Source organism: Epinephelus fuscoguttatus, linkage group LG9 (genome assembly GCF_011397635.1).
Source record: "Epinephelus fuscoguttatus linkage group LG9, E.fuscoguttatus.final_Chr_v1".
Classification (NCBI taxonomy): Eukaryota; Metazoa; Chordata; class Actinopteri; order Perciformes; family Serranidae; genus Epinephelus; species Epinephelus fuscoguttatus.
In genome coordinates this window covers 34,974,866-35,119,044 of record NC_064760.1, presented here as the reverse complement: position 1 = coordinate 35,119,044, position 144,179 = coordinate 34,974,866, and the positions used below count along the sequence as shown (strand labels likewise).

The window sequence follows — 144,179 nt, the reverse complement described above, 5'->3', positions numbered from 1 at the left end:
TAAGAGTATTTAACTTCATGAGTAACATTTTTGAGTTTTGTAAAACTTCCATTCAACACAAACACCCACAATTCGGACTTTCCTTGTGGACCTGAATGCATCATCAGAAGCATGCTTCGACACAGAAAGGCACGGAGGCTGCAGCGACTGAGGGAGCACCACAATGACTGCCAGGAGAGATATGACATGGAAATAACAGCCAACACCAAGCAGAACATGAGAAAAATCTACAATTAATTGAGGTAAGACATATTTCATGTTTCATCAAACTACATTAGGCCGAAAAATAGACGTCTTTGCTAGCCGTCCGATGTGCTTTCCAGCCTGAGTGAAACAGTTTAGCTAATGTTAGCTTGTACTTAATCAGACGGAGAGAAGGCTAATGTTAATTAGCAAGGGAGCAAACACAGTGTTTGTCAGTCTCTGTTTCATTACACTGCTAAAGTTATATGATTGGTGTCAAATGTTTAAACATCTGATTAAAGGTGTATCTTACAGTATGTATAATGGTGGATGAAACCTGTGCTCTTACAGCCGCTGGACTCGCTGTATGTCGGACACCAATATTATTTGAAAGCTAGACAGTGACTGATAGTGTTAAAACCAAAAGTCCCCAGATTGGGAGATTTTGGGAGTGACTTTGCAAACACAGTGAAACAATGCATTGATCACAAAGAATATAGTGATGCTGCACATCAAATTAAACAGCAGAACCTGGGGTACAAGGCTGTATAAACCCTTTTACATGCCCCAAACACAGCACAAACAACAACTAAATAAATAACAAAAAATCAAACTCCATGCCGACCAACTCTTCATATTTCGGGCTCTAACTTGATGCCACGTTACGCAAAACACAGACAAGCATCAGAGAGATAGGGGCCAAAAAACAACAACAACAGAAATAGGTGGAAAAACGAAACAGACAGTTATATGTGTAAACATCAGTAGTGATTTACAGAAAAAAATAAATTAAAGATATAGGATTGTACATGACAAAAATCACATGCAAACATGGTGCAATTTTGGAGAGGCTCGCCTGAATTATCTGTACTAAAACCTCTCTAGTATTGTTCTGCTTCACTTTATCAGGATCAGCCTTTGCAGAGTTAATGTTCACATATTGTACTATGATGTGATAGAGGTTTAGAGCTGCAGCTGCATCATTCCAAAGGGATACTCATCCTTTAAATGCTTTTCTTTTAGGCAGACCTCAAAATGTTTCATATGTGTGTGCTTCATTTACTCTTCACATATAACACATGTACTGATATTTACACACCTTAACAAATCTCACAAGTGTCCCAGTGTGGTCAGAGATATACTCATTTCATTATGGGTATGCAATTTTGAGCAGAGGTCTATAAAATAGGCTCAGGGTTATTTTCTGAAGCACTGAATATTCTGGAACAGTGAGAGCCCAGCTCTACACAACACAGCTAATTAGGTTTACACCAATTAAGTTACCAACTCCAAGTTCAAAGGCTATCGAATATATGATATTTATGAAAATTCATGTAACTACTAACTAACGTGTACAAAGTAGGTAACTCAAAGTGTGCATTTTCAAGAGAAACCATGCTGATGTCTGAATACAAATATTAGCGACCACCTGTTCTGTAAACCCTACCTTACCCATCTACTGTTTTTTTTTTTTTTTTTTTAACGTGACATCTACAATTAATCATGCCTGACCAAAATTTAAAAATGTTTTTTTACTTGATAGGTACATTTCTATTTAGGCAATATGTAATCACAACCACCTCAAACTAGATCACATCACATTATGTTTGTCTGTTATTGCAGCTTGAAATACAGTGCACCCTGTGAAATAAAAAACAAAAACAAAGTCCTCTTTAATTTGTTTTTTGCTAAAATGTCTCGACATTCTTCATAAATGAAGCAGCTAGCAGCATTACATAGGTCATAGTCAATTACATAGTTCATAGTCAATTCTAAGTTTTAATGTCCTTTCATCTGATGCAATGTTTATATAGAAATCATGAATACTGTTTAGAAACAAGGAGGAAAATAAATGATTAGGCTTTAATATTACTGAAAAGTACTTTTACCAGATTGTTTAGAGTGTCTCCAGATGGCTCCAGATATTTCCATCTAGACCACAAAGTCCACAAAGGCACAGGTACACCTGCACTCTGGTACAGTAATGCAATCTAGTACTGTTGTGCCTACAATGTTCAGTTTTGTTAACAGTGTCACTGAGGAACACCTGCTCCTAAAGGTTCAATTTATGGCAGAGCTGTTGTATTGAGTTGCAATAGACTGTACAGGTGTACCTGATAAAGTGGACATTGAGTGAATCTAATCTATAGTTGTTTGTGATTGTTTGTTGGTCTGTAACATTGCTTTTTGTTAATTTTATTTAATATTTTACTTTATAGATGATGAACAGAAAAAAGAAGGATCAAGAGGAACTGGTATGTATTCAATTTGGCTTGTTTACCATTAGACTTGCACCGATTTATTGGCAGTACTCGGAATCAGGCTGGTTTTCACGTGATCACCCATGACCTGCGATCGGCCGGTCAGTCTAAAGCATAAATCGGCCGGTCAGTCTAAAGCATGACTGACATTGCGTAATATCAGCAGCGCACACACACGCACAAGTGCAGCTCACGGCTTGAGCGATGTGAGGAAGGAGACCTCAGCGACACACTGATCTGGGTAGAACAACTATGGAGTAAATGATTATAGCCCAAGAATCAGGGTCGAGAGGACACTTTAATTTTCAGTGCAGGATGTTCACAAGTGTAGCGTGTGTGTGTGTTTCTGAAATTTACAAAAGGAAAAATAGCTTTACATCTTCTTAATTCTTACAAATCTGCATATACAATCTGTAAACATGGGTGGCTTCTCACCTTAATCATTCACGCACACACATCAAAGAGAGAAGGAGAAAGTTGTTAATTGTCTGTGTTAAACTTAATGGAGTGGAGCTCTTCCTGCTACACGGTGCCACTTGAAACTGACGAGGCGCATGTCCGCGTGCTGAAGATGCACTGCATCTGCGTCTGCGCTTACTGACGGAGGCGTTCTCACGGGAGCAGCAACCTGTTCAAATGTGCACCAAATATAAATGTTCCATGGCAGCCTGTTCAAATGTGCACCTTTTTTCTCATTGTTAAAATTAGAATGTCCATAACACTGCATTTTGTAGATGTAAAGCCCTGTGTGAATTTTATGGGGTTTTTTTCCTGTTAAAATGTTCTAATGAAGGAAAGACAGAAAACTGCAATATCTTGTGTGCTGTAAAGTGGCTTGAAAAAGAATGAAGTCGAATCAGCGGTCCAAACACTCTGCAAATCGAAATCGGTATCAGCCCAAAAAATTGTAATCGGTGCAAGTCTGTTTACCATTTTGATGTGGGATATAGCAGAATAGTGTACTTGCAAATTAGTATTGGATAACAGTATTCTCTATAGTTATTGCATACATCATATCTGTGTAGTATTTATTTGCTAAAGTCAGTTTGGCCAGGGCACAACATGAGCACTTGTCCTTTGCGTGAACTTGTCTCCTAACTTTCATATGCTCAGGTTATTTTCAGACTACATTTGAAAATGTATGTATCTTTTATGTTAGGTCACCCAGTAGCATATACAGGCCAGCAATGGCAGAGAGAGGCAGTGAAGAGCAACAGTGTGTAAATCCACTGAAATCCACTTTTTAATTCCAAAAGTTTAAAAAATAAATTCTGAGCCGAGTGTGATTCAGTGTTTATTCCTCCAGTGAAGCTCCAGCTCTGCCACCATCACTCCTCTAAAGCTCCCCAGCACACAGCAGCTATCTGTCTGCAAACAGCAGCTCTGTCCGCACTGCTCACACAGACACTCACATCTCCCATATATTTGAACATATCGCCCAACCCTAGTTGTAACCTCTTGTTGCATGTTGTTTAGTGAGCCATGCAACATGTAAGCATCAATTTTGGTTGTGTCCCATTCTCCCTAATAGGGAAATTAGTTATTGGTTATATTATGATGCTTCAGTAAACTATTCACATGATCTTTGATCTCTATGAAGTCAGAAAGATCAGTGACATGTTTGATTTGAGTAAAGTTACATTGAGGAAATCTTTGTTGTTTATCAATTTTCACCTCCTTCGTTAATTGGTTGTGAGGCTGTTGTGAGTACAATGTTTTTCACAGATGTCACTGACTAGTAGTGTTATAGTTCTATAATAACACATTTTTTCTTGGTTAACCTAAATTCTACATGTTTATATAATCCATCATAAATCTTTACTGCAACTATTGACATCAAATACTTTTTTTTTTTCACAGACCTGTTTATTCTGAAAAAAGATATATTTGAACTAATAGACTTTGAGCAAGTGCAGTATTTCTTAAATGGATAATAGATATTAAATGATGATTTGCTGTTTCTGCAGCTTCTTCCTTGAATTTCATCCAAATTTGGTCTACAAGCCAACTTGTGATTTTGAGTGATTAGTTCTAGGTTTAGTTCCATATTCAAGATTTGAAACATTTACATTTTTATCTGTTTATTTCTTTCAGTTGGACTGTGTCGAAGCTGATTCTCTGTCGGAATCCAGTTATGATCTGGAAAGTGATTATGCGCCATCATCTTCAGATTCCTCAGACAATGAAAATCATGACGGTAACACAAAACTAAAATTCAAGAAAAAATGTGATAAACTCAGAGAAGTTCACGCAACTTCACCTACCAAAACCTTAACTGACGCAAATGAAAAACTCAACAACACAGATGACATTGACAGAGACAGAGATGACCGTGGCACAGATTACAGCGCTGATGGTGAGAATGAGGAGAGGTCACAAATGTCAGTGAAATGCCGTATCAAGGGAGAAAAACGGAAGTGGGACAAAAGACATTACTGTGTCTACTGCAAAAAACCACAGAGTAAAATGGCACGGCATCTAACGCGGAAACACAGCGATGAAAAAGAAGTGGCCCTAGCAACAAACCTTCCACCATCCTCAAAGAAGCGTCGCCACATGTTAGAGGGACTTCGCAGGAAGGGCAATTACTATCATAACATTGGGGTGTTGCAGAAGGGACAAGGTGAGATAGTAACCTACAGACAGCCATCAGAACATGCAGATCCAGAAGATTATTTACCGTGCAACATTTGTTTTGGGTTCTTCTTAAAAGATAAACTATGGAAACATGAGAAACACTGTCGTAAAATGATGGGTGAGCCAGAAGTTCAGTCCAAGAAAAGGCGAAGAGTTCAAACTGCTGCTTCATCTCTTGTTCCACACAGAGGACAATCTACACAAAGGTGCTCAGACATTGTTAACAGAATGGTCATTGACAAGGTGTCTCTTGAAGTCAGAAATGACCCACTCATATGTGAATTTGGTGATAGACTGCTGGAGAAACACGGGAGTGATCAGTCAAAACATGGTCATTTCAGTCAAAAGATGAGGGAGTTGGGGAGATTTGTACTTGCTGCAAAGTCCATTGACCACAAAGTGAAGATGCTACAAGATGTCTTGGTGCCAACTAAGTTTGACTTAGCTGTAGAGGCAGCAAAAAAAGCATCTGGTTTCACCAAATCTAAGTATAGGTACGACACACCTTCTCTTGCTTAAAATTAGGGCACTCACTAAAGGCAACATGTGACATTGTGATTGGGCAACATACAGTATAAAGGCTGAAGATGAAGTGGCTGCAGCCAGAGTAAGGAGCTTCTTGGGCTTGATATCTGCGGAGTGGGATCTGTTTGTGTCACGCCGTGCACGAACAAACTTAGAGGAAGACAGGTGGAACAAAAAAGAAATGATCCCACTCACAGAAGATGTGATGAAGCTTAACAAGGTTTTGAAGACCACAGAGGAGGAGGCAAAAGAGATACTCTTGACAGGACCAAACCCAAAAGCATACAAGACTCTTAGTGAGTGTCTTCTTTCACAAATCATACTTTTTAACCGAAGACGGCAAGGTGAGGCAGCAAAAATGCCTCTGTTGACCTACAAGAACAGAGCCGCAGAGGAACCAAATGAGGATATCATGCAGGGCCTCTCAAAACTGGAGAAAGGTTTGAGTCATGAGTTCACCAGGTTGGTGATCAGAGGGAAGAGGGATCGCAAAGTGCCTGTGCTTTTAACCAGGGAGATGACCAAATCGCTTGATTTCCTCATTGAGCAAAGGAGTGAAGACAATGACATTTTGGACAGTAATGAGTATGTCTTTGCAAGACAGAATTCAGAATCCCATCTCCGAGGTTCAGACTGTTTGAGGAAGTATGCGGCTGCAAGTGGGGCAAGGAAGCCTGAAACACTCACATCAACCTACCTGAGGAAACATGTGGCTACAATGAGTCAGATCATGAACCTTAAAGAAAATGAGTTGGACCAACTCGCTAAATTCATGGGACATGATATTCGTGTTCATCGTGAATATTACCGGCTAACAGAGAACACACTTCAACTTGCAAAGATTAGCAAGCTGCTCATGGCAATAGAACTGAGGCCTACAAAGGCAAATCACTCGATGAGATTGATTTAGGCCTAGAAAGTGAGTATAAAAGTATGAGATTCCAATTATACCAAAATCACATTTGCAATTTGAGTATTAAAAATGATGTTTGTCTGTTAACCCTTTTTAACAGAATGTTGTTTGTGTTCTATCAAAACAGTTCCTCCATCTTCAGAAGTGGGAGCTGTACAGGAGTCACAAGTCAGTGGAAATGATCTGGAGATCTTCAATGAGAGGTCTTTCGAAGACTCAGATGGTATGAAGTTTGTTGGGCTGCAACTGACATTCTTTCATTATTGATTAATCTGTTGATTATTTTCTGGATTCATCAATTGCGTTCTCTAAATGTCACAAAATAATGAAATAACTACAGCATTTTCTTCATTTGGTATGAGCGTGTCTGTCAGTATGATGAACAGGAGTTAATGCTGAGGTGATAATCTTCTTTTCTTGCAGAAGAAGTTAACATTCTGACTCAAAAGTCTGTGACTCGAAGACCATTGGATGAGAAGAAAAGGACTGAGAAAACAGGTAAACTCTTCTCTTGTCAGCTTTGCTGTGCTGTAGTGTCCAATCATGTTAAACCAGTGGTTCTCAAACTTTTTCACTTCAAAGACCCCTAAAGTGACACAGATTAGTGGACCCCCAATGATCAAATGTTTGTTTTTAGATCTTTTTAGGGCCGCAGCTAATCATTATTTTCATTGTCAATTAATCTGTTGATTATTTTCTCAATTAACAGATTGTTTGGTCTACGAAATGGTAAAAAATGTCCATCAGTGTTTCTCAAAGCTCAAGATGACGTCCTCAAATGTCTTGTTTTGTCCACAACCCAAAGATATGCAGTTTCTGTCATAAAGGAACAAAGAAACCAGAAAATATTCACATTTAAGAAGCTGAAATCAGAGAATTTGTGTTATGGATGGTATTAAAAAATAAAAGATTCCCCTTTTTGCTGGGGACCCCATGGAACACCCTGAAGGACCACTGGGGGTCCCTGGACCCAGTTTGAGAACCACTGACTTAAACTATGTAGTTTCACGCTGTAATGATGTTCTCTTGCTGTTTTTGCTCTTGTTGGATCCTCCAAAGGAAAGAGACCAAAGAGGGTTTCTGAGCCTGCTGAAGATTCAGATGGTATGAACATACAGTAACATCAGATTCATTGCAGAAGCACTGTGATACGGTGTGTTAGTGTGTCTGTGAGTATGATGAACTGGAGTTAATGCTGAGGTGATAATCTTCTTTTCTTGCAGAGGAAATAGATGTTCTGACTCAAAACACTGTGACTGGAAGACCATCGGATGAGATGAAAAAGAGTGAGAAAAGAGGTAAACTCTTTTTCTGTCAGCTTATTTTGTTTCCTCCTGCTGCTGCACTGTAGTGTCCAATCATGTTCTATATCTTAATACACTATTAATTTAATTTGAATAACTTAAAATATGTAGTTTCACACTGCAATGATGTTCCTCTCTTGCTGTTTTTGCTCTTGGTGGATCCTCCAAAGGAAAGAGACGGAAGAGAGTTTCTGAGCCTGTTGAAGATTCGGATGGTATGAAAATACAGTAACCCAGTTCATTGCAGAAGCACTGTGATACGCGTGTTAGTGTGTCTGTGAGTATGATGAACTGGAGTTAATGCTGAGGTGGTAATCTTCTTTCCTTGCAGAAGAAATAGATGTTCTGACTCAAAACACTGTGACTGGAAGACCATCGGATAAGATGAAAAAGAGTGAGAAAAGAGGTAAACTCTTCTTCTGTCAGCTTATTTTGTTTCCTCCTGCTGCTGCACTGTAGTGTCCAATCATGTTCTATATCTTAATACACTATTAATTTAATTTGAATAACTTAAAATATGTAGTTTCACACTGCAATGATGTTCTTCTCTTGCTGTTTTTGCTCTTGGTGGATCCTCCAAAGGAAAGAGACGGAAGAGAGTTTCTGAGCCTGTTGAAGATTCGGATGGTATGAAAATACAGTAACTTCGGATTCATTGCAGAAGCACTGTGATACGGTGTGTTAGTGTGTCTGTGAGTATGATGAACTGTAGTTAATGCTGAGGTGGTAATCTTCTTTCCTTGCAGAAGAAATAGATGTTCTGACTCAAAACACTGTGACTGGAAGACCATCGGATGAGATGAAAAAGAGTGAGAAAACAGGTAAACTCCATGCACCAATGGATATTTTGCACCAAAACCGACCAAGTGCTTCACATAAAAACAAATGGAATTAATATAAAAACAGGCACATGAGACCATAATTAATGTAAAGTAAGATGGATAAAACACACAGAACAACAATAATTATAATAAAAGTAAAGATACAAATAGAGCACACAATGCATAAAATCAAGTAAAACAACATTTAAGAGAAATGCAGCGGTGTGAAAGTGCGAAGCAAAGCACAACAAAAGTTTCAGGCCTGTATAAGGTTATGAAACAGTCTCAGTTTAATACTGATACCTCTGTATTACCCACCTAAGCAAATGAGACCATTATTGTTATTATTATTATTTTTTAAGATGTTTCTTAGGGCATTTTTTGCCTTTAATTGATAGGATAGTGAAGTGTGAAAGGGGGAGAGAGGGGGGGGATGACATGCAGCAAAGGGCCACAGGCTGGAGTCAAACCCGGGCCGCTGCGGCAACAGCCTTGTATATGGGGCGCCTGCTCTACCACTAATCCACCGATGCCCTTATTATTATTATTATTATTATTATTATCATTATTATTATTATTAAGACTCGTTTAGCATTTTGCAACACAAGGTTGTATGAAATCAAATTGTAGTCCATGTATGCTACTCAAATTTTTTTTATATTGGAGTGCAGTGGATGAGTTCAGGAGTCTCAGTCTGAGGAAAGAAACTGCCCTGTAGTCTGTTGATACAGCAGCAGAAACTTCTGTATCTCTTGTCAGACGGCAGCAGATACTTGTGAATCTTTTGTCAGAGAGCAGAAGGGTGAACAGGGTATGGCTGGTGTATGTTATCTTTTAGGATCCTTTGGGCTTGTGCTGTCACCTCACTTCACTGACACTACTGATGCTCTGTAGATGGGTACCGATGATTGACATTTGATTTTGTTTCAGGTTTGCCATGATCATTAAACATTATATTCTCATTGTATCTCTATATATACATTGAATGATTTAATTCTACACAGTTTCCTTTCTCGGTTTGTGAACACTGTCCTCCATCATAGAAAATGCAGTATACATATTAGACAGTATAGTAACAGATAAAGTTGGGTGATACAACAATATAAACCATGAGAAAATAGCTATATCTTTATATGTCTGGTTGTATTAGTATACTGCGAACAATACTGCAAAAGATTTTTGGTGGATAATGATGAAATACAGTGAATATGAAAGGTCTTTTTCAGTTTTGTTATACAGTCTGTAAATGGTTAAATTAAATACACATGATTTTTTAATAGTGAGGATGTCAGTACCTGTCTACATTTGTAATTTCTATTTCAGGTCTGAATCCACACTCGCAAGAAAAAAAAATGCCATCGCAGGCCTTGGAGTTCTGAAGAAAAGGCAGCAGTGTGGCGACAGCTGGGACGGTACATCACTCTGCAGAGAGTTCCTGGTAAAGAACTGTGTGTCAAGGCTATTGAAGCAGAACAGATACTCTGTAGTCGCAACTGGAAAGATGTTAAGAACCAAGTCTACAATTCCATCACATCTCAAAAAAGGAAACAGTTGTAGTTCATTTTCATGTTATGCGGGTTTTCCCCTACTATCCTGTTCAAAATAAGATGGAACTGATGGAGTTAACAGCAGCTGGATCTGTATGAAGTTACTGTGTAAGACTTGAAGGAAGTCCTTGATCCAGCTCCAGTAGTTTTTCAGAATAAGTTGGAACTGATATGGTTAACAGCAGCTGGATCTGTTTTTAGTTACTGTTTAAAACTTGAAGGAAGTGTATGATCCAGCTCTCCAGTAGTTTTTCAGAATAAGTTAACAGCCAGATCTGTATTAAGCTACTGTTTAGGTCCTTGATGCCAGCTCTCCAGTAATGTGGTGATGTTGTTGTAATGTGGACAAAAGTCTTGGCTATTTGTTAAGCTATATGCCACTAAAATAAAGTAATTCTGGCATTACCTCATTTGTTAAGTCTTTCATTAAGTCTTATGGCATTAGTAAATATTTGCATGGGTTTGAAAATACAGGAAAATATTAACCTTATTAAAAATAAATGGGGTCAAGAGGGTGGACAAGTTGGGTTCTTAATAAAGCAAATATAACTATTAAGCTTTTTGATATACTGTATATCAAAAACACAATGCATGTAATGTTACTAGTATTAGTGACATGTGGAAGATTGATTTTTTTTTAAAATGCAGTCGAAACGAATATCTTCAAATGAAATCGCATAACTGAAAAAGTCCCAAAGCTGCACTTGAGTACAGTGAGTACAGTAACTTACTTTCCACTTTTAAACATGAATGTCAATTAGAGCTGCAACAGTTAATGAAATGATTCGTCAACTACTGTTTTAATAATTGAATTATCATTGTAGTCATTTTTATGCAAACAAAACTGGTTCCAGCTTCTTAATTATGCTAATTTGATGCTTTTCTTGTCATATGTGATAGTTAACTGAATATCTCTTGGTATTGGACTGCTGTCAAGACAAAACAAGACACTGAAGACGTCACCTTGAGCTGTGGGAAGGCATTTTCACCATTTTCTGACACTTAATAGACAAAACAATCGATTATTCAAGAAAATAATTGGCAGATTAAACAAAAGAAAATTGAAGATTGTTGGTAGCTGCATCCTTGATGTCACCCATATTCTAAACTGTGCCATATAAAAGTGGAATCATGTGGAACAGTAGTCAGTAGTAACACCAAAAGCTCAATTTAACAACACTGTTTGTTACTGAGTTGAGTCTGCAAAATGCTAGCAATATAATGTCTATTGATTGGCTACTGAGAGAGAAACTTAAAAAAAGAAAGTGTATGTCAAATCTGCCTAGCAACAGCGGTCAGTCCTCACAAGTATAGCAGTAAAATATTTTTTTTACTTGGAGTTTTCTGAAATCTGAAGTGACATTCTAACTCTCTAGTCCCACCTAGTGATAGTTTTGTTTTTTGCACCATTCTAGCTACAGTGGAAGTGGTGGTCCTCACAAAGACTTCTGAAAACGTGGTCCTCACAAAGACATAAAGACATGTATATGTGTGCGTGTGTGTGTGTGTATGGAGGTTTTTATCCCTTGGCTTATGTTCCACAGGCAGGCTTTTCCCAGAATTCCTGGTGAGAGGTGGGCAGCAGTGAGTAGACCCTCATCACTGAGAACTCCAGTTGCCTGAAATCTACATTGTGACTTCTTGTAGGAAATAAAAGGATGCCCTCCTGAACTGCATGACAACCATTTCTGAAAATACTGGTGCCATTGTTACTTTGGCCAATGAGTGGCCAGCCCTCCATGCAAGGATGTGTCAATCACAGTTACTTTCCCAGAGTTAGACTTGGCAATCACACTTTGAAATTGTGGAAATCAAAGACAGCTCCTCCTGGCTGTTTCTTCATCTCCTTCTCCACACCATCTGCACTCATGAATGTGTGTCCTGGTCCAGAATACTTAATAGGGGTGTCTTCAATAGCAGTGGGAGGGCTGTTCACTATGGTGGCAGGGTACTGCATTGTTCTGTGCAGTAGACCATGTGTTATGTCACGGCAATGTTAAATGCCCTGTGTCCACCAAAGGATTTTTCTTATGAGCTGAAAACACCAGGCACTCCTTAGGAAACACCCAGGTGGGAGTGTTTTAGAGCGCTCTGGAGGCGCAGCATTTTTTCAGTTCAGATAGTTTGGTTGCCTCTGGTTGCTATGATACAGAATATTTGTGGAAGTAAATATGATGGCACAACGTAGAACAAAGACCTTTGTACACTGACTTGTTTTATTTTCGTCCGAAATGTTCGCCTGTCATTAAAATTTTCAGTAATTTTCTGTGTTTTTTGCATCTGTCAGAATCCTTTAGAGACATCAGGGGAAAAAAACGGACTCGTGTGCAAAGGCCTAAAAGTCCCGATCACACAGAAAGGCAGGTTTGGCAGGTTGCTAAACCCAAGGCACACTTGCTGCAACTTTTTATTGTCACGTCCTCATGCTTACCTTCCTGTGTAATATATCTACTGTTTTGTTTTATTTTTCCCCTCACAGTAATTTGTATCTAGTTCCAAAATTGGACAGGCAAAGGGTACTTGCTCTGGCTCTAGTTGAGGGTGAGAGGTTGTCAACAAATAGTTTGGGGCACAGGGAATCGGAGATCTGTGTGGGTACATGAGACCCTAAAAAAAGAGGGTGGCTCATGGGGATTACCACCAGTTGGTCCAGGGGCTTCGCCTCGATAAAGAAGGAAAAAAGAAGCCGAAGAAAGAGATGACGTAGGTTGCTTTTCTGCTCTGAGTTGAAGGTTTTCCAACTCCATGAGTTCAGAGTGCTCTGCAAAAACGTGGAGTGTCTAGAGCGCAGAAACGCGAGGCACGTAGCAACGTAAAAACAGCGAGCAAAAAGCTTCACTCTCATTGAAAACAATAACAAAAAGGTACCTCCAGCTGCTAAAACGCTCACTGTGTTATTGGGGCCTGGCTGTTACTTGCTTTAGATGATGGGAAGGCTGAAGCATGCAGGGACACACAGATTTCTCCTCCATTATTGTTGGTGTTGTTGAGCACTTGTACATTTAAGATGTGATGGTTTGTCTTCATAGTATTTGTCCCTCCACCACTGTGACTGAACAGCCGAAATGACAGAGATGTCATGCTGCTTGCATTTGCAGCACAGTGAAAATACATGGCGCTCCCATTGCAAAGCATTACAAAAATACACTGGCCTCAAAAAAGAATATTTCGGACGGCACTAGCAGAGAGTGATGCTTCCTTTTCTGCCTACTTCCCACCTACACTACACACCAAACAACATAAATCCTCTCTCTTCGGTCGATGATGATGTATCCAGCATAGCAAAGGTTTCATGAAAAGTCAGATTTGTTCTTGTTGAGGCTGTGGTCCTCCCTCCAGGCACAAGAAGCAGCATGAAAACATTTTAAGAGTCATCACTACTGATGGAAAAATCAGATTGCTTCTTTTCAGCGTCCATCTTGTAGTGGTACTTCCACTTCCCTCTTGTGCTTTTCTCACTTTTCACAAGATGGACGGTTCATCTTGACTGGTCTCCCCTTGGTGCTCAGACTCCATGTGCAAACAAGCAGCAGCTTAGTGAAGCTTCTGTTTTTGTCTTTCACTTCCTTAATATCACTCATGTGAGCATGGTCTCTTGGACTTATGGTCCTCATGGTTATCTTTCAAATGTCAGATGGCAAATGTCTCTGATTTGGAACATTCAAACATTCTCTTTGATAATCAATGATTGTTGGATTAAAAGACTTGATGTGCTCAAAGAGTGGAGACATGCTCCATTTGTTGGCAGGTGTGTTTTCATCTGCCGTCTTGTGGAGAAGCAATGCAGTGACGTTGCCAGTGACTGAGCTGATTAACCTCTCATTTTTTTAGGGTGGTACAAAGTTCAAAGTTGTAAGGAAGACTTTTCTGCAGACCTTCTGTTTTTCTCCCTCACTGTCACAGGGAGAGGGAATTTGCACATCTGACGTGACCCTCAGCTATGAAATGTTTCAAAGGATGCTGTGTCGCCACATGGAATATGAAGTTCCTTTTCTCATAGTAGGGGATACCTCTGCGTCGCCATGGCCGTCTCGTGCCATCTTTGTAGTTAGCAGTCTCTCAATTACAGATCCAAGTCAGAGTGCAGTAATGTGGTGGTTCATGGTTGGCACCTGAGCTGTCGGGGCTAAAGGTCCAACTGACATTTAATTTGTCTGCAACAGCAAACGTGACATATCTGCTGCCCTGTGTACATATATGTACATATATATATACAGATTTACAGTAAAAGAGTAGGATCATATGTCACAAGCATGTCAGAGATATATCGCAATCAAATCTTTGCATAAAGCCGTAATGTGCGCTATAGGGTGACGCAGGTGTGCAGACGATCACAGTGCAGCCTGCTACACAACACAAGAGACTCTCTGAACAACAACCTACATTAAACCCAACCTTTCTCTGTATGCAGAATATATAGTATCAAAGTCTGCACTTTGTACACCCACCATCCACCCTGACCATCTCCTCACAGCTTGCATGCTGTACAAGCTGTACACTGGAACACAGCACTTCCTTTACTGCCACTGAACATAACTAAGCAGCAATTATGTTTCCCTTATAACAATTACTCCAAACAAATTAATAGTGGGCTATATACACATAATTTATAGTGAAATGTTTTTTATGCATCCATACACATGCTCTTGTCATCTTGTTTTTTTTCCTTATTTATAAACAATATTTCATTCATCTGCATCTTTTATATTTGGAATGATAAATAACCTTGACCTTGAAAGTTTAAAGGACTTCACTACCCACAAACCCCCGTGGGTTGGAGCGCTCAATCACTATAGGCTTTCTGTTTTATTGTGTATTTGCCTTTTCATTTATCACCCCCCATGCTAGCAGTGACTTCCCCAGAGTCTACATAAGACAGAAATATTTCAGTTCAGCATAGAGAACAAATTTATGGTACCGTGTTTAATGGAGTTAAAACACTCACTGTGATGCAGCCTTGAACCTTGATTTAGGCTGAGAAATGAATGTACTTTAAACACAATAACCTTGTCTCCTGCAGCTTCACTTCAGCTACATTTAAAGCAGATAAAGAATAAACTTTTTTTTTTATGGAAGCAAGCCACCTTGTGCCAGCTGTGTCACCCTCAGGGAGACAGTGTTCTCATCAAAATGTCAGTTTTAATGAAGCTGTTTTCTTTATCAGAGTCACAAGTATGCAACAAATCTTTTAAGTCTTAAATAGCTGTTGGAGCGCAGCAACCAAAATACTCCACCTTCCTCAAATCCCCTCCATCAATCCCTACATCCCAGCATCTCTGTTTACTTCAACCCTTGTGGAAAGAAAAAGTCACACAGCAAAAATAAAACGGCATCACTGAAATATAGTTCAAATGCAGCAACACACACTGCTACAGTACTTTATCCGTGGTGTCTAGAAGCCTCGTAGCATCAGTTTTTATTTCTTTTGGACAGAAAATGAAAGGTAGCTTCGCTCCTCACATGTATAGAAAATAATTCAAGCCAGCCCTGTGGTAATGATTTGTAAAATACCACCATTGCAGAGGTGTCAGTGGGGGAGAATGGTCGTTTTTCTCCATTTCTGAAAAGTTTCTGTAGATAGAAGAGGATTTTGCAGGGCAATGGCATTCTACACTGAGTCCTTTTTGCTTCCCTGTAGTCAGTTCCCGTGTTGCTGGCCGTCTGTCTCTATCTTCCCACCTAGTGGGGGCAGATAGGCAAACAAATTGTGCATTTTATGACTAAAGCATTGAAGTTTCAGCGCATAATCTACCCAAAGGTTTCATCTCAGACACGAAGGGAATTTGAATCTTACCTCTGGTGACCTTGAGAGGTCACTGATCTCAGCATTGCATTTTTTTTGTGCGTGTGTGTGTGTGTATGTGTATACTGTAACTATATATTTGCCAGATTTTTTCCTATTAAGGTACAATTTACTGCCAGCAGCCTCAGCCATGACACATGACAACATAATGCTTAGAACACCAGTTTGGCCTGGGGGACTCCTGACCTCACCAAATAAATGTGCTTTTCCCAGGTGTGAAGGTACAGTTTGTTCACATCAACCTCTGCTGTATATTATATGGAATAACATGACTGTCATTCATTGGACCTAATTTGAAAAATCAACTAAGTGCCCTGATTCTTACTGATAGCTACATTAGCAAAAATGAGAGAAATAGAGTAATTATGTGGCAAGCTAGCAGGTATGTGTACACGCTAATCGGAAGCTAGCATGCTAGTTTGTTTGCATTTTTCGCTTGAAAGCCTTACTTCCTCCAAAGAGGGTGTTTAAAGACATTTCACTTATTAAACATGTTTGCTTTTTCTGTTTCTGGATAAAACAATTATGAAAGAATATAAATATACTGTAAAACAGCCTGGCTATTATTTGCTTAAGTCACTGACCTCAACAGGCCTATATTTGGGCCAGGCATCTAAATGGAACAGGCTTTTAATTCCTTTTACACAAAACTGTTGTTCAGCAAAGATGGGAAATACAATCAAATTATGTGAATATTACTTGTATAAGGGCGGCACGGTGGTGTGGTGGTTAGCACTCTCGCCTCACAGCAAGAGGGTTGCCGGTTCAATCCCGGGCGTGGGAGCCCTTCTGTGCGGAGTTTGCATGTTCTCCCCGTGTCAGCGTGGGTTCTCTCCGGGCACTCCGGCTTCCTCCCACAGTCCAAAGACATGCAGACTGGGGACTAGGTTAATTGCTAACTCTAAATTGTCCATAGGTGTGAATGTGAGCGTGAATGGTTGTTTGTCTCTATGTGTCAGCCCTGTGATAGTCTGGCGACCTGTCCAGGGTGTACCCTGCCTCTCGCCCGATGTCAGCTGGGATAGGCTCCAGCCCCCCCATGACCCTCAAGAGGATGAAGCGGTTAGACGATGAATGAATGAATTACTTGTATAAAAAATTAGGCTTTAAATAACAAATCAATGAAATTAATCATTCGTTTAATCTAGCTCTGACAGACAGCGCATCAGACAGAGAGAGAGTTTCGACACTCGTTTTACACACCCAGCAAACCAACACGACGCCACTTTATTCTGTTAAAACAATACTCACAACTTGGATTCATTTTTATGAAAAAAAACATTTTCTATGGAATATGAAGGAATATGAACAACCTACTGTGTAGTCAAGGAATGGACGCACATTCTTCTTTGGTCTCCTTTGGTGCTCATACTGTAGTTTCAGTAAAATGAACTGAATGATTGAATTGTGGAGAATCCAACTGAGCTAACAATGTGTAGCATCTCCATATTGACAAAAGTTTAGTTGTAAAAAAAAAAAAAAAAAAAAAGTTGTTTGTGCCATCAAAGCAGCTATCTGATGTTAACGGGTGGTACATCAACAACCTGTATTATACATACAAATAACTACTATAAAAATGAAGGCGTCTAGTTGACCTAAATTTGTCTTTATTTGTCAAAATGTGTAGCCACCCTATGCTATTAAAAGGGACTGGGCGTTTAATTGAAACTAGGGTTTTAATTAAAGTTTTATTGTATATCTACAATGTGGTATGGTTTTGTGCATTCAGGATAATCCATAGAAACCACAGACTTTGAAACTTTAAAGCCTCTGGAAACCCAAATCCACAATAGCCTTCTAACTATGTAATTTAGGGTCTTATGTACAGTACAGGCCAAAAGTTTGGACACACCTTCTCATTCAATGCGTTTTCTTTATTTTCATGACTATTTACATTGTAGATTCTCACTGAAGGCATCAAAACTATGAATGAACACATGTGGAGTTATGTACTTAACAAAAAAAAAGGTGAAATAACTGAAAACATGTTTTATATTCTAGTTTCTTCAAAATAGCCACCCTTTGCTCTGATTACTGCTTTGCACACTCTTGGCATTCTCTCCATGAGCTTCAAGAGGTAGTCACCTGAAATGGTTTTCCAACAGTCTTGAAGGAGTTCCCAGAGGTGTTTAGCACTTGTTGGCCCCTTTGCCTTCACTCTGCGGTCCAGCTCACCCCAAACCATCTCGAGGTTTGGTCAGGTCCGGTGACTGTGGAGGCCAGGTCATCTGCCGCAGCACTCCATCACTCCCCTTCTTGGTCAAATAGCCCTTACACAGCCTGGAGGTGTGTTTGGGGTCATTGTCCTGTTGAAAAATAAATGATCGTCCAACTAAACGCAAACCGGATGGGATGGCATGTTGCTGCAGGATGCTGTGGTAGCCATGCTGGTTCAGTGTGCCTTCAATTTTGAATAAATCCCCAACAGTGTCACCAGCAAAACACCCCCACACCATCACACCTCCTCCTCCATGCTTCACAGTGGGAACCAGGCATGTGGAATCCATCCGTTCACCTTTTCTGCCTCTCACAAAGACACGGCGGTTGGAACCAAAGATCTCAAATTTGGACTCATCAGACCAAAGCACAGATTTCCACTGGTCTAATGTCCATTCCTTGTGTTTCTTGGCCCAAACAAATCTCTTCTGCTTGTTGCCTCTCCTTAGCAGTGGTTTCCTAGCAGCTATTTGACCATGAAGGCCTGATTCGCGCAGTCTCCTCTTAACAGTTGTTCTAGAGATGGGTCTGCTGCTAGAACTCTGTGTGGCATTCATCTGGTCTCTGATCTGAGCTGCTGTTAACTTGTGATTTCTGAGGCTGGTGACTTGGATGAACTTATCCTCAGAAGCAGAGGTGATTCTTGGTCTTCCTTTCCTGGGTCGGTCCTCATGTGTGCCAGTTTCGTTGTAGTGCTTGATGGTTTTTGCGACTCCGCCTGGGGACACATTTAAAGTTTTTGCAATTTTCCGGACTGACTGACCTTCATTTCTTAAAGTAATGATGGCCACTCGTTTTTCTTTAGTTAGCTGATTGGTTCTTGCCATAATATGAATTTTAACAGTTGTCCAATAGGGCTGTCGGCTGTATATTAACCTGACTTCTGCACAACACAACTGATGGTCCCAACCCCATTGATAAAGCAAGAAATTCCACTAATTAACCCTGATAAGGCACACCTGTGAAGTGGAAACCATTTCAGGTGACTACCTCTTGAAGCTCATGGAGAGAATGCCAAGAGTGTGCAAAGCAGTAATCAGAGCAAAGGGTGGCTATTTTGAAGAAACTAGAATATAAAACATGTTTTCAGTTATTTCACCTTTTTTTGTTAAGTACATAACTCCACATGTGTTCATTCATAGTTTTGATGCCTTCAGTGAGAATCTACAATGTAAATAGTCATGAAAATAAAGAAAACGCATTGAATGAGAAGGTGTGTCCAAACTTTTGGCCTGTACTGTACATAATATTAAACATGTAAAACAATTAGAAATCAGTTTCCATCCAAATTCGAAATATCTGTCTTTTATACATTCTTTTGTACATTCTTGAAATTGGGTTTGATTTGGACATGGTTATCTCTGAGATTTATTACGCAATAAATTCCAAACCAATCATAAATCATCAGTCAGTTGTCTAATCCTGCCCCCCAGTGGCAGCACAACAAAACCTTTCTGCTCCAGCTAAATTGAGAGAGACGGCCGGCCGGCACCGGTTTCTCCCGCTTTGACGGTCGGTGTGTGTGTCAGAGTAAAGACATATTTAATCTATTAAGACTGGATGTGTTTGAATGAAAAAGGCTATTATCAGAAAAACGGAGCAGATTTATGTTTTCAATGAAAAAATATCTCACTGAAGAAAGGCAAAGCGCTAGCCTCCCGTTGTCATTCATCTCAGCTAACGGCCGGGCTCAACCGGGCACGTCTGCAGCGCGAGTCCCGTAGCAGCTCGCCCCCCTGTTAATCAATTACAGCGGCTCCACCAGCAACGGGAGCGGCGCGACAACTCTATTTTACGCGGCTCTTCTATTGTTTATCCGTGACACTGTGTCCATGGCGGACATTTGAAAGCGAGTAGATGACAAACAGTACAGTAAACTTGTAGATAACTCAAATATATGTAATAACTTAGGTGGAAAATGCTTTAACATTTCATGCAGCCTACATGCAGCCTCTCGGCTCAGCAAACAGTAAACAACCCCGCTGGCTTCTCTGCGTGTTGCTTCCGTACGCAGTCAGTGGAGCCCAAATGAATACGCCGCGACGCTACACTGTACGTTTGCAGCCGGTGGAGCCTGGCCGTAACATTGCATGTAAAAGTTATGCTAACTATTCTACGAAGTAACATTAATATGAATCACAAAACATTTTGAAACGTACCATTCAGTGACCACCTGAAAGGAATCATTTTCAGCTTCTGCTTCATCCTCTGAATCATCAGAGGGCTCAAACATGTACGGCTGGATTAAATTTGTGGCAGCCATTGCTGAGCCAGGGAGATGTCAAAACGAGGGAGCTGTCAATCAGAGCGTTATCTGCCACGTCCACTCTGTCCTGGCAAGTGGTCTAAACAGCAAAATGAGCTGTTTTAAAACCAGGTTTTCTAATAGTTATTAATGGTTATTTTCACTCAGACTTTTGTGGATGATTAATGAGACACTCGACTTTGATATAATATATGCATTTTTACTATTTCAAGCTGTGTTTCCAAAGGCTTTACCACCTCTTGTTCATGTTTTGTTAATGAACATTTGTTGTTCATTTGTTAATGTTTTAGTGTACTCAAGCAAAGTTTACTGTAGTTCTGTGCAATCTATGTGTAATAAGGGTGTAAAAAATAAACTATAACTGATATATACCGCCCTTATGTCTGCAAAAAAGTTAAAAAAAAATCAATATTTGAAAGACTAAAATTTGTCCTCCCTCTGCCTCGTCACAGAGGTCAATTCTGAAATGCCTCCATGTCTGAAAATAAACTTTAGGGTTTATCGAAATACCAGAGAAAGTTTCAAGCTTTAGTCATAAAATGCACAATGCTTTTCATATATGAGCATATCTGCTCTGCTATATCTATTTCCAACTGCATACCTCACAGTAGAAGTGCTTTGCTGAATGCTGCTGTGAATGCTTAGTCAAAGCACCTTTGGCAAACAAAACAGCAGACAATAATAAACTTCCGTTGAATCCCCTTTTCTCATCCCTCACCTCCCCAGAAAGTCAGAGCAGCTGTAAAGACACGTAAAGACATATAAGAATATGGAAACACTGTCCTGGACAGCAACCCATTGTTCCCAGTTCAACCCACAAAAACTGTACCTCCTCTATTTCTCATCTGATTATTGAAAGGAAAAAGTGTCTTCTATTCCTTCTCCACAGTGAGGTAAAAGGTCGTGGTCAGCTACAGAACTGCAGCTCTACAGCTGTGGGGGATTCAGTGTAATTCACGGACACTCCATTAGGATGGATACTTTTGTCATAGCTATGTTACAGTGCTGGTAGTCATGTACCCTGTTATGCTTTAATTATGTGCAAGGCATCAAAACCATTGTTATAATCAGAAATCAATCAGATAAAGCATGAATTAGATGTTTCCCATAACATTTACCACCCGCACTTGAGCCAACAGGGTGCTAACACTATAAAAGCTACATCACAGGGGTCTCAAGATTTAAACAGTCAATCTGCTTTCATTTAGATGGACATCCACAAAAGGAAGGCTGAAGGAACAAAAACTGCTTGATGCTAAACCAGTGCTTGGTACTCAATTTGGTGGTATGTTTTACACAAATAAAAATGGTGACTTAACTGTGTTAAATTTAATCATCAACCACCATTCATTTAACAAGTGTCTATAAGCCCGGCCCTGTTAAAGGGTCGACATGTCAAACTTGTCTTACATTTAAGTTCTGCAGGTGTTGCTGGATCAGAATTTGGTGACTGCTGTGGTTTTTGTGGTTTGCTTATCTTTCAAATCTGATTGAACTATGCCTACACAGTCCTCGTGAAGAGCACCTGAACTCTGGAAAAAAAATGCAGAAGGACTCTTTTTTTTTTTTTTCCACAAGTTCACTTTATTTTATTTTTCAGTCCATGCAATCCACAAGGCAATTGGCAGTTGACACAAGGTTTTCATGTGTGGCTTTTATAAAGCGGGATTTATACTTATGTGTCGAATTGACTTCGTACCTACGCCCTAGCCTGATGTGCACTTTTATTTTATAGATAAGAAACAATACATTGTAAAGACAATGAAGCCTCCACAGAATGGCATTTTATGTCTTGTGTGTGGTTTATCCCAGATTACAATGTAAATGCCATAAACTTATGCTAATAACGTTAGCATGTTATATGTGTTTGGTAAACGTGTTGAGTATAAGACAGTTATTTTTTTGGTGAACCTTGTGAGATGTAATGGAGCCAAATTTTGAAACATTACCTTTGTTAAATGTTGCCGTTGCCCTGGCTTCATATGAGTAGAGGAAAACTCTGCTAGCCAGACCTAATTTATACAATGTAAAATACCACAGGCTTATGCTAATAATGTTAGCATGTTGTATTTGTTTTTAAAACATGTTTAGTATAAGACAGTTGTTTTGTCAGTGAACCTTGTGAGTTGTAATGGAGTCAAATTTTGTCACATTACCTTTGTTAAATGTTACTGTTGACCCTGGCTTCATATGGGTAAAGGGAATCTCCACTAGCCGCCAAGCTAATTTATACAATGTAAAATGCCATAGGCTCATGCTCATAACATTAGCATGTTGTATTTATGGGGAAAAAGTGTCCAGATAAAGACAAGTGCTTTTGCTGTGAATGCTGTGACTTATAGTGAAGCCAATTTGTGTACTTGTAATTGAAATGGTTGCTATTAAACCATGTTTAATGTGTGTTTTTTGAATCAGCTAAACTTCACAGCACTTCACATAAACCCCACCGCTAACTAGTGTTTGAGAGGTGTAACTACAGAGTGACACAGACACACCACCATAAAAGTATAAATGCTCACAACGGCATAGGCCACGGCCTAGGCTATGGCGTAGGCTCTGCATAAAGCTGACACACGAGTATAAATCTTAAAACACATTCAGTTATGGCAGAGGTGTAGCGCAGGGTCAGCCATAACAGTGCTTCCGTGCAACAGAGCAGTTTGGGGGTTTAGTGTTGTGTCCAAGGGCACTTTGGCAGTGCCCAGAAGTCAAACTGGTGCCTTTCCAGCTGCCAGTCTGCACTCCAGACTTGGTTCGTTCAGGGTTCGCCTACTAGTTGTTGCTTATCATATATATTTATTGTAATTGAGGTCAACGTTGAAACCATATTTTCAGCTCTTTAAGGGATCCTTATGTTCAATTTACGGCAAAGTTCAACTGAAACCTTGAAAATACAGTGTTTCTCTGCCTTTAAAGCAGTTTGGTGGTTCAACAAAAAATAACTCCCTGAAAACGTATGTGTTCAAATCCACAGCAAGAATTACAAACGTTAAATGATGAAAACAGTCAGTTTGTTGTAGTTGAGGCTTTACCCCACTACTATCCAATCATTTATTCCCCAACCTCAAAGAAAAGGCAACTATAGTTCTTAATTCTTTTTCATGCAGGCATACTTTTATAATAGAAAGGGGGTAAAATCTAGGCTGAGTGGCCATTCAGAAAAAAAAGCAACATTTTGCTGTGAGGGCTTTCCAAAAATATATTCTTAACACTGGACATTCTTTTTCAGGGGCACCAGACCAGGCCCATTGGTCAGTTTAGTCATTTAACCTCTCAAACTTGTGGCTATTTCAGTTAGGATACACAGAAACGCCATTTGGCACATACTGTAAGTGCTGCAACATAAGTTGTAGTGTATATATATATATATATATATATATATATATATAATCACACATTGATGAATAGCTTTAGATGTTTCAATGAAACAAAAGAGCTATCAAGTTTAGGTATATAGAAATAAGTGGTTGTGATGTTACTGTAGTGTCCACAGAGAGACAGTCTACTTTAGACACTTTTGCTATATAAGTGCTTATTCATCCGCATGGAGGAGTTATTGACAGGATGGACTCTTGCTGGGTGGAGAAGTTTACACTTTTATAAACCTCTAGGTTATGGGTCAAGCACGCTTCCACCGCACTACTCTGCTCTGCTCTCCTTTTCTAGGACCCAAAATCCATTCTTTGACCTCTCTGGAAAAAAAACTATGGAAGGACATACTAACTGAAATGGTGCTGCACAAAAGAGGACCAGAGTGGTAGAAGAATGATAGGAAGAGGAAGTTCATATAAGCCTTGACTTGTCATAACAGCTCATGCTTTAATTCTGAAAATGTTGCAGTTGCACTGAGAATAAACACACTGAAATCAGGAACTCAACATCTTCCAGTTCACTGATTAGTAAATATGGTATTAACATCAAGTACCAGAGACCATTATTGGATGTGGATATACCAGGAAAGTGGAAACTTTCCACTTTCCTGGTATATCCTGTCAGTACTGTGATGGCCAAAAATCCAGCACAAGAATACCAGCCTTTGGATTTAAGTCCACACCTCCAGAGCCTAAACCTAACACCTTCATCCAGCAACAGTTCACAGTTCTTTGTTGACCACAAATGATGTATTTGCAAAACACTGTTTTCACTCCATGATTCGGCAAGTGAATGACCATTTGTTTGGTAATACAGTTTGTTGCTCATAAGACTTTTAAGTCTAATGAAATATCACATTGACATAAAGTGCTGAACAGTAAAGATATAATAGATTCTGGCAGTGGTGGGATTTGGACTCATGCCTCCTGAGAGACTGGAGCCTTGATCCAGCACCTTAGAAAACTTTACCACCTGTGTCATCAACTTCATTATTGATACAATAAGAGTTTTTTTTAAATCCTCTATGAGTGAATGATGTTGTATCACATGAATAGACCCAGAACATATTGAAGGTGAGAAAGTATAACAGGCAAAATAACTGCATGATTTTCACTGACTCTGAGTATGACAAAGTTGTGTAAAATACCTGAGACACAACTGTGGTGTCCACAGAGCTAAGGACAAAAGACACTGGGGACACCTCTAACAAAGTGTGGCTCAATGTTAAAACAACTGCATTGGTATGAATGGAGAAACTGTGAAAACGTGGTTTAACTTCTCCACCCCTCTTGGTGATATTACTGCATCATCTCATTGATATGCATCTGCATCAACATTGTTACGCAGATGATGCACAGTTTTATGTGGCTGTGAAACCTCTAAGGACCCTGCTGTTGCTGTCAAGCATTTGTCTTAGCTCAGAAAACTCAGCAAAACTCTCTGTAGTGACAGTGGCATCACGTACTGCAGATGTAAATTAGTAGCAACTGGTGTGTACGTTGACATTTAGTGTGTTTTATTTGCAGCCTAAATTCCCCCCCCCCTCTTTTTCTCTTTCCTTTTTTAAAAGATGAACGCGGTGTTTTTGTAGTACTTTTTACTTAAGTATAATAGTATTTCTCTCTATTTCAGACTCACTTAGAACATACATAATTTTTTCACAAACAATTTTTCCAAATCAGTAAAAATGGAGGACATAGTGGGAAATGTAGGCAAATAAAGAAAAAAGCATCAATTGCTGTGGAAAAAGGTACAAAGACAGTGGAAATATAACAGCTAACACAAACACAAAGTACAATGGGGAGATTATAACCCAACAAGAGATCTTACATTTACCAGCCACTTTATTAGGTACACCTTGCTAGTACTGGGTTGGACCTCCTTTTGCTTTCAGAACTGCCTTAATTCTTTGAGGAATGTTTCCAGCACCTTGTTGAATCTGTGCCACAGAGATTTTGGTCCATATTGACATGATAGCATCACACAGTTGCTGCAGATTTTTCAGCTGCACATCCATAATACGAATCCCATTCTACCACATCCCAAAAATGCTCTATTGGATTGAGATCTGGTGACTGTGGAGGCCATCAGAGTACAGCGACTTCAATGTCATGTTAAAGAAACCAGTTGGAGATGATTTGACCTTTGTCACATGGTGCGTTATCCTGCTGGAAGTAGCCATCAGAAGATGGGTACAGAAGATGGTTACACTGTGGTCATAAAAGGATGGACACACCATTACACCACCACCAGCCTGAACCGTTGATACAACGCAGGAGAGATCCATGCTTTCATGCTGTTTACTCCCTACCAGCTGAATGTTGCAGCAGACATCAAGACTCATCAGACCAGGCAACATTTTTCCAATCTTCTATTGTCTAGCTTTGATCACCCTATGTGAATTGTAGCCTCAGTTTGCTGTTGTTAGCTGACAGGAGTGGCACCCGGTGTGGTCTTCTGCTGCTGTAGCCTATCTGCTTCAAGGTTCAGCGTGTTGTCGGTTCAGAGATGGTCTTCTGCAGACCTTGGTTGTAATGAGTGGTTATTTGAGTTACTGTTGCCTTTCTATCATCTTACACCAGTCTGGCCATTCTCCTCTGACTTCTGGCATCAACAAGGTGTTTTGGACCAGAGAACTGCTGCTCACTGGATATCTTCTCTTTTTAGGACCATCCTCTGTAAACCCTAGAGATGGTTGTGCATGACAGTCCCAGTAGATCAGCAGGCAACCATGCCACAATTAAAGTCACTTAAATCGGCTTTCTTCCCTGTTCTGATGCTTGGTTTGAACTTCAGCAAGTCGTCTTGACCATGTCTACATGCCTAAATGCACTGATTTGCTGCCACATGATTGGCTGATTAGCTATTTGTGTTACTGAGCAGTTGAACAGGTGTACCTAATAAAGTGGCTGGTGAATGTATAATAAATACAGTACTAATAAAACAAATTAAAGGCATAGTGAGCTGTTCATTCAAATGCATGCAGTGAAATAAAATGATTATGGTCAAAATGGATAAAAATAAAAAAATAACCTTTTTATTTTTTTCTGTCACGACACAAACACAATCAAAGAATCAACCAATAAGAAAAGCCTTTCTTGCTCATCCCTCCCACAGACAGGCATCTAACAGTTAACAGTTTACCAAAACTCACACAGAGCAGTTGGGGGAATGTGAGGACATACTGTATTTTTCAAGTTACAGAACAAAGGCAAAGCACACATACTGTGAAAAACTAAAGGAAAAAATGACATGGAAGATGACAGGCTGGAGGGATTATTTCGCCTGACAGACCCGATTTTAGCATCCTCTGAAGAGTTTAAATCAAACTATGTGACGACAGACAAAATGCTTTCCACACACACAGCAAATAGACAAAAAAATGTGATAGGAATAAAATGGTATGAGACACCATGCCCGTGCCTCTTACAAATTTAATTTTATACTTCAAATATTTAAAATAAGCATGCTGCACGGCATTTGATAGAGGAACAAAAAGCATGTCAGGATATTAATGAAGTAAGCAAAGCCAAGGGAATGATACCAGCAGTGGAGTCAGAGCCTGATGCAATACTATATTTGCATGTGCTTGTGTGTGTTTCCAGGCCAACAAAGCAAACAGTCGAGGAAGTGTTTCATCCCAGTGAAACGCTCAGAAAGCGCCTTCTGATGAATGTATGATATGGACACAAAAACATTCCCATGGGGCCAAACATAATACAGAAACAGTTTCTGATGCAATCCAAAAATACTCTCAAATACACACACACACACGTACACACACAGTGGACAGTGGGTTTCTCTGAGATTTATTTAAATGCTCTGTAGAGCTGAGGGAAACCACAGCAAGATAATTTTCTATTGGTTTATTAGTTACCCCTTCACATTATAACCCTAACCCTGGGTGGTTGGTTAGATGGTTGCTAACAAGTGGCTAAATGAGACAACAGAGTGTCGTCATGGCAACAGCCTAAGGCCCTAATCACACAGAAAGTGTTTCAGCAGCTGGAAGCGTTTTTTTTTTTTTTTTCATTGTGACTTGCCTCTCATTTCTACGTTCTAGGCGGCTGGCATTTTTGCTGGAGCACGCTGAACTTCTTGAGTTAAAAAAAACTTCAACTCAAAGTGGCAAAATTCCCCGCGTCATTTTCCCATTGTCCAATTGGATGATTTGAGAGGCGGCGGGTCACGTGATGTGATGTCACAGCAACAAAAGTTTACAGTTGGTAAACAATGGAGGAGAAACTGGTGGTAGTGGTTGCTGGATACCCAGAGCTATACGAGCCGACAGTAGACAGCAGGTTGTCAAACTGCCCGGAAAATCACCTCCTACCTCTCATGATCAACCGGAGCTAGAGTAGAGTACCCTCTGCCTGTCCATTTTAGGAACTAGATTCTAATTACTGTCAAATAACTAAAATAAATAAATAAACGGTAGATTGATTACACATGGAGGTTAGAATAAGGAGGTGAGTTTGTGGTTCCCTTGCAACAATAAAAAGGTGCAGCAAGCGTTTTTGTTTTTTCACTAGTGGTATTCAATTAAAAAAAACGATTTCTGTGTGATCGGGGCTGAATGCGCTTTACTTAAGGTGACTGCATTTATGCTTCAAACATAAAAGTGCTGTTCATTTGTGAAATTTATTTTGCTTAACAAAATGTGTATCATTAACTTTTGTTTGCCAAAGAGCTTATTTTCTGAGATAACCCTAAATCTAGTAGAATCCCGTTTTGTTGAGGGAACCAAGGGAATGTTGAGACCATGAATGTTTGAACCAATTTTCACCATAAATAATTCAAAAGAGACATTTCACTCAAAACCACACAAGTAAAGGGGATCACCCAAGTCTGTCGGCCTTGCCTAAACTTAACCAGGCCTTCAGAAAACACTCATGATTTTCCTTCAGAACAGTCTCATGTGATGGTAACAACCTCCACACTGCAGCTTTGTTTTTTTTTTAAAAACACAAATTAGATAAAAACTACACGTCTAAGTGGAACCTCCTGTTAGGTCCTTAACAGAGCCTTCCTCTCAACACCATCTGAAAACACTTCCACATATAACCACTGCAGTGTACCTCAGTGGTGCCAGGAGATTTCTACTTCATAGTACGTACAAGAACTGCCCGCCTGCTTGCACCTTGCAACAGAGAGAGAGACAGATTCCTTTATTTATTTATCTATTTTTTGCACTAATGTTACTGATACAACGCCACCATAAAAATCTGCACGCCTTTTGAATACCAGCCAACATGCCGGCTTTACACAGTCATCATTGCTGCTCTCCTACAGCAGCTCATATTTGCAGAAGAGTCGTGCAGAAGGCCAGAAACACCACACAGTGCCAGTCACACACACACAAACACATCCACACATTCTTACACAATATTCATATTTTCACACATGGTCAAGATAAATAAGTCATATTTGTAGTGACTTTCTACAAAACAAATAAATTTAAGCTACTGAAGGACGAATGGGGAACTTGTTTCTGGTGCGTTTTCTGGGCTAAAAATAAATAAATGCTCAGTGCACTGTATAACTTTTGATTTGGCGTACTATTTATTCACAGCTCTGAATACACATGCTTACTTTAATGTCCCACTATGAAGTGGAGAAGAGCGTAGACTTCCTGCAATAACTGGCTTATTAAACCCCTCAAAACACTGCTGAGAAAATATACAGATGCGTTGCGATGTCTCACAGTGATGAAATCACTGTTAACCATGGCCTCTTGTGGCTTACTCCTTCGGTAGAGCGGTTACTACAAATGTGACAATATTTCATAAAATGAGCCCACATCAACAACGAATTCAATAATTTATGGACAACAAATACAAATCACCTTTCCACAAAGCTGTAGTTCATCAATGACATTTAGCAAGCAAGCAAGCAAGCACCACACGCACACACACACACACACACACACACACACACACACACACAGTGGAAAGTACTGGTACAGGGCTGCTTTACAAATTCTTGGAAGCATGCAGTTACATTATAATCACAATAATAATAGTAATAAACTATAATTGGTAACTATTAACGATTGAGAACATGGCTCGGGTAAAGTGTTTGTTGTTGTGTTTATATGTTGCCTATTATGCATAGCCAACGAATAAAAACAACAACAAACGTGTGGCATGGTGGTGCAGCAGTTAGCATTATCGCCTTACAACAAGAAGGTTCTTGGTTTGAAACCAGGGTGGGGGGGTTTGAACACAGGGTGGGGGAGCCCTTCTGTGCGAAGCGTGCATGTTCTCCCTGTGTCAGCGTGGGTTTTCTCCGAGTACTCCCTCCACAGTCCAAAGACATGCAGACCCCCCCAACAGTATAAGTGGTTACGAAAGGCTGATGGATTGGGCAGATGATAAACGATTCAGCTTCAGTTGGCAGTTGCCCTTTTTAGCTTTACGTCTCATGAAAATAGTTGACTAATTGGCCCAGTAATACTGAAATTATTATGTGGTTACAGCCATGAATTTATGAATGTGTATTTTACAACAGTTCCAAACACAGCTCAGCCAATCTTAATCAAGGACTGGAACTTTCTGTTTCATAAAATGTAATGTAATTTTCAGGTCATTGAAATCTCAGTGTAGAGGTAAAAAGACTCACACTGAGCTAGATTATTTTAATGTTACCTGAATAATGCTCTTTAATTTCTTGCACCTGGCTCAATAATGAATGGAGTTTTGACAAAAAACATTACCCAGCATCATTTAATCATGGGGCTACAACTAATGTGGGACACAACACATGCACACACATAAACACACACTAACATTGCTGTAGTTGGTGTGACATTGTATGAAATAACATTGTTTAGTACATGCTAACATTACCTTAAAGCCAAATTGCTCGGAATTTAACTTTGAACCTAAACTCAAGCCAAGAGATGAACCTAACTTCTAACTAATAACCCTAAAACCAGGGGTCCTCACTGTGATGACGGAACAGCTTAGCATAGATATCCAGGGTATAGGATATTAAATAAAACAACTTTCTCCTAAACAAATTTATTGTGTCATATCTTCCCCTGGCTGTCCAAGTTTTGTCTATTTTTGGTGAAAGTCTCTACAGATTCACCTGCTTGCTCTAACACCGTTCAAATTAACAGTTTCCACTGACGAAAAATAGCAGTGGTAATTTCATTCGTCCATCCGTCTTTAGCCCAGAGGTGCATACAGTATCATGCAATCCGTGGTCCCCAGATGATGAATCCTACTGTTCCTCTATGGACCTTTTGACCATAGTATTACCTTCTCTTAGTTCTGCCTTAGTTCTGTATCAACTTTGTACGTAAGAGAAATAATTATCACATTCCCACCAAGTTGGATCATTCAATCAATCAATCAATCAATTTGTCACACTTCATAAAGTATGATTTAATTGAAATACACTTGTCAATTCCATCAATTTGTATATTCAAAACAGGTTAATAATAATAAATATATGTCCATGGGGATTTGGTTTAGGATAAGGCAGTGTCTTCATTTAGGATCCTTGTGAAGCTCTTCCTGAGCTTCTCAGTGCTGGCCTGGTGTAATTCAGATCTTTAATGATTCTCCAGGCCTTATTTTTGCAGCCCCTGGTGTAAACATCCTTTAGGGAGGATAGAGAAGTACCTGCAGTGCGTTCAGCTGAACAAATCACTCTTTGCAGGGCCTTGCAGTCCTACAGTTCAATGCTGTTTCTTTACCAGGCAGTAATGTCCCTCGATAGGACTCTCTAGATGGTGCAGGAGTAGAAATTCCTCTTTAAGGAGACACCTGGAAATTCCTCAGGCCTCTGAGGTAAAACAGTCTATGACTTGCCTTTCTTGCCTCCGAGTCAGTCTGCAGAGCCCAGGTCAGGGATGTGGACATAAAGGTACTTGAGGCTGCCCACCCTCTCCACTGAGGATCCGTTGATATTAAGGAGGGCATAGATCCTTCCCTGCCTCCTCCCAAAGTCCACTATTATCTCTTTAGTTTTGCTGACATCCAGGAATAGGTTGTTGTCCTGACATCAAAGGTCAGGTCCTCTACTTCTTTCAGGTAGGCCTTTTCATTGTTATCTGTGATCTGGCCCACTACAACTGTTAGCAAACTTCTGAAGTCTGAAATGGTTACTCAGTCGTGTGTGTACAGGGAGTACAGCAGGGGACTCAAAACACAGTCCTGGGGTGCTCCTGTGTTAAGAATGAGGGTGGAAGAGCTGTGTCCACCTACTTTCACCACCTGGGGTCTGCCTGTCAGGAAGTCAAGGATCCACATGCACAGTGAGGTGTTTAATCCCAGCTCCTTGAGTTTTTTGATGAGTCAGGAGGGAATTATGCTGTTAAACACTGAATTGTAGTCAATGAACAGCAATCTCACATAGCTCCCTTTCTTTCCCAGGTGAGATAAGGTGGTGTAGAGAATGTGTGCTATGGCGTCTTCTGTAGATTGGTTGGGGCGGTAGGCTACTGTAGTGGGTCCAGTGTACTGGAGGAGCAGATGTAATCCTTAAAGGGCCAGTGTGTAAAATGGGTTGAAAACCGTTGAAAACAGTGACATCAGTGGTCAAATTCTAGATTGCAGGGCTCACCCACTCACCCCTCCCGTCGGGTAAATGACGGTGGCCTCGTAGGGACAAAAAGCCTTGCGCAGACATGAGTTTTTCAGGAGTAGGTCTATCTAGTGACGAGGTGAATGTTTATTTAGAAATCTAAGCCATGTTACGATGTTGTAATGAATCCCTCACGAGCAGGAGACCAGAGGAGCGTTTGGGAAAAAGGCCTGTTTATTTGAGCGCTCCAGAAACTCCGGTAACACTCCAGGGGGTAAAAGACCAAAACTCTGACTCTTCTAGCGTAACACACACACTCCATACACACATTCTCGTTTATGATACCTAGCGGGCACCCCCTCCCCTCTCTGCTCAATCTCCAGCCCGCACACTGACTGACAGCATAGCCGGTAAACAGAGCTCAGCTGTTTATTTAGTCTAGCGATATCTCCGGACTATAGTAGCTGCAATGGACGACTTTGAATGCGATTTTCTCGTAGCAGACACAGACCCAGAGCCATACCTGTTTGAGCCGGAACATACAGATGAGGAACTCCATGTGTTGGATGCTGAGCGGGCGAGAAGAGAGGCTGAATGCACAGAATGGGATTCAGTGCTACCATCGTTGGGGAGATATATCATCAGGAGGGAAGGCGCCGCAGAGAGTGCATCACAAAGAAAGTTCTTCTTTTCCTCGCAGATGACGGTTCGGGTTCATTCTCTCCTGTTACATGATAAGTGTGGTCCATTTGCAAACTTTATAAATAAAAAAACTTTTCACTACTCTCTATCGACGAACTACTAACACTCTCTGCTGTTTCCTCCTCCTTCTTCCTTCCTTCCGCTGTCTTCGTTGGTTCATTTATACACACGTTCTCTGGCTGGCTGGACTGTCCACTCGGTCTGCCATACATACATGGTGGCGCAAGATGGCGACCTCTCTAAAGCAAGGCCCTTGCTATATATTTATATATATATATATATATATATATATAAATATATATATAAAAGCATAATTATAAGGCTACGAAAACGAAACAAATTTTATTTTATAGCGATAATACACTTGTATAAACATATTAATGGGTAGAATATTCAGATTCAGATTCAGATTTGACAATAAACCATGCCAAATATTACATACTGGCCCTTTAACCAGCCATTCAAAGCACTTCATCAGTATGGCCTGAGCGGTAGACATTAGGGGAGATTGGTTTTGTTGTCTTGGGCCCAGGATGAAGATGGTGGACTTCTTAAAGCAGTTGGTTATGACAGACTGAGCCAGTGACAGGTTAAATATCATTGTCAGCACCAGTGCTCGTTGGCTAGAGCCTAGTTTGAGGACCCGCCTACTTATTACATCTGGTATATCATGGTCTACAGAGGGTGAAATCTATTATAATAAATTAGTTCTAGTGTTTCTACTCACACACAAGATATTGTATAATATAATAGGACAAAAATGCTACAACATAGCAGCACAGCTAAGAATAGAAAAAAAATTCAATATGTTATTTGTTTCATATGTGGTGAATTATAATAAACACAGCAGCCTCTAAGAGCAACTTTCACAGCTGTAGGACTTTTGGTTTTCTTTGCAACAGACAGAGAAACACATAAACAGAGCAAAAGTCTTTCACAGCAACTTTTGCTATTTGTAGGCCTTTAGGCAAGGTAGTCGTCAGGCACTGCAGGCACAACCAAACATGCTAACTGACTACCTACGGGTGGTCTGAGTACATTTGTGCGTGCATGTATTCTTGTGAATGTGTGCATTGCTTTGTTTGTGTGCATTGCTGTGTTTCTGTGTGTGTGCGTGCGTGTGTATTTGTGTCTCTGAGAGTGGGTGGTTGGATGGCTGGAGTTGACATAACATGACTCTGCAGCACAGATTTAATGAGGGAAAAGGCAAAAAGCTGCTGGCGTTTTGTGATGTGTCACCAATCAGAGTGTCTCCCCAATGGAGCTTCATAAATTGCAGTCGTTGTTTACCTTATAACCGCAGTGAATACATTGACATTATCTATTTTTATATAATCCTAAATATATACTCCCTTCTCTGTATTTTTGTGATGCCATGAAAGGCAGATTTACATATATTAATATTACATAATATTAATCCTATTTTCCCGAAATAAACACCACTGCATCCTACAGAAGAGCATCCCCTTTATGCTATATGTAGACTGTTTTCAATACAGCAACATTCTGTCTGAACCTTTCTGTTGTTGGATTTACCATATTTGGAGGGTTTTTTTAATGAACAAGCTCTATTTTAATACACTCTGACACCTTATGTACATTGAAAGTACAAAAGGATTACCAGTGTGAATCGATTTTTTTAAACTGTGAATTAGAGAATGGTTAGCGGGCAGTGTCATATTGTTGCGTGTTTCATATCCATTTTAAGTATCATTGATTCTTTTCAGGGCGTAAAGAATGTTCAAGTGTGAGGAGCAACAGTAATTTTTATACACACACTGAGTATAATGTCTTACTTCATATGTATATGTGTTAATACACGTTTCTGTTTTCAGTTTTTTTGTCATACATTGTTCCCTCACATGGCAGACTTTGTTTACAGAGACATGTCTAATTGTTATCCCTCGGGGTCCTCGGGAGTTAAAGATGTAAGAAAGAGGCATTGTCTTTTACTTAAAGTAAATATCATACTGTTGGTAATATAGCATGTGTTGTAGTGTCAATAGTTACAGTCTGTGTTTGTAATGCACACAAAACGTCACATTATTTTACGCTGGAGGCAAAACAAAGCACTCGTTGCACCATACTGAAGAGATGCTATGTAGTGCATGCACATAGAAATAAAGAAAAAATCTATTTTCCCATGTTTTATGTCTCAGTGACTAATAGTAACAACTTTGGTTCAGTACTGAATGAGAGTGCTGCAGCCAGCAAGGTCAGGCTGCAATGTTAACACACGGGACATGTTTGCTTCATCAATGGACGTCCACCAAAAGTGCTTGTTTTGCCATTAACAGGCTCAGACTTTTATTTTGAGTGTCTACAGAGATAGACCTTTTTGTTAAATCATAAAGTCCTATTTGTTTAACTAGAAACAGCCCCACATCCCTACTGTCAAACTCAACAGACTACATTTAAGGAAAGAGTGATTCTATCGTCATAAAAAATACTTAATTCAAAATAATCAGAAGCAAAATAAAACTCACACAAACCATCTTGTTTCCTCTTTCCCCTGTTTTAATAATCACCAACTTTGATTTGGTTAAAAACAAACCCTTAATTCACCCAGTTAGGTATGAACATATGCTGGCCCTATACACACCAAAATGACTGTTTATTAAATGAAATGTAATGGGATTGGTCATGGTGATTTCAAGGTTGTTTCTGGTTAAACAAAAAGGATCTAATGTTTTATCCAAACAGTGTTCTATCGTTTAGCCATTGGTAAAAAATAAAAAATATATGAGCCTCCAAGGACCTGTATATCTTGGGGCAAATCACTGCATGCTAACGTTATAGCAAAATGTCAAAACATCAGAAAATGGAATTAGCACCGCTGTACTGGAAACGTGCAATGAATCCACTAAAACATTCAAGTCTATTACATCATAATTTTAACGGCTGTGATTTATTGATATTATGGTATAGTAAATGCAATAGTGTCTCTTATATGAGCTTAGATATTACGATTTGGCAACAGTTACTGGCTGGGGGAAAGGACTGTTTTTCCCTTCACTGACTCTGGCCTTACCACACCCCCTAGCTATGACTAAACACCGACTGTATCTATGGGTTTTTAGAATGATTTAAAGAGAGGGTGCACTTATTGTCTAGCATCAAGACAGGCAGGATAGAAAGTCATTTGAAGAAGGAATAAAATGTTTTTAATATGAATCATCAGTCCTTTAACTCTGGAGGAACAGTATAGTTTATGATTTCTAGTCACTTTAGTTTCTCTGCAAAAAAGTTTGTGCCGTAAAGAATTTAGATATTATGCACTACAAACAATAGAACTCAGTATATGGACTGATTCAGCATGAGGCTGCCTGGATGATGTGTTGAGTTGTAGCTGTAAATAATAAAGTCCCTTTACTTCATCATAATTACAGGTAGGCAAAATATATTAATGTTTGTTTCCTCGATTAAATCAAGGCTGCTCCTCAGTCTATTTGAGCTAATGAACAGCCATGTCTGAAAAACAAAATTCAGAAGTGTTAAAACTTTGCATACAAGCCCTGACATTTCTATAAAAGCAAAACAATTCTGTTCATTTTCAGTGTTTTTTGTTACATTTACCTTAACTATACTTAACCATACAGTAGTTACCATGTTAGGATAGTGTAGGTATAAAGACTTTTGCCAAAAATTTGGCAAAGAACAATCACAAACATCGTCACTGAACGTAAAGCAATCTTGGGTTGAGCAGCATCATCCACTGTCAATGTTCTGTTTGGGAGCAGGGTTACTAATATTCAGTGTGTGGGTACTCACACACTGAATACACACCAGGTGCTGGAATTTACTTGGCCCTTTCAGCAGATCTCATATTGTTTTAACACACTAATCAATACTAATCAATGGCTTGGCTCATTTCGTAGTCTGCCTGTGTAAGATGAATACAAGCACATTTACCACTGTCCACAGGACACGGAAAAGTAATTGCATAATTGATTTACTGTATGTCTTACATGCCCACCTCTTCTCCACTAAAATGGTTATATGTTAGAAAAAATCAATGGTAACACATTCATCAAACATATCATTGAGACCCAAAACATGTTCACGATGACAATGATAACATGCTGATGTTCAGCTTTGTTTATTATTTCCACCATTTTTGTTCACCATGTTAGCATGCTAACATTTGTCGATGAGCACCAAACACAAAAAACAGCTGGGGCTGATGGGAATGTTGATATTTGGTCATATAGTACTGAGCAAAATGACATTTTGACCAGATGATGTCGCTGGAGGGAAAGTCAGGTTGTCAGTAAGATACATCCTCTGGGGACAATGAATGTCAGAACCAAATTTCATGGCCATCCATCCAGTAGTTTGAGATGTTAGAGTAGAGGGCCAATCATGTGACTGACATTGCTCTCCCTACAGCTAGCACAGCCAAATAATGCAAAACGGAAGAAAAAAAAAAGTAAAAAGACCTTCCACTGCAAAAAACACAACATTGAACCTCCTGAAACATCTACCATGACCGACAGCCCAACAACATGAAACTCTTGGAAACCATAGATTGTATACAAAGATGGACGATGGGCCTCCACTATACAAAAGTGAAGCTAAATATCCTGGATATGGTTGCTGCCAGAGTTTGGGCAGTAGCTAACTTCCCCAGTATAGAGTTCTTGCTCATACATCTGTCCCACCAATCGCAAGCAGTGCCACTGATAACTGTTGGCTCACATAGCTGTCAATCATGACCTCAACACCTATTTTGTGTTTGTAGTTTGGCCCATGTCCAATCCACTAACACTGAGGGGGCAGGATTTATGACCTGTATTGCAGCCAGCCACCAGGGGGCAGTGGAGATGTTTTGGCTTCAGTTTTGGGGCATCCATTGTTATTTTCAGTCTATGGTGGAAAGGTGAGCCCTCCTCAGCTGCGAAAGATGACTGTCGCCCTATACTGGCTACACAACCAAAACTGGATTTTAACTGAACCGTCAAGAAACAGTAAAGAACTAATGAAGCTTGTGGCTGGATGTGTGGTGGATGAGATGTTGCCCATCTCCATGACTGACTCTCCGTATTTCAGAGGGATCCTTGGGAAAATGTCGGTCACAAGCAACAGAAAACCTCCGGATAAAAATTCCAGTGCTTGCTATCTAGCCTTAAGGCGCTGTATGCAAGATTTGTTTGCCCACGGGCGGCTACCATGGCAGGGCCGCATCACCCCGTCCTTGATCTAAGTTTTTCCAGCAGACCGTTTGAGCAAGTCCGGCTTCTCTGCTGCTTACGCTGTTGCCGGGATACAACTGAGGAGGAGCCAGCTGCTAATGCTATGTACCGGGACACTGCTAATGCTGCTTGCCGTGCTGCTGTAGCTCAGTCCTAACTGTAACTGATGCTGAGACTCTGACTGTGTGACTGGTAGACGGCGGTGGGTGGCGTGCAACAGGCTAAAATACAAATTCAAAACAAACATGATTTGCGGACCGTAAAAATGTTTAAATGCGAATATTCTGGCTGAAACGGGTGTGGTAAGGACCCAAATGCAGTACACAGGCGCTCAGGAACAGTTGGTAATGACCTTTATTTTCACCACAGCAAACAAGGTACGGAGCAGATAGAATAAATACAGAATAACGTTCGTTCTTCGGGCTGAAAGCCCTCACACAGTCTCTGGGGCTCAGACGAGGGGAAGAGATGTAGCTTACTTCAGCCGATGACGGAGGAGGAAGCTCCGTGGCCCGAAGAGCCGGCTGCATGTGCGGAGGTGCCGACGGGGAGAGAGCAGAGGAGAGGTCGGAGGCAGGCGGGGGGGGTTGTTGTAGCCAGATTAGCAGTCCGAAGGCAGAAGCACTGATGGGGAGCAGGCAGGAGGATAGACGAGGCCAGGCGGAGGAGTCGTTACCAGCCGAGCAGTCAGATACCAGAAATGCTGAGGCAGAGCACGAGGTCAGGGACAGAAGGCAGGTGAGTTTACCAGGAGGCAGACGAGGAGAGCAGGTTGGGAACAGGAGATGAATGCTGGAAAGTCTCACATGACGCTGAAAAACAATCTGGCAACAAGTGAGAGTGCTGGAGAGGCTTATATGCAGGGCTGATTATGATGAGCTGCAGCTGTGTAGGCAGGTGAGCAGAGTTGGGCTGATAAGGTGGGCGTGGCTGGCAGGTAGAGTGAAGCAGAGGGAGGGAGAGTGGAAAATCACTGCAGCAGAGTGACAGGAGGGGGATGAGAGACAGGGACTGTGACACTGGCTGTGTTATTGTTGTCGGTGAGATCAGTATGTTATATGAACATTATTCCTTAGTCTCTGTGACATATTAGGATGATTTTATGACTATTTGCTTTATTTTTCTTACATATAGCTCCTTTAACTGCTCTTCCCTGAAATCACCCTGTCATCCACACAGAGGTATTAATGCAAAATCTGAATTTTGATGTACAAGGAAGCAATTACCAATTTTGAGGGGTATAACAGAAGAGTTATATAATGAGTAGTGTAAGGAATTACTGTCGGCATTGCTGTTGTTGCATTTAATTCAATGAGAGTAAGTGACATTTACTCTGGGAAATGTAGTTTTATATCAAGAAGGTTACCACCTCTGAAAAAATGCTGATGGGGGAATACTTTCCTTTTTACAGTAACAAATGTTTTTGTTTTTTCACAATTCTCTAAAATCATTCTCAATAAAATAATTTGTTACACCAGTTACTGTATTATAGGGAGAACAGACATAACACATTACCACCAACAGTGTTAGGAATATAGATTTGCAATCATAGAGGTGTGAATTATTATGTGCCGAAACAAATCCCAGCATAGAGGTGCTGTCGACTGAGTTCTACTAATACTTTGCAAATGAGCAAATGTACAGTGATACTGCCTGGGGACCTAACTAATGCTGGAGTAAATATACATGTGTGAATGACTCATAGCCAGGAACTCCTACTGTAGAGTGGATCCAACATGCTGTGTCCTCATTGTGAGAAAACATTGTCCTACCTATTCACATGGCTTTTGAAACCAGTCACATTACAATGCAATCTCTCCATTACACTGTCAGTGAAATGTGGTGTATTGAACACCTTGATAGCATGTTTTTTTTCCTACAAAAAAGGCAAAGTGTAACATTTCCTTGGGGTTTAGTGAATTCATTGAAGGGAGAACAGTTCATCTGTGTTTTGTACAGAAAAGATTTACCTCTGCCACTGTAAATGACAGCTGAGATTTGTAGCACATGTATAGAAAATTGTTCAGAAAGGTACAATGCTTTGGATTGTGATAACATCTTTTGAGAGATTGGAAGTTTATGAGTCACAGCATACTGCCATGTTCAGCTCATATGCACTCAATTACACCACCTTTCAATATGTTCAATGTTGTGGACCCTTGTGGCAACTGTTTTCAGAAAAAAGTTCTGGACACTTATGTATGGAGACAAATATCACATATTTTTCGTCATACACTTTAGGGGATATCAATCAAACTGGTGTCGGGTTATTTTGATTAAAGGAGCTGTATGTAAGAAATCTAAAGCAAATAGTCGTAAAATCCTCCTAATATGTCACAGAGACTAAGGAATAATGTTCATGTAACATACTGATCTCACGGACAACAATAGTACAGCCAAAATATTCACATTTAAAAAACATTTTTACAGTCCGCAAATCATGTTTATGTTTTGAATTTGTTTTTTGGCCTGTTGTGCCACCCACCGCCGTCTACCAGTCACACAGTCAGTAGAGTCTCAGCATCAGTTACAGTTACAACTGAGCTATAGTAGCACGGCAAGCAGCATTAGCAGTGTCCCGGTACATAGCATTAGCAGCTGGCTACTCCTCATGAGCTGTATCCCGGCAGCAGCGTTAGCAGTGTCCCAGTACATAGCATTAGCAGCTGCCTTCTCCTCAGCTGTATCCTGGCAGCAGCATTAGCAGTGTCCCAGTAAATAGCATTAGCAGCCGCCTTCTCCTCAGCTGTATCCTGGCAGCAACATTAGCAGTGTCCCGGTACATAGCATTAGCAGCTGGCTCCTCCTCAGTTGTATCCCGGCAGCAGCATTAGCAGTGTCCCAGTACATAGTATTAGCAGCCGGCTTCTCCTCAGCTGTATCCTGGCAGCAGCATTAGCAGTGTCCCAGTACATAGCATTAGCAGCCGCCTTCTCCTCAGCTGTATCCTGGCAGCAACATTAGCAGTGTCCCGGTACATAGCATTAGCAGCCAGCTTCTCCTCAGTTGTATCCCGGCAGCAGCATTAGCAGTGTCCCAGTACATAGTATTAGCAGCCGGCTTCTCCTCATGAGCTGTATCCCGGCAGCAGCATTAGCAGCAGAGAGGCCGGACTTGCTCGAACGGTCCGGAAAACCGAAGATCAAGGACACGGCGATGCAGCCCTGCCACGGCAGCCGCCCGTGGGCAAACAAATCAGTCTTCAGCGTGCCACTGTCCAGCAACCTCACATCTGTAGGGGAGGGGGGGCGGACACAACTCGCGGCAGTATTTTGAGTGCAGTAACCGTTTTGGCCACATTCTTACATACAGCGCCTTTAAGTATAAATTCAACATACAAAATTAAACTTTATTGATTTTTTTTCAAACCTAGAGTGTATTATTAGTAAAAGGAAAGACGTCATGTCTCAGAGGCAGACATTAACATATAATGGCTGTCAGTAGTAAACATCTTTCAGCATAAAATAAGTAGATACAATGCTGAAAATTGCACTGTAGAACAGTCTAATACTGAGACTAAGGCTTGACATTCGTTTTCTTCCACAGTCAACTTTGGGAAGTGCACTTAACTAGAAACACCTTATTATTTTGCAATTATTTCATTTAGGGCGGCTCGATAACAGTGATTAGCATTGTCACCTCACAACAAGAAGGTTAGGGGTTCGAATCTGCCAGCCAACAGGGGCCCCTTTCTTTCTATGCTCTCCCCATGTGAGCTTGGTTTTCTCTCAGCTCTCTGGCTTCCTCCCAAAGTCCAAACACATGCAGGTAAAGTTAATTGGTGACTCTAAATTGCCTGAAGCTGTGAATGTGAGTGCGAATGGTTGACCATCTTGTGACAGTCTGATCTAAATGCCTCTTGCCCAATGAAATAATCATAGCTGAAATAATCTCCAGACCCCCGCAACTCTGTACCAGGATAAGCTGTCACTGGTAATGAATGAATGTGTTACTCAGTGTGAGCCTAACTTCTGTATTTTCCCCAGTGTTTCATTATGTTAGCCCTTCCCTGTATTCTCTATGTTCCCATGTTTGACTCTCTCTTTCTCGTACCCCTTTCCCCGAAAAAAGTTGTTCTGGTTCTTGACGAGGTTTTGTTCAGAGTTCTTGAAACCTTGATACTATGAACCATTCTGTCTTTCCACCGTTTTTGAATAATCAAGAATCAACAGGTCATTGCACGATGCACAACTTTATTTCGGCATTTTAAGGCTTCTGTATCATGGAAGCAGCTTTATTGTGAGGACAGAACTGCTAAGCTAACTACTGCCGAGTAGTCAGTGCAGTCGGGCACATATTGGGTAAAAGCACAGGCATGTTGAGTCAGTTTCACACATATATTTGAATCCTATTATGCTAGAGCTGTGGAGCTGTTGAACAACCATTGCTTAAATAGGATTCAGAATATTTCTTCCAAAACTTTGGCTGGAGCAGCTCAACAATGACAGTGATGAAATTATTCTCCCTCACAAAGGCCTCCTGCTTCACCCCTAAAAGGAGATTTAGCAGCGTTTGAGAAATGTTTCTAGGATGACTACTATACATGTTTATATCTCAAATGACTGGGGAAGAAATTGGAGAGGAGAATGGGCACTGATGAATACTGTACCTTAGATTCCTTGAGGAGCTATAGTGCAGAAGAGATTTTGTGGCCTTTCATTCATCTAAGGTAAATTAGTTTGTCCGAAGTAATACTTGCATATGTTGTTATTGGCAGCAAAACTTAGCTTAGCTTGGTATATAGAGTAATGACTGACATTCAGATTTTTACCATATCCCACACGTGTGCCAAGAGAGATGATTTTAAGTGAGATTCTACACTGCTGAACACAGTCCCCATGGCTCACAAAGTAGCTAAGCAGAAAAGATTTTGCAGCCTTTCATTCAGGAAAGGTCAAGTAGTATCAGTCCTAATATCTGGTATCTTCCATCAAGCCAGCTTAGGCCGCCTTGAGCTATAATGACCTGAGAGGTGTTTCCACCCTTTTAAAGTGTAAAGTAATGGAATCATTTTGCTTTGACCAATACATCAAAAGAATTTGATGCATTGCAGTGAAATGAATTATCTGAGAGGCAACCGTGGCATTTTAGATCCAAATAATTCAGCTCACACTGAAGTACCCTAAAAGGATAATTCTTCATTTCATGTATGATACTCAGAAGGCTCTTTGGCCTGAGAGCTGGTTAAGTGCTCAGGGAAAGTTGGACTGTTTGCTGCTGCATTATCAACTTTCAAGAGGTACATACACCCTTGCAATACATAACTTTTTAATACTGCATGTTATACCGCTCACTTTAATGGCATGTTTGAAGAACATAATACACAGTGTTCCATTTTATATTCACCCCATACTAATTTTCCAAAATTATAGGAGTTTATTGGATCCAGCCTCTCCATACCAAGCATACCAAGGAAAAAGCTTGCCTGGGTCTGTCAGAAGGTAACCACCAACAACTTTAAACCTCATCAACATGTTACTCTTTGTTTAATTTGTACAAAAAACAAAGTGTTAAAATTCTAAATTGTGGTTTTGAGGAGGGTTTCACAGCTCCTTGCCATGGATTTCTTTGAAATTATCAAATTAAGTTCACTAGGAAGGACCACACCACAACAATACGTCGTTCAAATGTTTAATTGTGATTCAGGAGTTGTAAGTTGTTGAGGACAGGTGAATGGATGTAATCGGGGGTAAAGGTGGAAGAAGGAAGTCGTCTGTTAGGTTAATCTGGGAGGATGTACTAGAGATCAGGCAGAGGGAGACGAAGTGTGGGGGTTCCATCTCCACCTGAGCTCATTACAGGCCCCCCAGAATGGTACCTAGAATGAGACATGGGAAAGGTATGCACCAGATTGAATAAGAGATGAGGGGAGATGGAAAGAGAGGATGAAGGAATGTCGGAAGGGAGGATGATGGATAAAGGGAAGGGAAAGGAAGGGTAGGTCAAGATATCTGAGACAATTAGAGCAGGATGGGTTGAGCAGGTATAGGTAGGCTTGGCAGGTTATCAGAGGTGTGGCTGAGGTGTGGCCCTGCTCCCAAACCTAAATTAACAAATTAACTTCATAGAAATCTATGGAGTTTCCACTAGTTGCATGGGGACCTCATGGTGATGACAAGACTGCAGGAAGTCACTGATAAAATGTTAAAATGTGTCCTGTTGTGAAGAGTTTGATTTAGAAACTTTTATTGGTGAATTTTTCATGGTAGAGCACGCCACTTTTCTCCATTACAGTGATTCTCCTGGCTGCAATGATGGTGCAGAGACCCCAAGAAACACTGTCTAATCAGAGCAGAGTAGGCCGAGAAGGTAAACCACTGTCGGTCAGCAAAAACAAGATTTTCATGGGATATTGAATTCATCTTTAACATAAATTGTGTGTTAGGTGATTTACACTACTTAGAATCTTTTTCTTCCATTCATGTAACTGTTCTTTTTTTCCACATTGGATCAGGTGTTTCAGTATCTTAACCCCTGACATATAACCAGCACGGGGCAGTGTTTAAGCGCAGAGCACAAATTGATATGTTTAATAACCTGTTTCTTCACGGTGTGCTCTGTAAGAGAGGAGCTGGAGTGGTTTTGTTCTACAGTAGGTATCAGTCAAAGTTCAACTGGGACTGAAATGCAAATTATTGAAAAATCTCTGCCAGGTGCAACCTGGAAGTGATTATGTGTTTGTTTGTGTGTGTGTGCGTGCATGCGTGTGGAAGTGTGTGTGTGTATCTGTCTGTCTGCAGCTAATCTAGGATACTTGTGGAGTTGTGGAGATTTATGATTGTTGAAAAACCTGTTATATTGCCCCCTTGTGTAACCTGTGGATTCTAGTGATGCCTGCATTGTGTAGATATAAAGAGGCCCAGACCGTGGATATCTTCGGAGGCGATCTCCTTTATTCCTCTCCTGACAACAAGTGACAAAAACAAAAATCTCCATCATACACAACCATACAAAATCCAGGCCCTCTGCCACAGAGCACAACAGGCAAAATGACGCCATGTTACATTCAATTAAGCAAAATGAAACACAGAAAGAATATCTGACAGCAAGTGGGAAAGAAAATCCTCCGTCATACACAACCATACAAACTCCAGCCCATACACAAATTAAGCAACACAAGCTTATGTTAGCATAAACTTATAAACGGCTAACAGCACTAAAACATGGAAATTACTGTAAGAGCAATGTTGCTTACCTCTCCCACAGAGCACAACAGCAAAAGGGGAGAGGTAAGGAGGGAGACACCCCTTTATAGGTGGGTACCCCCAAAAGGTGAACATAGGGTTACAGAAACTGGATATCAGTTGTTCCATATATTGAGTACGATGGCCTAAGCATGTTGGGTAATAACAACTGGACCAAATTTTGTGGATATATAATACTCAAGATTACAAATGTACATTTGACTTATCACACATATTACTGCTGTATAAATGACTAAATGTGTAAATGAGTTACATATCATCAGTAACTGCTGACTCCCCACTTCTCTTTTGGGAGGGGTCTCAAGTCCTCAACAAAATCACATTGCAAAAGCATAGGGGAAAAGGCATTTCCCTCAATGAGGCAGAAAAAAAACGGGAAAAAACTGACATCCATTAAAAATATTGGTCTCATTTTGAAATGGAGCATCTTTAGATTGATTCCATACTTGATATGTGATGATCCACTGAAGTTAGGCATGGAATTGAAAAAAAAGGTTTTGTTATCCACCATCTTGATTGTAAGAATATAGGGAGGGACAACTGACCTATGGCCAAGTCCCGCCCTCAAACGCAATGAGCCAATCACAGTGCGTATAGCCATTCTCATATACTCGGACATTCTCTGCCTGGATGTTCATTGAAATGCATTACAGAAAGTCAGTTTTGTTTGGTTTTATGAGCTTTTTCTGAGATTTGAAGTTTAAAAATGGTCAAACTCCGACACAAGGTATCCTGAGAGGCTGGGCGACGAGGTGTATTTTTTACCCTTTAAACCACATCTCAACCGAGAAAAGTGTCTCCTTTGGATAAAGTTGTGTGGTAGACTAGCCTGGTTCCAGACCGTAGACCCCGCCCACTCAACTGAGTAGGCTTGCATCTCTGGTCTGGCATACTGCAATGAATTTGCGATTTATCTCATCCAAACGCTGGACGGACCAATGAACGCCGGGGGTGGGGGCGGGTCTAGCGATTAGCCAATCAGCGCCACGCTTATGTCAAGCTGTGTGCTGGTTGGTAACTGGTGAGGACAGCAACAATGGCGACCGCTACAGATCCTACAGACCACATTAACGATGCTATCGACTACTCGCGTTAATGGAGGACCAAATTAAGGAAGCTGCTAAACTGGATTTAATGGCGATGCAGCTGGGCGTGCACGACGACGGAGACATTTTAAACGGGCAATGCTCGCTTGTTTTCGGCACCCCCGAGGCATGGATACTAATGACTTCAGATTCTGGGTGAGTCGTTGATCTCTACTGATTGGTTAGGGAAAAATCAAATTCCCTCCCCCTTGTAAATCGCCTTCAATGGAAGCCATGTCAAACTGAAGGTTCTGAGAGCTTCAGTCTGACACTCAGGCTAGTGGTAGACCACGACATCAACTCAGTGTGAATAAGATTAACAGTGATGTCTACGTCTGTTTTAAGGTAAGTCAACATTGTGTTTGAGGCAACATATTGTCACTTTGCTGGAAAGAAATATAAAGTTATCTTTAACATCTCTAGCTAACATTAGCTAAAGTTAGCCTAACGTTAGCTCCTAGCTGCGCTGTTCATCATGACACCTTGTTTGCTGGGAGTTCATTAGCCTGTTTTGTTCTAGTTTTGTACTTTGGTGATCGTACATCATTGTTAGCTGTTGTCCAAAGGGCTCTAGTTAAGCTAACGTTAACTTCTGGAGCTTAGCTTCATTAATTTATGTGTAATCGCAGAGATAACAAAGGTTGGGAAACGTTATGCTGAATGATTCAATGTAAATACTGCAGCACCAAACTAACGGAGAGACACTCTTGGTAAAGATGGTAAAAAGGCTGTTATCCTTTTCTCATATTCTGAGCCAAAAACCTTAACTTAAGTGGCACTTTAACTTGTTGTCTTTGATGGCGACGGCAACGAGATGCGGTTCATAAGCATACATTGTTGCCTGTAAATTTTAAGCTTTTCATCGATCTTCTCAACAATAAAATGATGAATATATCCCTCCAATGCGTAGTTTAGGCCCTTTTGGTTACTTCTCAATGACATCTGATTGTTATGTCTCCAAAAACCATCAATTGCCTCCTGCGAAATGCTGTGTACTGTGACACCTGCCATAGCGCCGGTCACTGAATGTTGATAGTTTGTAGAGTGAGAGGAGGGGGGCGTGGCTTAGCCATAGGTCAATTCCAATGGGCGCAGCTGCACCACGTGTATCGTGTATTGAGTGGCCACAATCAGCTCGTTATGCTGCCTGGCCAGAACTTCCCCTTTGTTCTTGTCAAATCAAGAGATTTGACTCCACCAGTCACTCAGTCACTTCGCTTCATATTTTTTGAAAAGTATGAAACAAAAATTCACATCACACAAAGGAAATATCAGTACATTTAAGGCATGGAAAAGCAACATAACATTTTCTTCTCAACTTAACCTCTGGATGTATTTGACACCCATTTAAAAAAAAAATGTGCAATTTACTGCTTGGGTAAGAAACTATTGTTGATGCAGGACAATGCTTCATCCCAGCAGAATCCATCCACCTTCCCTGAAAATGGGCCTGTGCTGCTTTTAATTCACCTGTTTCTTTTCCATTGAACCTCAAACAACAAAATGTTAGTATTCTGGCACATATATATACACCTTCTCAGCCCAGGGGGAAATCAAAGAGGGGGAACTCCATTCCAACACTGCAATTATGTTTCTCTGCTTGCAACAGATAGAGGGAATAAAAAAGGATGAGGGGGTTAGATTAAAAAAAAACAACAGGAGGAATGGTGAGAAATGGAAGGAACGGCTCTGGGAATGGGAATGTGGAGGTACAGATGGGGTGAGGGCAGGGGAACATGTGATATGACCTATTAGGAAACAGAGAAAGTGGGAGGGCTGAGGATGGGAAGGGCATGGATGAAGGTAGGGATGATAGTGTGAGAAGGAAAACTGTGAAGGAATGAGAAAAGAGTAGAAGAGCTTAGTGAGACCCCTTGCAAGTCTGGATAACCTAGCAACTGCAATACGCTCAGGAGATGTGGGTTCATTTTCCATTATCTACTCCATTGCTGCATCAAAGGGAAGAGCTCCTATGGATTTTCAATCGGACATGTCAGCAATCCTCATATGAAGTATATATACAATTATATATAATAAATAAATATATATACTGTGCTTTTCTGTGGAGACTGCTGCAAAGCTACCCCATCTCAAAGAGACATTTAGAAACAGTGTTGGCAATTGAGTGTTTTTTGAAAGTGAAGACTCAAGATCTGTTCTCATAATGAAACAGCGAGATACAAGGTTCTTTATTTCAGCCCAGTAACCTCAGTATGGCTTTTTGTTATGTTTGTAAACTATAGCTTATCATCGTTAATGTCTTTCACCCCTTCTTGTGCAGTCAGGATAATATTTGACCTTATGAAAATAAAGTTCATGCAATGTCCTGTTTAGAGTGTCTGTCTTGGGCAACAGAGCGTGTCATCTTATTTTCATTTTTTTCTTTTACCTTATTGATTTTAGATGGAAACCGTTTTACTGTACAGCGATTCTCTCTCTCTCCCACTCTCTCTATCTCAGATCAATAACAATGCTCTGTTGAAATGTAACGGCATTCACCTTTGCACAATAGTGCAACAGAACACTTTTTTCACTGATGGTTTTAATGATAAGAAGAATAACAAACACACAAAGTTGAAACCTGTGAAGGAATTCAAGGCATAGCTGAGATCAGTTCCTATTAATTAATTGAGTCAGTGATTTACTGTGTAGACGTAGTCAACAAATAGCGTAGAGTAAAGATGCCTCATCTAATTAGAAGTTTTATCAAAGATATGAAAAAATGTTTTTCATTTAAACTGTCTATGGAGGTTTTTAAGGCACCCAGTGGAATGTTCAGTGTTCCTCACCAAAATGGGTGTAAAAAGACTATGCAAGATTTTTCTAACAAAAAAAAAAAAAGATAAACAATGTTAAGAATAATCCCTCTCAATCATGACCTATGACCCATTAGAGGTATGTGTCAGTGTATTGATCTGCAGAGGCTCTGCTTTCTGCCTAATTTGCTGTGTTTTGGACGTTCCCAGGCACAACACGCAGGTGAGGTCAGGACTTCACAGAGCAGGCAAAGCTCATCCCAAAACCAGAGTGAATCTGCAGTTGGCTTTAGGGACTATACACATGCTGCCTCTTTAACCACCTGAAACACGCAAGGTCAAGAGGCAGGTAGCATCTGAGGTTGCTAAGCAACCTTAACAAGCACCAGTATCATAGCCTTAACCTGAAATCTTGAGGTCAGAGCTGATCTTCTTCCATGTTTTGGGGCAGATGAAAAGCTCTGACTTTTCCATATTTACCACAGACTGATATTTATGGAAAGATATCTGTCGGCTGTGATTGGTTGGTCCTTGTCACATGACAAGGGGTGCATGCTGCTGCGTTAGTTTCTCTAATGCGCAGTCATCGCTCCCTGAAAAATAGGCGCTTGGTAACCGTGCATATACACTGAAAACAATGAACTTGAGTTGGTGAATTTGGTGCTAAAAACATAGCATGTGTACAGCCCCTTAACTTTTATTTTCTCTGATAATACTGTTCACTACGGAAGCCCTGAAAGGCAAGGTGAAAAAAAAAAAAAAACGGGGCAATGTCAAAGTTTATCTCGTACGTACGGGATATTAAGTCATACGTATGAGATATTAAGTCATACGTACGAGATATTAAGTCATACGTACGAGATAAGTCGCAATTATTTTTTTTTTTTCACTTTGCCTTTCAGGGGCACTGGCCCAGTTATTTTGGAGGGGAAAAAAAAAATGAAACGACAGGTTTTACCTTCTCAGTTACTTTGACTACAAATACCTGCTGTAAACCATAATGGGACAGAGAGATTTCTCCATAAAATATTTATATGACATAATTCTATATAGAATTATGTCATATAAATATGACATAATTCTATCATAAAATATTTATATGACATAATTCTATATAGAATTATGTCATATAAATATTTTATGGAGAAATCTCTCTGTCCCATTATGGTTTACAGCAGGTATTTGTAGTCAAAGTAACTGAGAAGGTAAAACCTGTCGTTTCATTTTTTTTTTCCCCTCCAAAATAACTGGGCCAGTGCCCCTGAAAGGCAAAGTGAAAAAAAAAAATAATTGCGACTTATCTCGTACGTATGACTTAATATCTCATACGTATGACTTAATATCCCGTACGTACGAGATAAACTTTGACATTGCCCCGTTTTTGTTTTTTTTTTCACCTTGCCTTTCAGGGCTTCCGTAGTTCACAAACATTAACCAACATTTTTTTGCTTAGTACACCTCAGAGGTGTGGACTTGAGTCACATGACTTTAACTTGAGTCACACTTGACTCATACATGTGATGGCTTTGGACTTGTGACTCAACTTTAACACCAGTGACTCATGACATCATGTGGACTTGAGCCTCTTGAATTAAAATTACTTGGTACTTTCCCCCAGTGCCTAAAGTTTAAAAAGTATGTTATTAAAAGGTGTGTCAGAACCCTGTGATTTACTTAACAAAAATCCACTTTGACTAATGTTTCAGCAAATCCATTCAAATTGCAGGAGAGAACCATGAAGAACCAAAGACAACGTGGGCAAGAAAATGTATCAAAGATGATTTAGTTTGCATACAAAAACTAAAATTGAATGGCAATATAAAAAAAAACATGCAGGTCAAAAATTTTGTTTGACCCTTGAAGTTGCACAGAGAATGGTAAGTTGAGACTAACATTGACATAGCTTGTTAATATGTGTGCTATGAGCTAATTTTAGCAAAGGTTAATAGTGCAATATGCTATGAAAGTGCAGTGTAGACAGTACTTTTGTAATTAAATTCAGTTGTGTTTGTTTTACCACTTGTTTTAACAAATAAATACAATACAATACAATATTTTAAGAAGCATTCATGATTTTGTAAATGTAACATATTCAAAACTAAACTCAAAGTTTAGGACTCAGGAATTGACTTCGGACTTGCCTGTCTTGATTTGTGACTTGACTTAAGACTCGAGTGCAAAGGCTGTTGAATGCGTTTCTTTTCACATAAAACCTGTGCAAATTGCACTGCTGTGTTTCACAGGAGCACATTGCTTAGCTCTTATTTCAGATCACCTACCGTTTTTCCAAACCAGAGGCGTACTGACAGATACATACTGTAGGTAATACACTGACTATGTATAAGTGCTTCATCCAACCCCACTTTAAAAATTCTGAAAATTCTGAACTTGGCCTGAACTAATGGAAGATTGGTTTCTCCTCGGATTCTCCTTAGTTTAAGCAAGACAAGTGAAAGAGGTACTCGAGCACAGGTTGATTTGGTTGACTGTCAACATGTAGGAAGTGGGAGCAGGCTGCCATACAGTGTTCCATTTAGATACTTTAAAGTATTTGTGTGTGCAGTTTGAAAATGACACTTATAATTACTGTCAAGACAACGATGCCATATACAAGAAAATTGGTACCCTGAATCCCATGCCCCTGTTACTGTTAGTGCTCATTAAGATTCAGAAAACATCTCTGTACACCTTGTTTCCTGTCTGCCAACCCTGTGCCAGGCATATCTTGCCTAAATTGGATACAAATTTTGGGAGTGGTGCTTGTACCAGCCTTTCACTCAAACCATTTGCAGGTGCCAGGATCTTTAAGAGGAAGCTTTATCTCCATTTTGAGCTGGATGAATTAAATTCTTTTTTTCTTTAGAAAACAATGAGATTTCTTGCCAAATCCATTTCATCGGCAAACTGTATGAAAACGTAAAATTCACTGAGACTGTAGAGACTGCCAGTGCCTTCAATGATAATCTTGCTTGTTACAGTAATTATGCTATTTATACCAGTCATAAAGTAAGGGTGGTATTGGATTATTGATGCTCAAATGCTACTCGTACCAGTTTTCATCTCAGCTCCTCGTTTCCGTAAGTGCTTCTCCTTTTTTAAAGGCACCTGTGGGTCAGCAGGCTGTGCTCGCTTTTTTTTCCCCTCCTCATATTGATTTGAGATTGAGTCCTCAGTGTTTGCAAGCTAATTAACCATAACTGCAACAATTACGGTAAGCCCCGAGCAGTGGGGCTATTGAGCTGCTGGTACAGTAACAGGCCTGTGTAAATGTAATCCAATATTTGTTGTATGAATATTAAACCATATGCAGGTCGCAATGGGCCTGGCTGCTGCTGCAAAGAAGCCTAATCCAGGTTTATGCATGTGTGTATTCAGCAGACTCTCACATATGCAGTGATATATTGACTAAAACACACATTAAGACACGCAGATAAGCACATAAATTGGGATCTGTAGCACACAAAAGCAATTCACGGCTTTCTCTGTTTTTGTGCTTGCGTCTAGCTCACACAGCAACACATCAACACACACACACACACACACAGCTTGGATATAAGGCAGCTTGTTGCTAAGGTAATAACATAACCAGGCCATGCGGCGCTGCTTTCTAGAGCAAGGAGAAATATTACTGACATATACAGTGTGTGTGTGTGTGTGTGTGTGTGTGTGTGTGTGCATGTGTGTGGTGAGCAGGAGCAGGCTCATCCTCATGAGTGACTGTTGACGTGTTGTGTTGTCGGCCTGACATTCGCCTCTGATGAAGTGTGTGTTTTCCTGTGTGTCTCTGTATGATATTCTACACTTTCCATGCAAATCCCAGAGAAAAGGCCGAGCGCTGCCTGAGTGGCTTGCTGGCAGTAAAATGCTGGATTTCATTTACCGAGCTGTCAACATGTCACTCATAGCAGCAGGATTTCTTGGACTTAACTCAGTGACAGGTCACTTAATCAGTCACTCACTCACTTATCCAGGCAGGAAGCATGCATTTTGTTTTCAATAATGCTGCTTTTCAGATGCCGCCATGGATTTTCCAAAATGTAAGCTTTTCAGCAGCTGGAAACTAAGCTCTTGTTTTGCCAATTGATTTTTTCCCCCTACCCTTCAAAATTTTAAGTGGGTTTGTAATGAGTCTGAGGATTACAGAACTTACTCAGCACATTGAAGGCTATGTAAACTTTCCATTCAAGTGAGAAAATGGGGGAAAAAACGAGTTACAAGCTTTCCATGCAGCATCATTAATATATTCATACACTGTGGCTCTGAGCCAACTGTTACTGCTACTCCATAGTCAACTGCAAAAAGCACCACAGCTTTGTTAATAATCTCACAGCACTTGGCAATGCAATTTGAAACAGCATGGCTTTGCAATAATCTTTAAGAGGCACTTGAGTCCAACTTGTCAACAGAACAAAACGGTGCAGTGCAGCATGGGACTTAACATTAGAATATGGTAAGATGTCATGCTGAAAGTTGTTGTCTCTTCTCCCACTAGTGAAGGGCAATGTTGATGTCTTTACTAGAACCCTGAAAGCAAGTCATGGGGAATATGGAGGACTAAAGCTGCCATTATAATAAAGAAGTGACTTTATAAATAAGTTTAAGAAAAGAAAAAATGTAGAAGTGAAAGCCTCAGTTATCAAATAAATGAGCAGGTTAATTTGAAAATGAGTAAATATGCACATAAACAAATAATAAATAAAATGTATTTATTATTTAACAAATTACTTATTCCTTTATTTTTTATATTTCATCATTTACCAATCCTGTTTCCATTTATTTCCATTTATTTTTTATTTTTTTTATTCATTTCCTTTTTTATTCATTTTCATATTTATTTATTTATTTCTGTCTTTATTTATTCCTGTATGGCTGAATCCAAATGTCCAGACTTCATCGCACTTGCAGACTCGTTGATTTTGCAGGCATATTCCAGGCAAGTCTGGGAGTGCTTAGGGCTGTCCAAATCCACAATTCAACCAGTCCACAAGAGGCCTGGAGTGGACTTCCTGCAGACCTCCAGAGAGTCCCCTCGGGGTGCAGACTTCACTGACTTAATAACCCACAATTCACTGCAATACGGATTTGACGTGGTTTTTTCAATTGCTGGAAAAAAAAGAAAAACATATGACTTTGTAAAACAGTTATTGATAGTTAGGTCTATTAAAATGCTACTTGAATTGTGAAGGCCAGAAATAATAAAAAATCGGGTATAAAACAACAAAAGGTCTTCTAACGTCAGTAATACCCAATTTATTGAGTTATAGTCCTTATTTACAAACACATCTGTTTTTAAACGTGTAGCCTATTTTATAGGCCTATTTTATAGGCTACGTTTTTGTTTAGTCACAAAAAAGGCTCATCAGCATATATGACCTATATATGAATATGACAGCAGTGATAGTTGAACGTTTCCATGGCAATGAGTCTTGAGGGCTGTCTATCAGTCTCTGCCCTCACAGACCTTGCGTGATGACAGTAAATACGTCACACTACGTACAACTGAAGTCCGCAAGGGCTCAGTCTGCAAGTCCAGAGGGTCCTGAGGGGGCATGTCTTGATTATTCACGCATTCACATCAAACCCAAACACCACAGTATTGTGCTGTGTGTGTGTGTGTGTGTGTGTGTGTGTGTGTGTGTGTGTGTGTGTGTGTGTATGTGTGTGCATGTGTGTGTGTTATACACTGTGGTCTGCCCTCATCCTTGGCAGTGGCAGCAGCATACCAGATGGTGATGGAGGAGGTGAGGATGGACAGTCATGGCAGTGTGGCAGTGCATGATCACAGCACTTGTCAAGTTGAACTCCTTCAGCTGCTGCAGGTAAGTACATCCTCTGCTGGTCCTTCTTAGTCATGGAGCTGCAGCACACTAATAAAGAAGTAAAGAAGCTTGCTTCACTGTCACCTTCGCATAGTAGATGACATCTCTTCCATCCCCTCCTGTGTGTCTACCGAAAGCTTCAAGTTTCCACATATGTGTTAATTGTATACCAAACCATGATTGGCTTCAGACTAGTTGTGATGTCACAAAAACACACTCACACACTTTGCCATACTGAAACATTTAAATGCAGTAATGAAAAGAACAAGAACAATACAAAAAACACAATTTACAGAAGGACACACTTTAATTTTCGCCTAATATAAAAGAGGAAATCAGGTAATCAGGTTAATCAGCTCAGCGACTCCCTTGATGCTATCCAATATCTGATTATGATGTGCAGAATGACACCCTGAATAGTTGCCAGCCAATCACAGACAGCCAGCCATTCACGCTCACATTTACACCTATGGGAAATGTAAACGTAGTCATGTAGATTGAAAAGAAATGAGATTCACAGCTGCAGGCCACCACACAGATGCAATCAGGGCCTGCTGTACCTCCAACAATAGGTCCTAAATTACCAAACAATATATCCACTAAGTAATGGGCAGGGTTAATGCCATATACAAAATGTGATCACACCAATAGTTGGTTTTCAGTGGTCTGAGATCTGAATATAAAAGCAGTTGTTCATGTGTCTATGGGGAGTTTCACATGTTTTAGTTTTATTTGTTGGATTTCTGGACGTGTGTTTAGTTCATGGCTTAGAAAACCTTGCCTGCATGGTGGGAAAGGGTCCGATAGCTGCTAAGGTGTTGAAGAGGGGCTCTGACCTGCAAAGGGCCAACAACCTCCTACAGGTCTGGGGGCAGCCTAAGGTAAGAGGACAAAAAGAAAGCAAGGATGAAAAAGACAAAGATGAAATGGATAAAAGAAAATAACAATAAAATAGTAGTGGATGAATAAATAAATCCCTGGTCTGACCTTCCTTGGACCTCTTTGACCCTGGAGTCTCACCACAGATACCCCCTTGGAGCCCGCTCTCTTCTCTCTTTTCACCCTAACACACACAGCTCCCAGAGACACATACATCTACTCACATGTGTTGAACAATAAAATATAAACCTAATTCTCAAATTGAATTACTTAATCTTAACTGTATTTCTATCATTTTTTGTTTTATGGTTGCTGTCTTGTCATGTCTCATAAAGGAAAATGTTGCCTGACGTGGCAGCCGTGCATCCACTTGGTATTTGGTACAACCTGTGGGCCCATTACTGCCTGCCAACACAACACATCTGTGGCAACTTATGAGTTTAGACAGCTAATCACGCAAGATAGGGCAGGCGTTAGTGGCCTATCACTTGGAGTGGGGACAACAGTCACTTTCTGCTCTCCTCTGTGCAGTGGTACGACTTGACTCGTGAGAGAAAAATATTTCCTCGAGCAGGTGACCTTCTGGTTGCTGCTTCTCACTACTGTCGCAGCTCCTTGTGCACACACAACTGCATCTTCACGTGACAAACTGACAGTCCTCTGTAAAAATTATGTTTATTTATGTGACATCTGTTTGATAATGGCTCACATATACGGAGATCTTTGCTTGCCAGAGCATGCAAAGCACTGTATGGTATTTTGGGGAGATGGACACATAATCAAGCTAGCTCTGTTTTTTTATGGCTCTCCGCTGAAGGCATTATGTTTTCAGGTTTGTCCCTTTCTTGTGAACACAATATTTTAGAAAGGCCTTGAGGAAATTGCTTCAAATTCGGCACAAACGTCCACTTGGACTCAAGAATGAATTGATTATAATTTAGTGGTCAAAGGTCACTGTGACCTCAGAAAATTCATACTTGGCCACAACCTTAAGAATTCATACGCTAATTATGCCTCAGTTGTTCTAGTGATGGTATGCAAATGATTTCAAAATAGATTTTAAATCTTATACCAATAAATCTTTGTGCTGAGGACATATGTACTAAACTTGGTGCAGAATATATATTCTCATTAATAGCATATCATGCTTCATGTCTTTTCAGTGAACTGTCTCAGCGAACTCCTACACACTTATGTGCACCCCCAAAAGCACGGTAAATTTCCAGATTTCTACACAAGTTGGCTGTTATTTGTTGGATAAAAATAAATCAAAATGATGATACAAATGAAAATGAAATTCTGTTCCCCATGTAATGAAGAAACTGTTCACCCTATGAAAGCACATTGTAGAGACCTCAACGTGGATTTTATTCAGCAGCTTCTCTTTATTTCTGTCCCTCTTAATCTCCATCCCGAGAGGCCTGTTCCAAAACCAGATAAGACAGGGAGGGAGGAAACAACCTCGGCTTACATTGTATCAGACAGTGGGGGGCAACTAATCGCTGTTTTCACACAAAAGCCACACATATACAAAAAATGTAGACGAAATCTACAGGGTATTTTTCACAACTGCCGCATATGTGTCAGCACTCATCTTTTAAGCCACACACAAAGTCTGTTGGCTTAATGATAACTGCAATCAATATGAAGAGCACTGCCACAAAGGCAGACACAGATTAATGGTATTGATTTTACTGCTTGATTAAGCCAGTCAGTACAGCTGTAGCCACGATACAATAAGTCACATGCATGCATCTTGAATAAGAAATAAATTACAATTTGAATTGTGAACAGAGCATTTAATATGTGGTGAAATACTCGTATATAAAAAACCCCCAGTAATGAGTAGCACATTTAAAGTAATGATGCTGTGGATAGCTACAGACAGTGCAACGTGATTCTGCCTTGGATCACGTGCTAACACATGTGCTAAAAACTTAGCCAAAAGTACATGGGCACATAAAGTATTTTGAGACCTGAACATTACAGAGAGCATTTAGGCCTGCTCACACCTGCATTTAAAACAGCAAAACCTCAAGGGGGAAATTAGTTCATTAAAATGAAATAGCCACCATCAGCATATCTGTCAACATCAGACCTCAAGTTCACCTGGGATGTCTGATGTACAGATTTGTGCTGCTGAACAACTGCAAACCGATTTGACAGTGCTGTCAGATACACTTATTTTCTGTTAGCAAAAGAGCTACCAAACTTTGTTCCAGACAGTAAGTGAGAAAGCTAGCTGGAAAAGCTATAGCTTGTTTGCAATCACCTGACTATTACACAAGAAATTCAGATATAGTGCAGGAAGTGATATATGTATATGCAGCTTGATCTGGAAATAGAGGAACGTGATGACATGGAAGTGATGAATCTGCAGGCAGCAGGTATCTTCAGAAAATTGAAACTCATTCTGGATGTGTTCCATACAAAACAAAACAACGAGATTTTTCACACAATTTGACCAGTTTGCCCAGCGTGGACACAATCGTGGTTAGTAATAATCTCGTCCTCTAGACCTTCTAAAGTTACTGACTTTACACAGTGAGCAGTAGCCTATAATAGTCTAGTGGACTACAACTTTTCTGTGTGCGGTTGATTCCCCGACTGAAACGACTACTGTCTTGTTTTTGGCTTGGTAAGTCAATGTGCTTGAGTATAACTGTTTTTCATACTTCAACTCTGTACATGGATGCACCACTATTGTAAGCAGCTAATTTTAGCTTACTTTAGCTTTGTTTTCTACTAGGTTAACCATTCCCAGAGGTTTAGTGAAATGCCATTCAAAATCTGTGTTGTGGCTAACCAAAAACAAATTTTCCACAGATATTAGCTAGCACTAGCTTACAAGTTCTGTTGCCTTGTTTTAGACGATGGAGGAAGATAATGCTAGTGGTGCATTCAGAAATACTCATTCCAAGTGCTGGAGCGCACTCTGACACAAACTGGACTGTTCATAACTTCAGAGCGCTATCGGAATGTACCTTACAGTTATCCAGAGTGGCAGAGCGCACTCTGTCTGTGGAGACTGAGCAGCAGAGCACAGAGCCGAGTGAATTTGTTTTTAACTCGACTGTTTGTTAATTCATATAGAAATATAACGATCCGTTTCTTCAAACAACAGGGCTCTCAGTTTTGTGTAGAGCTTCAGACTGAACTTCTGAACGCACCATGTCAGGTCACTCACTCTCTGGGACTGTGAGTGTTACTTGAATAAGTAAACACTGACCAACAGGACCAGACTGGCCGACGCGTGTGCCCTCACTCAGTGGATGGATGATTTGACAGGATTGCTGAGGGTGGGATGGCCAGCTTTGTGATTGATTACTATGCCAGTTTTACAAAGGAGGACGACACTCGAACAGTTTCCTCCAGTTTGTTTCGCTTTAGCTAACGTTAGCTAACGCACTAAAAAGTTAGCCTTAGGGAGAAATCCAATATTCCTCATAATACCTCACCAATTTCTGATTAGGTGGACATGATAACACTTAATACACATTATTCATCCTGACAACAGTACACTTTTTCCCTAACCTGATATGAAAAATATGATATAAAAAAATGCTCCCATGGGCAGCGCACATGGGAGCATTTTTGATGATCACCTCCATCCAGTCCTTATGTCTTATTCCATTCAACCATAGTTGTCTTTGTTGACGGGCAGTGGCGGCTGGTATGAGATAAAATTTAAGTTTTGGCCACGACTGCTTCTATTCTGGCTCCAAATAACACAACAAGACGACATTTTGAGACTCCTATGTTGCCTACAGCCCTGTGGTGGAAAGTCATGTTTTACCTCAGACAAACAATATTTGACGTCGCCCCTGAAATGGTCTACTGGATTCCGTTTAAGGCATGATTAACACAACGCTTTAACGTTAACATTTGACATTAGTTGACTATGCTATTATAGACTTAAGACAGAGGTTTTTGAACCGCATTTGCTGTGTTTTACATTGAGGTGTTTTATCAACTTCTCCCCTTTACATCCTGCTATATTTGGGTTTCTTCCCAATTTGATAGATTGGAACACCAGCATACAGCACAAATCATTTGTGTTGTCTTCTCCGCATCCAGTTGCCTGCCTTCCATTTGGAAAGCACACTGATGTAGCATGTTTTCAGCTGGTTAGCATGTTAGCAGTTAGCCTGCCAGGTATAGGGCTAGGAAATATAGGTTGTAATTTCTGGTGTGACCGAGCTTTTAGTCAGACTGGGCCCTCTGTGGGTCACTCAAGTTCTTCCACACCAAACACTTCCTGTGCACAGTGATACGGCCATGCTGAAAGTAGAAAAGGACTTCCTCAGTTTAAAGCATATTGTCCCGGCATGTAGCATTGAGACTCATGGACAACTGTTTCAATACATTGTGTACGAAAACAGGCTAACTGCTAGAGAGTAAGAAGGAGAAGAATTTATTGAAGCTAAAACTGCTGCATTAGTGATGAAATACAGCTCAACATCTTACAAATGCTCGAAGCAGCACAACAGAAGGGCACAGACTTTGGTTGGCTTGTTGTGTTCAAACAGAGAGACGTTTGGAATATTGCTGTAGAAAAACTATATCTCTGTTGATTCTATGTGATATGAGAGGAAGAGGTTGTCATATAGTCTGTCTAGGAATTAAGAGACAGAGAAAAAGAGGTGACATGAAGAGAAAGCAGGAGGAGGAGGAATGAGCTGCTCCAGTGAAGATGTTTAGACTACAATGATCTGTCAAAAGCACTTGCTTACTTACACTTCAAACTAATTTTCTCATTCTCTGCCTTCTACTCTCTTCCCCTCATCTGTCTCGTCTGTCGGTACATATCTCTTATTTATCGTTTTCTTCTCCCTGCACCTCTGGCACTTCATATTCCAGCTCTCAACATGAATTCAGAACACTGACAAGTTAAGCAGACAGTCACAGCGGAAGCAGCATTCATTTTAATCATGGCCCAAGAAAGGCTTTCAACAAGGATAACTTTGTTTCAGGCACTTTTGAAAACTTTGTCACACCATCAATCTTAGATGAATGGCTGTGCAAAGATTTAATCAAGACAATATGAAAACTCACAGCGAGACATAATATTTATCATACTGTCTCCGGTGAAAATCTGACTTTATAGTTTGGATCAGTCACAGGCTAACATGTTAGCAGTTAGCTCACCAGCTACAGTCATTTGTCGCATTTCCCTGTTCGTTACATACACCACTTTAGCACAACCTTTTTTGTTAATATAATAGTTTGACCTAACAGAGGTCTAAATTTGGCCTGCATGGCTCTCTGTTTATGCCAGACTAATAACAAAAGACATGCCAGAGTCAGGTGGATTTAGAAACGTTTACATGGAGAGGTCAGACTGGGGCACAGTTAAAACACAAGGGCACATTTTTAAAATGAGTTAAAGTGTTAAGACCCTGGGCAATAACTCTACATATTAATAGTGACATTATTTTTTTTAAGTGCAGCAGGACAGGTAAGCCTAGATATATGCTTTGCTTCTGCCTGAGCTTTTTCAGTCACTACCTAATACATAGACTATTGATTTGTTTATACTGTTTGTATTCTTTATACCTATTGTATTTTGTGTGAAGACTGAATAAAAAAAACTACTAATAATAGTATCAATGAAAGAAAAAAAGGAAACTAAATAATTGTAAATATTTTACTATGAAATAACTTAAAATAGCCCAGAGCCATTGCAAAATTGTCATCTCTTAGTATTTATTTGCGTCCGTTAATGGTCATTCTGTAGTCTGACTCAGTGGATGTAGACTGTGGCTGTAAGCCTGTCTTTGGCCGACTATTTTGGCTGGCATTCTTCCTCACTTTGACTTTCTGTGTATTATCATTTTCAAAATCCCCTTCGCTAGGGGAAACAATGACAACAACCTCTGTGCTTACGACTTAAATGCTAAAAATGGCAAGTTTTGACACAGATTTGGATCATGCAATAAGGCACGCCTGCTTTCTTCTCTCTGTAAATTGTTGTAAAGATCTACAGTGAATAAAACAACTTGTGAACACACCTCGGTAAAGCCCAGTCTCCATCTGGCAGAACTCTCATGCCCAGTGTTGGTCTGTTTTTTAACAGGCAGGGATGGGCAGTATTTCTATTAGTTGTATGTAAAATACGTATTTCAATTACATTTGAATATTTTGGAATTTTTATTTGATAAGTATGATAAAAAGCAAATGTAATTTGTAACAAAATACTTTTGAGTGGAGTAGTTTTGTATTTAAAATACTCAAAATACTTTCTCTGTGAATCAAAAACAAAAATAATAGGCTACACATTCTTATAATGGGGCATTCTGTCTGGTATAGCTACTCATGGTCTCTAGTTGCAGTATGCAAATTTTGAGCATTTTTGGTCAAGGACTTTTTGAGTTATTCACGAAAAGCTTTGTGGACCGACCGACCGACCAACCGACCAACAGAGTGACCTATAGAACTACGGGTCGATGCTAAAAAGAAAAAGAAAAAAAGTATTTTCTGTATTTGAAAATACAAAATACAAGTATTTTATTTTGATACATTTTCTGGCACCAGTATTTTGTATTTTATTTTGATACATTTATTTGAGTATTTTGTATTTTGTATCAAAATATATTTTGTATCAAAATATATTTTGATGTATTTTTGCCCATCTCTGTTGACAGGTCTATCTTTGCCATATCTTTTTAAACGTCTCCAGTCAAACTAAACCTCAATACAATCTTTTTTGTGTTGGGGGTCTGATCTTGAACCATCCAAACTCTCCCGGGATCAGCAAAGTTTTGCTTGATGCCTTTAACAGAGCCTTCTCCTGGAGAGTCTGTACAGTTAGCATGGTAACACAGCAACAGCACTAAAATCCAACACTCAGCTGTTTCACAGTTCGAACAAACTCACACTGATACCGAAATGGCTTGACTCTAGTTAAACCTGTTAATAACTATTGGGTAAAGTTAGCCGTGTGATGCTAACAGTTAGTCCTGTCACTGTGTGTGTGCCCCCTGACACTACTTTGCAAGGGCACTGTCACTGCATCCTGGGCTTATGGCCGCCCAGGACTACTGTGATTGGACTAGAGAAACAAAAACAAGCCAGAACATATTTTGCCCCATAGCAGATTTGTAAAATGATGACTGCAGACCTTCCAATGCTAAAGTCTCATTGTAGTCATTTTATGTCTCTATAGTTATTTTGTGTCTCTTTGTCGTCGTTTTACGTTTCTTTGTAGTTATTTTGCATCTTAGTGGGGTGGCATAGCTCAATATTTTCCTAGAATCGTTCAATTTTGTGATAAAAGCACCAAATTTGGCAGATGTGTTGACAAATATATTAAGAACATATCTGGATATTGGGGCATCAGAAACTCGCCCTCTGGTGGCCATTTATCAGTTTGTTAGCAGAATTATACAAAAACTGCCTCATTGATTTTCACAAAACTTGGTGGAGGCATGTAGCATGGTCCAACTTAGAAGCCATTACATTTTGGAGTGGATCCAATTAACGGGATGGGTCCATGGGCAGGTAGGATTCAATTGCCCACTCTGGCCACTAGGGGGCGAGTTTCTGATGCCCCAATATCCAGATTTGTTCTAAATATATTTGTCAACACATCTGCCAAATTTGGTGTTTTTATCACAAAAATGAACAGTTTTATAGCTATGCCGCCCCATTATCTCTATGTAATTGTAGGATCAACTTTCCAACGAAAAAAATGTAAACCATTCCATCATCTAGAGGCTCTAGTCTAAGACCCCTGGTCCTATGCCCAGTAGACCTGTCTAGTAATCAAACCATGATACTAACAAACCAGCCACCTTGTGAATGACAGGGGGGACCACTGGTTACCAGCTAGATTACATTAGATTCAAGGAGAAATTTTAATTACAGCGGACAAATTCTGGGTAGACACTGGCCCAAAGCAGCCGCGAGTTCTGGAACTGGATTTGACTCTCAGCCCAGTATTCTCCATTTACAATGCAATAAACCATGCAGAACTGGCAGCCATACACGGCCCAGAACTGGCTCAGTACAGCTTAGTATTGTCTCCTGGTGCCAAAATATAGGCCAACTGTAGCTGCATATGTTGACACTCAGCTCAACTCAGCTGCCTGCCATTGATACTTGTAGTGAACAGGAGGGGTGGAGGAGAGCAGTGTGGTGGCACACTTACACTGGAACAGCTTTTTCTATTAACGTTGTAGCAATTCTTACCATACCCCAATAGAGGTCAATAAATGTCAAAGATTAATTAATACTCCTTTAAGTCCTGCCTATCACTGCCGTGTCCTTGGTGCCACAGCCAATGTGCAGCAGCTCTAATCAGACAGACAGCGGCTCAGTGATGCTGTTGCTGGAGGTCAGAACACAGTTTATCTCTGTCTTACTCGGTTTCCTTTCCTCTCTTCCTTCCCCTCTCAGCTCTTCCTCCCGCTCATGTCTTTATATCCCTGCTGTCTTTCTAGTTGTGCTACACATCTTCCCTCTATCTTTCATTCCTTATCCCTTTTTTCTCTCTCCATATTTTCCCATTTTTTTTTACACCTCTGCTTAATCTGAATTCTTTACAACCAAATCCCCTCTCTCTTTCAGCTATACCTTTGAGACTGCCCTTACCATCCATAATGGTTTATGCTGACATTTGCTTGACAAGTGACCTCTTGTGCTAATGTGATTTTTGTTGTAATGCCGCAGAACATTACACAAAGTGTCTGGCTTTGACATCTGAAACTGCTGTTTGCGTTCTTACCAACAGTTTAGGCTGGTTTATTCTAACCACGGCCACCATCTTTTCCTAACCTTAACCAAGTAGTTGCCACATCTTAGGTTGGCATGCCAAAATGCTCGAAATGCTGTAGCCCCATTAGTCTGAAAAATGTCCTACTTGACCAAAAGCCCATTTTCAGACCGACCGTTATCCCATCAAAAAACACTTATTACTTCAAAGTTCTGTTTCTCTGACAAACCCCTCCTTTCAGTTAGTTTTTGTTTCCCACCAGTATTGAAGCCACCAAATGTGGATGTTTTAAGCCAAAACAAGGACTTTTCCGAACCATAATTGTGTGGTTTTTGGTGCCTAAACCGAATCACGCCTTCACCACAGCGTTGTTGAGAAATGAAGCGTTAATTAATTGAACGACTGAATTGTGGAGAATCTAATCGAGGTAACAATATGTAGCATCTCCATAAGTTTCAACATTTGTATGTGCAATCGAAGCTCCTAACTAACGTTCGCTCAAGTGGGTAGCCAACAACCTGTTTTATACATGCAAAGATTTTCCATAAAAATGAACTGCTTGGCAACCAAATCAGGCGTCTATTTGAGACAGCTGTTTATTTGTCAAAATGTGTAGCTAGTAAAAGGGACTGGGTGTTTGATTTGGACCAGGCTTTTAATTTAACTTTTACAATATCTGCTACAAAATAATGTACAAATGTAATGTATCTGTGGTTTAACAAAATGTACAATGCAAACATTTTCTCTGGCATGGGGTTGTCAAACTGTGTATTTTTGGAGCAACAGGACTTTAGAGTAGTGGGAGTTTGTTTTTGGGTAATGTGGTGTTGGAGAAATGGACTTTTGGTCCAATGGGAAATTTTGGGACTAACTGAGCTTGGGAATTTTGGGCTGTCAGAACTATAGGCGGTCTCTAATCTCAAAGGAGTAGTTCAACCTGTTGTGAAATAAGTAAAAAACGTTTTACCAAAGATAAATAAGAAGATGGATACCAATTGTGTGCATTGCTCTAATTATGAAGTTAGCTGAGCTTTGCATAAAGCCTGAGGCAAGGGGATCCATCTCTTTCAAGATGGATCACCACAGTCAGAGAAAGAGACTAACATTTAAAGCTTTAGCCTGTCTTCTGTCTTTGAAATGGTAAATGTCTGGAATTGTCTTCGCTTTATCCAGAGCTTAAACCCTCTGTGTATTTTCACAGCAGAGATCCAGTGTTTGTGTGCGAACAGAGCTGTAAATATCTTGGTAATGGTTTGATGACTGGGGACTGAGGATGTGTGCAAGTTCATATTGTGAGCTGAAGATAATGCGCTGCATTATCAAACCAATCATTTTGACATTTCAAACTGTAAAAACCACAGCCAGTGTGTTTCATTCAAATTCACACATTAGTAGAAAAGATAGTCAACATGTAATGCTAAGCTTCAATTATAGGCTATAATAGGCTAACTTAATATGACAACACATTTTGCTGCTTTCTCTTAAGATGCAAAACAACCTGAAGGTGAAAGCGATTATAGGCGAGTGAAAAATGATGCGCTCTGTGAGGATAAAACACATAACCATTAATAACTACCTGTCATGACCCTAAAGTGACACGTTTATAAGCAGTGGCATTCACAAAATCTTTTTTTTCTCACATAAATGTCACAAAAGCTGAAATAAAATATAAAGCCAATATGACAATAAATAAATAAACCCTCTGTGGTCAAAAGAAGCTACAGAAACAGATAATAAGATAATAAGGATCAGGCCTTTACTGCCTGTTCTGTCCCCTCCTGCCTCCTGCCCTGTCTGTGGTCTCCTATAGGCTACTGTGTCTTAATGCATCCGAATTCAAAATATATTTATTCTCATTTACATATTTCTTTGTTGCCTTTGTCAGACAACCTAATGGGGATGAAATAGCCCAATAATTTTATCACGGACCAAATGTCTTGCAAGCTGCTATGTCGCATTGGTACACAGCTGGTATTAGTCTGTTAAACCTTCATGAAGTCTCCGCCTGCACTTTGTGTGGTCACCTATACTGGTGCAGCTGCATTCATAATATAGTTTCTCTCATTTACAACCCTGCAGGAGAGCTGCAACCAAACTGTCGTGGAAAAGCTGACACTTTAAAGGGCTACCGCTGTATGGTAATGAGGCCTGGGACAAATCACTGTCAATCGCTATCATATATTTTTATTTTTCTAAAAACCATTTTGTTGAATCAGGCGTATCCAAATAAAATCATGAGCTGCAAATAGAGATTTATCCATTATTCCTTCTCATCCACCTCCCACCTCCAGTTCCTTCCATCACGTTCCTCATCCATCCATCACACTGATCATCATGCACTCCTCCCTGCCCCTCCACCAACTTAGTCTATGCATCTCCATCTAAAGTGGCTGTCATTGTATTGTTCTGCACGTGTCACTCTTTAGCATCCATCCCTCCTTTCCCTTCCTCCCTGTCCTCCTTCAACCTTCCTTCCGTCACTCACTCTCTCCGTGCTCTCTGCCTTCCTGCCGCGAACCTCAATGGAACATCACTGTCACGCTGCGCTGTGATGCATCCACCCATTCGGAAGAACACCCACTCGGCTCTTGGTGGTGTCTTACGCACACAAACATCATATGTTTATTCCTGCCATTTCTCTTTCTCCCTTCCTCCGTGCTGGGTCTTCTCCTCCTCTTCCCTCAGTCTTGTTAGTCAGACATTGAGGGTTTGGAGTCTCCTCTCAGGGGGGACGAGGGGCCAATTAAATATTTATGGATCACCATCCATTCAAATGTTTGGCAATGGAGAAAGCCTGTGACCGGAAAACTGACATGACTTGTTTGTGCACAACATGCAGCAGGGGAGGTGCAGAGCTTGTCCTCACCATGTGTCAGTGTGTGTGTGTGTGCGCGTCTGTGTTGTTGTAGTGGCTGTGTTGGCAGATGATGTTATTATGATGGGCATATTTTTAGGCAGTGGGCTATTCTACTGGAATAATACCCATATTATCTTATAGACCGGTTGAGGGAATTTCTGGTTGCCGCCACTGCGCAAAAGAAATAAAAATTCACATCAAAACTTGAGAGCAAAGCAAATTAAGGGTCAAATCAGACACTCTGAAGCAGAATGTGCAGCAGTGGCATATTAGTCTATAAAGTTTAAGTCAATAAAAGGTGAGACGCAAGAAGTCTTGTGTCTCTTAAACCCTCTGATACCTCTAAAACAACCTCAAGGCTCAGAAACTGTCCAGCAGCTGAGTCTGACCGATGCAGATAACCCAGTCTGAGCAGCCTCAAGACATTGCTGCAATTTATTTGCATGCATTTGCATTTTGAGCCTGCGTGACCCTTTCACATCCTGACCACTTTGCACAGAGGAGGAAGTGGCTGGTTGATCGCTTAATCCCAGAGCACAGATAACAAGGAAAACTAACCCCATAAATGCAACAAAATATTGAGGGCATGTGACTACCTGATAACCTTAACACCCAATATAGTAAGATAGTTCTTATCTTAAGATTCTCTGAGCACATTACAATAAAACATTTGATTTGATCGTTTTTAAGTGTCTGTACTCCTGGAGGACACAGAGTCAGCAAGTCTGATATTCCTGGGTGAAGCTGGGGCTGCAACATCCAAAATCCATCCCATTTGTCTTCAGTAATATACATGTGAAAAAGGATCACCCTTTTCAATGTCATAACTGGACACAGACTTAACCCTAGATTTGTTTTTGGGTTGATAGAATTGGAATTCGTTCAGGGTGTAAAGGATTTTAATGCAACTACCACAAAAAGGAAAAGACATCGGCCTATGAGCAATCAGAAGGGGATCAAGTGTTCCTGCCACCAACTTCACATTTGCATGATAAGAGACAGAGGAGCCTCTGGCCTGAAATTATTTAGAACCTTTGGGCATTTGCACTTGTTCTTTGTTTTTCTGTAGATCTTTCATTTCTTACTGTGCATAGGAAACTCTTCTACTATTCAAAAAGTAAAAAAGGCAACATCAGCGGTTTTTCAGATGCCTCTTGTTTGTGAGAAACAAAGCAAGAAAAAGTTTGATGTTGTGATTGAGCCACAGAAGGGAGAGGTCAGGGATGGGTCAACAAAACTTTAGCACAGAAGATTGCTGTTATTGACATTCAGCATTGGTTTCTTTTTACCATGACCAAGTAGTTTATGTTATTATAGCCATGACAACAAAGGACCCCTAACCTGTGCTAAGTGGCTAATGGGCATGTAGCTACTCCCATGTGTCAGATGATACGTCATGTTTGTAGCCGATGAATGAGTTTACATGTCACCTTGGGTTCGTCCTTCACCTTCTCAAAATGATCCCACACTTTGGATTTCCTGCCCGACATGTTATTAACTCACCTGTGTAATAACCACAGGTACCAGCCCTGGAAATGAACGTGACTCCTGTCTGACTGCTGAGCGTGGTCTCTTCCTATGTCTGTCCTTTCAAATTAAATTCCCAAATGGTCCAGTCATATAGAGTTTTCGATTAACGTTTGATTGACTCTCGGGGCAGCCCTAGTCAGCATCCCAACCATGGTACTCCAGAAGAAAAAAATAATACCTTTTCTCTCTCTCTCTCTCTTTTTTTTTATTGTATCACAGAATCTTTCCAATTGGACACATAGCTGCACACTCTGTCAGTAACTTAAACCTCAGCAGTGAGAGCAGCCCCATAGGAGAGGACAGTAGTCCAGACTTTAACCTGATGCTTTAGTGCCTCTTCCCAGCTCAGTGTGCTCTCGTAAGCAGGTTAAAGGCATACTGTGTTATGATCAGAGGGCCTCAGTGGGACCCTGCAACAGATGTAGGCCCCCATGATGCACTGCAGAACAGGTAAAACCTTTTGTTGTGGGCTTTGCAACAGGTGGCACAGTGATACTCACTTACCCGGTTAAAGGAAAAATTTGCCACCTTTCGGGTGGGTGTCCAATCAGTGTTGATCATAAATGTAGTCCGTTCTATACTTTCCTCAGTGTGTGCTGTATTCAGTTCCTCCAGGATGTTATGATTACAAAAATTAAGACAAATTCAGCCAATCCAAGAATTCTGAGAGACCTTCAAATTCTAATTCCTGCAATTTTACTGCAAATTTTACTGTTTAAAACATGTAAAATCTTATTTCACTGTAGAGCTGAGCAGAGTGTATTGATTCACTCAGCCTCTCTCTCCCTCTCTGGTAATAATGAGAATACTGTGGAGGTAGTGTGAGCTCTGTGCCTGGGAAGACAGAGTCACACACACAGTGACAGGGCTAACTGTTGACAGCTAGCATTACCCAGCGGTTATTAACGGCCTTACACCCTTAACGACCGAGTGAAGCCGTTTCGACATGTGCTGTCGGTGTTTACATCAAACGTCTGGTCTTATTTTGGATTTTTTAACAAGAAAGGAAGGGAGGACTTGGAGATGACACATACAATTTGCAAACAGTGTCATATAGAATAAAATACTCGGGGAATACTACAAACATGAGGGCTCATGTCACACTCCACCATCCAGAGATAGCATTAACCGCTGACAGCCAAGCTACTTCATGTGCAAACATCTGTGTCCATACAGTGTTACTAAAATCGAAGGCTTTTGTTACTTGCTAAAAACACTTGAACCCAGGTATGTGACTCCGTCCTGATTTAATTTCACTGGCGCAGGTGTACCCAAGGTATCTTTAAGTACAGCAGGAAGGGTGGCATTAACTTGTGACGCGTGGACTTCAAGGTCACTGGATTCATTTGTGACTTTAACGACACATTATCTCACAGAGGACAGGCGACTGCTGTCTCACGTTCTCCAAACCACAGTCGTACATTAAAGTCACACCGGAGCAAACATTGCAGACCTCCTGCAAAATGCAGCACATGAATGTTACAGACAACGCTTCTAACATGGGTGTTGCCATTCAGTTGGTGGGATACCTGCATGTGAAGTGTTTGGCTCACATTCCTAATCTGGCCTCGCAGACAGCATTAAATCTGCCAGCATTTCAGGTTGTCGGGTGTGCAGCATTTCTGACAGGTTTTATGACGGTGTTGGTTGGTCTGTCTGCTTTGCATCACATTTTGCTGCAATAAAAATCATAAAAGTCAGATGAACAGACTGAAATCTTTATCTTGTGAGGTAAAACCAATGTTGACAAAGTTTTCCTTTGGGGAAATAATTTGCAGTTGGAAAAAAAGGTAATAAATCACAATATATCACAATATATTTTATCACAATACTTGCTATATCACTATATTGCAATAATATTGTATTGTGTTATCGTGATATTATTGTATCCTGGGTCTGCCGGCAATTCCAACCCCTAATAGCTATGGACGTCAAAAGATTGTATGCAGTACCTCCTGTTACATGTAAGCACCCCTCCGTGAGCAGGGGGATTAAGGTTTCTTGTTCAATGTATCACACACTGAGGAATTTCTTGCTTCAATGGATTACCACACTGATTGGACATTATAAAAGACGGCAATTTTTCCCTTGAACACTACCAGTATGATGATGTGGACAGATTCTGCTTCACCTTTAAAATGTTAATCCACTGTTGCTCTACTAGTCGTAAAGCCTCACATATATATTCTACACCACCTATACTTTATAGCAAAGGTGCTCATCCTCTCCTTGTCATTTATCAGTACACTCACTGTCCTGATCCAGCCAGATTGAAGATCCAAAGCCACTGACATCCAGACTAAATCCTCATTCATGTTGAGGCAGGTGTGACTGTATGGCACCAAAAAGAAAGCTTTACACTCACACAGATGGCTGACATTTATTTGCAACAGTTCGATGCTCCTTGGGGACGACATTAGCCAGAGCCATCAAAGGTAGCGGAATGGTAGTGGAATGCAATTACTCTGCTGTTGTTGTCTTCCACACTAACTAATGCTCCCTCTCTTTTGACTCAAAAGCACCCCGGCATCCTGGTGTCAGCTTCCTGAATACGGCACATCAATGCTTTTCAAACACGTCCCATCGAGGCCTGAGAGTCTGCTGGTTTTCATTCCAGCCAAGCACTACAGCAGCTGGTTCCACTGATTAACATAACCTCAACAAAAGCAAAAGAGCTAAATAGTGAAATGAGCTGCTACAGAGTTTGAGTGGAGTCAGAATCTGCAGAATCCTCGGCCTTGATGGCTCATGACTGTCACTGCTGTTGTAAATGGAACCATCTCACAACGGCTGCGTCAGAGGAAGGACATATTCCTGGCTGTAACCATGCAACCAATAGACTGACTCTATTTCTGTGTGTATGAGAAAGAATGAATAGTCAAAGGTACATGGGTATGACAACTGATGTTTTGTGGTTGCCTGTTTCAGATGCTCAGAGACCCTGAGAAAGGAGGACGAGGCAATCCATCCCCCCAACCTCTCATCGGCCACCACTCATCACGTGAAGAAGACTGTATTCTGTGGCTGAAATCATCTTTTAATCAACTACTTTGTTTTCCCAACATCCAGATGAGAGTGCTTGAGAGCTTTGGAGGCGCAGCATTTTTCAGATGATTGGATTGTGTCTTGTATGGCTGCCTTTACACTACCATGTCTTGATGCCCAATTCCGATTTGTTGCTTATATCTGATTTTTCCTGACTGCTGTTTACTATTCACCTTATTTTTCACAGAGGCAAAACAGAATGCAGCCAGCATCCATTTTTTGTGCGACACTTCCGGTCCAGCACTCTTCACCACTGTGTAAATGTCCCACGGTATTTGCTACAGTGACATTACTGCGAGCATGGAAATATTTACATTACTGAAAGCAATTTTAAGGACTAACTTTAAATATTAATCGTTAAAGAATAAATCACCTGGAAAGCTGGCGCTGCTCCACATAATTTAAAAGGTAACTTAGCCTACACAGAACGGTGGAAATGTCCGTGCAGCTGCAGACGGGTGCGGCTGGATGGTTGATGGGTACATGCTGATTCGGGTGCTATCAGAGCCGATCCACACATCACTATGGCTTAATAATCAACTCAGTCAATAAAAACAACCCGTCCTGTGTTAGGAGTGTATGCCGCTGACAGAAAGAAAGAAAGAAAGAAAGAAAGAAAAAGAAAAAGATAGAAAAGCAGCGTACACCTCACATATTTATTTCTCACAGTTGCACACACGTTTGGCTGGCATGCAGAAGCACCATCTGTGTGTCTGTGTGTCGAGGGTGCGAGCCGCAGCTTCAGCTGCTCAGGTAGAGAGGCTGTGTAGCCCGGTGTGTTTTTTCACTGATTCGGTTCTGCAGGTTCTCTGCTGGTACACTGGAGACGGGGATCAAGCAGTTTGTCTCACTCGGGATAGATTGTGCTTTTTTTGGTTCATAGTTTTTGATTGACGTGCGATTTATTCGGCTTTCCTTCCTTTCCCTCGCTCATGAGCACGTCATCAAAATGCGCTGTCATAGCATTATTCATGACGTACGACGTGGATTGCCAGGAAATATCCGATCTGTCTGTTTAGATTACAGACCTACTGGCAGATATCTGATTCATATCCGATATATTTCCACATATGAAGGAGGCCTGAATCTGATCGGACAATATCCGATATCAAGCGTTTTTTTCCTGTTTACACGTTCATGTAACTGATCTGATCTGTGCCACTTGAGAGGAAAAAATCGGAATTGGGTCACTTGAACCATGTAGTGTAAAGTAGGCCTATGTATTTCATTGGTTTTTCATATATTTTTCATAACCACTTATCCTATTCAGGGTCATAGGGTGAGAGGCGGGTTACACCCTGGACAGGTTGCCAGACTATCACAAGACAACCATTCATGCTCACATTCACACCTACGGACAACTTAAAGTCATAAATTAACCAAACCTGCATGTCTTGTGATTGTGGAAGGAAGCCGGAGTACCTGGCACTGGGAAAAACTGCAAACTCCACACAGAGGGCCCCAACCGACTGGCAGGTTGCTACCCTAAGATATATCAGTGGCAGTAAAAATGTCAGCACAAGAAAGAATACTTCCTCAGGCCCTTACTCTTGATGAAGGGAAGGCTGAAGCATGTTAGGGGGAGAATGGACCTGTCTGTCTATGTGGCCGGCAGTATTCATTTTTCCTCGATTAAATATCTCCAGTGTTGCTCTTGATGTTTAGCACTCGTACACGATGTGATGGTTGCTCATTTGTCCTGCCCCTGCTCGACTATTACTGGACAGCTGGGTAAAAAGTGATAGTTATGAGCAGTGCATTTTACCCGTAGCTGAGAATTTTTCAAATCTTGGCTCATTTCCCGTTGGTATCATAGTGCAAATACAGGTCATTCTCATTCCAATGTGATCAACTACAGATGCTTTGTTACGCTTCTCACTATGTGATCTTGACGCCAAAGGCAACTTTTAGTGCCTTTATCAGACACACCAGGCTTTCAACTAACTCCAATGTAAACCCATCCAAGAGCAACTAAAACAGAGGACAGTGTTGCCAGGTGTGCGATAATTATCGTATTTGTACGATAATATGGCCCTCTGTACGATGTACGATCAATAATCCCAAAAAAGGCCAAATGTCTGATAATCTGACCATTTCATGAATGTGTACTTGTAATCAGTATGCAGGAGATTTTTTGTGGGCCCTGAAGGCATCTGTTCCCATGTGACATGTTTCCAGCCAATCTCACTTTGCTTTGCGTGAGATCCAGGTGACGTTTGTCTCTGAACAATGAGCACGATTGGCTGAAGGGTCAGCTGTACCCGCCCCACGAGGTGCTAGGACCTGTCAGGAAGTCGAGCGAGAATGAGATTCAAAACAGAAGAAGAAGAAGAAGAAGAAGAAGAGGAAAAACAGAAGCAAGGAAAATGGAAAAAAAGTAAACCAAAAAAGTAAACACTAGAGTGACTATATTTGCCTATAGCGCATCAGTAGGATTGTTATTTTGGTTATGACGGATGTACGATAATTTTCCTCAAAATATGATACTTTTGAGTCTCTGGTACGATAATCCTACATTTCCCACCTGGCAAGGCTGATAGAGGGTGATAAAGTTCACGTAGGGTGGGAGGGAGAGGACGTGGATGGGTCAAACAAAAGTGTACTTTCATCCAGGAGACCACACTTCATGTTCTACTGCATGCAAATGTCACCATATTTTATTTAACGAACATGCTCATTCAGGCTCATTCATTCAGGTGTCAGATGGATCCCCTGCTTGACACCCCTTTTGATTATGCCACTCTCTTCATCTGCTGGCCCTGCGGTGTCTCCCTGGCAGAGCAGGGCTGCTATTGTGACTATTGACCTGTTGCACACTTTGGTACGTACTGTATTTTATTTGCAGTATTTATACTACAGTTTTTATTGCACTTTAACTATTATCTCCTGGGCTAGTGCAACCTTAAGGAGCTTTTATTCTTTTAACCTCACCTGTTATGACAAAGTTGATGTATTTATTTCGCCCAGTAGTCCTGATAGTACAATCATGTTATTCAAATCTGTGTTCTTGCGTACTACATGGTTGTCTACTGTGTGCCTGGTTTGTGTATGATGGTTGTATCTGCTATGCAGCTTTGTCACACTATGTGCCAAAACAAATTTCCCATTTGGGACAATCGTCTCGTCTCGTCTTAATTTTAACCCAAACGTGATTATTTTTCTAAACTGACTCAAACAGTTTTGTTGCCTTAACCTAACCGCGACTGTTTCACAACTATAACCAGGTGTTTCAATGTGTTTCAGCTGGCCGTCACATGGAGACACTAAAGGGTGCCTGGTGTGCTGCTATCAGACAAAGCATCATTGACAAAGAATTGATATTTTATGACCTGGGAATGAGAACATGCGCTCCTACATCCCATTGCAACGCCTCAGGGGGAAAATGCCTTGGTGGACACACAATATTACCAGGTAGACTGCACTCAGAGCACTGTGGACAACTTTATTAATCCATCAACCAATCTGTTGGTTTAAGAGTAGGTAGAATTTCAGTCGACCCAAGATTTTCTTTGGTTGACTACAGCTCTAGCTCTGGAGTGGAAATGAAACACTTAATATATAATATATTGGCACCATGACTGAAACATTCTAATGATACTCTGCCCCGCATTATAATCTCAAAGTTATGTTATCCGGTTGGGCTCTTTTAAATAGATACAAGACTGCATTCTTGTATGGTAATTATAATGCACCTGCCATATTTGCTCAGTTGTTTTCCAAAATAAGTAACAGTAACAGTAATGGATAACATCACTTGTTGTAGTCAGTGAGGCAGCAGACACGGACAGGTTTGACAAGAAGACAAGCAAAGATTGGAAACTGCTAATTTTAGTATTAAGACTCAGACTGCACACACTGTTCTGCTGCACCTGAATATTAACAGTACTAGAGACAGGTCTTTAGTGTATTCTTTAAAGCTGAGAAGAGGTGTTAATACGCTTATGAAAGCTACCTCATTTTTTTCTTTTATACTTTTATAGCTTTAAAAAGCACTTTTCATTTTAACCTAAAAACTTTCCTTGCCTGATATTTGACAGAATTGTCAACTCGTTACATTCCATTTCCATCTTCAGTCTAATTGTGTCTACTTTAACTTATTTCCATTATTTCGGTTGTTTTTCCAAAAGCAGTTACGAGAGACGCACGTTTACGCCTGAATATAGTGTCATTGTAAGTCGACAGTCTTTTTAAGGGCTCAAGCGAGATACAACCGAAGGAGACAACGAAGACATTTAAAAGATGGAGGAAGAGAACAAATCAGTAATACAGTGAAAAGAATTCTCAGTCCACATGCCGTGATGTATTTAATGGCCTCACAGACCACCACCATCTACAGCGCTGCCTTGGTTATAAATTACATTATTACAACCCCTCCATCGTTGCATCATTTGTTATTGTGTAACACTTTTGATTCTGCTCTCTAGTGCCATCAATTGGCTGTATCTGTGCTATCATAAAGGACGTATGGAAGCATGGAAATGGACAGATCTGTTTTTGTACCTTAAGGCAGTATAAATGAGCCCTAAGAGTGCAGAGGAAGAAGGAAAACAGGGTGATATTGAGAGGACATGTTGATTTAGAACAACCTTGCTATCAGTGTCTATCTTCAATATAGTGCTTGCCACTGATAATACTCCTCATTGGTTCTGGTGCACAGTTAGACAGCACTTGACAACAGCTTGACAATGGCATTAGTCCCACCCATGGCACTGACTGGCTTATCGACTCCTACCGCACCTTTTTGGCCCTTTTTTTCTTTACACAGAGAAACTGCTGTTTCATGCCATGATGCCAGATGAATTAATCAACTCGAACTCTCACCCAGTGGAGTGGGAGGATTTAAAGGTTTGGACCTAATCAGTTCTTTCACTGTAATTGTCATCAAATTCTGAGTCACTGCAACGTCAATTACAAACATGCACTCTGAATGATATTCTTGCATTAATATGAATGCAAATTACACACTCTGCACCACAGCAGTGAGACCTGTTAAATAGTATGGTAAATCACAGATTTAATTTGTTGCTTTTCAACACGTGTTGCAGTGTTGTGATCTCCTTCCCGTGCTGTCCCTGCAGCATAGTCGAGGAAACAGCAGGAAACAACACACCATGATTTATTGATGACGCATATTATCGAAAAGCTGCTCAAGCAAACAGACCTTTTTGATGTTACTCAGCAAAATGAATTGTTGGTGTGTGACTGGATGCCCGTGTGTGTGCATCTATGTATGTGTGTGTACTGTGCCTTTGAGTTGTCGGCAAAAACCGCTAAATAGGGCAACCCACATGACCCAAAAATACTCACTTCCTCTCTCCAGTTCTGTCTGTTTTCCCTCCATCTCTCCCTCCCTGTCTCTCTCTATCTCAAATGGGAACATTGTATGTGGCCTATCTACAGCCCAACAACCTCCTCTGGGCATTGTGGCACACACACACACACACACACACACACACACACATACACACACACACACACACACACACGTCACCCGATGCTCTAGGCATACAGCAGACCGGCAGCAACTTTCAAACTGGCTTAGCGCGGCTTACTACAGCTTAGAAAAGCAGATTGGTTACAGAGAGTGTCCCTGAACCAGAAAGGCACTCATCCAGTCCCCAATATGGTCAACATTTTTATCAACAGCTGATAAGCAGCTATGCAAATGACATTAAACACACACGTACACTCTGTCCTTCCCACTGTGGGCTTACACACTAGAGGTTTCAAGGATGCTGCAATTTCATCCCTGGACTGAATCAGAGTGAATTCAGGCAGATCCTCACCATGAGACCCAGACTCATCAAAACACACCCCTGCTCTTTTCTCCAGGGGATCCACCAGCACTCGGCCCATGACCTATTTAGCCTGGCCTCGCTGTGGCCTGGCTGGTTTACAGACGCTATCTCCAGTGTTTGTCCCGAGCTGGCTGAGCTGATGATGGTCCAGTCATATTTCCCACAAAGCCAGATTTGGCTAAAGCTATTAAAAGGCTCCCATCTGAAGCTGGGATTCTGTAACCTTTTTAACCCACCATCCAAAATTATTATGCTAGGAGTTCTGGCAGGTGGAGACGCAAAGCAAACACTTATTCACCTGTTTTGGATACTAAATATTGTTAGAAATGTAATGTAGAAAGTTTTCACAATTTAATTACTGAAACTAAAATATAACAGACTTTATTTAGCATTTAAAGTGTGAGTGTGACTGAAAGTGTTTGCCCCTAATCCTCTCTTTTTTTTTTTTTTTTTTGGCCAAAAATCGGCTTTTTGGCTTCCAGGGCATTAACCATTTGCACTTGGCATGTTCTATGTTGTAGGTGTGGCTAGCAGTTGGCTAGTTGTGGCAATCGTGAAGCTGACAGCAAGGTCACAGCAACAACGCTGTTGGAAAACAATATGAAAAGACAATACGCGAACACAGCAGTTGAAAAATATTTTGCACATCAATGTTGATTTTTGTCACTTCAAACTGACCGTCTGTTCCTTCAAAGCATGCCGAGGCTTCACAGACGTGGGTTACATCAGCTTTAGGGCAGACAGCGCTTCAGTTCAGACAGCTCATCAAAATGAGTGACAAGCTGCTCTGAGACCAGCTGGGCCTCACAACACACTTCGATGACAAAAGGTGAAAAGTAACATTTTGTAGGCTATAATAATAATAGTATAATAATAGGGAACTAAATATCACCTCCTCGGGCAAATGGCATCATGACAGTAGAGTTTTTGTTACAATCTCCCTTGGCCAATCAATGTCATTATGAATTTGTCAGAAGGTATGAGGGGGTGGACACAATAACTTGAACACGTAGAGTCTCATACAATTAATGTCATAGCCCTGCAATCAATACAGCAAATCACAAAGTTAGTTTACAGTAACTTCTCTGCGTTACATAAATAAAATGACATGACACTGAGCAAACGCTGCCATAATTGGCCAGCTTTCAGACACCTAAAAGGGCCCATCTAAAAAAAAAAAAAAATTAGATCAGTTTATGTAAAAGCTATACTCAGAATATTTTCACCCCTTTATCTTGCCATTTGACAACCCTTTTTGTCAGGGAACTAAAGCCAGTATCTCAAAGCTACCAGACTCCATTGACAAAATCAGTAATTTTACATAGCAGAAGATGGGAGTTGCTGGTCTACTGCTGCCTCAATTGGTTTGTGTGTAAGGTAAACATTCCAAATATAGCATACGCTGACACTGATAGTGATCTTTTAGAGTCCTTTCAGGTGGCTAAAATATGTTTTGCTGCGGCACCTGTCTACAGCTGTACATTGCTTAGTTTCCATGGTGGTAGATTTGCTTTATCGAAGATGCTAGCAGAGCCACATAGCATATAGAATAAGCACAACAGAAATGTCAGATAGATTGGACCACCGTGTTTAACTAAATATCTTTTACCACTATAGTTTCGGCTGAAAATGACAACAGAAATAACAAGTTTGACAATTTCGCACAGCAATTGTTATTAGCATGAGGCCATGGTGATTCAGCCTATATTACATTTGTTTTCAACAGTATCTGAGATATTATATTCATTTGAATTTTTCAATGCCAGTAGTAGTAGTGATTCATCCATTCTCAACCAATTTGAAATGAGTCCAAGAGATCATACAGAACTGACCACATGTGAAATGTAGTTATCAAATGCTCTAGGCTTTAACTTTTCCTTTGCACCTGCAAATTAATCAATGAACAATGAGCATGAATCTCCATATCCAGGTTCATATATTTTAAATTTTTATCAAATTATGTATTTCAGTTAATTACGGTGCAAAACAAGTCCATCGTACAGTAAGATCACTCCAGCTGTGATGCAGTAATCCCTGACTTAAAGCAAATATGTGCTATCTTTAAAGCCTTCACTGTGATCTCAACTACACACCTGTAAAGCTACATGGGACTAGGATGCAATGCGTCATGTTGGCGGAGTGGAGTTGGGGGAAGGGGTGACCTGCTACACAGACTCCGTCTTGGTTGCATGTGGTTGCTCCCAGCTTCACTGTGTGGGCATGAAGTTTTGCCAAGTGATGATGCAGTTGGTTATGCAGTGTTTGGAAGTGTACTGACTAGGGATGAGCGAGTAAACCATTATTTGTATCTCTGTATCTGTTCAACCAGCTAAATTATCTTTATCTGTACTCAGAATGGGTGGAGTTTATACCTAAAGTGGATGAAGTTCTTATTTGCAATATTATAATAATAATATGTTGCAATATTTATTAATCAAGTATTTACAGAACAGCCTCAGAATTGAGCTTCAGATCATTAATTCATTAACAGATTAAACACAGCTACCAATATGAGGATTTTCCTTAATCACGACTACAGATCATGACACATTTTACTCGTTTGATACTTGTACTTGAATAAAGTACATTATCTGTACCAGATACATGTTTCATACGAGTAGTCGGCTCAACCTTAGTATTGACTACTAATATCCATCCATCCATCCATCCATCCATCCATTTTCATCCGCTTATCCAGGGCCGGGTCGCAGGGGCAGCAGGCCGAGCAAAGCACCCAGACATCCCTCTCCCCGGCAATGTTTTCCAGCTCCTCCTGGGGGACCCCAAGGCGCTCCCAGGAGGCATCCTAGTCAGATGCCCGAACCACCTCAACTGACCCCTTTCGATTCGAAGGAGCAGCAGCTCTACTCCGAGCTCCCTCCGGATATCCGAGCTCCTCACCCTATCACTGAGGCTGAGCCCAGCCACCCCACGGAGGAAACTCATTTCCACTGCTTGTACCTGTACCACAGTTGAGGGTTGGGACGTAGATGGACCAGTAAATCGAAAGCTTTGCTTTCCGGCTCAGCTCCCTCTTCACCATGACAGACCAGCACAGTGCCTGCATCACTGCAGAAGCCACACTGACCCGCTGATCCATCTCACGCTCTATTCTACCCTCACTCGAACCCAAGATACTTGAACTCCCACGCTTGAGGCAGTAACTCTCCCCCAACCCGGAGAGAGCAATCCATCAGTTTCCGACAGAGAGCCATGGCTTCAGACTTGGAGGTGCTGACTCTCATCCCAACTGCTTCACACTCAGCTGCAAAACGCTCCAGTGCATGCTGGAGGCCACGGTGTGATGGAGCCAACAGAACCACATCATCTGCGAAAAGCAGAGATGCAATTCTGAGGTCCTCAAACCGGATCCCTTCCTCCCCCCGGCTGCGCCTCGAGATCCTGTCCATGAAGGTCACAAACAGGATTGGTGACAAGTGACAACTGTTGCGGAGGCCAGCACCCACCGAGAACGTGTTCGACTTTACACCAAGTATGTGGACACAGCTCTCACTTTGGTCATACAGGGACCGAATTAATTAACCGGATCATTTTAACTATAGGCTGCACTGATTAGATTGATTTATTTCGTTGTTACAAACACCCACAAGGTTGCTGTCCTGCGTCACATTGCTTCTGCTACAATTAAGTATTTATCTGAAGCATTTTAAAACAGATTGTATTTATTTGTTGTTGTTTTTTTTACATAGTTCCATATACTGCAGTTTACCTGTTGAAGGGCCTCAGAATTGCACACAGAGGAAAAAAAAAAATAGATCAATAGAGATGAGCTGTGATGCCCACACAGGCAAATGCAACTTCCATGGTCAGTGTAGCAGCTTCAGTTGATTATAATGGATGTGCCCTGCTATGGATATGTAGTACAGACATGTTGCACCATGTCCCATGTAGTTTTGTCAGCACAGTTGTGACACGGTCCACAGACAGACTGACATACAGTGTAGACACGTGGCAGTGTACTCAAAACTGCTTCCTTGGTAGTTACCGCTATATGCTGCCTTATGTGACCGATACATTTTAATAAGTCAAATCTAAAGTTGTCTCACTTATGCTCAGTGTTCCAATATTCACAGATAGAAATGCACAGACCTACAACATAACCAGGGGATTCAATTCCCTCTTGACCTCTGGTTCTGCAGATCTATATGCATCCACTGCAAAGGTGCTTTGGATAAAACAGCAAAAGTTCTGCATGGCAGTGTGGAAAGGTTACACAACAGCGAATCAGAGAACACTCACGCTCCTCTCCTTTCTCTCTCATTCTTTCCTCTCTGATACCTTAAACAGCTCCTCTCACTGCTGTTTCTCTGTGTGTGTTTTTGTCACAACATCACAGGCTTCTGTCTCTTTTCACCTTTTTCTCCTTGGGTTTCTTTTTCTCTTTTCTCTCAAGCTTCCCACTCTTATGCATCGTCTGACCCATATTGATTTTTTTTTTCCCTCTCATGTCTTCCGTGCGCTTCACTTCTTGCACTTAATTTCTCATGTTGCAAATTCCCTTTCTGTCTTCTGCTTTCTCTCGTCTCATTTGAATTTCCTTTCCCCATCCCCTTTTTCCTTTACACAGATTGGATTTCCTGCTCCTATGATTTGCTCTCATTTCCCCGATTGCTCAATACTTCCCCTCCAACATTCCTCTCTGTCTCATCCCCTCACTTCTTCTTCATCAAACAAACAGCTACATTATTCAGCATGGGAATGAGAGAGTCAGAGAAAGCGCGAGGCCCTGTGGGTTAATCCATCTCCTTTATCTACCAATCATGACGCTGCCCTGTCCTTATCTTGGTGCCCTGGTTGGGCGGAGGGGCTGTCCGTCAAACTATATCGGGGTCCGGATGATTGTGCATGCAGACAAGCAACCCTGCAACACCCTCTCCATCTCAATCACACAGGCTTGGCAAGTGAACACACACACACATATAAGCACACACATGCGCACACAAACAAGCAGCATGCACGTAACACTCACTCTTGCTTTTTCTGACTAATACACACACTCTGAAAGGGACTTGGGAAGCTAACGAACATGTGACATTGAGAAGGGTGAAAAAGGCAACACACACACACACACACACACACACACACACACATGCACACACTACATCTGTATGCATAAATCAATAGGCGTTCTATGGCTGCATTTACTAAGGTCAAATGGGGCTCGGGCTGACGGGAAATAAGAGGACAGTGTGTGTGTGTGTGTGTGGCTACGTGTGGGTGGTATAACGGACAGACTGAGAGAGAATAATGAAAGCATCTCTGAAAGGAAAGGTTGGGAGGCTGAGGAAGAGGAGGCGAGAAGAGCGTAAAAAGGAGGTTGGAAAGAAGAGATGAAATGAGCGAAGAGGAGGGACGAGGGGACAGAGAGAAAATACTGGGCGGATGGATGAAGGTGGAGGAGAGGAAGAGGCAGGCGTGGAAGATGAGGACAGTTAAATGGAGGCAGCGGCGAGTGGAGGTCAATAGGGGAGATGATGGAGAGATGAGTGGGAGGAGGAGAGGAAGGACAACAGAGGGCAAGGAAGGGGCCGTGAACCCATTTGCTGAGCTCAGGTGTTTTGGCGGCACTGTCATGTCTCTAAAACAACAGACTATTTGATTTCTCAACTGCTTTGAGAAGCCGGTCCGGGTCAGAGAGCGTGACTGGCATCTATTTTTTCACTCCGCTGTTTTCTTGTCACTGACGAGGGAGAGGATGATACCGTCACTCATCCTAGCCTCGGGTCATGCTGGAGGACTTTTCAAGGAAAAATCACATCTTCTACAACCTGGGTTTCTTTATGCGTGGTCATCACTTCTGTTGTCATGTCAACATTTTCTCAACTTAGCGACAACTTTTCAGACTGAACGCACCTTAAGAGCATCACACTTCTTAGACTGGAAAACAGTGCAGCCAGTGAAGGTAATCCAAACACCAATTCCTCAAAAACACTGGAGAAGCACATCAGGATAGTGTATAAACATAGGTTGTCTAATATTGTCTGTTCAGGGTGAATCTGTAAAATATTTTGGTCTTGACTTCATTTTGAGAAAGGATCAGTGTGCTGGAAGTCAGGTTGATGCCAGCCTTACACAAAACAACTTTTTAAGCTACTTCACTGTCACAGACAAATTTCCAATCCATCCATCCATCCATCCATCCATCCATTTTCAACCACTTATCCAAAAGTATTCCAGACACCCATCTCCCCAGCAACACTTTCCAGCTCCTCATGGGGGATTCCAGGGCATTCCCAGGCTAGATGAGATATGTTATCCCTCCAGCCCGGCCTAGGTCTGCTCCAGGGCCTCCTGCCAGTGGACTTTGCCTGGAACACCTCTAACGGGAGGCTCTCAGGAAGCATTCTGATCAGATACCCAAACCACCTCAACTGACCCCTTTCAACGTGAAGGAGCAATGGCTCTACTCCGAGCTTATCCGCTGGAAAAAATATTTTTTCACGGATTGTTCATTGAGTTAATGAGTCATTACAGACACTGCTAATGGGACTAACAGCTAACGGTTAGCCCAGCTAATTATTAATTACAAAATGTGCACACAGAAATAGTAATGTTTGTTCAATCATTGTATTTATAGACTTTACAAACATCAGATTAGTTTAAACGGTGATATAGTGATGTGAAAAATGTGATTATATATATATATATATATATCACTAAACTCTGCTGGTTTTCTACCCAGACGTATTTGTAAACAACAAGGCGATTCCCTCTATATACAAACTCTACATTCAGTAAATATAGAGTCTATAGGCAAACCCCAGAGATCTTGCCTCTGTAAGAGAGGGAAGAGCCCTGGTTTGTCACTCAGCAGATGGAGTGTTTGCTCCAACAATACCCAGAAACCAGCAGGGTGATGGACAGCACACACTGTGCCTTATTTATTCATACCCTTTCAGTCTTTTCTTCCTCTCTTTTGAATTATGTTCCTGATGTTCTTGACAGAAACAACATGTTTTTGAGAACAGTAGGTGGGGAAATGTACATCACTGGAGGGAAATGGAATGCTGGGTGTTCATACCACCACAGAGACACAGTGGTAAAAACTACAGTGGCTTCTGAAGCACAAAAATATTTGATCCTTTCATAATCTCTTCAGGAAGTTGGAAGAACTAAATCATTATATTCTGAACACACTGAGTTCCTATTTTCTAAAGTATATGATTGTGGCTGTTCTTACTAATAAATTATATCAAGAAAGATTACAGTTTAAATCAGAGCTTAAAAGATTAATTCAATTTGTCCTGCAGAAATTGTAAGAATACAAAATAAAGTGGCTGACCTTTGTAGAAACACTTATGTATCAGGTGCTTTACAAGTAGTTATATAATATTTATGGTATTATGGCCTCCAAGGCTGTCAGAGCTTTGGAGACAGATGAATATGAAGTATGATTAAAAGAAATAAAAATGGACAGAACAGGCTCAGAAAGGCCAAAAATTTTCACACTGAATCTGTCCTTGTCAGATTAAAATGTTTTATGGCCACATACACCCAGAAGATGTCTTCGCGGAGCTTAAAAGTCACAATGAAGGCAAAAAGACAGTTAATTTCCTACCTGGATTCAAACAGAATGTTGCATGTTGGCCCTTTGAAGCAGAGAAGATCTGGAAGTTATCGACAGTGTTTCCCAGCCAACAATCCCACTGGAAAGACCTAATTCCCCTCATGATTTTACAGCTGATGGCCCAGTTGACGGAGATAATATTACTTGGACAGGACAAACATGCTGACTTTAACACAGACGTGAGTTTTTTATTGCCAGTGATTATTTTCTTCAACAGTAAATGGCAGTGGTGATTTTAATTTGCAAACAGTAATAGAGTGCCACAGGACTGATTCCTAAACCTGGAAATACATTACATTTTACCACTCCTGGTTCCCTCATCTTGAAATCAATTGGATTTTCGAATTGGTTTTTGGTTAGATGCCTGAAATAGGGTCTGTGGTTAACACAAGCTTAAGAGACTTTCACGTTTTGTTCTGAGACATAAAATACCTCAGGAAATACCTCACTTGTGAATGTTGAAGCTTCTACGGGTCCTTAAAATGGCAGTTACTTAGAAGTGGCTGAACAAAACCACAGAATGTCATCACGGCAAGCCACGCCAAACAAGGCTTTACATGGTGGTGACGTTTGGTCATGCAACCGCAGTGTAGTTCATTTATAGCCTATCGTTAGCTTTTTACTTACTATTTAATATGCTTCAATGATCATGACAGTGGTGGTCATATGTGAAGATTATCTTGCTGACCAAAACATATAAGTATCATAAATGTTTCCCACAGAGTACATTTTCTACAATAATCCAATGTGAAAATCCCGCAGGCTTTTTACGACAGAACCAGGGCGATGCTTCTTCTGGGTTGGCCTACAGAAAAACATCATCCCAGGGGCACTCTATTACATTACAGTTAATGATCCCACAAACACTCTTTTACTTTGACAATTTGGCTTTCTTGGCTTGTTCTCTGTCTTACTGGGGATTTAATAGGGGGTTGATATATTGATGTATAAAGAGAACTAGATAGAGCATTGAAAGCCCCATTCATTCCTTTGGAAGTTGCTCAGTGGACCAGGAAGCCAAAAATGTTTGTCTTCTGAGTGTAAAAGTACCTGGATCTTTCACTCTGCTTCTGCATTGTTAGGACCATAGAGCAAGCACACTAAAGTGTTTTGCTGCCTAAGTGGCTAACTTCCGGTTTAGCCCTGTGCTTACTTGAATAGGGATAAAATTATTCAAATGTGCGAATCTTATAGACTTTCATAATGTTATCAGACTGAATGGAGAAATCCATCATTTCAAAGGGGTTGTGACCCTTAAAAAATATATCCACTGATTTACAGATGTGTCTTTCACAATTTAAGTCTAAGTTTGGCCACTATGTCAAATTTGGGAAAATAAGTCCTCATGATGTCATCAGGGTTATCTCAGCTTGGGTTTGTAGTTTGTAGGGTCTATTGAATACAGGAAGTGAAGGATCAGATGTCGGTACTAAACAAAAAATCGTTTCTTTTTTTTTTACCCAGGTCCACTACCTTTAAAGGAGAGCAATACTAAAGTGCTTGCCCGTTTGATAATAGTTGTGGGCACCATTTGCAGTTAAGTGTTTACCTAAAGCCACATCCGCTTGTTAAGCTTTTTATAAATATGTCCATAATTGTTCTTATTAAATGTGTTGCCCGCAGCTCACATGAAAATATCAATTAATTTCAGTGGTTCTCATCCTTGTCTAGAGGAAGTTTCAGTAGCAGCATCTTTTACAGCTGTGTGGCATTTTCTACTGTCTTTATCTATAATATAACCCTAATCATGCTACGATGCAGGCCACTGTACATTAAACAAATAGATTTACTCATAGGTTGTGAGTGTGTGTAATATAAACTTGACTCTTTGAAATCCAGGACTCTAGTTTCGCAGACCGGGCGCAGTGGGGGCGCAGCGCACCTGGGTGTGGCCAGGTGGATTTTGCAAGTTTGGCACACCGTGCGCTCTGGCACAGCTACTCCTCTTTCCCACCTCCGTCCCTCCTACCGGCGAAGTCGGAAGGAGGGAGGAGAGAAGGCTTAGAGTGGGTTTTACACACATCACACCAATCAAATGAGCCCCTCTCCTCGCCCTTAAATGCACCGTGCAAAGGTGTAATGAGAGTTTACTCAATTCACCATGGCAGAAGAGAGCAGCCAAACTTCTCCCAGGAGGAAACTGATGTTTTGGTCCGGGAGGTCTGCTCGCAGTGTCCGAATATACGGAACTGCGAGCAGACCTCCACGGGCTGATGATGCAAAGGTAGCCTGGGAGGAGGTCACCACAATTGTAAATCAATGTTGCCTTTCTCTCGCGCGCTCTCTCTCTCTTTCTCTCTGGCAGTCTCACTCTGTTTCTTTTCTTTTGTCTTTTCTAAGATGACAGATGCTGAATATATACTCCCTATCTGATGCTGTGGCTGTTTGTGGTTGGCTGAGAGGGATGTGAACTTAGCAGTTTGCAGCTGTGTTAATCAAATCAGGTTGGGTTTCCATTACACGTGCCAAACGTGCCAAACGGTGCCAATCCCCTTTGATCTGACATCAGATGTGACGGGACAGTCGGTATAGAGATACATTTATGTGCTGATTGCAGATAGTTGCATTGAATAGTGTTTTTTTGGGTATTTATTGCATCGTTAATGTGCCTGACATTCTGGAAACCTGCCTGTGAGGTTTTGGTGACGTGTGCACACTGTCCGCCGGTCAGCCAAACTTCGGCTTACACCAGCTGCGCTCCGCCTGCGCTGACAGTAGGCCTGGTTTCAGATGGCGAGCTTTTAGTGCACCTTCGGCGAAGCCTTTTGGCACAAAACTGTCACTGCTCCAAGCTGGATCTGTCGACACCTCCCCCTGCTGCGCTGCCACACCCATCTCAGCGCACCTCGGTCTGCCAAACTACCAAACTGAGCGCGCCTCGTGTTGCGCTGCTCGAAACTAGCTCTGCGCGGGGTTCCCCACCCTGCGCCGCCCTGCACTGCGCCGGGAAACTAGAGCCCCTAGCGCTACATAAATTGTTGCCTAGAAAACCAAGTTTCTGAGGCAAGAGAATCATTTTATGGAAGCTGAGTGAAAATTGAATGCAGCGTTGATCTGAAAACACTTCAACTCTGATGCAGTCAAACAAGAATGAACCTGTTTTCTGGGTCTATATTAGTTTGCACTGACACTGAAGACAATAAAGGCAGTATACTGGAAAGTGCCATCCATAATATACTGTCTCCAGATCAGATCTGCTGTGATTATAAATGTCACAGTCTCACAATAGCCTAACATGAAGACCTCTCTAGCTCAGCATCAGGGCACCTACACATCAGTGCAGTGAAATCTAAATCTCTTTGGCCCACTTTGAGAGTTATAATTTTAGATGCAGCACTGCAGCGAGGTGCTAAAGCCAAAGGCCTCTTCGAGTGCCAGTGAGAGGCAGATAAAAGAGCTGCATCCAGCAGAAAATAAAGATTAGCTTGGAAGAGGAGTTACATTCTGTTAAATGTGATTTGTAATCACACTAATGAATTTTTAACAGTCCAGTCTAGAACTGAGAATACTAAAACACAGCTATTCTAGGTGACTCCTCAGCTACATAACATTCACATACAGTACAGTTTTAGCTTAGTTATAAATTGGGAATTTGAACAAGCTTGCTAAGTTCCAGCAGCGAGACAGACTGTAGTGATGCTGTCAAAAAAGACAAATCCTGGAGCTTCTGCACAGAGTGTGAATAATGAAACAACTTCCTGAACACTGACTGCACCCATAGTGACTAATTTGGCATATGGGGACATTTTGTTATCCGCAGCTGGAAGCCCTGAGTTCATATATAACTCATTTGGATAGTTTATTTCAAATAAAAAATACTAGGAGCCAACTGGAATCTGCCAGTAGCCCCTTGTACACAGCCTGTTCAAGCTGTGCATGTTGCACTGCTATACCGCTTTGACGTTCTGTATTAAATGTATGAACACGGAATGGGGAGGCATTGTTGTTTCTACTGTTGAGCTGCTGATGTCTGTGTAAAATGATACAAGATGTGTTACATGTCATGCCTCTTGTGCTTCCAGAATGCTAGCATGCTATCTAAATCACACGCCAGGTAGAGTCCTGCACCAGGATGAGTACCCGTGAGTACCTGCTGGGTAACTCGCAAATGTTTTAATTCTCTGACTGCTGACTTTGTGTGTTGCCTGTCTTCTGCGCCACTTGGAATATATGCATGTCTGCGTTCATCAATATTTTAGTAGCTCCGATCTTTTCGTAGCTACTAACAAAATCTACTCCTGCTCCTGACCACTCGTAGTGCTTGTGTAAATTTAGTAAAGCACATAAATATTGCTTGTCACTATTGGAAATTACAGTTTTAATTTGTATTGCGTTCTGTTATGTACACAATACACAGATGCTTTTGAAACACGTAATCTAAACATGAAAAAATATTAAAAATATAACACATTTAGTTACATTAGTTGGCAGTTAGCAGGTTTAAGATCCAGATTAGGATCTTAAACCTTAAACACGTTCTTTCTACATGTTGAATGATGATAATAAAAATATCCGTAAGGACAGCAGGATCACAGCCTCTTCGGCCTCGGTGCCTGGGTTCAGCAGGAGCAGCAGGTGGTGGAGCCACGAAGGAGCACGCGCCAGCTGAAAGAATTATTTGAGACAACACGTTTTGTTTTCTCTGGCCTCCTGTTCCCACTTCATTCAGAATCCCACAAAAGAAATCTGTTTGTTTGGTGACCGCTGTATTTTTGGGTCCATGTCATTGGTCCGACATCCCATTAGTCCGACGGTCGGCGGTGCTGAACCGCTCCCGGCGGGCGTATTTCTACCTTGATGGTGCACTACGACTGGCTCTGGGTCAGCTGAGAAAGGCTTGAGGCAAAGCAGGCTCACGGCTTATGTGTTTGTCACTTTCTTTTTCATTTTAACCCACACCATGATCTTTTCCTGACCCTAACCAAGTGGTTTTTGTGCCTAAACCTAAGCAGACCTTAACCACAGGGCATCATGATGATTTCGGAACGGACTTCGGAACAATGGGTTTAATATGGTCGGAACAATGGGCTGTCGGACCAATGGGCAGTTCCCGTATTTTTTGTGTGTGTGCTTATGCGTTTCTTTGCCTCCAGTTTCATATCAAACCATTTACACTTCACCTCTGACATGGTTCTTTGTACCACGGAGACAACATTAACAGCATCTGTTACCTCCCTCCAGGCCTTTGCTTCGTCTGTCCCTGTCACTCCACTACTAACTGAAGAAAATAAAATGTTTTTTCTTAAGTCCACTTCACCCAAAATTATTTCAGTCTCCGCTTCGGAAAAATTCTTTTTTCTTTCACTCTCTTTCTTTGTTTGTGCCATGACTGACAGGTCGACTGGATTCACCTACACCTCCTTATATGGTGGTCATTGGCTATTCATGGGCGGGGATTTATGCTAATTGCTGATTACCGGGAGCTCGCTGTCACTTTACGATGGATTGGCATTCATGATCATACACACAGGTTTACGATCAAATCTGAGTTTCCTGCAGTGTTCCTGAATCCGGAGTAGGTTTTTAGTAGCGTAGGCTTTTATGTGCAAATCTACACACAGATTGACTCACTTTCATGAATGAGACCCAATAACTTTACTTGCCTAAAGTAAACCTCTGTAACTTTTTGTTAATTAAACAACTTCACGTTAAGGATGTAACAGCATTCATGTTGCGTTAATTCATAGGATGTCATATGAACCATTCTATGAGAGCATGTTGTGGGCTGGGTGCCAGTTTAGGAGCAGGTCTTTAAAACACACCTGTGCAGGACTGCAATTGGGCAGCATTATGCCAGAACCCATGTTTAAAAGGGATACCAATTCATTGTCATGGGTTTAACTCCAATGAACATTGCCTCAGTTTTGTTTCAATACTTTTAATTTCCTTTTAGATTATGCAAAAAGAGCTTCTTTATCCTTCTGATACTGAGGATAACACACTTTATTTGAGGCTAACTGACATATTATAGCTCCCCCTAATGCTTGTTAACAGTATTCTATTGATTATAATTGTAAGTAGCCATTTTCTCCCTTAGGAAGAAATAATTTTGTGAGACTGAGCCATGGATCTGGTGAACTGCAACAGCCTTCTCATCAAGTACATTCACACTTAAGAGCTGCCGATTGCACATTCTCTCTCCTGCTCTCGGCTGTTATGCAGCTTGGGAAAATGAAGCCAACATAACAATGAAAAGCTGATTTTTGAGGTTGTTTTTACAAATTTGACGGATTCCAATTCAAAGATATAGCAGTGATCTTGTACAGAGCTTTCTATTCCTTAACATAAGCACATTATCCTCTTTTTATCATCTTTCTTATATAATAAATGAAATAAAGACAACTGTGTACCACTTTGGTTCGGGCTCTTTGATTGGCTGTTAAACACTACAGGAAATGGTACACCACAGCTAAAATGAGACAACAAATTACACTGTCTTTTGCAGCTCCATATAAATAATATTTTGACACAATAAAAATGGCATTAAATGTTTTGTAAAAATCAGATTTTTGCAGTCAAGCCCTTGTCAATAACAAAAGAGATTTTCTTGATGATGGTCTTCTACACATTGGAGCTAAGTCCTCCAACAGTGCCAGACTTTGAAGTTAATTTGACATAGTGGCCAAACTACAACTTCTGGGTCCATCGTGTGTTGCCATTTGGCCCAATAAATAATTTTACCATTTCAAAAGTCTAGAAGAGCCACAAAATTACATCTCTTTATCTCCACTCAAGTTAGTGGAGAGCTAAAATAAAAGTTAGCAACTTGGCTGGCAGCAATCACTTGTGCGATACAGAAGATCAGATTAATTATACTCGGGAAGAAAGAACTTCTTTGGCTTCATGCAACACTTAGCAACTTTCATGGAAATAAACAGGGTACTGCCTTTAACACTGTATCCAGTTCACTATACACACCTGATTAAAGGACTTGTTTTTTTTAAAGGTCATGTTTCTGAATGATCATCATCAATAAATTCTAGACTGTCAATTTACTGGTGCTTGTTAGAGTATGTCTAGTAAACATGAATGCCTGAATGAAATTTTGTGCCAGCCTGTCATTAGGGATCAGAGGACCCCTAAAGACATTACAATTCATCCTCCAAGGACTTTATACATTTTGCAAATTTTGTGACAGTTGATCTTATAATTGCCAAGATTTTTCATTCTGAATCACAGAAAACAACCTTATGGTGGCTCTTGATTAGGAAAACCAAAGTCAGTACAACTCATCCTCTGTGGACTATGAATGTCTGTACAAAATGTCATGGCAACCCATCCAATAGCTGTTGAGCTATTCCAGTATGGACCAAAGTAGTGGACTGACCAAATGACAGACAGAAATTAGAGCCATGCTGCTAGCACTACTAAAAAGCAAACAGGCAAGTCTTTCATTTCAACGTCATGGCAACACTTTAAAAGTGCTAAGAGCTTAATAATGGATTCACGTTTTTTATTTTTATATATGTGTCATCATCCTTATTGAAAATCAGTTGTACAATTGCTTTAATTCTTATTTATCTCATGGTGGTATTTATAATCTTTGTCTTGTTTTTAAAGGAGATCTGCACAATATTCAGTGTGTGTCTATGATTCAGAGGTTGTTTGCACACAGGTCTCAACAAGGTGGCTGAGCCAGCAGCTAGCAGCTAATGGTAGCGCAACCAGTGGCAACAGCAGCGACAGTGATGTCAGAGCTAACCTGGGGGAACTGGAGGGAAAATGCTATGCTTCAGTGACCCTGCCATTGCAATATCAGCTGTTATATCGGCCATATTAGCGCAAAGCAGCATGGCGAAAATGAGCTAGATAGTGGGATACACACATGGGACTCACATGCATGTGCAGCTTGAGCGTCTTCCACAGCAAAGACCAGAAAAGCCACAGGTATTGACACTTCTTTCTTTGCTCAGGACGCTATTACTGCACTATATCTTCACACAAATAGTTGTCTGCTGCTGTTTTAATGCTCTGAGTATTTTATAGAGTTAGGCCTACTTATTATCATATAGTGGCACTTTGAATAATCCAGCCATTTACTTAGCTGAAGTGAAATGTGTAAACGATTGCTATATTCCCAAATTCATAAATTGGCACTTGTAGAATTTGTATTGGCTGAGCAGTCAGTATTGGTTGCATTGCTTAGCTAGCCTGCTGGCTAGTTAGCCTGCTAACAAAGCCAAAAGCCAACTGTTTGTTGACTGAGCTGCCTGCTCCCAAGCTACAGCTGCTTTGGATACAAATAACACATTCAATTTGTCACAGTTTGTGCAGCTTGTGTTACTCTGACTGTAAAATATCATATTCTCTTCCCCTGGAGGTACTTCATAATAATACTTGCTGCTTTTGTTCCCTCTTATTTTTCTAGTATGTGCACACTAAGACAAAAATTAAATGCCACAGCTCCTTTTCTACATTTAAAGAGCACACTGACTTTTAACCCTAATTACAACTGAAATGTATAAGATGTTGAGGTCACAGCAAACCGCCTCCACAAATACCACTACACTGCTGTAAGAGGTTATACTCATTTCCACTGAGTGGAGAATGTTTATACAGTCTAACATTCATCACAATGAATCACTGTGGGTTGACTTTCAGGCTGAGTGCAGAACATTAATTTATATGGAAATTTGTCATTTCGATTGCTGTCCATACGGGACCACAGTCCTGAATGCCAAAGATTATTTTGTGATATATATCAGTATTGGAACCAGTGCTTCCATAAGACTATTTAATCCCTTGGTCTCTGCTCTCTCACGACGTATTTCTTTTATTGATGTGATTCATGTGCATATACAAACTTTAATTTCTTTGAAATGATTTTATTATAATTTTCAATCGCATTAGTAACATGGATCACATCACTGAGGCCTTTTATGTCTTTATTTTTCATCATTCTTTCATGGCGTCATAGACACACACACACACACACACACACACACACACACAAACACACAACAAATATGTGGTGTCTCATGAGGATGACTCAGAGTTATGGTTCTACAAATGTTCATTCACCCTCTTTTCTGGAAAGCCTTTGACAAACACATACACACATATTCAGAGCACTCAAACACACACCACTCCTGGGATAGGAGCACAGCCTGCGTATAGAAAAACAGAGACCTGGGTAGACTAGCACGCGTGTTGCTGTATATAGACTCACGCCTATGGATTTTTAAGCAAACACGCATGCACAGGATTAGCTGATGTCATACGCGGCTTGATTTCGCCACATCATCTGCATATTTGAAGATGAAAAAAACATACGACTGTGATGTAAAATTTATCGTGCATGGAACTGCTTCCCCCCGGGCTGTAAAAGGCAACAGGGCAGCAGTGGGAAAGATAAAAAGGGGGATTAAGCATGTGCTGAGTTTTATTGTATATGATCTTTGCCTACAATGTATATGATTATGCACATGTGGATTTATGTGCACGTACAGATCAGGTCCTTATAATAAACTTTGTGACTGTGTACAGTAGCACATGCTGCTGTGCATAATGTGTGTGTAGAGATAGAGCTGTATGTACTGTGTGCACAAGAAAAAAGACTTTTTTTTCTCAAATTTTGCTGTTTTTCAGTTAAAGGTTTGAACTATGCAGGACTACAACCTAATTAAGATAAAGGAAATAAAATGGGACCCCAGGAGGAGTAGTTGATGTATGTGCATCAACTAATAGGGATCCTAATGAATACAAATACAGTTGTAGAAAGCAATTAAAAGGCACGTGCATCTACATTCTTGTCCTGGTTTTTCAAATGGAAAGCGCCTGCTCAGCCGTTAGCTAAAAGCAGTGACGTAGGTTAGGTCAGTGACTGCTGACAATAACAATAATAACTGAAAAGGTTAATTCAGATTTTTTTCCTGTGTGGGTTGTGGGGTGTTGGGTGGTATAATCATCTTCACATAATCCAAAACGCTGCTGCTTGGCTGTTAACCAGGTCCAGCAAGTCACCATTTTACTTTCTTGGCACTGGCTTCCCATCAGATTCAGGATTCACTTTAAGATACTTGTTCTCAGGTATAAAGCCCTCCACAGTCAGGCACCTGAATACATCAGTGATCTCCATCCATATGTATTCAGTAAGTCCCTTAGGTCTTCAGAGCAGGACCTACTAGTAGTCCTCCACTCCAAACTCAAAACAAAAGGTGATCGTGCCTTTGAAGTCATGGCTCCAACACTACTGAACTCATCACCTATTAGGTTTACGGTCTGCAGTCTCTTAAGAAATTCTTAAAAAAAACAAGTGAAGACCCATCTTTTCACATAGGCCTTTGTCTCACCCTAAATTGTCCAGTACTTGTTCCCTGGTATGTTTCTGTTTTAGGCCTCAGTGGCCTGTATTTGCTCTGTTTTACTTTCTTTTTGTCGCCTTGTCTTATTTGTAATATTGCCTTTGTTTATATTGATTGCATGTTTTATTATTTGATTGCTCAATTGTATTTTATGAAGCACTTTGTGAATTTCATTTGTGAATGGTGCTATATCAAATACATGTATTATTATTACCATTATTATTATGAGGTACTTATCCCAATTAAGTGCAGCATTTTGCCACTTTACCTTGCTGTCAGACAGCGATTTTAATGGGTAACTAAAGCTGTTATATCACTCTCTTTGAAGCCACCAGACTCCTTTGATAGAAACAGTAATTGTACCTTGCAGAACAAGGAGTTGCTGGTCCACCATTGCCTAGATATGATAGTTATTTCATGTTATTGTGTGTCTTTTAGATCCGAGCAAGCATGGTGTCCACAACACTGCTTAGCCTCTCTGCCTGTAAGAGGAATATAGCTAATTTGGAAGATCAGTAACACACAATTCTCTGATTATATGTAGCAATGTCATCATGCAGAAACCTAAGTCAGGTCACAAAGGGAAAAGTCTCTAAAAGGGCTTTGGAAAATAACATTTTGATGCAAAAGCATACGCACTTTGACCAAAATTTAAGTGTTTGGAGCTGATACAGCGGAAACACTAGTGGAAAGGTACAGAACAATATAAAACCCTTATAAAACAATAAATAATGGAGCCAGCCTTGTGGAACATTAACTCAAACCCTGTATATAAGTACAGTTTTGAGATACTTGTGTACTTTACTTGGCTATTTATTTTTTTCTGTTTGTATTGTACTACATTTCTACTGCTACCAGATGACACTTAACAGACACATATTGTGCTTTTTACTACTACATATATTGGACACATATGGTCATACAAAATATGATGCATTGATAATGTTTAGTTAAAACTGACTTTAATTAAGCTCTAGTGAAAGTTCAGTCAAGAAGACAATGCTTTTCATACATAGGCTGTATTCTTTCTTTCTCACCCTGCCATTCACTCCTTGCACACATGCTCAGTCTCCATCTCTAGTTGTCATTGTCTAGGTCTGTCAATTGAGTCATTAGCTGCTCTACAGCTGACTCACAATCAACCAATAGCACAGTGAATCACCTTCTCTGTCAGCCTATCATCTTACTGCTCCTCATTATAAATATGGTTCTTTCTCTGCCGTAGGTCTTTCTTGCTGCAGTTGTGCATGCCCATCCCCCCCACATCACCACCTAGTCTTTACGGATTCATCAGCCTCATCCACCTCTGCAGTCAGCAGCCTCTGAGTCAGCAGCCACCACCACCACAGTTTCTGTACTCCATGCTATCCTGGAGTATTGCTATCCTGCTGCTGCTCAGATGTCCCTCGATCACAAAATATCTCCCTCTGGTGTCCAAGTGCCAAAGGCTTCTGTTAAATCCTCATCAGCACAAGTCATCTGTTAATCTGTACACTCATATTTGATATTAAATATAATATTTACTTCATTCTTCTTTTCTCCTAATTCAAAGGAGCCAATCTGCATCAATACTTTTAATTTGATTTCTTAACAGTATTAGGTAATGATACAAAGGCTCCAGAATCATGGTATTTTGGGGCTAAATTTCAGTTTGGGCACATCCAGAACTGAGTTTGCAACATACATCCTGAGTCACAATACATCCATTGGCTCATCAGCCTTGACTACAATGGGCTCTAACTACCAGCACTTACGCAGGCTACACGACACATCAGCATTTTAATATCCATAAACCAAATAAAAGAACATGTAAGGATTACCATGTCAAATGAAAATGCTTGACATGTTAAGTGAGCTGCATGAAGGGTGGTGACAGTGGCTGTCTAATGAAGTCCCCACAGAAATGTGATTAAATCATTTATGGAAGATTCACGATCAGTTTCCAGTCATACAGTTTTGTTTTGTTCTCGACCAACTCCTCAGGGAAATATCTGCCTCTTTAGCTGCTAAATGCTCCACTGTTCTTACCCGCTAGCTGCTAACTGTCTGCTGTTCAGTGCTGAGCAGGTAGTGTACAGTGGGTTTGACTTAGTCATTTGAGATGCTATTAATAAAGAAATACAGCCTCAAGTAATAGCTTGGATTTAGGACACACTTGTGATGGAATATTTTCATGCTGTGTCATTGCACCATGAGCTTAGACAATAAACACAGCTAATGGAAGATTCTCACAAGCATGGCAATGCGCACTTGTGTGTGAATGCAGATGCGTATCAACTCACAGAGGCAGATAGCAGGATGATAACAGCTTGCACAATGTGTTGTAATTCCCTGAGTTTGTATTGCAGCATGTTGTAAAAAGACAATAGATTAAAGATCTTCATTACAGAGCACATCAGAGGCTGAGCTACAGCTGAGAGGGCATGAGAGAAAGTGAATTTGTAATGACTGTGAATGAAAGATAGATGGATGAGAGTGAACGAGGAAGAATAAGGGGAGCATTGGAGAATAGAAGTGAAACAGTAATGTGAGCCGCCTCTACAAAACACAGAGAAAAACACTCTCCATGCACACAAGAGACCCTGTTCACATGCGCACAGCTTTCATGGGTGGGCACACACACACACACACACACAAACACACACACGTAGACCCAGAAAAACATTAAACACACACAAACACTGAGAGAGCATTTGGAAGCTTGTATAATTCTCTCTGTGGGTGTCAATTAAATCTCTCAGCTCTGTCAACAGCACACACACACACACACACACACACAAATACACACACACACTAGTTCTCTTTCAACAGCTAGTGCATCGTCAACACCGGCTGGCTTGGCAAGCAAGAGAGAGAGAGAGGGAGGGAAGAGGTGTTGGGGAGAGAGAGACAGATAAGAGATAGAGAGCTGGTAATATGAGAGCATGAAAGCACTGCAGGTAAGGAAATATTGCGGTTGAAACACACACAAACACACACACTGGTCTCATTTCATGTTGTCTCTGGGTCTGAATGCTGCAAAGGCCAACACTGACACTGGCTAATAAGTTATAGATGTTGCTAGTACTATCGACACATATATACACACACATGTTTACTTAAGTCACTTCTGGGGACATTACATTGACATACATTTATTTTATGTAGACTTACCCTAACCATAACCATATCCATGACTTGTCAAGCCCTTACCCTTATGTTAACCTAACTTCAACCTTAATCTTAGCCTAAAGAGTGTAATGAGTATGAATGGGGACACAAAAGCATTTCCCTGTTTTAAACGTGCTACATGCCTGTCCCTTTACATAAATACAATCTTGTGACAGAACTAAATCTCAGCATACCACTTTATTACCTATTGTGAGCCCTACCTATCTATTTGTTCTATAGCATCTGACCTATTGTTTTATATAGCAAATGGTCTACTGCATTTATCTTTAATACTTTTGCCTTACTGCCAAATTCAGTCCTAATCTACTTTATAAACACTATGAATAATTCTTTTTTTATGGATTAAGGTGTTATGTTTATCTTAATTAAATTTACTTGAATTTTTAGCAACCTGCCTGCTTGCTTCTCTATTTTAGGCTACCTGACTAGAATAAAACATGCCCCCATTGTTTATCTCTACAATCCTGAACTAATTTGAAAAACCTTTGTTGAATTATGAACCTATAATTGAAATAGAACTAGTGCCAGTGTGTTATAACTCACCAAAACAGGGGTTATCTTTTTTTTTCCTAACATAACCTCACACCAACCTTAACCTTACCCTAACTATAAAACCACTGACCTTAAAATCAACATTTTACCCAGTTGGGGATATGGCTTTTATCCCCACTTACACAAACCGTCTCCAATGAACTCATCCTTACTCGGACATACTATATCCACTGAGGTAGCTTAAGTTTGGCATGTATACACACACAATCTTGTACTTCAGTCTTTGTGAGGCCCTCATTGATAAAAAGCATTCCCTTGCCCTAACCTCAACTGTCACAACTAAATGCCTTACCCCAACCCAGTCCCTACCCTACTTTTAACCTGAACCTTAAAACCAAGTCTTTACTGAAGAATGCACTATTGGAGAAGTGAGAACCTGAAATTTCCTCACTTTCCAAAAATGTCCTCACTTTGTTGGTTAAAAACATATTACAGTCCTCACTATGTAGCTAAGACAAACACATGCACACATACACACACAGAAAACACTACACCACCTGATGCAAATCAGTGGATTAAAACACATCTAATAACAAATAAATGTTATCCATCCCAGTTGGCAAATACCTGTTGGCTGCATGACTGTATCATTGACTGAACAAACAGCAGTGCAACAGGGCAAACTGCATTAACTGTACGCAGTGGAACTAGTTCAACTGGTAGCAGTTATGTTGCATAATGCAGTGTGATGCAAAAACACATCTTGTGACTGAAAAAACAGACTGTGTGTTATGAAAGCGGCACTCTGAGAGTGAGCAGAGTGATCTGTGGCAGAATGTTCACAGGTTTGCTCCCTGCTGAGGTGTCCTGATACTGACTTCAAACTCACATTGACTTGGTCGGTGATGCCACTCAGCGAGATCCCGCAGTCTTTGTAAAAATACAGAAGTGTAACACTGTTAACCCTTACTGTGCCAGTTTGCCTTTTTTTTCTTTTTTTGTTTAACCATGGCACTTAGCTATTTCTTTTTTTCATATATTACATATTAAGTAATGTCTGTCATTGTTCTGATGCTGTATATCTGGTTATGTTTGTTTTTCTTTCTCCCTGCTGCACTCAGGCTTCTCGCTACCTGATTAAATAAAGGTTATACGTATTCTGGTGATTTGCATGTGTAAAATTGCATTTTTGTCCAATTTCCGCATGAGTTATGAATCTGGCTTTCCATAATATGGCATTTTGGTGGAAATGTTCCTCACAATCATGCAGAGCAATCTATTATTAGAAATAAGCACCTGTGCAATTGTTCCGAAAAGTAAATTAAAAAAGTTCACTGTGGGTTGAAATCGTGGCTGTGCTGTTATTCCAGGCCTATATGAGGTTTGTTTGCCACATTTTTCCCCGCACAAATCAATATTGTCACCCTTGGCATTATTAATGTGACATTCTGAATATGAAAACCAAACAATGATGGAAAGAGCAGAAACAAACACTGAAGGTGCTGCAAACTCGCAATGACAAACGTGCCCCCTCCTCATCTGCCGCCAAAGGAATGATGAGACACACACAGCGACTGACAGATCGACCTCTGACTTTAAACAGGATGCATGTTGACATTGATCTTCATCTCGATTTGCCTCCATCTGCTCGATTGCAAATGGCACAGATCCATATTCCACTTCATTGCTTGAAAAATGTGTCATCAATAGTCAGCGGCCTGTATGGGTGTTGATAAATGTTTTCTAACATTTACATCATAAGATCCAGGGGGAAAAAAGCAGTAGGTATTTACCATCCTCAAGCTGTTGTTTGCCATAAAACAAAAACAACCCTTAGAATTATATAATAACAGGCAAACATGCCATTTGCTTTGTGCACTTGACTAATAAATGTGATGTGTTCAATTGCAGCAGTTCCCACATCAGCGCTGAAAAAGCTCCATTAAATGCATTTACTCCCCACAGTATTTTTGGACCCACACGGTTGTTTTTGCATGACCAAACATCACAGCAGGTGCTGATTCAGTTTGCGCTCTGGAAATGAAATAAACACATAGAAGCAGATGATGAATGCATAAAATATTTTGATGCATCACAGCAGTACAGGATAAATTAGGCAGTTCAGGGGAGCGAGATCCAGTGCTGGAATAATACGGCTGTGACTCATTTCTTTTACATTTTAAGTCAAGAGGACTGCACCAAGTGCTGAAAATTAGAAACTGAGCTTAAAGGAGCTGGGTGGATATTAGTAAAATACACATATAGGCTATGATACTAATATATTCCTGCATCAATACAAGTGTCTTGGCCATGTGGAGCTGCAGATTATAAAGATTGAAAACATGATATTTCCACAAAAATGAAGCCAAGACATCTCAATAGAAGTCATAGAATCCACCCCCTCCCTATTAGCAGATGGGACATGGGCCCAACTAAGAGATCAGAGGACACCTCAAATACATTTTTATTTTATTTCTGGTAGTTCTTATCGTGCTGATTTATGTTTAAGTGCTATTTTTTAATAAGTTTGGGTTCAATTAGTTATTTGTTCCTATAGAAAGGGGGTTTGACGTCAGGATTGACATCCGTGTGCTTGAGATCAATAGCGCTACTAGTAATTGGACAAATGGGCAAATGGCTGGGTACTCAATACCATAAAAACCACTACTGCGCAGACTATCTGGCTTCATTTTAGTCCATCTTTATATACAGTCCGTTGGGCTAACCTGAAAACAGTTGCCTGAATTGAAGTCCAGTATTCTCCTTTAAGCACTGTTGTTTGGTCTCCACCAACTCCTGAGGGAAATATCCATCTCTATTTCAACAGCTAGTTGCTAACTGTGTTTGTCAGCTGTTTGGTGCTGGGCAGGTAATGTGCAGTTGTTTTATCTCACTGTGTTTTTTAATGATAACAGCTGCCTGTTGCAGAGAGCAATGAGCCTTAATCAAAAAGTATATTTTAGTCCAGGGCCGTGAGAGCAAAATAAAAAAGCTGACAGACACTTTGGTATTATTTCCCTGTGGGTCATTGTGAGAGACATCTGTCACATTGCACATTAGATTCATTGTTAATACAATGAAATTGATAAGCGACACTTGAAGTCATATATACACACACATACACCATTTCACTATTCAACCCAGTCAGCAGAAGAAATGTTGGCAGTGTGCATTCTTCAAATTACATTTGTACATTATTATGTAACATATACGTTGAAACTTAACAACTCAACATCCCTGTGGTTAATGTGGGCTTCAGTTTAGGCACAGAAAAAAAAAACCCAAAAAAACAAAACATGGTTATAATTAGAAAATGATCATGCTTGCCTTAGAATACCAAATTTTAGATGTCTCAATCTCCGCTCAAAATGCAGTGTTGTCCCGGTGAAAAACAGCCGCTTTTTGTGGCACTATCCTGCAGTGACTGGTCACTAAAACACACCCATTTTTGGTGGCTAGAAAGCTGCTGGAAACACAGCAATGACACACTAAAAAACATCTGTATTTTATGTCTCAACCAGTGGTCTGCAGCTTAGCAGGCATCGCACCTAGGTGACAAGCCATCCTCCATCCCCTCACTTCTTGATGATAACATCAGCAAATACAATGCATTACTTTTTAAATGTTGTTCAAATGTCTGAAACACACAAGTGTAACATATCTGTGGTTTGCAGAAACCAGAAACGACTGGGCTGCACCTTTTAAGAAGGAAACAAAAATGCACGTTTTCAATTATTGCCTAATAAACATGTTCCACCCAATGCTTCCCTGAGAGACTGCTGCACTGTTACCTTTGCATTAATACGTTATTTGCCATATCATCACAAAAAACAAACAGAAAGCCCATCATACCCCTGCTGCATGTCTCTATGAGACAATATGCACAAAGCTATTAGAAATGCAATTGGTGGCTATTTAAAAAATTAAACCCCAACAACCCCCCTGCTAAAGCCAAATCCAAATAAACACTGTAAGCGCTAAATCTGTGGTGTCAGGAGTCTTTGAGCTGCCTTCAGCAGAGTCCACATTAATACCAAAGCTGGCCCGCTACGTGTCCTTGAGGGGCCAATTCATTAGTTAGCTGGAAAGCCCAATCAATCACAATGTATCAGGGAAGACTGCGGATCATAATTCAGCTCAGGTACAGCAAAGAGAAAAGACAGGGAAATGAGACAATGGATGGATGGAAAGAAAGGCAAACAAGGCAGACTGGCAGGCAGGGAGAAAGGAAGAGGGATGATTGCAGCTGTAACTGCGGACAGTTTAAGGTGGTAGGCCATCCCATGAGCTGCTTGGTGTTGCAGTTATTAGAGGTCAGCTGTCAGTCATGAAGCCTGCAGTGTGCTGTGTTTTTCCTTTAAGACTTTTTTGAAAAATGCTGGTAAAGTTTTGAGGAAGGAGTGCCAACACACGGACACCCTTTCTTGGCCTTTGAAACCTTATTGTGCTCTAAGTGATGGCAAGCAGAACAAAGGACATGTATGCTAGAGATTTTTAATGCAACATTTCTCAGCTAAGGGAGCCTAGGTTACATGATCAAATATAAGCTATTGATTAGCGAGAAAGAGAGCAGAGGAAGAGCCTCTGATGTTCTCCCTTGAGATGTCGGCAAAGGGAAACAGATTCGTACGCACATAAACACAGACAACCTCTAGGGGCGGTCCCAAAGGTCTACGTATGTCTCCTCTACTTGTCTGCAATTGTTCCCCTGCCTTCATTGATCTCTCATAGATCAATGTAATAAAATAGAAACAGGTGTAGGTTTGCACCCAGGGGGAAAAGCAGCACATTAATCACAGCCCGCGCTTTGATATGTCCCGCATGCAGCTGCTCCCGAGCTACCATCAATAGGTTTAACAGTGATTTTCAAGGCTCATCTGTCAAATTATAAGGATTTTAATGATTTTCAAGGCTTTTGGCTGCTTAACGGTGATGGTTTTAAATGACTGGGATTTAGAGCTCCAGAGGTGTAAAGTACTTCAGCTATGTATAGTTTTCAATTAATGATACTTAATGTGACTAATTCCATTTAGTGAGACGTTTACTCCACTACATCTTCCTGAAGGCGGTATTGGCAGAACATGCTATCATTTTTTTTAGAATGAAGCCTTATTGCGTAAACTGTTAGCTGAACTTCCCAGCAATATTTGCAGTTTGAGCACCTAAAACAACTAAATGCTAGTTAAAAGTTATCATGAAAAAGTACATTTACATAACAGAATTATTGGTGTACTTTGTATGTCTATTGGCATCCTGGTTAAAATAGCAGCAATGAGAATTCAAGGAAATACAGGTACAGTGACAGGAAGTAGGACTGTTTCCCATTTCATACTGTTTACCAGTTGTCATAGTTACTCTTTTTACAGTTTTAGTATTTTTTCCAGTTTGCCTTTGCTATGTACTGAACAAAATAAACACATCGACTAAACAAACAGTTACATTTCCATGCTACACACTGTTTTTCTTGCATGCCTCCATGGAAAATGGCGAATGTGTTAGTTTATTGATTGATTGGGGACCACTTTTAGCAGCAGCATGACTATATCAAAACATCCATTTACACACTACCACACAACTCCTGCAGTTTAATTCAAGTCTCATTGATCCAGTCATGTGCTCAGTAATTCCAAATAATTCACTGAACTGAAAGTGAAAAGTATCTATGCTCCCTTTGAAGCCAGATTCCAATACAATGTTTTGCTGTTGTTAGACATGGTCCCCATCAATCAACGTATTCATGAAAAACAAAGTCTTCTTCGTGAATTCAAGGTATCGCAGCATGACTAATAGACCCTTTTTCACCGCAGACATTTGGACTTGTCATAGTAGGAGAAGCACAGCTGAAATTGGTAACATGAACAATGGCTCAGTTCCATTAAGTGTCCCAGTGAGCTATTCCAGTGAGCCAGCATGCACAATGTCAGCACCTCCCCTAAGTGTAATGCAGCTACCGTTAATGTTATTAAACACAGCTGTGCTCTTCCTGTTATAACATGTCAAAATGCCTGCCATGAAAAAGGCCTGTTAATGTACAAAAAGCCATTTTGTGGGTGAATTATTCCTTTAAGATAATTTGTGTTTGGCCGTGAAACAGCCCAGGAACACCCCTGAAAACCTAGAATAACTGTAAGATTATTGGAATAGCAATTTGCTATCTGTTTGTGTATTTGATTGGCAGTGAGTATCCAAAGTTACCGTTTAAATTCGACATTTAAAATGGTTAAACACTTGGAAAAAGAGCAGTATACTGTGCTATGAAACTTAATGTATGCTGAATACTGATCTTTTTCACAGCAGATATTTTGGTCTAACTGATTCTGATTCATTATTGCATTCTATTTATGTGAGCTTGTTCAGGCTCCTGGTATTGTGATTACTGGCTTACTGGGACATTTGATGGAACCGAGCCATCGTTAACGAAATGTGTCACGCTTGTGCTTTTCCTGCTATGACGAGTCAAAATGTCTGCTGTGAGAAAGGTCTTTTGGGACACTTTAGAATGTCACTGCCAATTAAACACAACAGATTTAATACTTTCTCCTCATGCTGTTTTACCACCGTTCAGAATTTGTTTTAATTCTTTGCAGCTGCATGTAGCTCTTCTATTTCTCCTTCCTCCAATATTGTATATCAACAGTGTGCATACTGAGTGGATTGAGTTCATTTTGTGACTTTTCCAATGTGAACACACACCATACTTAAAAGCTGCTCAGAATTAGTTTGCAGACTCAGCTAGGTCTATCTGCAGTTTGCAGAATCCCTAAAAGCATGTATTTATCTCTATAAGGGAGCCTACAAGTACCATTAAAGGTGGTTAGGTGTGGTGTTGAGGGCTCTGCACACCCACACAGGTGTTTTCAGTGACTGTGCCTGATTAGACTTTTAGTCAGGTTGAAGTTAGGTGGAGCTGAGCTGGGATTACACGGTAGCAGACATTTAGCTTGTCATATCAGGAAAAGTGCGGGTGTAATTGATCAAATTAAGAATAGCTGCATTCTCTTTTCTATTTATGCAAGCTGCTTCCAGGGTCCTGGTGGCTGGCTCACTGTCACGGTTCATTTACACTCCCTTAAAATACGAAAACAGATAAGTCTGTTTCAAATGTTGTAAATGTCATTGCCCTCATACTTTGACGTGTCTGTTATGATAGTATAGATGCAGCCAGTAAATGGCACTAGATGGCAGAGTCAAAAGTTTGTCATAGCAAACGAGGCGACGATGAAGGAGGTCGTAATAATGTACCTTTGGGATGCCATTTTTTACATCCCAACAATTCTTTACACTATATTACCGATTTATTCTGTTCCACCATTATTTAAATATCATTGTCGTATCTCGCTTGAAATACACCATACTGCCTCCACAACCTCAGGTGGCACTGCTCCGTTTCATCCGTATCCATAAGCTTTCAGAAAACATGCACAGATACAAATGAAATGAGTGGACAGAAGGCTTCATCTGTCTCTGTATCCATATCTTATGTTGAGCACAAATGAGCCCTTACTGGGACATGGTAGAACTGAGCTATCGTTAACATTTGTTTCACCTGCTCTTCTGCTGTGACAAGTCAAAGTATCTGCTGTGAAAAAGGCCTGTCAAAAAACTCCAAAGTGCACGCATAAGGCGTAGTCCACATGCGATTCTTTGAAAGCATAGCTTTTCCGATGCAACTTGCCTCTGTCCACATGCATATTGCATGTAATTGTCTCTAAAAACAGACCTTTTCTCATAGTCTGTCTAAGGTGAAGAATCTTTTCAGAAACTTTGTTTTCCAGTGTTGCCATGGAGACAGAGAAAAGTGAGTTTTGGGCTTGTAACGTCAGAGTGTGCACCATTATCTCCATTGTGAGGTGTCACAAATGAAGCAACATGGTTCTAACCTTGCTAATAGAACTTTTTACATGTTCACACATAAACGTGCGGTTACTCTTTCACTATAATGAGTATCAGAGACGCCAGAATGTTTGACACAGGTCACTGCTCCAGGTAGCCTTCCGATAAGAGCTTTTTGTCAGGCCTCTGATTGACCAACATCTTCTTCTATACCTCGCTATAGGGTTAAGATTATATCACTACTTTTGCCATGCTTTTGACAGCAGCTTCAATTGTGTTTTTGCATCGTCATTTGGACAGATTTTTAAATTACAATGCTTGCGTGGATGGGATTTTTTTCATTTCTGAGAACAAAGACGGACAAAACAATAGTTTTTAAAGATGCCCATGTACATGTGGACTAAGCCTAGGAATAATAACAGGGTAAGTTGTCCCAGGTGCAACCAAAGTAACAGGAAGGTGAGGGAGATGTCAACCTAATGTAGTTTGTGCATACCCACACAGTCTAAATAAGATAATCAGGCAACACAACAAAAAACACATGTAGGTGGACTGTGGGTGTGTAGTGGCTTTGAGGTTGCAGTTGGTGTGTTACAGGGCGGAAGATTGGATATTTTCATACATTTCGCAGGGAGTGAGAGTGAGAGTGTGTAATTTATGCTGATTCCAATGTGTACAAGATTAAAACTTAACCTCAAATTTAACCTTGAAATTTTAACATTTTGAGGATAATTTCACAACAGTTATCACCAACAGGCTTTTGTACCGTGGTTTTTGTTCTAAAAATAGCTTTTCTACACTGATCTGGCCCACTTTTACAATCCTCACACATTGGAAATCCATTTCCTTAACTTGCTCATGTGTAAGAACCTTGCATAGACATGACACAGCGTGACACATTCATTGCACCCCTGGATTACAATTCAACAAATATAATTTGACGTCATGTTTCAGAAGAAAAGAAGTACCTATGCTGTGTACAAAGATGCTTTGATAACAGAAATAATACATGACAGGATCTTCTCAAAATAAATAATGCATCCTAAGGTTCACTGTTTAAAGAAAAAGACAAAATGGAAGTGCAGCCTCAGAGACAGGTAATAATAGTATCACTGAAAAGTGACTTTTACTTTAATTCTCTCAATTATTTTGTGAGAGCAGGTGTCAGTTTTTTAGAAGGTGGATATCTCATTTTGGCCAGGAACTCATTATCCTTTTCAGACCACACTGGTGCAAAAAAAGAAGTATTCAAAGGACAGAATTTGAATGGGAAACGAAATAATTTAATGGTGTAGACACGGAAGCAAAATAGGCTCTGGAGGGCCTGTGAAATTTGACTAGAGTGTGGTCTTTAATATGTGACTGCAATGCATTTAAGCCAGCAAAAAGGAGGAAAGAAATAGATTTTAGCACATCACACTGTGCTGCAGTTTTGTGTAACATCGTGCCTCTGTTGAAGTTTGCATAATAGTGCTATAAAGTTTCACGACCTGGGGCGTTACAGAAACACATGCAAATCTTTGTTTCACTTCTCCACGCTATGACGGCCTCAACAGGCTAGGTGACAGGAGCTTTCCTCCAGTCGGCTTTTTATGAATGTCACTAAATGGTGTGAAAATGGCAGCCAAGTAGCAACAACAGAGCAGCACTGGTGGATTTGTCCACGTTTAATGAAGCAGCTGGTGGGGAGGCGAGGCATTGTTTTCCTCTCATTGGGGATGCATTGGGTAATTTGCAGTAACCGGGGAGATGCCATCCCCTTTCATCCCTCCTCCAATGGCCGCCTGACTGCAGCGGATGCCAAAAAATGCTCCGGTACCATTCCTGAGCACATTGTTGGCATCCGGCAGGCAGGGGTCACCACGGCTTAATAAGGTGGTGTCCAAGAGAAAATGTAATTACAGCAAATAACACATAAATACAACCAGAGAAAAACTGAAGCGTCAGTGGTATTATTGTGAAATATATAGCTCAGTGTGAACAATGGCAGCATTAAAGCCAACAGAGGAACCAGAGGTGATAAGCATACAATGGTTAGCACAACAAACACTGCATGAAAGTAAGAAATAAATACTGAGAATGAGCTTTGACCCTTTTCAGCACTGTGGGAACCAACACTGGATCCATCATTACAAACATTTGTTGTGCAGGGAAGCATATTTTAAAGAACCATGCCATTGGTTTCATGTTGTAGCCCATTCATTACAAACATTATTTTTCTTTTTTCATCACAACTTACTATTTTGCAAACAATGCTATTGTTTTGTCTTCTATCCCACACACATTGGTTTCTGTTCATTCCTGTACATTGGGAAACTTTTTCGACTCTTTAAATTTGCTCAAGTTGTCAAGTCATAACACTGAACATCAGGTCTGCATTTTTTTTTTGTATGATTCAGCATTACATTTTCACTAAGTTGCAGGACTCGCAAGACAAATTGAAAAAAGAAATCTTAAAATTTTAGTGGCAAAAGAAAGAAATATACTGTCTTTTAGTCTCTGATAACAATACTAGACCATAATAATACAATACATACCCATAATACCCGATACCCATAATACAACTCCATTGTCTTTTGTGAGACCATCCCTAGCCTGGCCGCACTCCATTCCTCAAGTTTATAACTAAAGCTTTGAGTCCAGATGACATCACCAGGGTTATTCTCTCATACTTGACAAAGCTCATTCAGAACCAGAGTAGATGTTAATGGGGCTCAGGGGGTAGAGTGGCTGTCTACTAATAGGAGGGTCGGTGGTTTAACATCTGGAGTCCCCTGCACTCTACATGTCAAGGTGTCCTTGGGCAAAATACTGAAATTGTTCCCAATGAGCACCCCAAATTGCGAGCACCCAATGAGCACCCCATCAGGAGCACACTTTTATGATGATGAGCAGGTGGCACCTTGCATGGTAGCTTCGACCACCTGTGTGTGGATGACTCAGTGGTGCCTGTGCTGTAGGTTGTAAAGCGCATTGAGTGGTCGCTAAGTATAGAGGAGTGCTAAATAAATACAGTCCATTTGACATAGTTTTCACAGATTCAGTCGTACTTCTCCTGACAAACTTACTCTGATGTGTAAAATTCAAACTTCACTATGATACAACAATCACATAACTTTCATTAAAAAAAACTGGATGGAGACTTGATGTTCACTGTAATAGACCAACATGGTCAACTTTCAGTAGTTTGCTGATTAATGTTTATACCTTACAGGAATGAATGTAAGCCAATGGCTGCCTGGGATTGTAGAAAGGAAATGTATTATTGAGCAAATTCAGCTCAAGCTTCCAAGCCAATGAATATATTAAAAATACCCCAAAACACAGGCTGCAGTTTTGTGAAATGACAAGAAAATTAAACATATACTATGCAGGACTTTTCCTAAAAAAACAATGTATAGGCTTAATGCAAAAATTAGTCTGAGTGGGCGGAAGTTCACTGCATAGATCAGCCTCTCATTGGGCGGAACGAGCCACCTGCTGAAGTCCCATCCTACCACCTCCGGTTGTGTAGCAGTTTTCAACCGTTTTCAACACGTCCTTTACTAACTTTTGCGGTGTTTGATCTTGCGGGGATGTAGCCATTTTTATGCCATGGTTCGCGTCCTATAGGCGATATTTTTGTGGGCGTGTTACACCAAAACCTGTTTCCCCCCGGCAATATTGTTGCAAGCGCACCGTTGCTGTGGCACCGCCCAGAACGATTGTGATTGGGTGTTTTTTTCTCCAATCTCAAAGTGAGAGTCGGCCCAGCCAGACCTTTCTTTTCTTGAGAAAGGTCTGGTGAGCGAGACTATGCAAAAATAATCTTTCTCAGTCCGTACTTATAACAGCAGAGACTCTGCCCTTTGCCTGTATTTTCTCATATACTTCCTATTTTGCTTCGTTGGGGATGGTTCTGCGCACATATGTCCCCCATGAATAACAGCGCACAGTTGAGGTCAGGACTTTATAAAAGGTAGTACCAGTATACATCCAAAAGGAAGCTACAAAAATCACAAAAAAAACCCAACAAAATGACAAGTGGACATAGCTCATTCCGAAATGACAGCGAACCTGGGGTTGGCTTGCACTTTTGCCGGTGAGCACTGAAGGTGAGTAGGTACAGCTGCAGCTGGATCAGCTACATGACCCACCCGCCATAGCCACATGTCAGCCCACGATCAGCCCTCTTTACTCCTTTGCCCAGAAATGGAATCCCCAACGTAAATGCAAAGTTAGCAGTAAGCTATCTATTAAGTGTTAGGTTAAAAGAGAGATGGTTAAGGTTGGAATAAGGATAAGGGTAAGGGTTTTATGTCGTCTTCATGTACAAAGAACTATAAAGCGAATTACTGCTACATTTGGCCTTTTATATATTGGTGTTTTAGTAGCGTTAGCAGTAGCAGTCTGAAAACTGTTGCAATGGTGGGTTTGTCTTGTATTAGTGGTGGGCGCAGTTTGTAGGGGCACATCATTTACACTACAAACGGAATGTGTCTGCAGCTTAAAGTGTCTCACTGAAGAAGAGGGTGAGGATGAAGAGGGAAGCAGAGCAGGCCTGTTTTCTGTTTGACTGTTCTGGGTGCCAGTGGTTAGCCTAGTTAGCTTAAGTAACAGCTTTCTCATATTCCTACAATAGTTAAGTAGCTTGCGGAGAACGTACAAGCAGTGCAGGGAGGAGGAGCCATGTTTGAATGTTGTGTTTACAAAAAGTTCCTGCACAAAAAGACAGTTCCTGCATAGTATACCTTTAAGAAGACCTTTTGAATATTTGTGTAATATTGCAACTATTAAAAAGAACAACAACGTAGTGTCTCAGAATTTAAATACTTCACTCAGTGGTTCGTCACTTCCTATCTTTTGTGTAGAATCGTCCATATAATTGTACTGACTGCCACACTGTGAACAAACATAAGATACATGGAGCAGTGTGGGAAAAGATGGTGGACTTTTGTTTTACAATACACAAATATCACTGAAGGAAATCCAATAATACCATAAAGGGATGACTTCTGTTCTTCAGTTTTAATCACATCTATCAGTTTGAAAAAGAGATACCTCAGTAATGCATTACTCCTGTTCTGTTTCACTGATAACTCAAGGGGAGGACATGAGAGTAAAAAGGAGAAAAAGACAGCTGAGGGAATATCCAAGATAAAGAGGAGGAAATGCCCAACCAGAACAAATGATTAAAGTAAAGCAAAGTAAAACAAAAACCAAAGTGTTTTCATTACGTAACCAGTGTATTTTCACAGATATTAACCACCTTTCTTGCTATGATGAAAGTAACTCCAACACTAAAAAAACAATTTCAAAAAGTGAATCAAAATGATCTTAATTGTCCAAAATTTTAATTTCGACTGAAACTACTATGCTGTGTTCAAGTGCTGTCAGAAGTTCCAAGATTGCAAGCAGTATTTAAAAGCAACGGCTGTGCATACTTATCTGTATTTCATGTGTGTTCAAGACAGAACTCAGTACAAAAAAAGTGTCAAAGAAATCATAAATACAATGGTTAAATGCTGATCCCATCACATTCTGATTATCTTACATAGCGGTTTCCAACCTTTTTAGCATGTGACACCTTAAAACAAGACATACTTGTAAATGTGTTGCACTCTTTGCTTCAAACAGTTCCTCACTCTGTTTAATTTAAGAACATCTGTATGAATGTAGATATCAAGACAAAAATCAAGCATGTATCTGTCTGAATGTTGTGAAGCTATCACCTTATGACTGCTGAGATTGATCATGCAACCATGTGGCTGGGCCTGAGCCCTAGGTTGGAAACCACTGCTGTAAAAGACACACCTACGAAAAAAAGGTTATTTTTCCTAGGTGTGTGTACAATATGTGTTTCATTTCTGACAAATATCCAGCACCAGTGCAGAAAAATAAATTCCAAAGAGACAACTGATTGAGAAACGGAGTAAAATGTTCTTGCATGCAGTGCAAAATAGAAAAAAAAAATCAGTTTTAAATTTTCAGAAAATCATCATAAAGCCTTTGAAATGTATCCCTTAATTCCCAGAAACAGAAGCAAAGTTAAGACAATGCTTCACATGGAATTAATGAAAAGCATTTCCTCCAGACAACTGTAATCCCCCTGCAGTCCAGTCACACCATTTCACACCCTCTGCTGTGTTCTTAGCTCACAGCGCCCCTTGTGGCCAATTCCAACCTCAATGCATGCAGCCCTCCGATTCCAGCACTGCTTTCCAAACACCTCCCACTGCAGCCGTGCACAGACGTGCATTTCACCAAGCAACCTCATCAGATAAGAATGTACTCTGAGCACAACAGAGATGATTTTACAGTCAGGAGTCAGAACAGAATGGTATAACTGTGTCTGCAGCAGGTGAGATAATAACAGCAGAGAGGAAGAGAGGGGGAAAAAACAACAATCTAGCTTCTTGTACATTTTTCATTGTATTTAGCGAATTAAATTACAGTGAAAATAAAAATGTTTCTCCGATTTCTAGTGGTGCCATGGTAGCCCCTGAAGGACCCCTGGAGCTTCCAGGAACAGAACCATGCACAGGCGCCAAGTCACTGCAGTAAAATGTTGGGCTGAAAAGACACTTTTCCGGCCAATTTCAGTCTTTTTTTAAACGTCCAAATGATATTTCTGCTCTATTACGGAGCGGTGTGATCGAAAATATAACACAGGCAAGATGGGGAAGAGAGACAGAGAGAGTTTGGAGGGGGCGGACGTATCAGATTCACCACCCCCCACCACCACATCCCTTTTTTAGTTTATAACTGCCAAGGGTATTAATAATTAATGAGGACAATTCTCTGGCGTCTCGATGAGTCATACTTTCTGCTACTTGGTTTCCCAAAAGCCCCATAGGTTGGATTAACACAGAAACAGGAAATCTGAATTTTTAACCCTAAAATGGAACAGGCATGAATGTTTGATAGGTGCCTAAAAACAGATGGAGCGGTGATACCTGCTACACAATAAGGTCTGTGCCAGATAAAGCTTCAAACACTTCAAAAGTGAGAGCAAATTTGGGACGTTTGGATGCGGAAACAACAGGAAGAGAGGCAAGAAAATAACATGCAAAGGAAAGTGAAGGAGGCTACATTAACACAGGCAAAAAATGGTTATGTCACAGCTTTGAGATCTGACTTTCTGACATTTTTAGAGCATCACACAGAGATCTGAACCCCAAAACCAGCACAAAATCAGAATTTGAATTTCAAGCTTCAACAGTTTAGTTTGGCATGAATATTTTTGCTTAAAGGGATAGTTCCGAATTTTTTAACTGGGGTTTTATGTGGTACTTATCCATAGTCAGTGTTTTACCCACAGTAAATGGCAGTCATTGTGCCTCCAGTTTGGAGAAGCAGGCAGGATGGCTGATACAGAAGCTTGGAAATGTATTGCTGTGGATGGGGGCCGCGGCAAACAACCTATTTAAACTGCTTAAAAATAGACCCACCTGAACAAATCATTATCATTTTAGCTGGGCACTATATTAAGAATATTTTTAACCTCTTCACCTTGCTGTCAGACAGCCCTCTCCTTTTACACTACATTTTCTCAACCATAGAACTTCCATATTCCTAGACGTATGCTCAACTGTGCTGTGCACTATATTATGCCGCAGATCAACGGAAGAGACAACAGATGTGGAGACTAAATGATACTTTTATGTTCCAAAGAATAGAGAGAAATTTTTCTAGAGGCAGAATGAATGAGCTGAAATAAAGAGGTGCGTAGGAATACAGAAGTTGTACGGTTTAGGAAATGTAGTGCCAAAGGTGAGAGCTATCTGATGACAAGGTAAAGCAGTGAGAATATTCACAGTGCAGTGTACATTTAAATTCATGTAGATTTTTTAAGGTAGGCTCTTTTTAATGCGGCTAAAGTACATTTTGCTCCTGGCCCCCATCCACAGCAGTACATAACTTAGCGTCCATGGCACTGCTCTTGTCTGTTTCTCCAAACGAGGAGCATGCCACCTGACATCTACTACGTGTAATACTCTGACTATGGATAAGTACCTCATGCAACACCACTTCATAAAATTTGAACTGTCCCTTTAATTCACGATTTTGGCTTCAAATAAATAGAAAACAAAAGTGAAGCAGGTGATGGTGGAAGGTACAGCAACACCTATATGTGGTTCTGAACTCTGTGGTAAAGCGCAAGTGGTTTCATGGCCTCAGGTGCAACAAGCAGCCAGTTTCCTTGTCTCCACAGCTTCCTTGAACTAATCACACTAAGCAAACATACTGTATATTATGCCTGAAGGGCAGCCAGTGTTTGTACATGAACAAAACAAAGTACAACATTCTGTCACTCGAGATGGAGTCTGCCCAACACCGAGCTGTCACACAATCCCACTTGTTCTGTGAAAAAGTCAGAGCGGGGTATAAAGCACTTGGCAGTTTCGCTGGAAGAATCATTTTTCCTTTTTTTTTTTCTCTTAAAGTAAAGCAGCCTTGAAAAAAAAGCTCAGAGAATGTCAACTAAAAGAAATAGGGGGACACAGTGCAAATAGGTGCTGATTTTAATACCTTGATTTCAACATGATTATACAAGAGAAAATTAACCAATATACAGGAGATTTATGACCGATAGAAAACTGTATTTATTATACTTTCCAAGATACATTCTATTCATTTGTAATGTCAATAAACACTCATAATTTTAACGTAACAATACTTTTTAAATAAGGACCGGATAGAGTTAAGTTGATAAAAGAATTTTGAAATAGAACCTTTCTTGACAATATAACCTCAAACTAAATAAATTAAACAAAATTATCTGAAGCCATCATGACCGAGCATTTTTTACTAATATTGCACATGGTGTTTTATGATATGATTCGGCCCAGATCTAACAATTTAGAGCTTTGATTTCCTCGTCCTACACACAAATGCCTCCACTCCCATCCCAACAAGTCTGGAACCATATCAAAGTTTAATGCACATTTATTTTGGTTGCATAATGTTAATAAGAAACCTTTTACAAGATACTGTGGGAGATATAAGAATAAGGAAACTGCTTGAAAACTTCACAGACTCTATCAGGCCTCGGCTTGTCGTGCGACACAATAAAAAGGAAACACCACAGATCACATTTCACAACCCTCGTCCGGCGGGTCGGGTTCTTCAGCAAACTGAGAGAAACAAGAACCCTTGAATTGACTCAACAGTCACTTCTGGTGGCCTGAATTAGCTCTGATGCATCATTCTATCAAGTCCTTTCCACTCTCTGTGTATTATTCTTTTTAAATAATACCGATAACTCTTTAAATAATCCTGCATAGAAAAATAAATTAACTATGTTGTTAAATTTTTTTTTAACTACGAATTGAGAGCTGACAAGGGGAGGTGGATCACCGATTGAATTATATCAGCGGTTTGTTTGACAATTCTGGCTTGTAGTCTCTTGATGATGATGATCCGTCGTACAGTGTGTGTGCGCGCGTGTAGATGTTTGTCCTTCCTTGTAATTTACAAACCAGTCCCACAGATACAAATAATGTAAGACTTACAAAATAAATTCCAGGTTACGCTTACATGGCAAGCAGCTTTGTAAATTTTTTATCCTTGGGTTTTTCATTTTTCAGAAACAACGTCCTCTGACAGTGTTATGTGCCGTTAGATTTCACCCAAAACATACAGTTACTGTAAGTAGCAATTTTGAAGAGAAACACAACTCCATTCAGAAGACACTATATTTAACATGGCTCTTTACACAAAGAGAACAAGTCATGAAATCATTCCCCAAAAGAGTTTCTTTTCGCGATGCCTTAAACGGGAGCCGCTCAGCCTCCCGGCAAAGAGCAGGTGTACTGCTACTGGTGTGTAATCCAGACAAGGTGGCAGAGAGTCTGCAGCCGACTCCAGAGGGCATCCCCAAGAACAAACAGATATCCCCGCAAATAAAAAAAAGTAGCAAATTAGCATCCATTGAGTCACCAACTCTGTTAATCTCATCCCAGAAGTGGTGATTTTGGATACTCTCCAGAGCAAAAGAACAACAACCAGCGTGCCCTCCTTTTTTCTTTTTTCTCTCTTTTTTTTTTTTTTTAAACGAGGGTTGATGACGGCGAGGTATATTCTCAAGCACTGTTTTCAAGACCCTTTGATTTGGTTGGAAAAACAAAAGGAGGAGAAAAAGAACAACAAGAACAACAAAAATCAGAAGATAAGTACCCATTTCAATAGCAGCAAAAAAATACTATGACTGTCTGGTTGCTTTTTAGGGTGTCCTGTAGTATGTATGTGGGATTCATACATGTAGTGGCATGAATAATCCAGAAGGTCTTTAACTGTGAAATAGATCCACGCTGATTCTAGTAATAGCTTTTGTAGTGTGGAGCCATTTTGTCCATCTCTGCATTGGTCATTAAGGATTTCCAGAAGGCACTTTTTCGCTGTGTGTGGGAGTGTGTCTGTGTGTGTGCATGTGTGGCTGCAGAGAGGAAGATGAGGACAGAGATCTGGGGGGGTTGAATGGTGTGTGTGTGTGTGTGTGTGGCCAGAGGGGGAGAAAGAACCAGAGAAAGGCAGATGTGTTTGGCTGTCTGTCTGCCTATATGTGTGTCTGACTTCCTCGTGTATGTGTGTGTAATCAATGCACTAAATCAAACACAACAATCCCTACATTTTACTCAGAGCAGTCTGCTCCTCGAGCACCTGCAGGTAATCAGGCGTTCCTTGGAGCTTGGCTTTCAGCTCGTAATACTCACTTTTTCTTTGCTCCACCACGATCTTACTGTGGTTCCCGCCTATCAGCGACGACTTCTTCATCTTTTTATCCAGCGTTTTCTCCGGGTAGCGGATTTCGTACCCGCCCATCCCTATACTGTTGAAATCTCTTTTGCTGTCCAGGAAGTTCTGGATGAACATGCTGGGCTCTCGGTGGGGGAGGAACTCCTCAAGTTCGTCGATGGTGCTGAGGCGTTTGTTGCGCTCCAGGGTGGAGAGCGAGTCTTTATCCTTGTCGGCGCTATTCCGCAGGATGATCTTCTGCCTCTGCGAGTCTGCAAACTTGAACCCAGCGTCCATGTCCGAGGAGCGGCCGATCCCGCAGGTGTGGCTCTTGCCAATGTGCTCGATGGTCTGGGGGATGAACGTCTCGCCTCCCAGGTCGTCTCCTGGGATGGAACCTTTTTTGCCTGATTTGTGGCTGTGTCTGCGGAGCTGCAATGACATGGAGCCGCACTCCTGATCCCCGAGCCCCTCCTGCCTGCCCACTGGTTTTTTATTCCGCCTCAGGACAAAGACTAGAAGGCAGAAGGCCACGAACACAGTAAGGATAAGCACTACGAGGATGCTGAGGATCATAATGGAGAGAGGCACAGGCCCTCCCGGTGGTGCTTTGCCAACTCCGGCGGGCGAAACCGAGGTCAAAACAGGGGTGGCGCTAGTGAGAATAAACGGGGGTCTTGCAACGAGCTTAGGACACAGGATCTCATTTTTCAAGAGGCGCAGCTCAATGTTGGAGAACTGCACAGGGGAGGCACATCTCACCTCTTTGGCAGCCACTCCATCACTTAGCTTTTCAAGCCAGAGTTTGAGGGCGACAAGATCGCAGGAACACTCCCACGGGTTCCCTTCTAGGTCTATCTGGGTCAATGATTGCAGCTTGTCCAAGACACCACTCACTGGTAGGGTCATGAAGTGGTTGTTTTTCAGATTCAGCCTGGCTAAAGAGACACCCTCAAACACATAGGCGGGGAGACTCCGCAGAACGTTGTTGTTGAGATACAGGAGTTGTAGGTTCGGCATGGAGTCAAAAGTACCCGCCAAGATTTCTTTTATGGCATTGTATTCCAAATATAGGTACTGTAGGTTTGAGAGACCCAAAAACATTTCTGGGTGTAATTGTTCAAGCTGATTTCCATTCAAATACAGTCTCCTCAGATTAGTGAGGTTAGAAAACACACCTTTCTGGACAGTGACAATTTGATTGCTGCCAAGATGTAGCAAATCTAAGCCCTCGAACCCTTGGAAATCAGACGGGCTGATGTCACGGATGTAATTTCCACTCAGGTGAAGTTTCTTGGCATTTGGGGGTCTGGGAATGAGATCAGCTAGATTTTTAATATTCCTCTCCTGACAGCTGACACTGATGCCAAAGTCAGAGGGGTGGGCTTTACAGCTGCAGGGCTGTGGACACAACAGGGGAGGGGTCCGTGTCTGAAAGGAAACAATCTGGCTATTTCTTCCAAAAGGGGGTAAACCGGCCACAATACCATTACCGTAAATTTTAGATGAGTCAGTGGTTTTTGGCGATTTTGTGGCAATGGGAGCCACAGTGGTTGGGGACATTTTGGAAGGGGACTGCCCATTATCAGGGGGTGCGGGCGGCATCCTAACATCAAAGTCACTTCCTGTTCCCATGGGACAAAGCTCCTGCTTGTTGGTTTCTTTCAGGAGCCTCCCGTACAAGTCACTTGGAGTTTCACATATGGCCTCGCCGATAAAAATATTGTAGGGCATGTTTTCAAGCCATGCCTTGAGAGGTGCTAAATCACAGGTACAGTTCCAGGGGTTGTCATCCAGCTGTAGCTCTACAATGCGCCCAATATGCTCCAGAACTCCCAAATAAGGAAGCTTCTGGATCCTGTTCCCCCTTATATCCAGGTGTGTGAGCGAGGCAAAGCGGAATATGTTGTCAGGAAGTGCCTGTATGAGATTATCATTCAGGATGAGCACTTTTAGCTTGTGCAGTTTGTTAAATGCTCCCTTTTCAATGTATTTTATCAAGTTGTAGTCAGCCTGAAGGTATTCCAAGTTCTCTATCCCTAGGAAAGTGTCTGCTCGCAGCACCTTTAACTCATTATTGTTCAGGTGCAGCTGTTTCAACGCGCTCATCCCCATGAACGCTCCACCTTCGATGTTCTGCAGTTTATTGTTCCCCAGCTGCAGTGACACAGCGTGGGTGAAGTTGAGGAACGAGTTTGGGTAGAGTATGATTAAGAAGTTGTTCTGGAAGTTCAGGTGGTAGAGGGATGAGGGCGGCGGGATGAGCTGCGTGGGTCGATAGACAGTGATCTTCTCACAGTTGGCGTACAGCACGTTTTCCACCGACATGCAGGAGCAGGCGCTGCAGGTCTCGGCCATCAAGTCCGAGGCGGACGGGTCTGCCATCTGGGGTCCGTCCGACATGGAGGGGGAGGAGAGGGAGGAGGAGAGGGAGCCGGAGATGGAGGAAGAAAAGGCTGCCAGCAGGAGTACGAGCAGCATCTCGCCGGTTAGAAATCCTCCCCCAGAAAACCATTTAGTAACCTTTGGAGAGAAAAAAAAAAGACAGGTGCATGCACAAACGTTCACACACACACAGGCGTACATATGTGCAAAGAAGCCCCGAGACACATGTGTGCGCACACAGACACACACACACATACACACACAGAAAGCAAACCATCAAAATGCATACTTAACATTGATTTAACTAAAATATTTAATTTTTTAAACATGAAAACCACATCAGGTATCATACTATTATCTTTTGATGTCTGTGGAACAATATGCAAATTTTCATTTCTAATTTTAATTTCCAGTTTTACAGGAATCATTGCGGTGAGTTGCTTTGGCTTTGACACAATGATTCACCCCAGTGATTAGACAACACAAATGTTTGATGCAGATTATTCCATACTGCAGGAAAAGTAGCATATGCTCTGAGAAAAACTCAAACCCATGAACTGCTGCACATCTATGTATCTTATTCCGACACCCAAAGCTGTGAAGCACCGTCTTGGAAAATGTCTAAGACAGCAGCACGACTATATTTTTCACCTCTCAGCATAATTCAACATAATCAAAGTCAAACGGCTGCAGCTCTCTTTATCGTGGGGGTCTCATTTGGAGCCAGCAGCAGCAGCCGCACTACCACCGCCACTGAGCAGCGCATTCAGGTTATTTAGGAAAGCAACTGTGAGAGCGACGGGAAGAGGAAGAATTGGGACTGTGCCCATTGCTGACATATTGAGAAGGTTTGAGCGGCACGCATTTATCACACGGAGAACATTTTATTTTCTCCACATATGACACCAAATAGAAAAATGAAGAAAAATGTTGCTTAATTCTTAAAATTAAAAAATCAGGTCATTTTAAAGGAACACGGATGAAGAAAAATTAGACTTACCCAAAGCTGGGGTGGTAATGAATGCGGCTCCCTCTGGAGACACGGGGCAGCATTGGTGAGACATGGATGGAGACGTGCGCAAACAGTCCTCCCAGCTGAAGTAGAACGCAGACAGTTATAGGGGCGCAACAAGGTTTCTCCAGCCCCTATATCCCCATGTAGGCTACTGTATATCAACCCGAGCCAAGCAAACTGGCGGGGGTGCGGGTGGAGATGGAGAGAAAGGAGGAGGAGGGGAGGAGAGGAGGGGGGGAGCTCCGATTTCACCCGATGCGTCTCTTGCTGACGGGCTCCTCTTGCTTGGAAAAATCACCCCTCTGGTCGTTCGGTCCCCAAGGTGGTTGTACTACCTCCATGGGAGAGCATTCATTTGGTTGCAGGAGAGATAGAGAGAGACGGCGAGAAAGGAGAGGAGAGGAGAGACAGGGAAAGACAGAGAGAGAGAAAGACAGAGAGAGAGAGAGAAAGGGAGAGGCAGACAGCTTTTAGAGATCTTGACAGCGCGTCCGGCGACTCCAAGGCGTGAAAAAAGGCGCAAGGCGGTTGGTGATGCGGTGAAATAAGTCCGTCATTCTTGGAGTTTTTTTTTTTTTTTAAAGAGAGGGAACTGGAGAAGGAGGATGAGCGGAGGAGAGGAGAAAATGGGAGAGACAGAGAGAGAGAGAGAGGGTGGCCAACACTGTGCGTCTGGCTTCAGCTCGGCTCAGCAACCCCCAACGATCCAATGAATAAATACTGGTTTGTTTCGAGCGAAGTTGCGCACAGGGATAATGCTTCAGAGGGCGAAAGCAGCCAAAACGCTCCCATCAGGTTATGTGTATCAGTCCGTTATTTTCCATTGAGGCAGCATAAATCCACTTCTTTGCTCTGACCCCGTGCAAACAGTTATTTTCTCTTCAGTTTATTCGCACACAGCGGCAGAAGAGACGCTTATATCAGTCTCCATCCAACAGGATTTTTTTTTCTTTTAAAGGACGGGTGTGGGAAAAAAAAGAAAGAAGAAGGGCTATGGCGATATCGACGCTCCTCTCCCGGACGAAAAGAAAAGCGGATAAGCACAGAGAGAAACAAGAGAGACAAGTCAGGACAACAGAAACCGGTGCGTAAAAATGAATAATGCAGTTATTCAGCCTTTAGTCCGCTGCGGTGCAAGTGAGGAGCTGGAAACTCCGCGCTCCCATCGGTCCACAGAGGGAAATGTCACGAAAATAAACTTGTAGAGGGAGTGTGAGGGTTTCTTTTTGAAGCTAAAAAAATATCCAGTTGGAGGAAATGTAAGGAGTTAAAAAAGAAGAGGAAAGCGAGCTTGTGTTTCTCCCTCCTGTAAGACAGAACAGTATCCGTGTCAGGCGCATAAGTATGCTGGCTCCTTCTGCAGCCGCATTCACTGAGCTTCCCACACGACTAAAAGAGGAGAATGCAGAGATGTGGAGAGAGAGAGAGAGAGAGCGCGAGAGAGAGAGAGAGAGAGGGAAGGAGAGAGAGGGAGGGAGGGAGGAGAGGAGGAGGGGGGTCTCTCACATAGACCGAAACGAGAAGAAGAAAAAAAACTTCAGACCTTGAAACAGATCCGTTATTTTGAGCGCGCTCTGTAATGCCTTTATTTCTGACACTTTATTATGATCTTCTAATTATCCTGCATTTTTTTTTTTTTAACATTTTAATACAAAGGCTGTTTTATACTTTTTCTTGCATGTGTAACCTCCAAAGGGATCAAGGGATCAAGCAGGATGGGAGTGTGTGTGTGTGTGTGTGTGTGTGTGTGTGTGTGTGTGTGTGTTTGGAGGATGTTAAAAAAAAAGCTTTACCTGCCAAATCGTCGCATTGGACTTGACTTGCGCGACACGGCCCGGGCGCGCTCCCGATGTCCGATCGGAGGAGAGAGGGAGGGAGAGAGCGAGTGTGTGTGCTTAAAACCGGGCACGGGGGCGCGCCTTGTGAGCGGCATTTTAAATAGAAGGGAGAGAGAGGGAGGAAATGAGGAGGAGGAGGAGGAGGAGGAGGAGGAGAGGGGGTTATTATTCAAGAGTGCTGCAGTCAGACGGGCTGCAAGAGGGGGGAAAGGAGAAGGAGGTGGGAAATCAGTCAATCAGAGGCTTCTGCGGTTCACATTTTTCCTGTCTTTTTGTGTTTTGCAGGAGAGAACTGATCGGAGCAGAGAGGAGAGATGAGGAGATGGATGGAGCAGTGGAGAGGTAGGAGATGAGCGCCTTAAGGTGCGGCTGCACCCCCTGCTTCTAATATCATTTTCTCCAAAATTGCATAAGCTCCTTAAAATGACTGACAAGATCTCTTCATCTATATATCTCTCTATCTCTCTGTTTATTTATTCATGTGAGATGAGTCCCCGGAGCTGAGTTTAGTGGCGGCGTGGCGCAGCGCCACGCGCTCTTGTTGTCCATACAGCTGACACCCATGGGAGAAAAGGGAGTCCGACCTGAAACCTGACAGTGTTCGGCCCTCACCGGAAGCCTCACCTCTGGTTTCCTCTTGCAACAGGTGACAGAGCCAAGTGACGCACATATAAAGGCAGGCTGGAGAAAGGGAAGATGGGAAGTGTGGATGTCACGAGCCCGGCCCCGCGGCATGGGTGGATTTGTTTAATGTTATGATGTTACCTTGTGTCAAATGATGACAAGGTTTCTCTTAAGGGAACAAAGTGGTGAATGTGTGCAGGGTGTATTCATCTCGACACAATTTCAAAATGAAATTTGTGATGAATATTTAACATAGTCATAATTAAGTTATTAAAAGCAGAATTTATTTATGATTTTGCAACCAAAACCTGGAAATGTAAGTGTCTTCTCGCTTCTAACGTGTCACAACACAACATTTGGCAAATCATATATTTCTAATATTTGATCTTGAACATTTATTGAAATATATTAACTCTACCCATTTTCTACCTATATTGTTCATCAGTGCTACTTTGCCAGATCTTCATCTTCTTATTTCAATTCCAAGTGACAGCAAAAACATTATTTTATGTCCAAGTCTCAGCATTTACGTTTGAATGTATACATAGTTTCACCTAATACCTAGTACGTTTTATTGTGCAGTACCCAAGGACAAATTCAGCGCACAGGAAAGAGTTATTTTCAGCACATTTTTCAAAGAAAGTTGGTGCGTCACACATGTTAAAGGAGTGAATGTCTGGTGCTTGTCGGTATGAATTTATAGTTGTAAACAGACACAATGATTGGGGATGCATTCACTGCCTTTTCTTAGAGCTTTCAACCAAAACTGGAAAAACCTAGTTAGTAGACATTAAATTGTTTTGTCAAACTGCTATTCTTTTTTTTTAAAGATATTTTTTGGGCATTTTTAAGCCTTTAATGTATAGGACAGACAAGTGGGAAAGGGGGAGAGAGAGAGGGAGTGACATGCAGCAAAGGAAAACAGGCTGGGGTTGAACCCGGGCTGCTGCGGCAACAGCCTTGTACATGGGGCGCCTGCTCTACCACCAAGCCACTGATGCCCCGTCAAACTGCTATTCTTGAGGTCAACGTTAACTTTACCATTTAACAAACTAAGCAACTGCTCTGTCAGCCTTCAAAAAAGTTTTGTGCATAATCACAACACAAGCGCTCCTGAATGCACCATGTTGTGTTGAAAAGTTCTTTTTGAGCACTGGCGTAGATTTCAGGAGGGACGCAGGGACACGCATTTGTCCCCCAACACTAAAAACACGAAAGTAGCAGAAAACATTTGCACCATAAAGTGATGCAGAAAATGCACACATTGGTGCATAAACATTCACCAGAATGCAGGAGGTCAAGAGTTCATTGCTCAGAATTTTCCGATGGACACCAAAACTTCCTGTTTCCTATTTGTCCCCTTTATACGTTGAAATTAAACCTACGCTCAAGAGCATGCAACACGCCTATAGTGCCTTTTTTCCATGTGAGAAAATGAAAAATACTTGCTACACAGTGCCACTCTGTTGCATTTTGTGTGTGTGAAATCATATTCCTCTTATAATGTGATGCATTTCACTGCAGGGGTTAATTCTCCTCTAACCTTTACATTAAAAGGTGATAATTGTGTGCAGGAAAGTGTATAATTGAACATAATATGTTATCTTTAACCCAAAGTGTATTAATTTCCTGTTTTAAAGACATATTATGACAGACAGTAATCCATGGCACAAAAGAACATACACATTAAGGCAAGTGTGATGTCTGAATAGTGAATTTTAACTGCGTTCGTGATGATTTTGCAGTTGTCTCCCTTTGATACAATCCCCTCCACTCCACGGAGCCAGCTGGTAATTAAGGACCCTTCAAACTGTAAGTTATCATGTTTTGATAGAACATTCAGCCTCAATTATTTCTCATTCATCTGAAACCGCCGGTCTTATAATACAATTTATTCTAAAGTATTCATGAAAAAAGCAAAAGGCTCACTCGCTCGCTTGATTGATTCACAGTGATGTACGCAAACTGGGGTGTGGTTGGGTTCTTCTCAAGTGTCTCCGCCACCTGCACGAAAGGAGCAAATCAAGCATCCCTCCTCAAGTCTCTCCAGTGTGTGTGTGTGTGTGTGTGTGTGTGTAGATTAATGTGTGTGTGTATGAGTGTGCTGATATTTGACAGTCTTGGACAAGTTCCTACACTGGCTGTGAGTGGCCTGAGGGAAGCAGGCCTACTAGAGAATGAGCCAGACAGTTGGCAAAGCCTCTGCTTCCGTCTCAGCTGTCGTTGGTAGTCTGGCCATGTGGCTGAGACACTGCTTCCTGTGTCCAAACACTGGAAAAAAAAACCTTAAATCTCATGTGCTCTAATCCTATTTGTTGGAATTCAAATAAAGCATTTTCATTATGTGTTTAAAGGCATCTGTGTGTCGCACCCCTCATTTGCTCTTGTTTTGTCCCTTGCAGCCACTGTGAATGCTGGGAATGTCTCCTGTGCTGAGAATTTAGAGTTTGATGTGTCGCCCCCTTCTGGTCACAAATGTAACTGCAGTGCATTCAGGAGACAGAGAGGTACTGCAGCTCAGGTGAGGCCTGCACACTCTGCTTCCCCATTTTAATAATGTTTCATAGGTTCTGCAGCAGTGTGGCACATTGCCACGCACACTGATCAATGGCTTTGGCCTGTTTGGATCACACACACCTGTTGTCCTGCTGCAGCTGTTTGCCAGCAGCACCACTGATGCAAAACTAATATTGATGCCAATCTGGTATTAGCAAGAAAGCCAATTTATTTCTCTTCTGCAGAGCAAATGAAAAGTCATTTATCTCATAACACACCTGTGAAAGTTGAGATTGTTCTCTCCCTTTTCTTCCATTTAAAGTCTAATGTACAAGTAGTGAGAAAAGTAGGACTTTTACTTTATAGGTTCAGGTAGTGTTTCTGAGACCCTGTGTTGTAAGCAAGGATGTCATGTCCACTGGGGATGTGGGGACATGTCCTCTTCACTTTTACTGTTTCAGATTAATTTACTCACATTTTATTAAATCTCTCTAAACAGCACCTTCTGACTGCCCAGCTGTGGAAATCCAGAGAAGAGAAAAGAGGAGGTGATGCAAAATGCTGGTATGCCCATCTGAGTCGCCTTCAGTTATTGTAGTGCATTGCCGGACTTCGTTTTACCCTGGGTTTCCCCTGTCAGGCTTCGCACAGGCCACTGCCCGACCATCTGATAGACATGGGATGTTCCTGTAGACACTAATCAGGGCTGGAAATTATATATTTTCTTCTGGAATAAAGAAATCTCTCTCTATATATTTTTACACTCAGTATTTTGTAAAATGGGCAATAATTAAACTTAAATGCTAAATACTAATGATAAAGAACAGTGCTCTTTTTAGTTAAGATGGAAATACAAGATTTATCTATGAATAAGTGTCTGTGTCTCAATAAGAAAATAAATGTGATATTGAGTAAGATTAATGCATTTATATCAATGCCGCTATTACTACTACTACTACTAGTACTACTACTAATAATAGTAATAATAATTATAATGGCACAGCAATTTGAACATTTGTATTTGCTGCTATTATTTGGAAAGCAAGAGAAATGTAATGATTTCAATTGTGTTAATTTTAAACATATTTTATTTATTTTAAATTTAATTAATTAAGTTAAATTAAATTGCATTTTATTTTATTTTAGCTGAACTATGCCCATTCTCACAATGTATACGAGTTATTCCTGTGGTCTAAGGCAGCGCAGAAATATTAGCAGACTCTCGAGAACAACAACTACAGCACTAAAGCTTAAATTTGTGATGTTATTCACTATAAAGTCTGGAGCTGCTACATACACAATGAATTCGGAAAGATGTTATATGACACTGAGAGCACCCAGGGGACTGTTCTGAGTATTTACAGCCTGTTCTCACTTACAACTGGTCAAATACCGCTTTGTCAATGATCTTGGTGTCAGATACCAGTGCACAGAGACACCTTTCGCAGCAGTATGATACACACCAGACAGAGGCAGGTGGAGCATGGGAGCCTGCTGTTCGTTTCCTGTGTGAAAGTAAAGTCAATGAAGTTATTTTAATAATAACAAAGTGTGCTAGCATGTGTAGCATGCCATAGTGACATATGTCATATGACATTACATGATGGCAGTAATAACCATTCTTATTTTAAGCCAAGCCATGATGTTTTATCCTAAACCTAACCATGTGCTTTTGTTGCGCAAACCTAAGGAAATAACGTACATTCTCAGTTTATTTTGAAAAAGACTGTATGCACGTAACACACACACAATGCACACTTCCTGAGAAAACAAAAGTGTATTTTGAAGAGTGTAACAAGTATAAATTGACACGCTATTCCTAAACATCCAAAACTGAGTTTACAAAGTGTATCATATTTTGTCATCAGTCCACTGTAGAACAAACAACAGAATACAGCTCATTTGGGTATAAAAAAAAAAAAAAGAAAATATTGTGCGGGTCCACAAAATCAGGCTCCCATTCATTGTCTATGGAGCAGCTCCAGACTTTATCTTTGATGAAGTTTGAGCCTTCTGTCTCTGGTTTCTGGCTTTGAAAGAGAGGAGCTCATGTTCACAAATATTGATTGAACTTCCGGCCATGGAGATAACATATTGAAATTCTTAATTTAGGTGGTGTTCCCCTTTAAGTTGTAGGGACCGAAGATAAAATCCTGTACAGCTATAAAGTATAATTATAATAAAGTGATGGAAAAATGAGGCACACAGTGGGTGGAAGGCATCCTCTGCAGTAAATCCAGTCTCAACACAAGGTGATGATCCACTGAAAAGAGGCCTGCAGTCTTTCATTCTGAGACCTGGTCTGCAGTTTATGAAGGTGTAATGTAAGCAGTAAAAATGAGCTGAATGTGATGTGTTATTAAGATCACCAAGATTTTACTGCTTGGAGCTGTAAATTTAACACTGGTGTCAGTGGGGTAGTGCAAGCAAAGAACACTGTGTTCTATAACGAGAGGTGAGAATATGACTACAAGATCACTGGTATGAATCATCACAGTGATCATAATGACTGCTGCTTTCACTCGAAATATTGTAACATCACTGTTATTCACAATAAAATTATTAAGACATGAGCTCCAGTCCTCTGTAAGGATGAAGAAGTGAATATTATTTCTTTCATGGCAACAAGTCCCATAAAAAAAGATCAAACTGAATAATGCAGCCTGCTGTCAGTACTTTCTGAGTATAATTTTAATTTTAAAGCTAGAATTAAGTGTTGCATTTGCCTCCACGCACCAGTCAAGTTGCAGTGACAGTTTACATCAGTGTCTGTGAAAACATGGATGCTTCACACACATCTTCCACCCGGCAGCACAGAAGATCTATACATTCAGCACAGTTTCAAGATGGACACACGAGATTAGAGTCACCAATTCAGCATCTCACCAAATATAACCTCTTCTGTTCCTGAGTTATAACATTGAAAAAGTATTTTTGCAGAACATAATGATGTTACAGTGAAGATTACCCTTGACCTTTTGGATATAGAATGTCAACACTTCATCATTTTATCCCATCGGGCATTCTTGTGCACTTTTGTATAGTATAATTAGTGTGTGCATTCTCGAGTTTTGGCCAGAACATATTTAGTGAGGTCACAGTGACCTTGACCTTTTTAACTTCTACTGCCAAATTCTAGTCAGCTTATTGTTAAGTCCAAGTGGACGTTTGTGCCAAACTTGAGGAAATTACTTTAAGGCGTTCTTGAGATATTATGTTCACGAGAATGAGATATTATGTTCACGAGAATGAGACAAATGCAAGGTCACTGTGACCTTAACCTGTGACCTATGACCACCAAAATCTAGTCAGTTCATCACTGAGTCGAAGTGCACAGTTGTGCCAAATTTGAAAACATTTCCTCAAGGCATTCTTGAGATATCTCCTTCATGAGAATGGGACGGATGGACAGATGGATGGATATAAGTGTATACAGATGGACAATTCAAAAACATAATGCCTCTGGCCACAGCTAGCACCAGTGTAGAGGCAAAGAAAGGCTGAGTAATTCCCTAAAACAGCTGGATATTGCTGTTTTCCAAATTCTAAAACGGGCATTAATTGTACATTTGTAAGGGACTATTTTCTGCCGTGTATTAATACAAATGTAATACCCTAGTGCAGTGATTCCCTCCCAGTGGTATGTGCATCCCAGGAGTCCATAATTACTATGATCACAGATGATACATGCTTCATATTTACATGGATAAACTAGTATTAATAGCGCCATGTTTACTAACATTACACATTAGAAGCGCTTAGCGCTCCTGGCTTTCTGTCTAACCAGCAAATTGCATTCACCATTTGCCCCAGAAAATGTAAATCAGCAACCAGCGGGCTTCTGAGTCATGGAGGAGCATTGATAAAGATAATCAGTGTCTAGGTCAGTGACACTCACAGATCAAACTGTGACAACCAATCAGAAGCGTGATCTGTACCGTGTATCTGACACCAGTCTGGACAGGTCACAATTCAGACCTGACCAGCACGTGGACAAGAACTGTAACTAAGACGTGACATACCACACCTTCAGTGGTTGTATTTGGATTCATATTATGAGCAAGCAGAGGGTGACAATACGTGTGAGAACAGGAAATGGAATTGGCTTTACTATCAAGAAACATCACCAGTGTAAGCTGAGATCACTGTTCTTATGGTCTCCATGCAGCCACTCTATCAGGATGTGTACGTAAGTTCAAAGTAGGGTCACAATACCTGTGGTAAAGCCAGGAGTGTATATATGTTTCCACGGTTGTATGTTGCCCGCTCAACCAAGCGGGAAACATACAACCCTTTTTGTGTAAGCGGGGAAGATAGAACCTTTTTTGCAGGGTTAAGTGGGGAACATAGAACCCAGGAAACATAGGGATGACCCCGTAAAGCCTGCTATGTAATCAGGGACCCTTCACATGATCTGCTTTAATATCTCACCGTTCCTGAACACCTCTATCACAGCTGCCCTCCATCTTGGTTTACTGCCAGTCTAGGCCAGTGGTTGGAATTGGTGGATCCAATGCGCTGTCCTGTCTTTTGTGAGGGTAAGTAGATATGGACACATTAGCATTATACCATAATTCTGACCAAGTACAACTGACAATTAAGAAAAGAGCCATGAAAACATCTACGAACAACATCTTTGCAAGTTTACCTTAAGTGCCGACAGAGAAGCATTTTCCAACTTCACTTAAATCTTTGAATTTTGAATCCTAAACTCCTTCTCCTATAAATTACATTCATGCTCTACTAATTGGTTTTTCCCAATTACATTTTGGAAGGAAAGTAATTGCTGCCTGGTTACTGTTCCCTTCATTTTTCCTTGTGTGTTATAAATATTGTTGCATATGTAAGGCATACATTTGTAATTTCTTGGAGACAGGATTAATGTCAGGGGTGGAGAGATGATTAACAGGATAGAAAAGAAGAAAAAACACGTTTATAATTATTTTGTGATGTAAAATTGATTTATTTTATCCAGACATCTGTTTCTCTAATCTTTATTTCAGATTTTTCCCAGATAGATTGACCTCTTAAAGCCTCATAATTAACAGTCCAGAAGTTTGGCAGCTCACAACTCAGGCCTACACATCATGCAATGGAGCGATTGAAAGTAGACATTGCTTCTTTTTAAAGGGTCAGAAGAAATATTGCCTGCTGCAGTCTGGGTAACAGGTGTATAGAGGGTAAAATCAAGAAAAGCATTGTGATAAACTCACAAGTTTAAAACAGCCTGTTCCAAATCCCAGGTTGTCAAATGACTTTCAGTCGGATCTAGTGTAAACTCATCTGCAGCAACACTTGACGCTGAGAGCAACTGATGTATGAAGAGCGAGAAAATCCACGTAGGGCGGGAGGAAGGGAAGATCGATGGGTCAAACAAAGCCATACTTAACCCTAACCCTGAAACCAAAAATCAATATTGTTTATTAAACATACTGTTATTATGTATGACCACCACACACTGTCACATTACAACAACACATTCGCACTCTCACCTCATCACGTATCTTCTAAACCTTACCAAGTAGTTTGATGCCCAAACCTAACCGCAACTGTTACTCGACATTAAAGCCACAGTTGTTAACTTTTATAAAACATACTTTGTGTCATATTTGGTGTAACTGTCACCATATTTGGAAGAACTACATGAGACATATATTCTGTGAAAAAAAATGATGTCCCTTCTCTTCCTGCTGACTCAAATGGCATTCGCTAGAATCTCCTGTGGAGCACCAAAAACAACCAATCAGGGCAGTGGAGTCTCTGACGCAGCTTGTCAATCATGTCAATCACTGCTTGTGAACTGCGATCAGCGCTGATCAAATTATGAATCAAGATTCTGTCACTGCATTGCCTGTTTCTCAGAATCATATTTTTCTATACTCTTAAGTTATAAAAGTAAAATTCTCATTTTGCAGCTAAACAGTACACTAAAATGTTTCTGAAAACATCTGAGGTGACAAACTGGCAGTGCAGTTAAACAAAATCTTGCCTCGTTTGACTGCAGTTCATGAGTGCTGACTGACAGTCTGGGGCCGTTAGTGGCCATTTTGGTAAGGAACCGGAACCAGGGCGAGTGAGACAGGATCCGGAATTCGATGGATGCGCTTTTCCGTCAAAATAAAAGCACCAAGCTAATAATAATGCAGTGAAACTTTTAATTTAAAGAATATAATTTACAAAAAAAAAAAAACCAAGCCATTAAGTTAGTCGATTTTCTTACACCCCTCATCACCCCAAATCGATGGTGCGCCAGAATTTAAAGTTTTACTTTGGTGAACACTTTTACTTTGGTGAATTTGGTGAATTATGCATCTGCTCTCTAGACCGGAACCAGAATCCAGACAAAATTCAGAGTGAATAAAAACCAGGCTCTTCACATAAAGTGAAGTGCCTGGTGACGCGAGGCTATGACTGACATGCTGCATTAGAGACTCCTCAGCTCTGATTGGCTGTTTATATTCACATGAGGTAAGGCCATTAGAAGTGCTACAAGGCAATACTTGACAGAAGAGTATGATTTTTTTCACATATTATCTGTCTCACTGAGTGGTGTGTGAATATAGTGACAGTTTCAGCAAATATGAAAAGTGGTTGTTTTTTCATAAAGTTTCTAACTGCCTTTTACCACGTCTTACAACGTGTTTCAGCTGTGCGTCACATAGGTATAATAAAGGGTGCTCTGTGGGTCAATATGAAGATGTTGAAGGGTGTGACAAAGTGTCTGTACTTGACGACCTGGGGATGAGTACAGGTTGTTAAGAACCATGGGTCTAGACCACCTGTGTGTGAGCTGGGCACGAATACTGATATAGCTGCTGAGACTAAGGTCTCACTGACACAAATCATTGTCAGATTTACGGCCACATAGAGCTGGAAATGTCAGATTCAATGTGACTTTTTTTTCTTCTCGCCCTCTCATTAAAAACCAAGTCAGTGTCAAAAATGACAAAAAGAATTGTTCCTCTCTTCCCTGCAGCCCAACCACAGCTGTAGGAAAAGGGTTAAAAAGAAGGCCTGGAATGAGTGAAGGAATATTACATTAACACTTTATTTGGCGGCTTTTTTGTTTGTCACGTATCAAATTAGATATTTACCCCTCTTACTGTTTATGAAATGCTTTCCACATCACTCTAACATTTTCTAATCAGTTGAAAATAATTTGAGCATCTGTTTCTGGTGAGCCAAATAAAGTGTGGCACCTATTTTGGGCGTAATAATCCAGGCAGAATTATTGCATGATATCAGCACAGCAGGACAGCTTTAACCATGATAGTGACACCCTGTTCTGAGCCAAGCGCGCAGCCCATTACTCTCTCAACCAGCCACCGAAGGAAAATTAATGCTCACAATGCTGGCTAGTTTTACATAAATCGGCAGTGTTTGATGGCTCATTATTTATTCAGCAGCATGCACGGTAGAGTGAGGTGCTACCCCATTTATTACAAAGAGCTGAGGTGTACACAGTATGTGTAAATATGCAAACACACAGTCACAAGGAAGCAGAGAGGGAAATAAACACACAAAAAAACCCTCTCACATAGGATGTATCCAGTTGTCTGTGGTGTCTTTTCAGGGTGCAGCACTCACCATGTGAGCCTGTCATGGTTCAGTCCAGGGCTCATCTCCCGCGTCCACCGAGACACACAAAGATATAGACAGAGGTTAATTGGGCTCAGATGCACCTCGCTGTCCCGATGGGCTCGGCCTGCCGCGCAGCCAAGACTCAGTCCAAGCCCCAGTTTCCACATGAACACACAGGGGCTTTGTTCACACGTGCACTGTACTCCGATAGTGGGTCACAGTCTGGTTATGGCCTGTTTCAGGATAGTCTGTGAATATGCATATTTAACATGCAGCTCTGTGTGACGAGTCAGCAAATATGAATCCTGATATTTTTTTCCACCTACCTGCATTTGGAGGATTTGATAAGAATATTTGCATATCATGCTGCAAAGCAAATATTTCTTGGTTTTACACCGCTTACCAAACTACAGTGATAGAACAAACTAGATGTAGTGTGTTAATTAGAGGTGCTGGTAGGTAGATTTGCTACTGCCCCCCCCTTTTCCAGTCGCTATGCGAAGCTAGGCACGCCAGGTGCTGGCTGTCGCTATATGTTCAGTGTATGGATATGAAATAGTATCAACCTTTTTATCTCCCAAAACACATTTTCCCAAATACTGTATCGTCCCTTTAACAATTTCAGGTCAACCATTCCTGTCTTTAACATGAACAGTTGAACGGTTAAAAGTGGATGATCTGAACACAGTCTCCCTTTTGTCCTATGGCATACAGAAAGTGGGACAATACAGGACAGGGTGTCCATTGTTTTTGGGCATCAGCACACCTCGTCTTGTATTACCCTACTTACTGTGGGCAGTGGTGCTGGTCCTTTTCTGGCTGTTGTTTGCAATAAACAAGATAACTGTTGTATACCTTTCCATGTCCCTGCCCTGTTCTTGATTCATACTGTCAAGGAAAATGTCAAAACTCTTCATAATCTGCTCTCCAGTATGCTGTATGGTTATCCATGTATCGCCTGCAAATGATTTGACTATACATGTCAGTCCATAACAGTAAGGTGGAAGCTAGATGTTCCAGTAGTGTCCTGTAACACATTATACATTCCAACAAAGATAAAACCTTGTCTGGATCATTAATAAGTGCATACTGTGTTTGCCTGTAGCAGCTCCTCAGCAGAGTCCGTGTAAATGCAGCCTGAGATACAGAGACAGACAAATGTCTGTCTCTTGCCCACAAGATGTTTACAGAGGTTTCAAAACAGCTCAGAGGCATTGTTAGACATAATGACTCTGAGTGTCAAATGCCTTGTTAGCTTTTCTAAATCACCACAATGCACAGCTTTACATAGACTTCACAAAAACACAAAAAATCACTTTTTAACATGTGAAATATCCTGAAACCACATGCATCAGGTGAGTTTTGAGCACATGTGAAAAGCCAACCTAGTCTCATTTCCAACTCATCAAATAATGACACTTGGGCAGTGGCCTTCAGCGTCAGATACACCAGGACACCCTTTGCGTCAGTGTGAGATACATTGAGCATGTCATTTTTTGACGCTCTGTAAAACTGCTGCATTATAAAGAGTGAGAATGTACACATATGATGGATGGGAAGGTTGAACAAACTCCAGACTTTTACCTAAGAGACCGCTCTTCGGGTCCTGTGTAAAACCAAAAGTGAATTGACTTAAAGGGATAGTGCACCCAAAAATGAAAATTCAGCCATTATCTACTCACCCATATGCCGAGGGAGGCTCTGGTGAAGTTTTAGAGTCTTCACAACTCTTACGGAGATCCAAGGGGGAAGTGGGTAGCAGCACAACTGCACACCTAATGGCTGACGGCGACCCAGATTAAAACGTCCAAGAACACAGAATTGAAACCACAAAATATCTCCATACTGCTCGTCTGTAGTGATCCAAGTGTCCTGAAGCCCCGACATAAAAAGTTGTTAAGAAAAACGTCATTTGAACTCTGTTTTTAGCCTCATTGTAGCCTGCAGCTCTGACTGCTTCTGTGTACACTGCGCTGACGTGTGTGCACTTGCTCGAGACCGTGAGACATGGGCACCGCCTTCATGTGTGTTCACGTGCTTTCGCTGGTCTTGCTCGCAAGCATGCACATGTGAGCACGGTCCACAGAGACATTTTTGGGTGCACTATCCCTTAAATCATTGCAAGTTGTTCTGTCCCCCACCCATGCAGTGCTGTACTGCATGGGTGCTACTGCACTCATTTTATTTGTCTCACAGACTGATTTAGCATAGCACCTGCAGCATATAGACTGATGTCGCACTAAAGACTAATAAACAGGTACATTAGACAGAATAGCAGCATTGTGTCTCTCTTAGTGTTGCTTAAGAACTTGTAAATGAGGGAATGGGGCAGAGCTGTGCGGAGAGTGTGAGAGAGGACACTGGCATGGCTTTTTGGAAGAACGGCATTATGCAACTTGACCCTATATCAGTATAAATGGTACTGTCTACATCTATATCTTGCTTGAAAATATATTTACATATTGTACATAGTTATTGTATTGCCCAGCCCTAACATAAGCCCATTAATTAATTGATCAAATGTTGTTTCCCATGGTATTAAGCAAGTAAAACTGGTGTTTTCAAGTGATGCCTTGCATGAGAATACACTGTTTTGTATTATTATAGTATAGTATTATAGTATAGTTAGATAACTTACTGACTAGTTTGCTTGGCTGAGTTGAAGTTAGTTGACCTTGAGTTAAGATTGTTTTATAAACTGTAAATTTAGCCAGTTTAATTTATATATTAACATGAGATACCAATATCTGAAAAAAAAATTATCAGCTCTAAAGCACTAAGTTAAGAATGAGCCAAACACAACACAGCACAGCCTTGTATTAACACAGCATCTGAGTGACAGTGCCACAGATACCGGAGTTCATAAACTCTGTCTCTTCTTCTTCCCCTCTGTCTTTCCCACATCTTTTGTCTCTTCCTCTCTCTCTCCCTTCCTCAGTGTCTTTTGATATGCTAAGCAGCACCCTATTTATAAATCATTGTGAGAGAAAACATAGTAGGTTAGGGGACAAATAACAAATGCCCCATGTCTGCTGAGGGAGAGAGAGGGATAAATAGAAAGAGGAGAGAGTGTCGGAGTGAAGAGAGAAGGGGATTGTCTGCTCGGTGGCTCCCTACGAGGCATGTCACCCAGGTTGAATAGATGTACATATCATTATCTTTCTCCAGTACATGGCGATAATGATATAAGACAGGGTAAGGAAAAAGAAAGGAGCCGTTGTGCAGTGAGGCTGTGAGGCTGTGAGCCAGTAAGTGTGGCTTGTAGGCCGAGAGCCAATTCTCTGATTGTCTGATGCTACAGTGTACACAGGCAGGCCAACTTACTGGTGCTGAGGCATATGGTGGCCAAAACACCCAAGGCCCTTAAATCCAGTAATAATATTTGGGATATTTTTTATTGATGAATATTGTATTGTCCATAAATTAGCAGTTAACCAATCAGACACAATTCATTTTAAATTGTTTAACACTGTGGCAGTTGCACCATAGCCAACATGTAAGCACCTTAAGATGCAGCTACTCAAGTGGCCACTGGATGCTGGCTGCATAAAGACTGACTGGATTGAATTCGATAAGAAATCTCCCAAGTTTTTATGCCTCCGCGATGGTGATAGCTGTAGCCAGAGGCATTATGTTTCCAGGTTGTCCGCCCATCCATCCGTCCGTCTGTCAAGGTCAAGGTCATTGTGACTGCATTCTCATGAATGTGATATCTTATAAATGCTTGGGGGAATTTCTTCAGATTTGGCACAAATGTCTTGTTGGAGTGAATGATGAAATTCTAAGTTTTTGGTGGGCATAAGTCAAAGGTCAAGGTCATTTTGACTTTGTCTCATTCTTGTGAGCAGGATATCTCGAGGAAATTCCTTAAAATTTGGAAATTTTCACTTGGACTCAGTGATAGACTGATTAGATTTTGGTGGTCATAGGTAAAGGTCAGTGTGACCTTGCATCCGTCTTATTCTCGTTAACACAACATCTTAAGAACACCTTAAAGCAGTTTCTTCTAATGTGGCAAAAAACATTCATTTTGACTGAAGTATAAACTGAATGGAATTTAGTGGTCAAAGATCAAGGTCAGTATAACCTTTCAAAAAATGTTTTTGGCCATAACTCAAGAATTTTTATGCTAATTATGACAAAACTTCACACAAAATTTTAGTAGGATATATATATGAAATTAAGTATTCAGAAGGTAAAAGGTCAACTTCACCATAACATCATAATATGCATAAAACACGTTTTCTGGCCATTTCTCGATGTCATATTTTAGGAACAGCGGTCATTTGGTCAGACACCGAATTGGTGACATTAATCTTGAGGGCCCATGTTTGAAACTGTGCTGATTGGATAGATCTTTTGTGCTGCTGGGTTAAAGATGTGTGTGGGGCATCCATGTTTTTAAAGACATGGATGTAAACAGTGAGAGAAACTTGGTGTGTGATTGCTTTGACTTATGGGTGATTAATCACTGTGGTTGAAGGCTCCCTGCCAATGAACAAATTAGATTTTTTTTTCTCAGTGTTGCATATTTAAAAAACTACAACACAGTGTGGCAAAATCATTTTATTTTGCTGTGCCACTTCCTCATGGTACTGGACTGTAACCCTAAACCAGATCAGATAAGGAGAGAATGTTTTGCTGCCCAGACATCTGGTGTTAATCTGCCTTCATCAAATAACTCTGTTAAAGTTATTTTAAATTCAGCTGCAACTACAACACATATTCCCTGTTTTTCTACGTAGATTTTATGGTACCATTGTACCTCGAACTGATCATTTATTTTTTTTACTGCAATATTTGTGCTTTCACTGCAATATTTGGCAAATGTACTAACACACCTCTAGTTTATGATGCCAGGTGGATGATAGTGTTGTCCACAGAAATTCACACATCCCTTTTTATGTCCACAGGGATGGTGATGTGAACTTTGGCAGCCTGTATTTATGATGTGGCGTAAACATGAATGAATGCAGCATAAACATTCATGGTCTGTCCCAAATGAATATCAACTCCATATGCATACATTAATTCTTACTGTGCTTTGAGTATTACGATGATGTGCCTTGGTGCAATGTTTAATGACAATCAAGAGTCTCTTGGGTCTAAGAGAAACTGGGGAAAAATTCATAAACAATAATGCAACAGCTCTGGCAACAGGAAATGTTGACGGCATTCTTGTCAATTCAGAATTATTATCTATAAATATAACTTTTTTTAAAATTTTTTATTTATTTAACCTTTATTTAACCAGGAAGATCCCATTGAGATTAGCAACCTCTTTTTCAAGGGAGACCTGACCAAGATAGGCAGCAGCAAGTACAAAACACAGTTACAAATTACACGGATAAAACAAAGACAAAAGAAAAAAAGTATTGAATTTACAAGCAGATTATGAAAAACAAGTACATGTAGTGGAGTTGGCCTCAAGTATTCTCAGTTTCAATCAATCAATTTTATTTATAAAGCTCAATATCACAAATCACAATTTGCCTCACAGGGCTTTACAGCATACAACATCCCTCTGTCCTTAAGACCCTCACAGCGGATAAGGAAAAACTCCCCCCCAAAAAACGGTAGAACCCTCAGGAAGAGCAACTGAGGAGGGATCCCTCTTCCAGGACGGACAGACGTGCAATAGATGTCGTACAGAACAGATCAGCATAACAAATTAACAGTAATCCACATGACACAATGAGACAGAGAGAGAGAGAGAGAGAGAGATGCAGGTAATGACAGTAGCTTACAACAACATTGTTGAAAGTAATAATATTATAGTTATAGTTCTAGCTACTGTGGTACAATATGTTGAAAGTATGTATTAATATCTGGCAGTACACATGTGTGACAATAGTCATATGTGTATAATAACAGTAGAAGTATGACTAATGACTAATGATGGCAGTAGCAGCAGCAGCAGGAGGCATCTGGCAGGACCACGGCAGCAGCACAACCACACACGTCACGCTGTCTAGGCACCACTGTGATATGAGTTAATCTGAGAGACAGTGGAGCACAAAGGCTCTGGAGAAGAAGCCGAGTTAGTGACATCCAGAATGGCCGAGTTAGCAAGATGCAGTAATAGGATACGAGAGAGAGAGAGAGAGAGAGAGAGAGGGAGAGAGAAGGAGAGAAGGTGCCCGGTGTATTATAGGGGGGTCCTCCGGCATACTAGGCCCAAGTCAGCCTAACTAGGGGCTGGTACAGGGCAAGCCTGAGCCAGTTTGAATTTAAAGGCACTCAAAGAAATTAACCCTGTTAGTTTCCAGCCATTTTGCAACATATTCCATGCTAAAAGTGCAGAGTAGACAAAAGCCTTTTTACCCAATTCAGTATGGGCATATGGAACAGAAAGCAACAAGAAGTCTTGAGAACGAAAGGAGTAAGGACCAGCACTTCTCTGTGCAATTAAGGAACAAATGTGGGAAGGCAGTAGACCAAGTAATGCCTTATATATAAAAGTATACCAATGACTGAGCCTTTGGGTGGCCAGAGCAGCCCATCCAATCTGAGAGTATAACTCACAGTGGTGTGTCAATGGTTTATAATTAGAAATGAACCTCAGAGAAGCATGATAGACAGTGTCAACCATATGAAGACATTTAGCAGAAGCATTCATATATAAAAGATCTCCATAATCCAACACTGGTAAAAAGGTAGCAGCAACAAGTCGCTTTTTTGCATTAACCCTATGGGCCCTAGGTGTTTTTGGGGTATTTTTACTGCCTTTATTTTAAAGCTCATATCACAGTAATTATACAGGCTACATACACATGCTATATCTTGTTTTTTTTCAGGACAATGTGGGCTAACCAGATTTGCCATCATTTCATGTCCTTCTATGTGCATGTATTTTATATTAATTTTTATATCAATGAAAAAAAACAAATCCGTGTGACTAAATTCTTAAATTTTTACATGTATCTCAGCATAGCAAGTTGGAAGTTGACATATTCTGGCATATATAAAGAGGGGAGACTCTCTGGAATCTGGCAATATAAGAACCATGATGCTGGGACATTCTGTCACTTCACAGCTGTCCAAAACATGTGGTTTGTGCCAGGCGGACATGATTGCCAGTATTTTTTCATTATTGCAAGAAATTCCATTGACTCATTCACAAGTCAAAAATGTGTTTCATCTGAAAGAAACATGCAATATTTACATCTAAGATCATAGAAAATAGTCAACCGCAGTGCAGTGATGTCCTCCAAGATAGTATTTGCCACTTTGTTTGCAGTAAACAAAGTTTGTTGTTGTTTTTCAGTTTCAGTTATATATTGGGGGGCATTTTGGGCATTGGGGGGGGGGGGCATGTCCCCCTCAATGTATATGGTGACTACTGCCCTGTCAGCATGCATAATTAGGCTGCAGTTGTCTGTGTGCACAAAGGTGAAGTGGCTGGTCTTGTCATACAAAGTTTGATGTAGTGTCAACTGCACAATATGGAAATATTTGCATCTTGAAAGCGGGACTACAAATGTGGATAGACAGGGAGAAACACACACAAACCTAAGACGTGGTAAGATACGATATTCCTCACTATATGAAGTGACTGATAACAAGATCTGTATAATGGATTGTAAAGAAATTCGTCAGGTTTTTATTTTGTAGACAATTAATCTGGATTTATAGTGTGATGGGATGACAGCACAGTGATGTGTGTGGTGTCACTGGAAAGCTCTGCTCCTGCACTTTCATGTGATATGCGTGGCATTTCTGTGCAAGCCTGCATTTGCGAGTAATCCAAGAGTAATGTGTGTGCAAAGCTGTATGAAAGCTCTGTTATACACGTGTAACTTCATCTTTTTTTTCGCTGTGAAAACATTGGACTACTGACAAGTGCTTTGCCTTGTCAAAAAGCTATGGTTCCGCTGATTCATGTGATATGTGTGGCTTCTTGCTATGACGCATGGTTGCGAAGAAAAACAACTGAGAAGAACAAGTGTGAATTTGGACACACTATGCGTCGTTCTGGCCCATAGGGTTAAAAGAAAAACATAGCTTATTTCAAAACTAAAAACCCAGTTTTATCCTCAGCTTCTTCACAAGTTTCTTTATATGCAGCTTGAAAGTGAGGGAGTCATCAATCAAGACACCCAGGTATTTATACTCGTGTACCACCTCTATTTCATTTCCCTCAAGAGTGGTCACTGAGGGGATAATTTGGGGCCTCTTCCTAGAATTAGAGAACAGCATAAGCTTAGTCTTGTCTGCATTGAGAACAAGTTTCAGCTGAAGTAATGAGTGCTGGACAACAACAAAGGCTTTCTGCAGAGATTCAATGGCCTGAACAAGAGTCGATCCACAGCAGTAAATAATTGTGTCATCAGCATAGAAATGCAAATTAGCATCTGTCACATTTATACCCAAATCATTGATATAAATAAGAGGGGACCTAATACAGAACCCTGTGGCACCCCCTTGTGGACAGTAACAGAAATTGGTCTGCATTAATGAAATTGCATGAAAAGTCTTTTAGTGTCAGGCCAGCATTACACATTTGAGACTGGACTTTGCCAACAGTCTCATACCAACAACAACATTTTGATAATGTCCACAAATTTTCCTTACCATTAACCACATTGCTTTGGTTGCCGTAACATAACTTCGGAGACATAGTGACAAAGGATAATGATTCTGCCAATAGGGTTACATCATCAACAATGCTTATATGGATTCTCTTGGATGAACAGCCCCCCCAGGGAATGTGCTGGGTATGAAGCCAATTTTTGTAGTGGACAAACAGTTGAATTACAACCACCAGGTCCACTGTGTGATGCCATGTGGCCAAGTAAGACCTTTTCCCATTGACTGACATGGTGAGAGATGTCTGTACATCAGTGGATACATTTCTGAGCATCATGACTCCCCAAAATGAATTGTTTGAATTTGATCCATTGGGTTGGATATCATTCTAAATGTCCAGAAAAGCATCATTTTATTTCCAGTGAAGGTAGCAGAGCGCTAACCCCAAGTTAGCCAGTTGGCTGGTAGCTGTCTCTAGTGCACCTGCTCTATAGGCCACACAGTGCGGAAGCAGTGCTGGTCATCCAGGTAATTTTATACACGGCAGTTGAACTTTTTTGGCTTCATGTGCCACTAAGTAACTTTCATATGAATAAATGGGGCCCTGCCTCCAACACTATATCCAGTTTCTTTTATACATCTATATGGACGACAGTAAAACTCTATGGTTGTTTGTCAGGAATGAGGATTGTTGTCATAAGCATATAGTGTAGGCTACACTTTATTTACTTTTTACTTGCAGACTACTTTTGAATTGACACGGTCAGTGTGTGGTAGGTATTTTTGGAGACTTCTTATTTGTTTGGAGTCAAAAGAAGAACTGGTAAGCATGAGTAGTCATCATGCGTGTTGTCCATGAATAGAATATGTAAAGAGCCATGAACTCAAATGAAACTCAAATTCAAGAATTTATAACAGGAATTTATAACGAAGAAATTCACAACAGTTCTTGCCAGTCAACATTGTTTTTGACTGGCAGTGACCTCTGAGAAGAGGTGTGCAGGACCACCATGGCGGAAAGTGCAAGCTTATCAAAAACAGATGAGACCTGAGTGAAAAAGAAATTTTTTGCCAACAATAGATATCCAACAAATGCTAGCGATGTGTTGTATTAAGTATCTGTGAGCTGGAGAAGATAAACGATAATGTTATCTCAGAGTCTTGTAGTGGAAAGTTTCTCCTCTTCTGTGCCACTGCACCGCGCCCACAGCTGGCTGTACCAAAGAGCAGCGTGAAAGTCAAGAGTGGTCACTCCACAGCAAAATCTGGGACCAAAAATTCCCCAGTAACACACTGCACAGCACACTGACAAGCAAAAAATAAAACAAAAAAGACTGCTCGACTTGAAGCAATCTCAGCTGACTGAGGGGTCTCTGCCTTTCAAGGGGCAGCCCTCTGCCCCTTGAAACACAAAGGAAAGAAAAAGATTTTTCTGCCACAAGACGTCAAGACAAACAAATGGTAGTGACTCACAGGCCATGAGTCAGTGTACTCAGTGTGTAACATCATAGTGGACCAGATGTGCACACATAGTCTAGCAAAAGTAGAATTTCACTCAAAAGTCATAACAAAACGATTTTACTGCAGTAAAAGCAGTCAAGTATAGTGGTTGTTGGCTCAGTTGCCCTCGAGGATACAGCAA

At 40.9% G+C, this 144,179-nt stretch overlaps 2 protein-coding genes and 1 long non-coding RNA gene across 4 annotated transcripts; 2 read left to right on the top strand and 1 right to left on the bottom strand.

Annotated features, from left to right (window-relative positions):
• Positions 1-4,910: 4,910 nt before the first annotated feature.
• LOC125895046 (pre-mRNA-splicing factor SLU7-like) lies at positions 4,911-8,819 on the top strand. Its single transcript, XM_049586816.1, has 9 exons — positions 4,911-5,067; positions 6,647-6,742; positions 6,943-7,017; positions 7,579-7,623; positions 7,743-7,817; positions 7,994-8,038; positions 8,155-8,229; positions 8,406-8,450; positions 8,570-8,819. Exons 1-9 carry the CDS (start codon positions 4,911-4,913, stop codon positions 8,716-8,718), a joined length of 762 nt encoding a protein of 253 aa, XP_049442773.1. The 3' UTR covers positions 8,719-8,819.
• Positions 8,820-54,190: 45,371 nt separating this feature from the next.
• On the bottom strand, positions 54,191-121,585 carry slitrk4 (SLIT and NTRK-like family, member 4). 2 transcript variants are annotated; one of them, XM_049585304.1, is made up of 4 exons: positions 121,455-121,585; positions 118,048-120,592; positions 55,048-55,191; positions 54,191-54,427 (listed from the first exon to the last, which is right to left on the bottom strand). In XM_049585304.1, the coding sequence occupies exons 2-4, from the start codon at positions 120,548-120,550 to the stop codon at positions 54,297-54,299; spliced, it is 2,778 nt and encodes a 925-aa protein (XP_049441261.1). In that variant the 5' UTR covers positions 120,551-120,592; positions 121,455-121,585; the 3' UTR covers positions 54,191-54,296. The 2 variants fall into 2 exon arrangements, with proteins under 2 accessions (XP_049441261.1, XP_049441262.1); XM_049585305.1 differs by lacking the exons at positions 54,191-54,427; positions 55,048-55,191 and having other exon boundaries at positions 115,835-120,592.
• An 834-nt stretch (positions 121,586-122,419) lies between these two features.
• LOC125894117 (uncharacterized) lies at positions 122,420-128,084 on the top strand. The gene is made up of 5 exons (XR_007450037.1): positions 122,420-122,553; positions 123,593-123,649; positions 123,794-123,953; positions 126,334-126,452; positions 126,927-128,084. It is a non-coding gene; the product is annotated as an uncharacterized LOC125894117 (long non-coding RNA).
• Positions 128,085-144,179: the final 16,095 nt, after the last annotated feature.

What these genes read in the sequence shown, in the direction of transcription:
- slitrk4 (XM_049585304.1), bottom strand. Translation starts at nt 120,550, where the DNA reads ATGCTGCTCGTACTCCTGCTGGCAGCCTTTTCTTCCTCCATCTCCGGC. An exon ending in CGTGGTGGAGCAAAGAAAAA is followed by an intron (nt 55,192 to 118,047) that starts GTGAGTATTACG and finishes CTTCTTTATTAG; the next exon opens with TGTGCTGCAGCTCCATGACT. An exon ending in ACCTCCTCCATCACCATCTG is followed by an intron (nt 54,428 to 55,047) that starts GTATGCTGCTGC and finishes TTTTTTTTCCAG; the next exon opens with CAATTGAAAAAACCACGTCA.
- LOC125895046 (XM_049586816.1), top strand. Translation starts at nt 4,911, where the DNA reads ATGGCACGGCATCTAACGCGGAAACACAGCGATGAAAAAGAAGTGGCC. An exon ending in GTCTTTCGAAGACTCAGATG is followed by an intron (nt 6,743 to 6,942) that starts GTATGAAGTTTG and finishes CTTTTCTTGCAG; the next exon opens with AAGAAGTTAACATTCTGACT. An exon ending in GCCTGCTGAAGATTCAGATG is followed by an intron (nt 7,624 to 7,742) that starts GTATGAACATAC and finishes CTTTTCTTGCAG; the next exon opens with AGGAAATAGATGTTCTGACT.